Below are 144,179 nucleotides of genomic sequence, written 5' to 3' on the forward strand. Positions count from 1 at the left end.
AAAAGCGGGAGCACACAAGGAAGGGGTGAGGATAGGTAAGACACCTAAAAAACTAGCTAGCATTTGTTGCCCTTAACGCAGAGAAACTAAAGCAGATACCTTAAAAGCAACTGAGGCCAATAGGAAAAGGGGAACAGGTACTAGAGAAAAGGTTAGATCAAAAAGAATTAACCTAGAAGGTAACACCCACGCACAGGAAATCAATGTGAGTCAATGCCCTGTATAGCTATCCTTATCTCAACCAGCAAAAACCCTTGTTCCTTCCTATTATTGCTTATACTCTCTCTACAACAAAATTAGAAATAAGGGCAAAATAGTTTCTGCTGGGTATTGGGGGGTGGGTAGAGGGAGGGGGCGGAGTGGGTGGTAAGGGAGGGGCTGGGGGCAGGGGGGAGAAATGAACCAAGCCTTGTATACACATATGAATAATAAAAGAAAAAGGAAAAAAAATTAAGATGTAAAAAACAAACATAGCCATATACAAACTCATACACAGAACATGTTTGCAATAGTGGAACTACTTTATGGAACTCAGGGATGGAGGAAAAGGAAAAGATGATAGAGCATCAACAATATTGTAAAACATAACACCTGTGAAGGTATTGGATATAATGATATGTATTGAAAGCTGTTGAAAAATGGGGGTGGGAGGTAAAGGAGTAAGGGAGAGTAATGAAACAGATTGAACGGACCAAAGTAAAGTATAGTCAGAGTGGGGATACATTGAGAAACTCCTTTGAAGATCGACTTAGCTATTTTAATGAAAGATAGAACTGCAAATAGGTACAGTGAGGGTTGGGAGAGGGGAAGGTGAATGAAGGAGTTAAGGTGAGGGAATATGGCTGATAGACTTCATATAGTTATACAAAATAGAACAAAGAAACCTATTGCAATAGTTTTAAGTGGGGCAGCGAGGGTGTCAAGGGGGAGAGATAGTGGGGTGATCTAACCAATGTACAATATTAGTCTATTTGTAATTGTCACAATGAATCCCCCCTATTCAATGAATATATCCTAATAAAAAAATAATGGTAAAAAACTAAGATGTAATTGGTGCATATCTAAATAGAGGCATAGGAATGTGATAAAATAAGCACAGTAAAATGTTAATTATAGAATCAAATCTAATTTGGGTGTTCACAGTAAAATCATTTCAAGTTTACAGTTATATTTGAAAACTTTCATAATAAAATATTGGGGAGAAAAATGAATTCCTTGAGTCTAAGAAGATATGAAGTCTAAATGAAACAAAAGTAAACCAGTATAAATAGTTCTCATCTAAAACAAACCAAAAACCAGAATGATGGTAATAAGCAAGGTCAGAATTTTGGCTCATTTCATTTCCCCTATCTCTGACTCTCCTAGCACCATACAGTTGGTTATAATGATTCTTCAGGAGGTAGAGGTGTGGACCAAGTAGAAGAGTGCCTATCAATCAAGCATAAAGCCCGGAGTTCAAACCCCAATACCACCAAAACAAAGAGTAATAATGATTCTTTCTCCTAGAATTCAATCTGTCCCTGGTATTCCAGCCAGTCTGTAGGTTAGGCAGTCAGTAAGTAAGTAGATACTATGTAACCACAATGAATTCATATGCATCACCCTTCAAACAAACAGCTTAGAAGCAGACACTTGCCTATATTTTTTGACTCATCATTGGCTTTCATGTTACTGCCTGAGTCTCTTCTGCCTGTAGCCAGGCTTGGGATTCAGTGCCCCAGTGAGAACCAATGGTATTCTAAGAGTATCCTGCTCCTTTCATTTCTAACCTTGGGGAACTCTAGTTGTAAGGGTGGTGTTTCTGTTTTGGTTCCTGTTATCTCATCAAGTTCCTGCAGTCACTCTCCCACTTTGGTGCCTGAGGCCTAACCTATTACATAAATAGATGATGACTGTTATACCAGCATGACCCTTATGATAGGCAGCTAAAGAAGAGGGCTAAAAAGATCTTTGACTTGGAAGTCCTGAGACTCAAAAAAAGGATTATGAGAATTGAGGCTACTTCTAAAAAGTCTGAACTCAAGCCACATAGCTATTCAACAATATATTTAAATCTCTACAATGTACTACGTACTATGCCAGGAACTGAGTAATTTGGTGGTGAAAAAAACAGATATAGTCTCTGACCTCACAGAAATAACTATGCCTGGAGAGGTAGTAAATAAACGATAAAAAATTATATATACAGGGACTGCAGGTGTGGCTCAGTGGTAAAGCACCTGCCTTGCAAACTCAAAGCCCTAAGTTCAAACCTCAGTACTGCCAAAAAAAAAAAAAAAAAACCCAAATATATATGAATACATGTATAATAATTTATTATTATAAGTACTATGGAAAAAACAGGGCCCTTTAAAAGAGTATTAAGAAAACTCATGTTAGATGGGCTGGGTAGGGGGTTCTTTCTGAAGAAGTGCCATTTAATCTGTGGCCACGTGAAGCTCAGGGGAGCAAGGGAAAAAGATTCGAAAGATCTCAGACAGAGTAATGTTACAGGAAAGGAAAGAGTGCCAGTGTGACTAGTATAAGCCTTCGTAAACCCAGGACTGTAAATTCTTGGATAAGGCTTTGGATAAGTATGCATAAGCCAGATCTTATCATGCAGGCTTGATAAGTGTGTTATGGCCTTCAGGTTTTATTTAAATACAGTGGGAAACCATTGAAGGGTTTCAGGCAGAGGAATGAAGTATTTCTGAGTTCTACCTGGCCCAGAATTTGTTACACTTCTGGGTATCACACCTTTTGGAACAATACAAGAATATTATTATTATTGCATACAATAATATTAACACTAAGAGTTTAGGGATTTTTATGTATTTTGCGCATTATTCTATCCTCCATGTTAGCAGGAACTCTATAAATATTTGTTGAATAAGCAGTACGCCCCTAAGAACAACAGGTCTTCTTCATGATTATGGGTTTACATAATACTCAAAAGTTTTACAGCCATTCTTTCTTTTAAGTATCTAACTATGGAATCAATAACATAGGGCACTTCTTATTGATTCACAGCAAAGAAAAGCTCAACTCTCCCATACATAGGTCAAGAGCAAAAAGGTTCTTAAAATAGAAATCTGTTTCTTTGGTGTTTTGATCACAAAAGTCTTGAGAAGGGAGGCAGAATAATAATTTCATATTGTCTATATAGAAACTATTCAGAAGCCTACAGCTGCAAGTGGAAAAAAAAAAAGCAAATGTGAAAGGGTGCTGGAAGTGTTGGTAGAGCAGCTGGAAATTAATGGTTCAAATAAATAAGAACATAGGGATGGATCTCCTAGCACAATTGGACCCAGATACTCAGGCTTTGTCAATTAGGAGTCTGTCTCTCTCCATCCATGTTCTAATTCCCTTACAGGATTTGTTCTCAAGCAAGGTCTTCCAAAATGGCACACATATTATTAGATCCAGGCACACAGACTACTAGTCTAATAATTCTAGCCGAAAGAAAACGTCTCTTTACCATAGGTCTAGCCAAAGTCTATTTGCTCTAATAGGCTTGGCTTGGTTTCCATACTCACCCCTGAATCAAAAACCTAATGGATGGCACAAAAGGGATGTACTACTCTCTTTGACCACTCTTACAAGATAATCCTACTACTGCAGTGGGGAACAGTTAACCTCTCCTGAAACACAAGAATTTATTGAAGGAAAACCAAAATGTTAATGCCAAAAGAAAAGTCAGCTACAGAGTGTTAAGCATAATTTTTATGTGCAAACAGTATGATAAGCAAGAAATGACAATTATTTTTCAAAGGATATACATGTTGAATCCAAACCCTGAAATAGCGGACTCTATGTAAATATACTTTCTGCTATATTTCCCCAGGGTTTGGCTAGTTAAAAATTCAGGTAAGCATTCCAATCAATGAATGCACGGGAATCCAGTGACCAAGAGAAAACTATACATTTTAATTTATAAATTTGCTGGGCTGGGGGAGTGGCTCAAGTGGTAGAGAATCTGCTTAGCAAGCACAAGGCCCTGAGTTCAAATCCAGTACTGTCAAAAAAGATAAATATTTATGTTTATGTATGGCAGAAAACAATAACCATTTGTAAGAATTTTATGTGTTTAGAGAAAGGACTAAATTAATATTTTTAAATTAGGCTAAAAATATTATTACACTATATAATGCTAAATATGGTACTTATTTCATACTTTTATACAGTGTTCTGCATAGTTTTAAAAATTGTGTTGCAGACTAATTTACTTAATCAAAAATGTATTCAGTTTTCAGCATTTTTATACCTAATCAAGTTTAAAATTCTTTTTTTTGAAAAGCTGTACAAATATTTTTATTCATATGTGCATAAAATGTTTGAATCATTTCTCCTCCCTTCCCCCACAAACTTCCTTACTCTCCTCCCCCCCACCCACTCTCTCTCCCCCCACACCCTCGCTACCCAGCAGAAACTATTTTGCCCTTATCTCTAACTTTGTTGAAGAGAGAGTATAAGCAATAATAGGAAGGAACAAGGGTTTTTGCTAGTTGAGATAAGGATAGCTATACAGGGAGTTGACTCACATTGCTTTCCTGTGCATGTGTGTTACCTTCTAGGTTAATTCTTCTTGATCTAACCTTTTCTCTAGCTCCTGGTCCCCTTCTCCTATTGGCCTCAGTTGCTTTAAAGTATCTGCTTTAGTTTCTCTGTATTGAGGGCAACAAATGCTAGCTAGTTTTTTAGGTGTCTTACCTATCCTCATACCTCTCTGGTGTGCTCTCACTTTTATCATATGATCAAAGTCCAATTCCCCTGTTGTGTTTGCCTTTGATCTAATGTCCGCATATGAGGGAGAACATATGATTTTTGCTCTTTTGGGCCAGGCTAACCTCACTCAGAATGATGTTCTCCAATTCCATCCATTTACCAGCAAATGATAACATTTCGTTCTTCTTCATGGCTGCATAAAATTCCATTGTGTATAAATACCACATTTTCTCAATCCATTCATCAGTAGTGGGGCATCTTGGCTGTTTCCATAACTTAGCTATTGTGAATAGTGCTGCAATAAACATGGGTGTGCAGGTGCCTCTGGAGTAACCTGTGTGACAGACTTTTGGGCATATCCCCAAGAGTGGTATTGCTGGATCATATGCTAGATCAATGTCTAGCTTTTTAAGTAGCCTCCAAATTTTTTTTCCAGAGTGGTTGTGCTAGTTTACATTTCCACCAGCAGTGTAAAAGGGTTCCTTTTTCCTCGCATCCTCGCCAACACCTTTGTTAGTGGTGTTGCTAATGATGGCTTTTCTAACAGGGGTGAGGTGGAATCTTAGTGTGGTTTTGATTTGCATTTCCTTTATTACTAGAGATGGTAAGCATTTTTTCATGTGTTTTTTGGCCATATGAATTTCTTCTTTTGAGAAAGTTCTGTTTAGTAAACTTGACCATTTCTTTATTGGTTCATTAGTTTTGGGAGAATTTAGTTTTTTAAGTTCCCTATATATTCTATTATCAGTCCTTTGCCTGATGTGTAGCTGGCAAATATTTTCTCCCATTCTGTGGGTGTTCTCTTCAGTTTAGAGACCATGTCTTTTGTTGAGCAGAAGCTTTTTAGTTTTATGAAGTCCCATTTATCTATGCTATCTCTTAGTTGCTGTGCTGCTCAGGTTCCATTGAGAAAGTTCTTACCTATACCTATTAATTCCAGAGTATTTCCTACTCTTTCCTGTACCAACGTTAGAGTTTGGGGTCTGATATTGAGCTCCTTGATCCATTTTAAGTTAATCTTGGTATAGAGTGATATACATGGATCTAGTCTCAGATTTTTGCAGACTGCTAACCAGTTTTCCCAGCAGTTTTTGTTGAAGAGGCTGTCTTTTCCCATCGTATATTTTTAGCACCTTTGTCAAAGACAAGTTGGTTATAGTTGTGTGGCTTCATATCTGGGTCCTCTATTCTGTTCCACTGGTCTTCATGTCTGTTTTTGTGCCAGTACCATGCTGTGTTTATTGTTATTCTTTGTAATATAGTTTGAAGTCGGGTATCGTGATACCTCCTGCATTGTTCTTTTGACTGAGTATTGCCTTGACTATTCGTGGCCTCTTGTGTTTCCATATAAATTTAACAGTAGATTTTTCAATCTCTTTAATGAATGTCACTGGGATTTTGATGGGAATTGCATTAAACATGTAGATTACTTTTGGGAGTATTGACATTTTTACTATGTTGATTCTACCAATCCATGAGCATGGGAGGTCTCTCCACTTTCTATGGTCTTCCTCAATCTCTTTCTTCAGAAGTGTATAGTTTTCCTTGTAGAGGTCATTCACATCCTTTGTTAGGTTTACACCTAGGTATTTGAATTTTTTTGAGGCTATTGTAAATGGAATTGTTTTCATATATTGTTTCTCAGTTTGTTCATTGTTAGTGTATAGAAATGCTAATGATTTTTCTGTGTTGATTTTATATCCTGCTATCTTGCTATAGCTATTGATGGTGTCTAGGAGCTTTTGAGTAGAGTTTTTTGGGTCTTTAAGGTATAGGATCATATCATCTGCAAATAGGGATATTTTGACAGTTTCTTTACCTATTTGTATCCCTTTTATTCCTTCTTCTTGCCTAATTGCTCTGGCTAGGAATTCCAGTACTATGTTGAGTAGGAGTGGAGATAGTGGGCATCCTTGTCTAGTTCCTGGTTTTAGAGGGAATGGTTTCAGTTTTTCTCCATTAAGTATAATGCTGGCTGTAGGTTTGTCATATATAGTTTTTATAATGTTGAGGTACTTTCCTTCTATTCCTAGTTTTCTTAGAGCTTTTATCATGAAATGGTGTTGGATCTTATCAAAGGCTTTTTCTGCATCTATTGAGATGATCAAGTGGTTTTTGTCTTTGCTTCTGTTAATGTGGTTTAATACGTTTATTGATTTTCGTATGTTGAACCACCCCTGCATTCCTGGGATGAAGCCTACTTGGTCATGGTGAATGATCTTTTTGATGTGTTGTTGAATTCAGTTTGCCATTATTTTATTGAGGATTTTGCATCAATGTTCATTAAGGAGATTGGCCTATAGGTCTCCTTTTTGGAGATGACTTTGCCTGGTTTTGGGATAAGTGTAATACTGGCTTCATAAAATGTGTTAGGCAGTTTTCCTTCCCTTTCTATTTTGTGGAACAGTTTAAGGGTTGGTATCAGTTCTTCTTTAAAGGTCTGACAGAATTCAGCAGAGAATCCATCAGGTCCTGGACTTTTCTTTTTGGGGAGACTTGATTGCTACTTCAATTTCATTTTTGTTATGGATCTATTCAGGTGGTAATATCCTCTTGGTTCAGTTTTGGATGATCATATATATCTAGAAATCTGTCCATTTCTTTAAGATTTTCAAATTTATTTGAATATAGGTTCTCCAAGTAGCCTCTGATGATTTCCTGGACTTCCATGGTGTTTGTTGTTATCTCCCCTTTTACACTCCTGATTCTACTACTTTGAGTTTTTTCTCACCTCATTTTAGTCAGGTTTGCCACTGGTTTGTTGATCTCGTTTATTTTTTCAAAGAACCAACTTTTTGTTTCATTAATTCTTTCTATGGTTTTTTTGGTTTCTATTTCATTGATTTCAGCTCTTATTATTATTTCTCTCCTTCTATTTGGTTTGGGATTTGCTTGTTCTTATTTTTCTAGGAGTTTGAGATGTATCATTAGGTCATTGATTTGGGATCTTTCAGTCTTTTTAATATATGCACTCATGGCTATAAACTTTCCTCTCAGAACTGCCTTTGCTGTGTCCCAAGGGTTCCGGTAGGTTGTGTTTTCATTTTCATTGACTTCCAGGAACTTTTTAATTTCCTCTTTTATTTCATCTATGACCCATTGTTCATTAAGCAATGAGTTATTAATTTCCGGCTGTTTGAATGTTTTTTGTGTTTACTTTTGTTATTGAGTTCTAGTTATTGCATTGTGATCAGATAGAATGCATGGTATAATTTCTATTTTCTTCTATATGCTGAGGCTTGCTTTGTGCCCTAGGATATGATCTATTTTGGTGAAGGTTCCATGCGCTGCTGAGAAGAATGTATATTGTGTAGAAGTTAGTTGAAATGTTCTGTAGACATTGATCTATTGTATATTTTAGATCTATGATTTCTTTATTGATTTTTTGTTTGGTGACCTACCTATTGATGATAATGGGGTGTTAAAGTCTCCCACAACCACTGTGTTGGCATTAATATATGCTTTTAGGTCCTTCTGGGTATGTTTGATGAAATTGGGTGCGCTGACATTGGGTGCATATAGGTTGATAATTGTTATTTCCTTTTGGTCTATTTCCCCTTTTATTAGTATGGACTGTCCTTCTTTATCTCATTTGATCAATGTAGGTTTGAAGTCTACTTTGTCAGAGATAAGTATTGCTACTCCTGCCTGTTTTCGGGGGTCATTGTCTTGGTAAATCTTCTCCCAGCCTTTCATCCTAAGCCTATGCTTATTTCTGTCAGTGAGATGAGTCTCCTGTAAGCAACAAATTGTTGGATCTTCCTTTTTAATCCATTTCATCACATGGTGCATTTTGATGGGTGAATTAAGTCCATTAACATTAAGTGTTAGTACTGATAGGTATGTGGTGATTCCTATCATTTAGTTATCTTAGTTGTTTGAAGGTTTAATTGTGTGTACTTAAGTTGAGGTTACTCTCTACTTTCTTGCTTTTTCTCTTCCTGTAGTTTGGTGCTGCCTGCCCTTTCATGGTTATGTTGGGTTTCACCTTCTGTGTGCAGAATCCCTTGAAGAATCTTTTGTAGTGGTGGCTTTGTGGTCACATATTGTTTTAGTTTCTGCTTATTATGGAAGACTTTTATTGCTCCATCTCTTTCAAATGATAGTTTTGCTGGTTAGAGTATCCTGGGGTTGAAGTTATTTTCATTCAGTGCCCAGATCTCACCCCAAGCTCTTCTTGCTTTTAATGTTTCTGTTGAGAAGTCTGCTGTAATTTTGATGGGTTCACCTTTATATGTTATTTGGTTTTTTTCTCCTACAACCTTCAGTATTCTTTCTCAGGTCTCTGTATTTGTTGTTTTAATGATATTATGCTGTGGGGTAGATTTGTTTTGGTCTGGTCTGTTTGGTATTCTGGAGGCCTCTTGTATCTGTATGGGAATATCTTTCTCTAGATTTGGGAAATTTTCTGTTATTATTTTGTTGAATATATTACACATTCCCTTTGCTTGCACCTCTTCTCTTTCTTCAATGCCCATGATTCTCAGGTTTTGTCTTTTGATGGAGTCAGTGAGTTCTTGCATTTTCTCTTCACAGGTCTTGAGTTGTTTAACTAATAGTTCTTTGGTTTTTCTTTTAATTACCATTTCATCTTCGAGTTCTGAGATTTTTGTCTTCTGTTTGTTCTATTCTGCTGGATTGGCCTTCCATTTTGTTTTGCATTTCTGTTTTGTTCTTCTTTCTGAGGTTTTCCATATCCTGAGTCGTTTCCTCTTTAACATTGTCTACTTTTGTCCTGAGTTCATTTATCTCTTTATTAATCGTGTTCTTTGTTACACTTTGGTGTTTTTACAGTGCTTCAATGGTTTCTTTTATTTCTTCTTCTGCTTTTTCAAATTCTCTATTTTTGTTGTCTTGAAATTTCTTGAGTGTCTCCTGTACATTTTGGTTGACCCTATCCAGTATCATCTCTATAAAATTTTCATTGATATCCCGTAGTATTTCTTCTTTTAGATTATTCTTGTGGGCTTCATTGGGTTCTTTGGCATAGTTATCTTCATTTTGTTGGAGTCTGGATCTGAGTATCTGTTTTCTTCATTTCCCTCTGGTTCCTGTACTAATTTTTTGCTGTGGGGAAACTGGTTTCCCCGTTTTTTCTGTCTTCCTGTCATTGCCCTTGGTGTTGTTATTGTTCCTGTACTGTGTGCAATTAAGTATTTTCTAGCTTATAATAATTACACTGGTGATATTTAGAATGGAAGGGTGAAAGGAGATGGAAAGCAAAGAAATTAAGGAAAAAGGGAAAAACAAATAAACAAATGAGTAGAAAAACACAAAACACACAAACAAAAAAGTTTCAAAGATATAAACAGGGAGAGATAGTGTACTAATCAACAGTAAGCTGAACAGGCATTAGAGAGACAGAGACAGAATTGAAAAAAATAAAAAATAAAAAAAATGAATAAAAAAATAATTAAAAAACAAAAAGAAAAAGCTCTAAGTTCAAATGCAATAAACTTTCAGTCTTAATAATTTTGGTGTTAGTCCCTCAGCCTCCAATTCTGGAGATGGTGTCTCAGAAGTAGTTCTATCATTGTCTCATCAAAGGTGAAAAAAAACAAACCAAACAAAACAAAAAAAGCAACACAAAGCAAAAAAAAAAAAAACACCACCAAGTGTCCTAAGTTCAAATGCAATACAGTTTCAGTAAGTTTCTCAGCATGCAGGTGTAGTTCAGTTGTTGTCTCATCAAAAGAAGGGAGAGAAAAAAAAAAAGAATCTGGAGACAGTTCTGTGAATGGCTATCTGAGGCTGTGGCTCACCTGCCTGCTGCTGTCAGCCTGCTGTTGCTGGAGGCTTTATTTATGCAGATCTCAGGAGTGAGCTTAACACTCACCTAGACCCTCAGGCTTTGTTTACTCAGAGTTCTCCTGTGTGGGACAGCCACTGCTACAAGCTTTCCCCTTTCCAAGCACACTGGGGGAGGTGACACTGCACCAGCTTTCTCAGGCCTGCATGTTTATTTACAGTTCACATGGGAAGTGGGTCTTCCCCCCTATCCTGTGGAGTTTTCCTCCCACTGCCACTTTTACAAGCTTTCCTGCTCCTGATTGCTGGGTGTGTGCTGCCGCTCCTGCCTTCTCCAGCCAGCTTGTGAGGGTTTTCCCCTCCCCTGCTCTTCAGCACTCGGGGCGCCCTGCCCTCTTTGCTACGTGTCTTTTTTTGTTGTTATTGCTTATTATTCAGGGTTTTTTTCTCTTTTTTACCCTGGGTGGGGGTCAGTCTGTCCAGATGCTGATCTGGCCCTGGACTGTCTATGGGAGTACTGCACACTGCTTAGCTCACCTTGTGGTCCATGTCTTCCCAAGCCATCTGGGCACTGGCGTCTGGAGGCAGCACAGGAGCCCTCCTGGTTTCTCCATTTAACATGAAGTGGACATGCTCTGTGCAGGCCGGGGGTGTGGAGGAGTCAAAGTTTTGCCTCTTCTCGGTGGTTTTTCCTGTACAGTCTATCTCCAGCATCTCTCTAAGATTTTACTTTAGGAGGCACGCTTTCTGCTTCCTCCCTCTAGCCATCATCTCAAAAGTTTAAAGTTCTTAAGTGCAAATATAACTGAACCAAATATGAAAGCTTTCAGAAATGCTGATGTTGATGAGACATTAGCAGAGTAATAAAACAACTTCAAGTAAATAAAATTGACAATAGTCAAAAGTCATTCTTAAAAGAATGACTAAAGATGAAGACCAAAAATTTTAAAAATAGCTAGATAAGTCAATATAACATACATACAAAATAAGTGAGATACAATCAGTATAGAGGAGCATAACAGAGAAAAAGTATTACTACTCTGAGTCTTGCAATACAAGTATTAGGGAAAAGAATTAAATACAATGAGTGAAACCAATAGCCTCTTACTATCAACTAGTGAGATTTGCAAAAACAACATTTATTGTGCTGGCAGAGTGGCTCATGTGGTAAGAGTGCCTGCCTAGCAAGCATGAAGCCCTGAGATCAAACTCCAGTGCTGCTTAAAAAACATCATGTAAATATAGCTGGAAACAACAAAATAAGCTCAAGTTAGAACTAGCATGGAGGCAGAAAGTTAAGACAGCAATCACTAGTCTTACTTGCTGCTGTATCTCTAAAGATTACTGTAGTATCTGACACATAGTAGATGTTCAATGAAGTTTTATTACATCAAACATAGTCACTCTATCCAGTTATTTCCTTTTAAATAGATTCTCACTATGTAACCCAGACTGGCCTAGAACTTGCTATGCAGTCCTGGTTGGCCTTGAACTCATGATCTTCCTGCCTCAGCCTCCCAAGTGCTGAAATTACAGGTATGTACCACCACGTCCAGCTATTTCCATTATTTAGAGCTAACAATTTGGTAGGTCATTCAGTAATCTCAAAGTGATGTGAATCTTGTTGATCTCGATTTACATATACATATTTATATGACTGCAACTTGCAACTAAATATACTCAGTAAGATTCTACCATGCAGTAAGATATACAAACTTTTAGGCCTGAAAAATAAACAGAAATCCAACCCACTGTCTATATTTGGTAGAACTGAACTGATAAAATCTAGATTCTGCCTGGATCATTTGGATAATTTAAAGGTTTTGGTTGGGTTTCTCCTAGAAGCAAACCCTAAGACAGGGATTGAATACACATTTAGAACAGTGACCCTTACACAGAAATGGGAAGGTGATGCAGAAAAGGAAAGGCATCCAATACAGTGTGGCTTATTAAGCCAACTACTCCACCAGACACCATGAGGAAGCTGTAAATTATCCCAGAAAAGGGGATAAAGAGCCTGGGTATTTATAACTCTATACCACAGGTTACTGGGTTAAGGTCCATCACATGAAGAATACCAATTTCCATGCACTTCACCCTATCCATGTATGTGGACAAAGTGAGTTTTGGTAACCCAAAGATAGTGCTCCATCAAAGACATAGTTGCTGGCCATGGGAAGTCAAGCTGACATGTACAGAAATAGTAAGAGTCTGAGGAGATATGGGTGGGGTACTCAGAATGTCTGCTATACAGAACAAGTAATGTCAATTGTTACATGAGATAGATAACACAGAGTAAAAAGAGAGGATGTGAAAATATAATATAACTGTAACCTCTTTTAAAATACAGGCTAAACATCCTGTATAGTGGCTACTACTATATACTTAGTAAATCACTTTTTCTTGATGGAGGAGTATATGAATTACTTAGGATTGAGCTGTCTAAAGACAGGTGCACCAGAACAACAGCCGTAACAGCTTACATGCTCTGAGCTCTGAATAATGATTTATTTCTTAAAGTTCACTTTTCACAAGCTAGCTAAGGAGAGATAGCTTTGATGCAGCACTTTTTCCTCTATAAGAAATAGTCATAAGCTCCATTTTTAGCCATAAAGAACCAAGAATAAAAATAATAGATAAAACTGATAATTTTCCTTAATATACATATAATTATGAATTAAAATTTAAAATACAAAAGCCTCTTGAAAAATTAAGAAGCACAGGTATTTGTCTTACTTCTTGTTCTCTACACATACTAAATCGCTCATTCTTTCTCAAGATTCAATGGCATCTCTCCACTAAATTTTAATATGGATTTCATATCTTATTATACTCTGCCAGCTAAATTTGGTTGTTTTCAGAAATTGTTTTTATGCCAGTTCAATGTGTTTCAACTGGAGGTGAATTATCAATTCTGATAATATCTACTTCTTTATAAGTTAAGCTGGAGACCTAGGATGTAATGTATTCTTTGTTTTCCAAAGAGGATCAATCCCAGGCTTATTACAGTTGATAATGAGTCCTTTAGAAAAAGGTAGAAATCAATTCTAGGCAGCAGAGGTAAAGTAATATCATATGAAATTAAGACCAAAGACAAGTCCATTTTTGTTAGTTTAATAAAGATGATATATCAATGAAAATATGCTATTGTTTTTCTTTTAATGAAGACGGCTTATATTGATAAATAAACTTGTGGATTATCTGAATTCATGAGGCAGTGCAGAACTTACTCTCCTTTAGATTAATCAAGAATTGCTTAATTTTATCTGAGAATGAAATTGCCCTTTAGGCTGTGAATTTCATCCAGTGCTGATCAAGATAATGATATACTAACCTTAAGCAATGTCATTTATCAAGGAAACCAAAAGTATTTATTAAAGACGTTCAAGAGATTTAAAGCCCTAACATAAGCTGAATGATAATATTTGCTATTTTTCACCCTCCCCAAATTGCCTATTTCTACTTAGTATCATGCAGTATAACAGCATTACACTTAATGCACTCATTACAATATGGACCACTTTCCTAAACATCCTTGATGATTCATTACTGGGGATTAATTAACCTTGTACTCTTTTAAATGTTGTTTTGCTTAAATATCAACTTTAATTTCTTCTTCCTAAAACTAAAGTCTCACTCTACTCTATTCCCCAAGTTTTAACTGTAGTTGGCCTTAAATCAGTAGTAAATGATTAGATAAGAAAAAAAAAAAAAAAAGGGGAATACTACTAGGAAAATCACAGTATTGCAGTCCCAAAGTGTAATTATTTCCTCAAACAAGTGAATAGAAAGGTATCTTTTTTTTTTTTTTTTTGCTGTACTGGGGTTTGAACTTTAACTCAGGGCCTGCACCTTGAGTCACTCCACCAGCCCTTTTTTGTGATGGGTTTTTTCAAGATAGCGTCTTGCAAACTTTTTGCCAAGGCTGGCTTTGAACCATGATCCTCCTGGTCTCTGCCTCCTGAGTAGCTAGGATTACAGGCACCTGGCAAGGTCTCATAATTTTTCCAGGGAAGATCCACATTCAAAAAACATTCTACAAACAAACAAGGTCACAATTAACCATTTGTCTTAAGAGACTCCAATATGTCCAAAAGCAACATAATTACCTGGTAACTCAGCAGAAGCCTAGAACTCGAAACCTAGCTCTGAGCTTTCAGGCAAGTAGACAGTGGTGACTTTAAGAGAATCCTGCAGAAATCATTAAAATGAAATATCTTCCTATGGATATAAAGCTAAAAACTTGATACAACAATTTCATTGGACGCTAGTGAATTATCTTTATATATGCCAGTTCTTTCAAGCTTCCTTTAATTCATCTTCCCTATTATTGTTCCCAGTTTCCTCCAGCCTCTCAGGATTAGTAAATGTATTGGTCTTGGCAAGCAGAAATCAATAGTCTAACCATTCTTTCAATTAACCAATAAAATGGAGTTACTAAATTTACAAAATCAAACATAGCCAACATCAAGGGGTCCTCACCAAGGTCCCAGGGACCCAGCTGGAAATAGTCTTCAATTTTAGTCAACAAATCATACTAAAAATCCAAACAGAATTACTAATGACAACTTTCTTTTAAAAAAGAGGAATATAGGTCCATGATTGAAATGTAAGGAATAACTTTAGTTCTTCAAAATGAATAATTCAAATTATTTATTATAATAAATGCTGCTGCTGATACGTGACCTCAAGTGTTCTTAACTCTGACTGAACTGTAAAATATAATCTAATGGTGCCCCAACCCATCAGAGACTTACAGATCAGAAACTGTAAGAATAATACTGACTGAATGACGTACACATTATGCTAACTTTTTCTGTTAAATCATATCATTTTTTGTTTCTCTATATGGTACTTCATTCAAATTAATACTTTTAGTGTCACATACTATTTAGTGACATATTTTCCAGTCACTACAGTACATAATTTCATAGACTATTTTTTATATGTTAAATGATTTAGAGATACACTGACATTTTAATATTTAGCAAAATTAATACGATTCAAATTACTAACAACTCAAACAAAATATTTTAATACTATTAGAAATTTAGCATAGCTCATTTAGCTCAATACTAATGGTTAGTCAGGTTTCAAATATTATGGTTATCAAATTATTTCTTCATTTAACAGTTCAAGCTAAAGCTATCACCATGGGTTTAATAATATTAGCCCATGCTGAGATTGTCTTGTGCCCTTTAGGTAGGCAATTCCACAAGGAATACTTGTCATAATTTCACTTCCTGAATGTCTTCCACTACTTCTAGTATTTCTTCAAATGTCTGAGCACTAAATATTGATTTCCTAAACTTATCAAGTGTGTGCGAACAACTAAAACACTGTTTAAGGATGATTTTCTCATTAGACTTTTCCCTTAACTTTTTGAAAGCCTCTAGGCATAATTAAAAGACCCTGTTACTTTTCCTGTACTGTGTGTTAAAGTTTAAGTGTGTTACTAAACTGAATTGATTAACAATTTTTAGAAGATTAATTAGCATCCCAACAGAAATTTAACAGAACTTTTCATTAATACCTTAATCTTGAGAGTTCTAATTTCCCTCTCAGAACATTTTGAATTCCCAGAGATGACTTCTAAATAGGGAACTTCTATATACTTAATGGAGCTTCTCACCACTGAGAATAGCTCTGTGGGGTGCTGGGGACCTCAGAGGAAGACGTGAAATGGGCTGCTTAAGAACAAGAATGCAAAGCAGGCTCTCTCAGCCTTGCAGGTTGCAAGTACTACAATATCCCTTACCCTGATTGTGACTTCAGTAGAATGGAGTGTTTTGTTTGTTGAAATAATGAATAGTAGATGGCATCCATTTTAGTGAAAAATTCTAATTTGTGATTCCCTAAGGCTGTCTGAAATGAAACACCCTTATTTATTCTTGAAAATGAAGCCAAATTACTTCTAGAATTTATTCTGAGAAAGATCATCTAAAAACACCAATTTGACAGATTAGTCTGTGAAATAAAACATTTAATGAATGCACTTTTGCAGGGAAGAACACTATTTCAATGAAGATTATTTTTGTTTCCAAAGCTTGTTTTTATCTGATTAGGTTTCTGCTTTTAAAAATTGATGTTGAGGTACATCGTGATGTGTAGGCTTATGTTGGAAGCTCTGAAAATAAATGTCTATTCTATCTAACTCTACATATTTTTAGTTAAAATATCAGGTTTTTTGAAAGTGATCACTAACGTCACAGTGACATCTTATTATTAAATTTCAACAAGCAAACTATTAAATGAGTTAATAATGGTAGATATTTGGAAATAACTAAAATCTACCCTTGGAAAATCTAGGAAGAGAAAGTATCCTTTAAAAAAAAAAGAGTTATATTAAGGGCTTTGCATGGTAGTGTGTGCCTATACATCCAGCTACTCAGGAGGCAAGGGTATGAGGATGGTGGACTGAGCTTTACCCAGGAAAATGCACGAGACCCTACCTGAAAAACAAGCTAAAGCAAAAAGGGCTGAGTTGTGGCTCAAGTAGTAGAGCTCTTGCCTAGCAATCCCAAGGCCCTGCATTCCAACACCTAGTACTGCAAAAGAAAGCTATTTTAAGATTACAGAGATGTTCAATGGATGATGAGAACAAAGCATTTAAAAAACCCTCAAACACTTTTGAAACCTCCGTTACAAATAATTGATATGCTAACTGTATATCAGTTTAGCTATTCATTAAATCTTCCCCAATGATATTATAGAAAGTATTTGCTTAGCCCAATCCTTATACCTGAAATAAACCAAACAGCATTTACTTAGAACTGTACTCATTTACTTCCCAAAAGTTAGTGTCTACTACATTTCAGAAGTTTTTCCTGCCCCAATGGAGCTTACGTCCAATTAGCAGGGTTGGGGAGGAAGTGGGAGGACAAAAAATAAACATAGGACAAGATAATTAAATAGGATTACATCAGATAGCTAAAATAGAGAAATAAAATAAAATGGAATAATAGAAAGTGAAAGGGTAGGGAGCTGAGAAAGCATAATGTCACTATCTGTGAAGATTAAGCTGAGATCTAAGTGATAAAATAGAGACATCTATGGAAAATTTAGGAAACAGCAAACCCAAGTTGGGAATACCTTTCCTGCAAACCACATGCACACAAAAACAAAAGCAGATCTCCTAACATTTGTGGGGCCCAGGAAGAATACAAATGGAGGCCCACATACTAAGTATATAAATATTTGTAAGTTCCAAATAAAGATAACAAACTGGCTAGGAAAATATATTCCATTGTCCCACTTTAACAATATTTATTCCCTGCACCAGAATGTGGTGGTGTGAGAACAGCTAACCTCTAATTCCTGATTGATGCCCCTGTCCTCCCACTCTGAGCTCAATCTACACTGCAAGGGGTCTTCTACACTCACATATTAGCATCCCAAACTTACCCATCCAAAATAGAACAGAGAGGAGGGAAAGAAAGAGATGCGGGGAGGAGAAAAAGATTCAGGGGAGGGAGAAAGAGAGAGACAGAGACAAGGAGAGAGATCCCTTAGTTAGCCTTCCAAAAACAGACCCAGAGAAGAAATGTGAACATAAAGCTTTGCATACTTCAGTAGCATATTATAGAAGAACCAGAGAAAGACACTTTTAAGTGTGAAGCTGAGAACACTGACCCCTCTTGCCAAAATTAGTAGGCTGTAGCATACATGAAAAAATCATTAGCATGCTTCTTCACCTTCATGAATCAACCTAAATTAGCCTCCCTTTTTTTCCCAAGTTTGTGACAGTCAGCGACTAAGCTATTCTGGTACAACAGAGTCTCCTAAATGTCTGTGATAAACCTGTTTTCCCAATTATCATCCCCTTAACAAGGGAAAAAAACAAAACTAACAATTATTTCACGTTTAGTTAATTTGCATCAAAACATGTGATGTAGGTATGAGGTAAATAAAGTTCAAGGTTTAAGTAATTTATTCAAGATAAGTGGAAAAACTAGAATAAGAGATCTATTATTAGAACTCAAAAACCTGTGCTTTTGAAGTTAAAGCACAGAAATTCTAACTGCAGTTAGTTCACTACATCTCTTCAAAGCCTAGGCAACTACAAACATTTTAAAGAAAGCAAAATAAGATAACCACAGAAACAGACTAGCTTTTGCATGAAGATATTAGATTTAAATATAAGGATGTTCATGTTAGTAATATTAATAGTCATAGGAAAAAGTTAGAAACAATCTCAATATCCAGCAGCAGGCAATTAGATGAAAAAACCCATCAATGACTTATTGGTTCTCATGTCTTCAGCTCCAAAGTACTATCTCTCCTTTTCTCCCAATCATACAAACCAGATCTTGCCTTCACCTGAAACTGTATCACCTCTGAAATAACAAATCCGAACATCTCACTCTCGAATCACAACCAAAGATCTACCCAGTTTGCTCAAAAAATTTTGTTCACACCTATTCTTCAATCACATGACAAACCTCCATCCCACTGCTGACCCTTCTACCTTCTCCCAGTCCATCACACTCTCCCGTTAACTTTTTATCCTCTCTTCAGGTTAGCTTCCATGACCCATCATTTTAACTATATTCATGCCAAAGCCTTAAATTCCCTTGCTCAATTATAGGTTTAATTCACACTGTTCTGTATCTTGCCTCTGCTTAATAATAAAATTTCTCAAAAAAGTTGCTGTCCTTATTCCCCTCATCTTTCATTCATTTCTGAATCCAATGCATCTGATTTCTGTCTCCATAAGAAAAATCCCCTAGTCAACATATTTAATTACCTGAGTCCCTAAATCTGATAGTTTAGTTTTTCTCACATTTAACTTCTTACAGTTACAGTACTCAACATTGAACCATCCTTTTCATGTTGGCCTTTGCAAAGCATTAAGTTTTGGTTTTCCACATATTTCTCTGGCAGTTCCTATACCTTCACCCACCCTAACCATTTTATTCCTTAAGGCTCTGTCTTAAGTCTTATTCTTCCCCACTACACATTTTCCTTCAGTGATCTCATTCATCTCTATGGCTTTATTATTAGTACATCAGCACCTGCTTTTCTAGTTCTATCTTAGCCCTAAAATCAACTGCCTAATAATAGTATTTTGGGTGAGAGGTATAGCTCAATGGTAGAGCACTTGCCTAGCATGCTCAAGGCCATGGGTTCATCTCCAGCACCACAAATAACATTTACAAGCTTCTCAGTTACTCCAGCTCAACATGTCTAAACCTGATTTCTTCATTCTCTTCTCTCCCAACCTGGTTTCAGTCTTCCCTCCTTCTGTAAAAGGCACCCTTCCTATCCTGAGTTGCACAAATAAGAAATCTAAGAATCATCCTATACATTGCCCTTTCCTTTGCCTCTTTTACCACACTCAGTGAGGTCTAGCTTCCATCCTTAATTTGTCAAAGTTAAAGAAACTTAAGCAGGTGCAATGTCAAAAGTAAGATGAACCAAGATGAATTCAGCTCCTATCATTTCTCTGGATTCAAGAATTTTTTTGGCTGCAAATGACAAAAATACAACTTGGATCAGCCTAAATGAAAAATTGGAATTTACTAATTCACACAACCAAATCATACAATGGAAGAATACACTGCACCTTTGGGATGACTGGAAACAGAGACATGAACACTGCTGGGACTTTTCATCTACTATGAACTGATTGAAAATAAATGTCTGAAAGTTGGACCTAATTTCAGACTACTATCAAAACCAGAAGTTCAAATCAATGGATAAAATGCAGAAGCTGTTTTTGGATAGATAATGTTCAAAATCAAATAAGCTTTGAAACACATTGAACAAAAAATAGATGGATGTAAGTATGGATAGATGAATAGATGAACAGAGAGTAAAATGTTAAAGGTACAATTTTTGTGGATATACTGGTGTTTACTATAAAATTCTTTCAACTTTTCTGTATATTTCACACTTTTAGTAACAAAATGTTGGGAGAAAAAGTTAAACAGACAACCACATCATTGCCCTTTTGTCAGGATTCTAGGCTCAGACAAAGGTATGGGAAACATCTTACATTCCAGGAAAAGGGAGGACTGACAGAAGTTATTCATTTGTCCAGAATACTTAACAAATTATTTCTTGAGTTTCCATTTAACAGCATCCACTATATTAAGAACAAGGTGTTGCAGGTTACTCCAGAGGCACCTGCACATCCATGTTTATTGTGGCACTATTCACAATAGCCAAGTTATGGAAACAGCCAAGATGCCCCACCACTGACGAATGGATTAAGAAAATGTGGTATCTATACACAATGGAATTCTATGCAGCCATGAAGAAGAAAGAAATGTTATCATTCGCTGGTAAATGGATGGAATTGGAGAACATCATTCTGAGTGAGGTTAGCCTGGCCCAAAAGACCAAAAATTGCATGTTCTCCCTCATATGTGGACATTAGATCAAGGGCAAACACAACAAGGGGATTGGACTATGAGCACATGATAAAAGTGAGAGCACACAAGTAAGGGGTGAGGATAGGTAAGACACCTAAAAAACTAGCTAGCATTTGTTGCCCTTAACGCAGAGAAACTAAAGCAGATACCTTAAAGCAACTGAGGCCAATAGGAAAAGGGGAACAGGTACTAGAGAAAAGGTTAGATCAAAAAGAATTAACCTAGAAGGTAACACTCACGCACAGGAAATCAATGTGAGTCAATGCCCTGTATAGCTATCCTTATCTCAACCAGCAAAAACCCTTGTTCCTTCCTATTATTGCTTATACTCTCTCTACAACAAAATTAGAAATAAGGGCAAAATAGTTTCTGCTGGGTATTGAGGGGGTGGCGGGGAGAGGGAGGGGGCGGAGTGGGTGGTAAGGGAGGGGGTGGGGGCAGGGGGGAGAAATGAACCAAGCCTTGTATGCACATATGAATAATAAAAGAAAAATGAAAAAAAAAAAAAAAGAACAAGGTGTTGAAGAGAAATCAGATGTGGACATGCAGTGATAGCCTAAGAGGTGGCTATCATAGTTTGGAAATGCAAAAGGATCTCCAAACATAACTGATTAAATCTTAATTGATTTAATCTGATTATCAGTACACTGCACATCAATTCACATGTCCTGATTTCTCACTTTGACCACTGAAATGACAGGATCCTTTAGTAAGACAGGTAATGCAGAGGAACATGTTTATGGTTGGTGTCAACATTTGAATTTATTTTTAGCACCTTCAAGTTTAGACGTTTATGCTACATCTAAATACAGATTCCAACAGGTCCAGAATTCAGGAAAAATCTGAGTATTAAGAAGAGATTGGGAGTCATATAAAAAATGTATGGAAAGTCAAAACTCTGGGAAAGATCATGCAGGGAGTGTGTACAGTGAGAAGAAACTATTCCTTCTTTCATTCTTTTATTCATTTGTCAAACTGTTACTAAATGTTACAAGGCCTTTTAAGAGTTCCTAATAACTTCTTGATTGTCAAATATAGTGACCAATTTGCAATAGCAAGTATGTTTAACTTGTAGGTACAAATAAATGAATAGCATTTACTTGGTTGACCACTCCTTCATTGGAAACCTCTCCTCTAGTGACATTTGGATCACTATTCCCTTCACTTCCCACCTTTCTGACTGCTCCTTTTCAGTCTCTTATTGAGACTCAAAATTTGTCATTCACAGGACTCCATCCTTGGTACTTAAATCCTTATTTCTAACTCCAATTTTCTCACTTAACACCTAGCTTAAGACAAAACAAAAATTATTTTTGCCAGTACAACATGAGCAATACTAACCACCCTGCAGACATACTTATCAAACTTTGTGATGATCAGATTGTTTAAATCTAATTTCTCATGTCCAAAAAACGACAACCAGAATATCTGATTTTCAAAGCTATTAATTTACAAATGTACAGACTAATATGGTGCTACACAGTCGTAGTTCTTAACTTGAGACGAATACGACAAAGTATGCTAACTTGTAAATACCTTATTCACATGATCTGCCTAAAATTTGTACCACCAAGATAGTAACTTTTATTTGTGCGCACTCGATTCCATCGAGTAACTCAGGCTGCACGCGCTAACTTGCTTTTACAATCTGTCAGAATCAGGGACTAGATAGATCAAAGTAAGAAACGCAACAGCTTCCTTTGGCGTATTACACTGAAGAAACATTTCGCAAAGCTTCTTAAAGAAACCTGGCTTACTACTGAAACTGAAAAATAAGCCTCGCCACAAAAACGCAACCCAACACTACCCTGCCGGTCTGCAGACCTCTCAGAATAAAGTGCAGGCATGACTTAGTTCATGGAAAAAAGAACGAACTCGCAGCTTTTATCTTTCCCGCTGGTTCTTAAAGGACCAACCGCACGAATTCTCCATCGTGCTCCGCTCCAGTTCCGTTCGCGCACTTTAATTACGTCATGGCATCAGATCTCGCGATATCATCCGGTTACTGAGGCTCTTTAACAGAGGTCTCGCGTAATTCGTTCTACAGATCCAAAATCTAACCTCTCACCCACCTCCGCTCCACCCCCAACCTGTCCTTTTCTCTTTCCAAGTCACAAAATTCTCCCCTCCCCTTCCTCAAGCCCACAGCCCTCATCTTGTTTCCGATTTGGGACCGGAACCGGAAGTATAGTGGGCGGGGCCCAGCAGCGGAAAACGCTTCCGAGCCGAAGCCTGAGCGGGGACACGGCTGTGGCCGCTGTCCCGTCCACCGCCACGGATCACCCGGTGGCAGGGCTGCACGGCTCCAGGCTGAAGGTCAGTTCGGAGGCGGGTGGGCTCGGGTCTCACCCGGATTGTCCGGGCGGCACGGTCCCCGGGCCCCCCGGGTGCTGCGAGGGATCATGTCTACAGCCTCCGCAGCTTCCTCCTCCTCCTCGTCTTCTGCCAGTGAGATGATCGAAGCCCCTTCCCAGGTCCTTAACTTCGAAGAGATCGACTACAAGGAGATCGAAGTAGAAGAGGTAAGCCGGGCCCGACCCTCCCTAGCCTCTGCCTGGTCCCAGCTCTGAGGCCGTCTCGGCCTGTCTAAGTCCAGGGGTTCACTCAAGAGTCCCTGCGGCCCCTCAGAGAGGTGGGAGAGGGGTCTCTCTGGGCTCAGCTGGTCCGGGGGTTTTCTGAGTTTGAATTTGATACTCTGGTGCCAGCATCTGGTTCACCTCAAGTGAAGGAGTGGGTGGTGAGACAGTGTGGTCCAGCAGTTCTTTATCTGGAAGTATATCTTTATTAGCGAAGATGGTGGCGGGTTTGGAGGCTGAGTTCGCTTGACGTGGTGTTCTTAACAGCCGAAAACCGTGCTATGTTTGACTTCTAGCTCAGCGTCTGGTATGTAGGGATGCTCGATACATGCTTGTATCAAGTCTAAAAGTGTTTCCTCCAGGAACAAATGGTTCTCAGTTTCTAAAGTACTGGTGCTGTTGTGTCCCAAATACGCTAACATATTAACTTCACCATTAGCAACATAGATAGGTGAATGATGAAAAGGTATTTCAAGTAGCGTATTATGAAGCGATAACTAATGATTACAGTGACAACCAGAATGTAACATCAGACCAGAAAATCACTGTTAGAAAACCCAAATCCATTCTTTATTCTGCAGTAATTTACTTTAGAGCAAGGTGTTTTGGTATGCTTTTATACATTGTTTCTTTTCTGATCCACAGTGGGATAACTTGGTTCTAGGGATCACAAAACTTAGAAAACTAAAAACTGTATATGTGTACACTTTAGCACTTGTTAAAACTTGTTCGGAAATAGTATCTTCATACAGTTTAATATATCATTTTTTAAATTAAGCATTTTGCATTACCTATACCCTGTGGGTCCTAATGAAATATTACAGACTCTGAGTTATCTTTACTTTAAAAATCTAAAAGTACTTTCAGTAGCAGCAAGTTAAGAGTAATAAGCTAATTAACATGCAGTTAATACATTTTTCCTGTGCATGTTTGGAAGAATAATGGATTACTGAATCATATATTTTTATCACATAAAGTAACATTTGACACCATCCTCTTTTTAGGAGGTAGTGTGATGAGAAGAGCAGAGTTTGATTCATTAGAGGAAGGTTCTGTCATTTATTAGCTGTATGATTTGAGAGCAAATTTCCTGAAGTGTTTTTTTGAGCTTTAGTTCCCTTAACTATAGTTAGTTTCCTTAATTATAAAATAGGGGTGATAATTACTATTTTATCTGTATAATAGATGCAATTAATATATACAAAACAACCCAATCTGATACCTGACACATATTATCAAGAAACAGTTCCTGAGAAGAACAATGACCTACCTTAAGGCCACATAGCTAAAAGACCTGTATTTTGATCTTTTTTTTTTTTTCTATTGAGACTATGATAAATTCCTTTTTCAGAAGTGGTCCAGCTTCTGATTCCAGTAGTTGATCCAGCTTTCATGGCTAACATTCTTTTTTAAGACTAAAAATTCAGTGAGTCAGTATACAAGAATTGCAGTTTTTAAATAAGCATTTACGTCTACTGTGGTGAACTGCTATGTTGTTGACTACAGAGTGTTATATAATAATAACTTGTACTTCATGATCTAAATGCTTTCATAAGCCACATTTGATTCTTGTAACCTTAGTTTTTACATAGTACTTTATAAAGTTTTTTATATTCTTGATTCACGGAAGAATACAAGTTAATTTGATGTTCTTCCCCCAAAGCCATTTCAATTCTTGTTAGGATTTTATGTTTCCAAGACCTTTCTTTTGTTATTTTTCACCCCTTTCCCTTCTTGATGTATTTAAGACATTCCTGGAAAGTAGGTTTTTGTTTTAGATGAAGATTTCTATTACTAGGCAGTCATTTAGAATTTGGGGATTATTTCATGTTTCCACAGTTTAGTGTCTATTTTCACATTAAAGATTCAATTCAGGCCTTTCTGATATTAAAACCATTATGTAGCTACTATCATAATCTTCATTTGCACACATTAAAATTTATAATTGTTGTGCACCAAGAGCACTAGATAACTATTTTTCAACTTACTTTTCATGTCGAGGCTAAATCACTAAAATAGAGAAAAATGACCAAAACCAACTTTTTACATTGCTTTCAGTATTTCATACAGACAAGTATGTTGCCTTTTAAATTAAGAAAATCATGGACTAGAGATGGACTAGAGATGAATAGTTCATTGTTAAAGCATTTACCTTGCATGCCTGAGGCCCAAGGTTTAATGTCTAGCATTGTAAAAAAAAAAAAATTACTAATAAATTAAGAAAACTTTATTTTGTATTTCTCAAGTAAGTATAACTAAATCAATATTATATCAATATAATTAGAAACTATATAAAAACTTCCAACCACAGGCCAGATAAGCCATCACTTGGTATTGCATATTTCTAAGATATCAGTTTCTTTTAATCATTGCATTCTTAATATGTTTATAATATATCAATATGTACAGTAATGTGTTTGGCACTTTTGAAATTCAATTTTGCTATCAAATTATGCAAGTTTTCAGCCTCAGAAGTCTACCTAGGTACTACTTTTTTTTTTGGTAATTCAGTTTTTCTCTTCCTGGATTTGAGTTTAGATGATATTAAGATAAATTGTGAACATATGCCCTGAGGATGATGTTGCAAAAAGTAGCTAAAAGAAAAAAAGCAGCATGGTGTAGTAAAAAGTGTACTGGGCTAAGTATTTAGGACATTTAGATTCTTGTACTGATTTTGCCATAATACATTTCTATAACTTTGAACAAGTCAGCCTGTGATTCCTCTTGTAAAATGAGGGATTGAACAAGATCACTTGAGGTCTCTTCCAGTTCTACAATGAAAACACATTAATTTTTACCAATATTTATGCCCTATTTCCACAGTAGTAAGCTTACAAGTTCTTTAAAGACGGTGATCATGATCTCCCATGGAATTCAGTTAGTCTCCAGCTGATTTTGGGTAGACAGGGCAAGTGATATCCCCATTGTATAGCTATTAAGTGGTCATAGAGTTTGACTTGCTGGAATCTACATGTCTAAGTAAATAATAGAGCTGGGGATTTGAGATTTCTTGCTCATGAGTCATTTGCTCTTTTCACTGGATTTACAGTGGCACTTTAGTACTCAATAATGAAACCGTATTTTGGGCTGTGGATACAGAATACTGATATCCTTTATAGTTTTGGTCCTGAACATTTAACAAAGATTCTCCTCTGTACTGCCAGGGTTCTGTGAAAGATGAATAAAAGAACCCCAGAAGTCTCTCCCTAAAAGTATCTGACTTACAAGACTTGAATAACCAAATCAGCACATTATGTTTTCAGATCTTAAAATCACTTATGATTTTAAAATGATTATACTGTAAAATGAGCACATAAGCCATCATTTGAAAGTTAATCACAAAGGCTCCATTGAGTGGGGACAAGTTTTAAACTGTTTTAAATGAAGTAATTTGTCATGGGCTAAGATGAATTGTGTTTGCATTTGCTCCTGTGCCTAGAGTGCTCTTCCCCCCAAACTTCATGACTAACTCACCTACTGGTAAAGAAAGTAGTAAAGTCCCACCTCAGATGTCCCTGCCCTCGAGAGACTTCCCCCATCCAACCTATGTCTTTGGCGTTTCTGTTATCCTTTATGGCACTTACTAGAAACTGAGATTGAATATTCTCCTCAGCAAAATGTGAGATGTCTTATTCACATTTGTAACCCCAATATCTAGCACCTAGAAAGTTCTTGATAAGTGTTTGTTAAATGAGTAAATGAAATTGTCACAATATAATTATGAGAATGAAATGCCTGTCTGCTTCTCTTTTATTGCATTTGATAAATCAAGGGTTAAAATTAATATACACTTAAAAAATGAGGGACAAGAAGATAAAACAGGTCCTGTCTGGGTGTCAGTGGGAGGGAAGAGAGTAAATGAGAGGGTGAAGGAAGATGTGAATATAGTCATTGTATTTTGTTTACTTGTGTGAAAACAGAACAGTGAAACCTGTTGAAATTGTTTTAAGAAGGGGAGAGGAAGGATGAGGGAAAATGATGTAGGGGATAAATCTAATCAAGGTACATTGTAAGCACATATGTAAATGTCACAGTGAAACCACCTCTCCCGTGTAACTAATATATGCTAATAAAAATTTTTTTTAAATAATAAAATACAACCAAGATGAAAATAAGCAAGGTTAAGATATATTATATGATTTGGATAGGGCAACATTTACATTAGAAATGAGATCTGGATCTTAATCCAATGTTGGTTCCATTACACTCCATTGTACCTAGCAAATATTTTTGTATAGCAGAAGTAAAAAGTGATGCAAAGAGCCAGGTGCTGTGAGTAAGCCAAGTATTGGTGGACATTTATTGAAGTAGAATTCTGTTTACAGTAGTTGCTCTGTAAAAGAGAAACCCAGAATGTCCACCATAGCTATAGCATATGAGTAAGAATATTGGATACAAATAATAAGTGAAACACTAAGCTTTGTGAAAGAGACAAAGATTTTGTTTTAAAAGCTAAACTAAACTAGGAACGGGAAATGTAAGAAGAACTTTAGTAGTGATGCTTATTTTGTAAGGTTATAAATATATGGTGATATTACAGAAAACTTAAAGTTATAGTGGTCTGAATAAATGGAGTCTATAGATCTCTTAGTCACTAATTAGTTATGGATATCCAAAATAATCAAGCTCTTCCATACAAAACTTAGTGATCACTGGCATCAGTAGAAATCTGCATGGTTATTGTAATAAAACGGTAGCTACAGAGATCATTTTTGTATTGTGCATGTATAGCTTAACAAATTACCTCAGCATATTATTTGAAGGAAAGGCTTAAAATGGGCCAGATATTATGGCAGGGTTTAAAAGACTACAGAAGAAAGAATAATCAAGGCTTTACTTTAATGTTACCAAGTTGGTCTTGTCAGCAGATAGCAGTTCCTCTCTGCCACAGTTTATTAATAGATATTGAAGCTCTGAAATAGTTGGAGGCCCCAACTCCTAATAAATGTAGTACCTATGCTTGTCCTGTCATGTTCCAGATTTCTAGCCAGAGCCATGCAGCATACCCAGAGGACCATTCACATAGTCCATAGAACAGAGCCAAACCAAACTGACAGCCATAGTCACTGAACTAAAAATAATATGAATTGAAGACAATTGAGATGAATTCTTTCAAAGTCAATTACGACCACACAGGCATACATCCTTTTCCATTTAGTTTAGGTGTTTGGTTGTTAGTTTTTTAGCCTTACTCACTTAAAGGAATTAGCTCTTAAAGGAATTGCTTTCTTTAGCAAAACACAAAACACAATCTCATTTTGGTTAATTTTTTTTGTGTGCCTTTCAATAATAATTGCATGATGACATTCTACACACCGTCGCTCATATCTGTTTTTATTAAGAAATTAAATTTAGGTCTACTTTATGAGACTAAAGTTGGAGACCCAAAACCAAGAGAACTAAACCTTAGGGAAAAAAATGTGTATCATAGGAGAATTTATCCAACACATTTTAATTTACAAAAGAATAAATTTTGAAAGAAAATTTCTAAATTGACTTCTTTTAATACCAAAGTCGTCTTTGCATTCCTCTGTTCTTATTTTTCAGGTAAGGAATTATGAAGACTATCTGAAATATTTATTTATAGATTAACCATTTTGAATCAGTGTGTATGGTCATGGAGATACTTGTAATTTTAATATATTCTCTTTTTTAAACTCTTTAAAAATTTGATCTTAGGGGAAAATAGTCATTCAAAATAATTGCTAATTGTAATATATCATAGGAACTATGTTATAATATTCAAATAAATACAGTTACAAAAAAACATGTTTGATTTGTGAGTTTAAATTAGCAATTCGGTAGCAAATAAAATGTCTTTTTAACAAAGTATTTTGTAATTTGAATATTAGGTTTTTCATTATCTACTTAAGTTACCAAGATGTCTCAAGAGTGACTATCCTTGCCGCTCTTTTCTTCTAATCAACTATATGTCAAGAAAAACATTGGGTTGCTGTCTGTAGTTTGTAATATTGACTGATTCCTTCCCTAACAATGGACATAATTGCCTTGTATTAGTCTTGTGTTAGTCTACTTTTTTTTTTTTTCATTACCAGAGTTTGAACTCAAGACCTCCCATTTGCTAGGCAGGGTCTATAACATTTGAGCCACTCTGCCAGCCCTTTTGTGTTGGGTATTTTTGAGATAGGGTCTTGCAAGCTATTTGCCTGGGCTGGCTTCAAACTGCAGTCCTACTGATCTCTGCCTCCTGAGTAGCTAGGATTACAGACATAAGCCACTGGTACCTGGGCATATTTTTTTTTTATTATTATTATTTCCAGGTACTAGAGCAAAACACTTTTTGTTTTATATACTCAGTTTTGGATATGTGTGTGTATATATATATATATAAATGTATACATTATAAAACATGCAAAAATAGACAATAAGAGATACAATAATAATTAGCCAAACTGAGGTTACAGTTCCATAATATCGTCTGATTATGACTCAAGTCACAATAAATATTTTCTGAATAAAACCATTCCAGAATGTAAAGATTGACATAATTAAAATGAGGTAATTGCTTAATAAAGTGAACTTTGATATACTGACAGTAAGGGACAGATAATGGCGATAATGGAATATCTAACAGGTTTGGACTTGAGGTACCTATAGAACCTCCAGATTCCAAAGGTAACTTAGAATATATATTGTGCTTTGGCAAAATACTTGGATGAGAAGATTTGGGAGTATAAAGCCATGAGATTAGAGAGCAAATTGAGGGGGGAAAAAAGGCCAAAGATGGAACCCTAGAAAGTATGAAGGTCTAAGATTAGGAAAAAGAGTTAGTGAAGGAGATTAAAATGGAACTGTTTTTTCTTAATTGGTCTTCTGTTAATTAACACTGGTTGTTTCTAGTTTTTGTTACTAACATGCACATTTTTTTCCTATCTATCTGGTTATTAGAATTCATTGGAGAAGTAGAATTGCTGGATCACCATGAGCAGGCATGTTCAAGTGTATGTTGATACATACTACTGTCTTCTGGGGACTCATCTGGGCTAGAGTATCCAAGATGGCTCTGTCATGTCTGCCAAAGTGGAAGTGATGTCTGCTAGGGCCTCACTTGGGCTCTAAACCAAAACCTCAGTTGTCCTATATGTGACCTTTCCATATTAACTGGGCTTTTTAGAGCATGGTGGCTGGGTTTCAAAAATAAGGAAATGGAAGCTGATAGGCCTGTTTGTTGAGTCCTAAATTCCCAATACACTGCTGATTAATACAATCTTTGGACAGACTTGATTCAATGGCATAAGATACAAATTTCTCTTCTCAATTCAGGGGAGTGACAAGGACAGAGAAAAGAGATGATGGCATCCATCTTAGGAGAATATCTACCATAAGCCCTTTATATACAAGCGTCTGCTAAGCCCAGATCACTCTTACTTCCTAAAGGAGATTGGGCCTTTTAAAAACTCCTTTTGAAACAGTTAAAAATCTGTTTTGAAGGGCTGGAGGTGTGACTCAACGTAGGCCTGGAATTCAAATCCCAGTATAACCAAAAAGGAAAAAAAAATCTGTTTTGAATATGACCTTTTGAAAAGTTGGTTGCTGCTAGTTGTAGCATACTTTCTACTTCTAAATAACTTCTTCTGATGCTTCCTGTGTATGGGACACAGGACCAAAGTGCTATATTTATCAGTAGGGGACATATCTGAAACCTGACTGATTTACTGGATATATCAAGTAGATAAATAATTTCAGTTCTTACAGCCTTGGTTCTCTCCTCTCTACCATGGAAGTAAAAATAATAATGATAATATATTGGCACGGTTTTTTGTTTTTTAATTTTGTGGTATTGGGAGTTGATCTCAGGGCCTCACACTTGCTAGGCAGGAGCTCTACTGCTTGAGCCATACCTCCTTGACAGGATTATGATGATACTTGAAATTTTAAGTAAGTGCTTTATAAATGGCAATATAACCATCTTTATCTATGAGGGATCGGTTCCAGGACTTCTGGCAGCTACCAAAATCCCATATATAAAATGGTGTAACATTTGCATTATAACATACACATTCTCCTGTATACTTTAAATCACCACTACATTTTTGTAAGACTTACTTCAATGGAAATGCCATATAAGTACTTGTTACACTATATTGTTAGGGAATAGTAACAAGAAAATACCTGTATGTGTTCAGTACAGATAAATTTTTTCAAATTATTTTCAATCCACAGTTGCTTAACTCTGTGGATGGAGAACTCTAGGATACAGAGGTTGTTGAATATTATTAGAATAACAAACTGCACTTCATTAAAATGTTATTTCTTGAAGAAGGGGTGAAGAGTATACTGACATGCCCAGGAAAAATTTTTGTTGTTCTGTACAGTACCTTCTGCCACCTCTAATTTCTAACCATATTTGCTCCCTTAGAGAGCTATCAGCATGGGATAAGAGAAGACAGCATGAAACAACTTCCCCTTTGTATATCACCTAATTATTCTACCTCATCCATTAGTGACTGTGTGCTTACAACTTTTTTTAAATCATGTAACTCCCTGTCTGTATTTCCTGTTTGTTTTTCAAGGTTGTTCAGAAAAGTAACAACTTTTTGTAACTGATTGCAATTTACTTGTAAGTCCTCCCTCTTCAATTCAGTAGAGAAAAGCATTTACTCTTACTACATCAAGGATAACTTGGTGAATATAAGATTTATCACAGGTAATTTTTTATTCAGGAAAATTCAAAATTTATTCAGTTATTTCAAAGTTCTGTTTTCCTTCATCAAGATTTTTCTTTTCCTTTTCTCCTGACTGACATGATGCCTAGGTGCTCTGGAAAACTTCTGTAAATAATATCAACAGCAAGGGGAGGGTAGATTCTCTGGGCTGTGTGGTGACTTCCACTGAGGTATTTTATGTCTTTAGCGTTGTGGCCTAATGCAGTGGTGTCAGACATCAGAGTCATCTGGAGAAACTTGATAAAACACAGATTCCTGGACCCTACCTTAAAACTTAGTAATTCTTGGTTGGAGTCTGAGAATTCACATATTTTACAAATTCCAGGTGATACTGATGCTTCTGAATCAGAGACCACACTTTGAGAGCCACTGGGTTAATGCTTTCACTGTTCTTATATCTGTTTTCTTCATGAAACATTTTTTTTTCTTTTGCCTTTATAACACTCTTCTGCTTTGCCTGCTCCCTTATGCACTGTTTCTTCTTAGTATTTGCTGGTCCTTTCTTCTCTGTTTTGTTTTAAAAGTTGAAATGTTAATGAAATGTTTAAATGTTGAAATCTCCAAATGTTGAAATTCTCCAAAATGTTTAAATTCTCCACTATCTAAGTATTATTTTCTGCTGACTTCATCCAATCAGTTAACTAGAAATAACATCCATATGCTGTTGACTCCCACATTTCTATCTTTCCCTCTGACTTCTCCATGGATCCCCTGACGCATGTTTCTACCTTCATATAGCTATCTGATAGGCATCTTAAACTTTATATGACTGATACTAAACTCTTGAGTTATTTTTTAAATTCTCCATGTTTCATTGTTAACATCCAGGAAGTGGAGAAAGTGTATTCCATGTGCATCAAAATCATTGTATTGTTTACTTCGTTATTTCTCATGTACTGTACAGTAGCTGGATGTAGAAGACTACTATTGGTTTAAGGAGTGAAGAAATGAAATTCATTCTCTTAGTATAAAGCTTCACCCCTTGAAGATAGGAACTCTTATCCATTTCTCCCTGCTTGCTGACTAGGCCTTCTTCCCCTTGACTTTCATTGATCCCTAGAAATTCAGCTGTGCTCTGCAATAAGGCCTCTACATTTGAACATCATATTGCAGCCTCTGATATAGGTCCCAATACTCTGCCCTACAATGGCCTCTTTCATTTACCTTGCTTTTCTCTTGGCAATAGATTTTTCTGTATCACTTTCATGTTTTGCTGTGGCAAAGGGAGCCTGGGGTAGATCCTCCCTCTGGTATAGCGCATCCTTCGGTTGATCTGCCTTGCCTACACCACTCTTCCTCTTCTGTATCTTCTCACGTTTACAAAGCACATTCAGCTAGGCTTCCTGCTGCTGGTGATCTGAGGATGGGATGGTGGTATTAAGTCCTTCCTGACAGTGAATCTCTAAACCAATCTGGAAGAGGGAGAGTGGTGAGGTTTTTAGCTTCCATCATGCATTGCTATCTTTGGCATTATTCAGCTGTCAGGTGTTTGGTTTTTTTCTTTTTTCTAAATAATTACTACTATTGCTTAGTTTTGAATGAATTCTGTACTTTGCTTTCATCCCACTAAGGTAAAGGTCAATTTTATATATATTCATTTTACCCTTATTAATTACTCAGTATTAATGCCATTTGAAAAAAATGAGGTCATATTGATATGCCAAAATTTAATTTCTTAAGCATTGGCTCCATGCTTAAAGAATATATTTTGTATATTTCAGTTCATATGTACAGCTTTAAACATCTTGCCTTCATTATCATTTTAGATTTCACTGTATGTAAAGTATCTTATGGCTCTAATGAGAATAGAAGCTTCTTGAACTCAGGGGCTTTCTTCTCACAAATATACCTATTTTTATTTAAGAGTGCTCTGGAAAATTGCTTTCTCAAAGCAAAAGGGAAATTTTTATCATGTCCTCATTTGCCCACATTTTGTTCCCGTAGTTTTAAGTTGAAAGCTTGGAGTCAGTCATCATCTCATCACTAGGTGGCACTTGTGGATCACAAATAGTCACATGTACCCACCACAATTTTTGTGACAAGTACATGATCCACAAAATATAGATAGTGTTTAGAATTCCTGTGTGGATATTCTTCAGAACAAAAATGTAACAAGGAGAATCCTAAGTATCAGTTGCTCTGATGTATTTGTAGATACATGGTTGAAGAATATATTAAATTACCTCATAATCATTAGTCATAGTTAAATAGTGATATCAACAGGTAAGCTGGTCTCTATGCATATCTCCTTAGCCTAAAGTTTAGGACCTGTTTTTTACAAATTTACTATGAGACAGATGAGTACTACAACTCCTTATTCCTATTCACATTCAGTTCTGAGCACTTACTGTTCTTTTGTAGTATGTACAGAAATGCCTGGTTTTAACTTAAGAATCTTGTGAATGTTCACTGAGGAAAATGCTCCTGTTTTACTGGTAAGAAAACAGAAGCTCCAAGACATTGGATCTAATGATCTAATGAGGAGTTGGAGGAGGCTCAAGTGGTAGAGTGCCTGCCTAGCAAGTGCAAAGGCCTGAGTTCAAACCCCAGTCCTGCCCAAAAAAAGTGATCAAGAAAGCTAATAAGTAGACAGAAGACATTCATATGCAAGTCTGTTGAGTTCCAGAACCAGTGTGTGGTTTTTCTGTTATTCTAATGGTGATAGGTTAGCAATTACCTACTCACATTAAAGTAACTGAATGGCAAGTGCAAGTGACTGACATTGGTTCCTTGCTTTTTTCTTGTTGTTTTTTTATTCAGTATTGCGATTAAACTTAAGGCCTCATGCTTGCTAGGCAAGTACTCTACCACTTGAACCATGCCCCAAGTCCTGTTTTGCTTTTAGTTTCTTTTTCAGATAGGGTCCCTTGATAACTTTGCCCAGGGTAGCCTCCTACTTCTAACTCCAGACCATGCTCAGATTCCTTTTAAGATAGGGTCTTCTCTGCCTCCTGGGGAGTTGAAATCACAAAAAATTACCCCTGTGCTCTGCAGGTTCCTTGATCAGAGATGTAGAGAACAAGAGCCTAAACAGGAGGACCCTGAGTGCCCAGGAATAGGAAGCATAAAATAGAAGTTACCACAAGACCAGAGATCCTGATACCATGGTGGGGAGGGAAGAGGTTCCTGAGCACCTCTGTGTTGTTTGTGTCCCAGGTTCTTGGCAAATTGAACAAGGATTTGGACAAAACACATAGAACTAGCAAGCAAACTGTAGATTTATTGAAAATGGAATACACGACAGATAGGAGTGAGCCCAAGCAAAGAAGCTAAAGACCCAGATTCTCTGTCAGAGTTATAATTTAAAACTGGGGCTGAGGGGTAGACTAAAGGGGCATTCCTCTTAAGATTGACAGCTTTGATTGACAGGAGAGTATTATAACTTATTTTTAACTGTGCATGACCCTACCCATAATGCATTCTTTTATAACTACATGCATGAGATGCAGTTCATATGTATGAAGCTTTAAGTACTGGAGTGAGGGTCACAAAAGCTTATCTGAGACCAGGTTCCCCAGTCCTCAGTACATGTACTAGCTTCAGGAATTTTCCTTTTGTGCAAACATCCTCTTTTATTATGAGGTAATGGTTATTGAGTTAACCACAAAAGGGGATTCCAAGGATGTTCCCAACCAGATATCCCCAGAATCCTAGGGACTTGGAATCCATGTCCTAGGCAGGACTTTTATGACATTTGATCTGGTCAGTCTTCATTCTCTTTTTTTGGTGGGATTGCGATTTGAACTCAGGCCCTCATGCTTTCTCTACCACTTGAGCCACGCCACCAGCACTTCTTTGCATTGGATATTTTCCATATAGGGTCTTGCAAACTGTTTGCTCAGGCCACCTTTGAACTGCGATCCTCCTGCTTACTGACTCTGGAGTAGCTAGGATTACAGGTGTGAGCCACTGGCATCCATCTCTTAACCCCCTCTTTTTTTTTTAATTGTTCTGTTATTCATATGTGCATACAAAGCTTGGGTCATTTCTCCCACCTGCCCCCACCCCTTCCCTTACTGCCGACTCCACCCCCTTCCTCTCACCCCCACACCCTCAATACCCACCAGAAACTGTTTTGCCCTCATCTCTAATTTTGTTGAAGAGAGAGTATAAGCAATAATAGGAAGAAACAAGGGTTTTGGCTAGTTGAGATAAGGATAGCTATACAGGGAGTTGACTCACATTAATTTCCTGTGCATGTGTGTTACCTTCTAGGTTAATTCTTTTTGATCTAAGCTTTTCTCTAGTTCCTGGTCCCCTTTTCCTATTGCCCTCAGTTGCCTTTAAGATATCTGGTTTAGTTTCTCTGCATTGAGGGCAACAAATGCTGTCTAGTTTTTTAGGTGTCGTACCTATCCTCACCCCTCCCTTGTGTGCTCTCGCTTTTATCATGTGCTCAAAGTCCAATCCCATTGTTGTGTTTGCCCTTGATCTAATGTCTGCATATGAGAGAGAACATACGATTTTTGGTCTTTTGGGCCAGGCTAACCTCGCTCAAAATGATGTTCTCCAATTCCATCCATTTGCCAGCAAATGATAACATTTCGTTCTTCTTCATGGCTGCATAAAATTCCATTGTGTATAGATACCACATTTTCTTGATCCATTTGTCAGTGCTGGGGCATCTTGGCTGTTTCCATAACTTGGCTATTGTGAATAGTGCTGCAATAAACATGGGTGTGCAGGTGCCTCTGGAGTAACCTGTGTCACAATCTTTTGGGTATATCCCCAAGAGTGGTATTGCTGGATCAAATGGTAGATCAATGTTTAGCTTTTTAAGTAGCCTCCAAATTTTTTTCCAGAGTGGTTATACTAGTTTACATTCCCACCAACAGTGTAAGAGGGTTCCTTTTTCCCCCGCATCCTCACCAACACCTGTTGTTGGTGGTGTTGCTAATCATGGCTATTCTAACAGGGGTGAGGTGGAATCTTAGTGTGGTTTTAATTTGCATTTCCTTTATTGCTAGAGATGGTGAGCATTTTTTCATGTGTTTTTTGGCCATTTCAGTTTCTTCTTTTGAGAAAGTTCTGTTTAGTTCACTTGTCCATTTCTTTATTGGTTCATTAGTTTTGGGAGAATTTAGTTTTTTAAGTTCCCTATGTATTCTGGTTATCAGTCCTTTGATGTATAGTTGGCAAATATTTTCTCCCACTCTGTGGGTGTTCTCTTCAGTTTGGAGACCATTTCTTTTGATGAACAGAAGCTTTTTTGTTTTATGAGGTCCCATTTATCTATGCTATCTCTTAGTTGCTGTGCTGCTGGAGTTTCGTTGAGAAAGTTCTTACCTATACCTACTAACTCCAGAGTATTTCCTACTCTTTCCTGTATCAACATTAGAGTTTGTGGTCTGATATTAAGATCCTTGATCCATTTTGAGTTAATCTTGGTATAGGGTGATATACATGGATCTAGTTTCAGTTTTTTGCAGACTGCTAACCAGTTTTCCCAGCAGCTTTTGTTGAAGAGGCTGCTATTTCTCCAACATATATTTTTAGCTCCTTTGTCAAAAACAAGTTGGTTTTACTTGTGTGGCTTCATATCTGGGTCCTCTATTCTGTTCCACTGATCTTCATGTCTGTTTTTGTGCCAGTACCATGCTATTTTTATTGTTATTGCTTTGTAATATAGTTTGAAGTCAGGTATCATGATACCTCCAGCTTTGTTCTTTTGACTGAGTATTGCCTTGGCTATTCCTGGCCTCTTATGTTTCCATATAAATTTCACGGTAGATTTTTCAATCTCTTTAATGAATGTCACTGGGATTTTGATGGGAATTGCATTAAACATGTAGATTACTTTTGCGAGTCTAACCATTTTCACTATGTTGATTCTACCAATCCATGAGCATGGGAGATCTCTCCACTTTCTATAGTCTTCCTCAGTCTCTTCCTTCAGAAGTTTATAGTTTTCCGTGTAGAGGTCATTCACATCTTTTGTTAGGTTTACACCTAGGTATTTGACTTTTTTTGAGGCTATTGTAAATGGAATTGTTTTCATACATTCTTTTTCAGTTTGCTCATTGTTAGTGTATAGAAATGCTAATGATTTTTCTATGTTAATTTTATATCCTGCTACCTTGCTATAGCTATTGATGGTGTCTAGGAGCTTCTGAGTAGAGTTTTTTGGGTCTTTAAGGTATAGGATCATATCATCTGGAAATAAGGATGTTTTGACAGTTTCTTTACCTATATGTATTCCTTTTATTCCTTCTTCTTGCCTAATTGCTCTGGCTAAGAATTCCAGTACTATGCTGAATAGGAGTAGGGATAGTGGGCATCCTTGTCTGGTTCCTGATTTTAGAGGGAATGGTTTCAGTTTTTCTCCATTAAGTATAATGCTGGCTGTAGGTTTGTCATATATAGCTTTTATATTGTTGAGGTACTTTCCTTCTATTCCTAGTTTTCTTAGAGCTTTTATCATGAAATGGTGTTGGATCTTATCAAAGGCTTTTTCTGTGTCTATTGAGATGATCAAGTGGTTTTTGTCTTTGCTTCTGTTAATGTGGTTTATTACGTTTATTGATTTTCATATGTTGAACCACCCCTGCATTCCTGGGATGAAGCACACTTGGTCGTGGTGAATAATCTTTTTGATGTGTTGTTGAATTCGGTTTGCCATTATTTTGTTGAGGATTTTTGTGTCAATGTTCATTAAGGAGATTGGCCTCTAGTTCTCCTTTTTGGAGGTGTCTTTGCCTGGTTTTGGGATAAGTGTAATACTGGCTTCATAAAATGTGTTAGACAGTTTTCCTGCCCTTTCTATTTTGTGGAACAGTTTAAGGAGGGTTGGTATCAGTTCTTTAAAGATCTGATAGAATTCAGCAGAGAATCCATCAGGTCCTGGACTTTTCTTTTTGGGGAGACTCTTGATTGCTGCTTCAATTTCATTTTGTGTTATAGATCTATTCAGGTGATTAATACCCTCTTGGTTCAGTTTTGGATGATCATATGTATCTAGAAATCTGTCCATTTCTTTAAAATTTTCAAATTTATTTGAATATAGGTTCTCAAAGTAGTCTCTGATGATTTCCTGGACTTCCATGGTGTTTGTTGTTATCTCCCCTTTTGCATTCCTGATTCTACTAATTTCTTTTTTTTTTCTCCTCATTTTAGTCAGGTTTGCCAGGGGTCTATCGATCTTGTTTATTTTTTCAAAGAACCAACTTTTTGTTTCATTAATTCTTTCTATGGTTTTTTCGGTTTCTATTTCATTGATTTCAGCTCTTATTTTTATTATTTCTCTCCTATTTGTTTTTGGATTTGCTTGTTCTTGTTTTTCTAGGAGTTTGAGATGTATCATTAGGTCATTGATTTGGGATCTTTCAGTCTTTTTAATATATGCACTTACGGCTATAAACTTTCCTTTCAGGACTGCCTTTGCTGTGTCCCATGGTTCTGATAGGTTGTGTTTTCATTTTCATTGACATCCAGGAACTTTTTAATTTCCTCTTTTATTTCATCGATGATCCATTCTTCATTAAGTAATGAGTTATTTAGTTTCCAGCTGCTTGCATGTTTTTTGTCTTTACTTTTGTTGTTGAGTTCTACTTTTACTGCATTGTGGTCAGATAGTATGCACAGTATAATTTCTATTTCTTATATTTGCGCAGGCTTGCTTTGTGCCCTAGGATATGATCTATTTTGGAGAAGGTTCCATGGGCTGCTGAGAAGAATGTATATTGTGTAGAAGTTGGGTGAAATGTTCTGTAGACATCAACTAGGTCCATTTGCTCTATTGTATATTTTAGATCTTAGATTTCTTTATTGATTTTTTGTTTGGATGCATATCTATTGATGACAATGGGGTGTTAAAGTCTCCCACAACCACTGTGTTGGCGTTAATATATGCTTTTAGGTCTTTCAGGGTATGTTTGATGAAATTGGGTGCGTTGACATTGGGTGCATACAGGTTGATGATTATTATTTCCTTTTGGTCTATTTCCCCTTTTATTAGTATGGAATGTCCTTCTTTATCTCGTTTGATCAATGTAGGCTTGAAGTCTACTTTGTCAGGGATAAGTATTACTACTCCTGTCTGTGTTCAGGGCCATTGGCTTGATAAATCTTCTTCCAGCCTTTCATCCTAAGCCTGTGCTTATTTCTGTCGGTAGATGGGTCTCCTGTAAGCAACAAGTTGTTGGATCTTCCTTTTTAATCCATTTTGTCAAATGGTGCTTTTTGATGGGTGAATTAAGTCCATTAACATTAAGTGTTAGTACTGATAGGTATGTGGTGAATCCTGTCATTTAGTTGTCTTAGTTGTTTGAAGGTTTGATTGTGTGTACCTAAGTTGAGGTTACTCTCTATTTTCTTGCTTTTTCTTTTATTGTAGTTTCGTGCTGCCTGTCCTTTCATGGTTAAGTTGGGTTTCACTTTCTGTGTGCAGAATCCCTTGAAGAATCTTTTGTAGTGGTCGCTTTGTGGTCACATATTGTTTTAGTTTCTGCTTATCATGGAAGACTTTTATTGTTCCATCTCTTTTGAATGATAGTTTTGCTGGGTAGAGTATCCTGGGGTTGAAGTTATTTTCATTCAGTGCCCGGAAGATCTCACCCCATGCTTTTCTTGCTTTTACTGTTTCTGTTGAGAAGTCTGCTGTGATTTTGATGGGTTTACCTTTGTATGTTATTTGTTTTTCCTCTCTTACAGCCTTCAATATTCTTTCCCTCGTTTCTGACCTTGTTGTTTTAATGATGCTCTGTTGTTGGGTAGTTCTATTTTGATCTGGTCTGCTTGGTGTCCTGGAGGCCTCTTGCATCTGTATGGGAATGGCTTTCTCTAGATTTGGGAAATTTTCTGTTATTATTTTGTTGACTATATTACGCATTCCCTTTGCTTGTACCTCTTCTCCTTCTTCGATGCCCATGATTCTCAAGTTTGGTCTTTTGATGGAGTCAGTGAGTTCTTGCATTTTCTTTTCACAGGTCTTGAGTTGTTTAATTAATAGCTCTTCAGTTTTTCCTTTAATTACCATTTCATCTTCGAGTTCTGAGATTCTGTCTTCTGTTTGTTCTATTCTGCTTGATTGGCCTTCCATTTTGTTTTGCAGTTCTGTTTCATTCTTTTTTCTGAGGTTTTCCATATCCTGGGTTGTTTCCTCTTTAATGTTGTCTATTTTTGTCCTGAGTTCATTTATCTGTTTATTAGTCATGTTCTCTGTTTTACTTTTGTGTTTATACAGTGCTTCTATAGTTTCCTTTATTTCTTCTTTTGCTTTTTCAAATTCTCTATTTTCGTTGTGTTGGAATTTCTTGAGCGTCTCCTGTACATTTTGGTTGACCAGATCCAGTATCATCTCTATAAAATTCTCATTGAGTACCTGTAGTATGTCTTCTTTTAAATTATTCTTGTGGGCTTCATTGGGTTCTTTGGCCTAGTTTATCTTCATTTTGTTGGAATCTGGATCTGAATATCTGTTTTCTTCATTTCCCTCTGGTTCCTGTACTAATTTTTTGCTGTGGGGAAACTGGTTTCCCTGTTTTTTCTGTCTTCCTGTCATTGCCCTTGGTGTTGTTATTGTCCCTGTACTGTGTGCAATTAGGTATTTTCTAGCTTGTAATAATAGCACTAGTGATATTTAGAATGGAAGGGTGAGAGGGGATGGAAAGCAAAGAAGTTAAAGGAAAAGGGAAAAACAAATAATCAAGTAGAAAAAAACAAAACAAACAAAAAAATTTGCAGAGATATAAACAGGGAGAGACAGTGTACTGATCAACCTTAAGCTGAAAAGGCATTAGAGAGACAGAGAGAGGATTGAAAAGAAAAAAGAAAAAGAATAAAATTAAGAATAAAAATAAAAAATAAGTAAATGAAAGAAAAAATATATATTAAAAAAATAAAATAAAATAAAACAAAATTTTAAAAAACCTCCAAGTTCAAATGCAATGAAGTTTCAGTCTTAATAATTTTGGTGTTCGTCCCTCAGCCTCCAATCCTGGAGATGGTGCCCCAGATGTTGTTCTGTAGTTGTCTCATCAAAGGGGAAGCATAAAGAAGATCAAAACTGCACAAAAAAAAAAAAAGAAAAAAAAACCCACAAAGTGTTCCAAGTTCAAATGTAATACAGTTTCAGTAAGTTTTTCAGCATGCAGGTGTAGTTCGGTTGTTTTCTCATCAAAGGTAGGGAGAGAGAAAAAAAGGTCTGGAGACATGTCTGTGAATGGCCATCTGTGGCTGTAGCTTGTCTGCCCACTGCTGTCAGCCTGCAGTTTCTGATGGCGTTATTTGTGCAGATCTCTGGGGTGAACTTAGCACTCACCTGGCCCCCACAGGCTTTGTTTACTCAGAGTTCTCCTGTGCGTGAGCCGCTTGGACAAGCTTTCCCCTTTCCAAGCACACTGGGGGAGGTGACACTGCACCTGCTTTCTCAGGTTTCTCAGGCCTGCGTGTTTATTTACAGTTCACTTGGGAAGTGGGTCTTCCCCCCTCTCCTGTGGAATTTTCCTCCCACCACCACTTTTACAAACTTTCCTGGTCCTGATTGCTGGGTGTGTGCTGCTGCTCCTGCATGCTGGCATGTTTGTTTACAGCTCACGTGGGAGGTGGGTCTTTCCCCCTTTCCTGTGGAGTTTTTCTCCCTCTGCCACTCTCACAAGCTTTCCCATTCCTGGTTGCTGGGCACTGGCCCGCTCCCACCAGAGCCTCTCGCCCGCCCAGCTTGTTTATTTACTTTTCCAGGAGGCATTCCCGTCCTCTCCTCTTGGGTGCTCAGGGTGCCCCACCCTCTTTGCTACTTGTGTTTATTGTTCTTACTGCTTATTACTTAGTTTCTCTTTTTTCCCCGGGTGGGGGTTGGTCTGTCCAGGGGTCTAGGCTGATCTGGCCCAGGGTTGTTTGTGGGAGTACCACATGCCGCTTAGCTCACCTTGTCCGTGTCTTCCCAAGCCGTCTGGGCGCAGGCGACTGGCGCCGCGGGGGCCCTCCTGGTTTCTCTGTTTAACGTGGAGATTCTCTGCTCAGGCTGGAGGTGTGGAGGAGTCAAAAGTTTTGCCTCTTCTCGGTGGCCTTGCCTGCAAGGTGTGTCTCCAGCATCTCTCCAAGATTTTACTTTAGGAGACACGCTTTCTGCTTCCTCCCTCTTGCCACCATCTTGGAATCCCTCCTCCCTTAGAATTTTGATGAGTTATTTTATAACTTTGGACTTTTCCCAGTTTATTGATCCAAAAGCAAGAGTCTTCACCAAACATAGCACAAGTTCCCCTTAGATAGCAGTGATCATCTAGAACCACTGCTGCCAGAGAGTCAATTTGATTTTGGAAAAATATGACTTAGCTGGAGGATCCTGGGGTGTGAGTAAGAATCTGCATTGGTGTATGAAAGGACAAGAGATTGTCATTAAAAGTGCCATTTTTTTAGTGGAGTTTGAGAGATGAGATTGAGGAATGCATAGAAATAGCCAGATGATCCACATCAGGAATCCCCCCTAGGATGTTCTCCTGATACTGGGAACCCATTTGTGTTGAGGCAGTAAGGTAAAGGGTGTTTCCCAAGGTGTAGGCATGTGGTTTAGAAAACAGGAAGGGATCTCTAGGTGGAGGAAGAGATTTCATACTAGGAAAGGCAGAGAAGTCACCCTGTAAGAAAAGATCTAAAATAAAGTAATGAATTTGAGTCTTGAAGAAATCATCTCAAATAATGAATTTGAGACTTGAAGAAATCATCAGAGGGACAGTGACTAAGTTGGAGAATAATGGAATAGATGAGATGTGAGACAGGGCCCATAGAAGGTTATGGAGCAGGATGAGTATCATCCAAAGTGTATCAAGACAACAGATGGGGATCTCCTACAGGCTTTAGTTCCTCTTTTTGCTTTTTTTTTTCCTGAAGATTGGAGATATCAGGCAGCATGTAATTGCATCATAGAATTAGTTTAAATAGCCAAAAAAGCAGAAGTGCACTGAAGATGAAGAATAAAAGAAAGATGACTCCCAGACCCTCTGCTGACAAAGCAAGTCCTTGTTTTTTGAAAAGAAATTTTAAGTCCTTCACTGGTTTATAGGAGTAGTTGATCTCAGACAGAGGCTGTCCATTTTACGTGAACGTGAACTGCTCTTGGGACTCATTGGCTAAAGGGATACGAAAGAAAACATTAGCAAGATCCAAAACAGCATATTAAGATCACATTTAACATAACATTGGCAGTGACTTTCCTGCTGGGTTCTTTGACTTTTAGCCATAGGTTTCTATCCTAGCTTACAGCACCAAACATGAGTTCTCTCCCAAGGACCAGGCCTATGATCCAAATGGAATGTGGTTGGTTGCACCCATACTAGTTATGCCACTATTGTACTAATGGGCACATCCTGTAGGGCATGTTGACAGGATGACACACGGGGGATATAGCCAAGTAGGTCATGTAAGCCTGTATAGATAGCACTCTCCATTACTACGAATGCTAGCCAGTAGAGAGGAAGCTTTCAGTTTTATTCCAGATTGATTTTTCTGTGCCCTGTAAGCAGAGTATGTGGTGTCTTTTGCAATAGGGACTTACTGTCCAGTTCTGGAGTGCAATCAACTGCAGTGGCAATAGCCTGCATGATGTGGAGAGCCTGAGGGGCTCACAAGGATGTAGCCTATCCTCACCACTAGAGTCCTTATTTAACAGTTGTAGGGTTTTTGGCAACAGTTTATATCCACATAAAGTGTCTTTATTTAACTATAGCTGTTGCTTTAAGTAGTGTTTTAGGTGAGATACAGAAGAAATTTAAGTAAAGACAAACTAGCCAGTTCCTTCAGGAATTGACAGGGAACAACAGAACATACCCCTAAAGGAGCAGTAGGTGTTTCAGATAGCCTAGGGAGTTTTAGCCAATTGATAGCAGTAGACAAATGGAAGACGTGTGAACTGTCTGGAAGGTAATGAACAGCACATGATGTATCTGGGGAGAGCAACAAAACAATACTGGGCAAAGGCTTTTCTTCGGGCCAGAGGACAGAATGGCAAAAGTCCATCGAGGAGATTAGAACAATACAGCAGTGGGACAAGGATTTGTTTTGATTCTATAAGATGACATAGGAAACAAGCCAGAGATACAATTTTGCTCCCAGTGGGAAAAAGGAAAATATGACATTTAGTTCTGTAGTATGTACAGCAAAGATAGCAGTATTGAGAAATAGAGTTGCATGTGTAGGTTACACATGAGAAAGAACAAGGGCCCTGGGAGTCACATAGAGCAGATTTAGGTGACATTGTCTTCACCAAGATAGAGAAAGGTAGGCTGGAGGTTGATACATTTATCTTGATCCTTGTGTCTAGCAAAGCAAGATGCAAAATGTAGTGAAAGTAGCAACAAAATTGATTAAGAGAAGTAAGGATTTTTAATTTTACTGGTGCTTAAGGCAAAGTTTTTAGAGGTCCTTTTATGAGTTTATGAAGACAACATTGAGTTTTTGTCAGTTATATTGTATCACAAACTCTACAGCAAACTCTTTTTTAATTTTTTTTTTATTATTCATATGTGCATACAATGCTTGGGTAATTTCTCCCCCCTGCCCCCACCCCTTCCCTTGCCACCCACCCCGCCCCCTTCCCTCTCCCTCCAACCCCTCGATAACCCGGCAAAAACTATTTTGCCCTTATCTCTGATTTTGTTGAAGAGAGAGTACAAGCAATAATAGGAAGGAACAAGGGTTTTTGCTAGTTGAGATAAGGATAGCTATACAGGGAGTTGACTCACATTAATTTCCTGTGCATGTGTGTTACCTTCTAGGTTAATTCTTCATGATCTAACCTTTCCTCTAGTTCCTGGTCCCCTTCTCCTATTGGCCTCTGTTGCTTTTATGTGTGTTACCTTCTAGGTTAATTCTTCTTGATCTAACCTTTTCTCTAGTTCCTGGTCCCCTTCTCCTATTGGCCTCTGTTGCTTTTAAGGTATCTGCTTTAGTTTCTCTGCATTAAGGGCAACAAATGCTAGCTAATTTTTTAGGTGTCTTACCTATCCTCACCCCTCCCTTGTGTGCTCTCACTTTTATCATGTGCTCATAGTCCAATCCCATTGTTGTGTTTGCCCTTGATCTAATGTCCACATATGAGGGAGAACATACGATTTTTGGTCTTCTGGGCCAGGCTAACCTCGCTCAGAATGATGTTCTCCAATTCCATCCATTTACCAGCAAATGATAACATTTCGTTCTTCATGGCTGCATAAAATTCCATTGTGTATAGATACCACGTTTTCTTAATCCATTCGTCAGTGGTGGGGCATCTTGGCTGTTTCCATAACTTGGCTATTGTGAATAGTGCTGCAATAAACATGGGTGTGCAGGTGCCTCTGGTGTAACCTGTGTCACAGTCTTTTGGGTATATCCCCAAGAGTGATATTGCTGGATCAAATGGTAGATCAATGTTTAGCTTTTTAAGTAGCCTCCAAATATTTTTCCAGAGTGGTTATACTAGTTTACATTCCCACCAACAGTATAAGAGGGTTCCTTTTTCCCCTACAGCAAACCTTTTATAACTTGCTTTTACTCTCTTGGTTTGTCCCTGTCTAGTTTCCCTTTGGAACAATCCTTTAAGACAAAACTTTATTTTACCATGTAAAAACCTTTTTATACGTAGACTGTCCTCTTCTAACTTTCTTACACCTCCTCATGCCCTACCATATTCCATCATTGTATCTAGCATTAACTCCAATACATTCCTTCTGCATTGTGCCTTCTGGGTTTGTCCTTACCTGCCTGTAACAATCCTATGCTTTAAGAACAAAATCTTATTTACATCCAAAGTCCATTCATATCCAAAAATGCTCTTTTTCTTTATTACTTCTTTGTATCTTCTTGTCTCTTCCTTACTGGTTCCTTTTTTACCTTATCTTTTTAACCCAAACTATATTTATGGCAAAAAGGAAACATAAACATAACCTGTCCACACATGGCTTCAGATATTATGTAGACTTAGTTACTGCCTGGGTTTTTAAAAGGGTCCCTTTACACATATTCCACCCTTTTGTCTTACATGATTTTACAGAATATTACATTCCACTAAGATAACAAAACTTCCAAATGACCTTGAACACTAAAACTATCAGAACAAGCAAGAAGGCAGAAAGCAGGGGGGAAAAAAAAAAGACAGCCCCAAAATTCATGTGAATCCTGTAGTTGCAGTTTAGGATGTAAAAGGCAAATTAATGGGTATGTATTTGGTCTTTTTAGGCACAGGAAAGAAAAGGAAGAAGAACTAGGGGGAAACATAAGACACTGGGGTGGAACAGAAGATGCTCCTGCCACCTCCCTCAAGGGTAAGAGTCTTTGCAGAGCATCTGAATAGGAGGTCACACTGTAGGTGTGAAGTGAGCTCAAGAGGCTCTGATTGATTCAGGGTTCATAGGGGAATTTTGATAGGTGATGTTCCTCCTTAGAGACAGGAGGCAGTCCCTCAAGGGTAGGATAGTATTATAGGATAAGTTTCCTTTTTTTGGCTACTGTTCTTGTTTTAATTTATGTTGGGGCCAGGCAACATTACAGAAAAAGATCAGGCTTTGTTTTTCTTTAAGGTCGCAGGTCAAAGTCCTTCTACTGGTTGAGAATGCACCCAGGTGGAGGGTCTGCTGGAGGTAGAGGGGATTCCTCCCATTGTGATCTGTAGGGGAAAGGAGATTTCCATAGCAGCTAGAATGATCCGCTAGCTACCTTCAGGAGTATCTGCCTGGGAAGTCAGGGTTCTGGATCTGGGCATGCCCCTATGATCCTCATCCTTAGGTAGCCAGGCATCCCTGGCCTTTAGTGGTAGTCACTGGTGCCACTGAGCTGAGATTTCTATAGCTGAAATGGCCTCCACAGGCAATGTCTCCCTCTAATCTTAAATTCCCCAGGTAAAGGGCTCAACTTTTGGTATCTGCCCAATTATATTTTTTCTTTGGCTAGTAAACTTGAGCAAACAAAAATCTAATCATTCCCAACAAAAGTACAATGGCATCTCCCAAATCTTCCACCCTGAACAGTGTTCCCCTGACAAGGCCTGCATTAGGTTAAAAAAAGAAAACTGTTTCAATGAGACTTTCCCAAGCCTGGAGTAAATCCTCCCTCTGTTGTATGAGCCTTAAAATGGGGGTTGTTCAGAGGCACAGGCAAAGCAAATTTCTGTTCCCTGCTCTCCCAAGTGAAGAGGGAGGGAGAGCTTTCATATGTGGGCCTCAGAGCAGCCTTCCTTTCTCCAAGGGAAGACCTAACTGCTTTCTTATATATGAAGGGTATTATAAATGTTACAGATTAGGATTACTAACATTCTGGTATCAGACTACCTGGCATTAAGCGTCACTCTGTCACTTGCTAGCTAAGTACCCCTTGAGAAAATTAATTTACTTCTTTAAAGCTAGTCGCTTTATCTATAAATTGACGATAGCATTAGTACCTGCCCCCTAAAGCTGTGTAAATGAGGCAGTGGTAAAGCACTTAGCTCAGCGCCTGCTACTTAGAAAATACATACTAATATAATATGGGGAGATACATTTTTCACTTAAGGAAAAGACCTTGATACAGTGCTTAGGTAAACTGAAAGTTGAGAGACAAGAAAAGATGGCACTTAATAAAGGTACTTTACAATGATAAAACCTAATGATTTTGTTTCAACAGGTATCAAGCTATAATTTTTTTGTTCTGTTGCTATTTTTATAGTATGGAAAATTCCAAACATTCTAAAAATATAAGAGCTTGATAGAGCAGTGAACCAATGTGTGATGCCTGTTAGATTCAAAAATAATATGATATATGGCTGGTCTTTATTTTTATAACTTCTTAAAAATCATGAGATATTTCACATATAAAATTCGCCCATTTGGATATACCCAAAAGACTGTGACACAGGTTACACCAGAGGCACCTGCACCCCCATGTTTATTGCGGCACTATTCACAATAGCCAAGTTATGGAAACAGCCAAGATGCCCCACCACTGACGAATGGATTAAGAAAATGTGGTATCTGTACACAGTGGAATTTTTATGCAGCCATGAAGAAGAATGAAATGTTATCATTCGCTGGTAAATGGATGGAATTGGAGAACATCATTCTGAGCGAGGTTAGCCTGGCCCAAAAGACCAAAAATCGTATGTTCTCCCTCATATGTGGACATTAGATCAAGGGCAAACACAACAAGGGGATTGGACTATGAGCACATGATAAAAGCGAGAGCACACAAGGGAGGGGTGAGGATAGGTAAGACACCTAAAAACTAGCTAGCATTTGTTGCCCTTAACGCAGAGAAACTAAAGCAGATACCTTAAAGCAACTGAGGCCAATAGGAAAAGGGGACCAGGAACTAGAGAAAAGGTTAGATCAAAAAGAATTAACCTAGAAGGTAACACCCACGCACAGGAAATCAATGTGAGTCAATGCCCTGTATAGCTATACTTATCTCAACCAGCAAAAACCCTTGTTCCTTCCTATTATTGCTTATACTCTCTCTACAACAAAATTAGAAATAAGGGCAAAATAGTTTCTGCTGGGTATTGGGGGGGAGAGGGAGGGGGTGGGGGCAGGGGGGTGAAATGACCCAAGCCTTGTATGCACATATGAATAATAAAAGAAAAAAAAAGAAACAGTGTGAATAAAGGCACTGTTATTTAAATAAATAAATAAATAAATTTCTAATGAAAATCTAAAAAAAAATAAAATAAAATTCGCCCATTTGAAGTATACAATCTGATAACTTTTGCAATGTACCTAGTTGTCAACCATGGAGATAAACTGGTTTTCAGACATTTTATCACCTTGGAAGATCTGCTATCCATTTACATTGATTCCAGTTTTCACCCTCAGCACTAGGCAACCACTGATCTATGGTCTATCTCAATAGATCATCTTTCCTGGACATTTTATGTAAATGAATCATGCAATATATGGTCTTTAGTTTCTGGCTTCTTTCATTTGGCATAATATTTTTAAGGTTCATCTTGTTTTACATGTATTGGTAGTTTTTCTTTTTTTGGTGTTTTCTTGTAGTACTGGGAATTAAACCCAGGGCTTTTCAAATGCTAGGCAAGTGCTCTACCACAGAGCAACATCCTCAGCCCCGTAGTTTTTCTTGCTGAATAATATTACATTGTATAGATGATAACACATTTTGTCTATTCATCATCGCACTCTTTCATCATCTGTATTTTTATTCCTTCTCTGTTCCGTAGCCCTACGGAGTTACTCAAAAATTATTTTTAATTTCTTAAATATGATAGTTTAAAAGATTTATTACATTTATCATATGTTCCTGCTTTTTATTTTTCTGAATCATCTTCTCTACTCATTCGTATCTTTCCTGTTTTCATTTTTTTCTGTGGTTAAAAGGTTGCTTTGTAGTAAGCTTACCTTATTCATGGGTTTATTACATGGAGTTTTGGGTAATACTGGGTGTTGAACTCAGAGCTTTGCACTGAGTGTCAGAAGACACTATCTCTTGAGCCATACCTCTAGCCCTACATGGAGTTTTGACCAAGTGTGGTCAAAAAATTTTTTCTGTGTGCACATTACTCAGTTCAGTTGGTGCAGAGAAGCTCTCAGTCAGTCTCAAGTTATCATCAGTTGTGTCTCCTGAGAACTGTATACCCATGGATACTAAGGGTCTACTGTACTTTGTTTATGCCTCCATGTATCTTTTCTGTTTGTTATTATGGGTTTTAATTAAGAAAGCTTATTCCATGTACTTAAAATTGAAACATTGCATTTCATTGTCTCCTCAGTTTAACGACAATTATCTCAGTGGCAAATCCAGTCGTTGATGATTTCTAAAATTTTCTTTAGTTGCAATTAAAGATTGGCTTTATATTTCACGTTGGACTGGGTCTGTTTGTTTCTGATTCTTGTGGGTTTTTCTTTTAACTCAGGTTGTAGGAAGAGGAGCCTTTGGAGTAGTTTGCAAAGCTAAATGGAGAGCAAAAGATGTTGCTATTAAACAAATAGAAAGTGAATCCGAGAGGAAAGCTTTTATTGTAGAGGTAAGTGGAGAGGTCATTTCTGTTGGGTAATTCTTTATCTGAAATACTCTAAACTTAATATTGTGAAAGACATTGCTTCTCAATGTCCTCTCGCTATATGCATGAACATCAATTTAGTTGAGCCCAAGATAGTGCCCTAGAAACATTTTTTCATTCACACTTTTAATTCATGTTAAAAATTATAGGTAAAGAGAATTACTATTTAAATGGATTTATCCCAGAATTAAAATTCATACTCATCCAAGGAATTAAAAACTTTCAAGGCATGGCACTCTAATTTTGAAATAGAAGAGAGATGATTTTCTCTCTTATTATCTAAAACTAAGAATGGAAATTTTATGAATTTTTAGCCGAATTTTTTAGAAATTCAGATGGGATTATTTTAAGGAAAAAATAGTTGCAACTTTGGTTTTCCCTCATTTAGCATGAAAATTTACTTTTTTAAGATTTTTTTTTTTTTTCAATACTGGTGTTTGAACTCAGGGCTTTGCACTTGCCTGGCAGTTGTTCTACCACTTTGAACCATGCCTCCAGTCCAAAGTTTCCCTTCCTTCACAAATGAAATGATGGAGGAAAGCTTAGTAATCATGAGATTATCATATTAGCAGGTTTATTTATTTTTTATTGACTTTATTATTTCAGTAAATCAATGTTTTTATTACTTTTAATCTCATTGGCCAATGGATAAGTGACCTCTGCCTTATAAACCTTTTGAATTTATTTCTCTGTTTTCGTCTAATCAGGATTTCAAAATATACTTCATGAAATTTTTAAATATATAGTATAGAGAATTGAGAACTTAATTCTGAAATGATGATGTGGTTTAGAAATGGCTGAATCTGTTAAGAAATGCAGATGAATGTTTTAATGCCGTCGTAAAGGAAGATGATATTTAATAATATGCCTAGAAGTCTGAATCCTTAGTTAGGATTTTTGTTTGTAGTTAAGATAAGGTCATTGATGATATATTCTCCTACTGGCAGTTTCACAGACCTGGGTGAAATAGCATGTGTTACATGCTAGAAATAGGGAATGATAAATGATAATAGCATGGAACAAAAGTTTAATCAAGACTATACATGCATGTAGTTTGAAGAGTCAAATGGGATATGGAGATGTAGCTCATGGTAGAGCACTTACCAAGCATGTTTAAAAAAAATTAAAAAGTCAGACACTTCTGCAAAGCTTCTTAGTAAAGAAACTTCAACCCATTGTACTTCCTCCCATCTAATTTTCTGTTTCCCAAAGACAACTATTCTGAGCTTATTCCTTCATTAATGTTTGGTATCCTCCAATCTAGATGCTGATTGCTGTATCTCCTTTAAAGAGTTAACCTCTAGTTCTCTGCTAGAATAGAGTGAGATAGTCACTAGGTTGTTGAAATCAAGGAAAGCATCTTTGGGTTTAACTTTCAACTGCTTTCCCTCCACCCCCCTTTATTAGCTCCTTCCTCTCATCTCTTGGAGATTTTGTGAAATAAATCTGGTTGCATCTTAGTTTTCTCATTGCTAGCTCATGAAACAGCCATTAGATCTGCTGTATCAGTTCCTATTGCTCATTAGCTTTCTAACTTCCAAAAATGTGTGCTATTGTCTCATTTCACTCCTTTGAGTCAAGGCTTAAAAAATAAAAAGCCTTCATCATCTTAGTGAGTTTTAAAGAGGGAGTAGAAATAATTGCTTAAATAATCTTCTATCTGAAGTGCAATGCTGAATCTTACCAAGTTGAAACATAGTAAATATATATTACATATAATAAATAGAGTAAATAGTTTTATTAACTTTTCTATTAGGACCAAAAATCCACAGATGTTGGCTGTAGAAAAAGAAAGCTTTATAGTAGCATGTAGTAGAAAAGTTTAGAGACCTTAATGGACTTAATGAGTCGGCAGCTTAATGTAGGTAATAGGGAAGAAGGAAAAGGAAGAGGAGAAGAAAAAAAGATATAGAGAAGAAAGAGAGCAAGGAACAGTTTTATGAGGGGGGGGCTACATTAATAGAATTTTGAGATGTAAAACAAGGGAAATGAGTACAGCAAGACTCCTTACTAACTCTGTTAATTACTGGATTAGAGAAGATTCAGACTGGAAGTAAGGAGGCCACCTAGAAGAAGGCTACAGAAATTACAGCAGCATTTCAGGTTGACATTTCTAAGTCAATGAGAATAGAGAGGAGGGAATTACTTCAAGAGATAGAAGTGGAATTGTAGACAACTATGCACAAAGAGTACACATTTTAAGACAAATAAACCAGAGTTCAAGTCCTGGCTGTAGGATTTTCAGCATCTCATGTATTTCTTTCTAGGCCTTACCTTTAAGGTCTCATCTTTAAGATAGAATGGTAATACACCTGTATGCAGGTGTGTGGTTTATTGCAGAGTTGGAATAATTGTACATACCTATGAAGTAAAATGTAAAGTAGGTAGACTATTCAGCCCTAGCTATGAAGATGATGATAACAAAAGTAACAGTGGTTTCTAGTTCAGATAACTCAGCTCAACACTGTCTCTGGGATAATGCTCTAACAGTTTTTGGCAGAGTAGTTTCTTCATGTATTCATCATGCTTTGCTCATAACTCCTATCAATGCACTTTGTACATGCTTTAGTTACTAATTTGCCTGCCTGTTAGTTCCCATTGGAGGGCAGTGATTCTGTACCGTTCCGGACACTTGGTGTTTCCAGTGCCTGTGACCATAGTGCTTACTACATGGTAACTAGTGATCCCTTAATGATTTAAACAAATGTTTTGTATGACAATTATCACTTTTAATAGAAGGCTTAATTTCTTACAGCTTCGGCAGTTGTCCCGTGTGAACCATCCTAATATTGTAAAATTGTATGGCGCCTGCTTGAATCCAGTAAGTTCATCACTTTTTCATTGTCATCTTGTCTATGAGAAATGACATGGCAGATGTATGCAGGTGTGTGGTTTATGAAGCTATTTTGATCTGCTATCTTAGCTGTATTTCTGAAAATGCTGTTGTACTTAATGCATTTATTTCTAGCCTTTTTAGCAAAACAGTATACTATAGGAGTTGTTTTAGTTAGTCTTATCCTATTAGTTCATCTTCTTATAAGACTTTTAGTATCTCATGACAGCATCTACTTCTTAGTCCTGGAGAAAGTTCCAAGAGCTACAATTATGTTGATATGAATGTACATCACCACTTGACCTAAGTCCTTGTCTTAGGTCAAGGTCTTAAAAATCATTTCTTTCTCTCATGTCATTCACATAGTAGAGAACAAAAGAATAATTTTTAATGCATCTATAAAGTCAAGGGATTGAATTCAGTTGTCTCTGCAGAGCCCTGAGACACTGTAGTTCTGGTTAATGCTGACATATGTTTCCTTTAGGTGTGTCTTGTGATGGAATATGCTGAAGGGGGCTCTTTATATAATGGTGAGTGTCATTAAACCTGTGTTTATCTAGTAGAGTCAAATAATTTGAAAGCTTTTAATATAAACTGTGCATTATTTAATGTTCTTCACAATTTACCATCAGAGTTTCAAAAGAAAGTAATTCTTTTAAAAATTGTTGGAGATTAAAAATGAAAACAAGAAAAATGCTACAATTTCACATTAGTATGTGAAATTTGGAAGTCTATCACATTTTTCAATTGATGGTACTTTTATTATGCTAAAAGCATTTAATTAATATAAAATTTGCTTTTTAAATAGATTTTAAAATATCTTAAATTTTTTTCTTTTTATTCTCTTTTACCTTTGAGCTTCCTAATTTTAGAACTCTTTAACCATACTTCCATTTCACTCTGCTTTATTTTGCTTTCTTTTCAAAAACACTATTGGGGCCAGGTATTGAAGACATGGTGGTTCAAGCCTGTAATCTTAGCTACTTGGTTGGAGAGCTCAGAAAGATTGTGGTTTGAGGCCAGCCTGAGCAAAAGTTCATAAGAGCCTATCTCAGCCAATGGCTGGGCACTATAGTATATGTCTGTCATCCCAGCTACATGGGGAAGCACAAATAGGATTGCAGTTCTGGCTGGCCTGAGCATAAAGCAAGACCCTATTTCAAAAATAACCAATCAAAACAGGCTGGTGGAGTGGCCCACGTGGTAGAGTGCCTGCCTAGCAAGTTCAAGGCCCTCAGTTCAATCTCCAGTTCCACAAAATCAAAAACCAAAAAAACCTAAAGTTGTGAAAACTCGCTTCCTGGAACATTTGCACTGTAACAATGAAAGCAAGCTTTGTGTGCCTTTTATTACTTTTATAGAGCAAAGCTTTTTCACCCTAAAAATACCAACCTTGTATATAAATGTATTGTCTCTTATAGCACCAATTATATAAAATAAATTATTGCATTTACTTTTAAATTAACTTTTAAAACATTTAGTCATATTTGCTGCTAATGTGTTCCCCATTGTTAATGTGTGTCTAGTACTTCATTGTTTTGTATGGTTGAACATAAGAGTTTTTAGCTATTACAGACAGTTCAGTTGTAAACATCTTGGTATACCCATCTGTTTATATACTGTTTCTCTCCTATCATGGTATGAATAAGACTGCTTGTAATTTATGTTAATGTTTGAAAGACCTTATCTATTTGAAAAAGTATAACAATGTGTATTAATTTTACTTGAATGGCAGTTTACTTATATGTCAGTTATCCACTCACCAATGATTGTTAAATATTTCTATCTCTTTTATTTAGAGATAAAAATAAAATAAAAGAGTTAAAAGCAGGACTAGTCAGAACATGTATAAAAAATAACCAGTCTTATGTTCTGACAGTGCTTGCATTCACATTATATCTTTGGTTATATGCAATAAAGTTCTTTTTAGTTTGTGCCTTTCTTTTGCAGTGCTGCATGGTGCTGAACCATTGCCATATTACACTGCTGCCCATGCAATGAGTTGGTGTTTACAGTGTTCCCAAGGAGTGGCTTATCTACACAGCATGCAGCCCAAAGCTCTAATTCATAGGGATCTGAAACCACCAAAGTAAGTCCAATAATGTGACACCCCCACCTCCCTCCCTCCTCTTGCCATCTTCCAACTACTCCCTGATTCAAGGTAATTGTTGTATATGACGTTCTCTTTTCCCTTTTGGCCTATTTAAGAGTGTTTATTTTGACTTATTTTCATCACTTATTTATGTTTATATTTTAGAATGTTATCTTTAGAGGGGTTATTTTTAATAACTCTTGCCTTAGATTGTCATAATTCCAGAATCTCTTAGACTATAAATCTCATTTTGTGCCTGTAGTATATGATATTGCTCCTAGATAGTTTTCTTTCATTGTTGTTGTTGTTTAATACAAGGTCTTACTGTGTAGCCCAGGCTGGCCTCAAACTCATGTTCCTTCTGCCTCAGCCTCCAGAGTACTAGGATTACAAATGCTTGCTACCACAATTGGCTCCTAGACAGTTTTCTGAGAACAAAGACAATCTGACTTATTATCCCTAACAACTAGCACAATGTCTACACACCCTAGACATTCTTCAAAAAATTTAACTGAATGTTGTACTTGTTCTTTCAAAAGAAAGCAAAGAGCATTTCTGACATCTAGGTATAAAGTGAAAAGATTATAGATTTCTCTATATTGAAAATCCTGGGACTTTAAAATTCCTTCAATAAGTGCCTTAAAAGGTAAAACTTTTAGATTTTTTTTTTATTTGTATAGGTATGCAACTAAAAAAATACATGTGAAATATATCATCCTCTTTTCTACAATTTTTTTCTCTTTTGCATATCTGCAAAAGAGTAAAAAATTCCCTCCATGTCTTCTTCCCTCCACTACTGTATCAGTCTTCAGATAAGAGCTTTTGCCTAGGAAATCAGTCACAAAAGTAACAATATAGTCTTGAATTATTCAGTTCCCTTGATACTGACTTAAAGCATTAAAGCATCCCTTCTGTATTTAACTCACTGCTCTCATGTCTCTCTAAACTCTAAATAGGTTCCAAATCCTGGAATCGTTGGTGCCACTGTACCTTGTTTCTACTCCCAGGCTTAAAATGATTTCTGTTTCCTCAGGTCCCTTGTAAAATAATGTTTAAGCTTTGTATTTAGAACATTTTCTTTTTTTTCTTTTTTTCACGTGACTCCCTTGTCTTTAACTACCTGCCTTGACTAGTAAAGAAGATATTACTTAGCCCTTTTTTCCTATATTCAATCCTCTTTCCTCTTGCATTAAAATAGGGTTGAATTCTTAAAGTAGACTCATAAAAATCATAGTTCTTAACCAGATTAATCGTTGGCCATTGACTAATGATTCAAAGGATATGGGCGAGCTTCAGGCACAAAGCAGTCTCTTCCTAGAGGAGCCTGAAACCATCAGATGCAACCCCTCAACAATAACCGTTTTTATCTACATTAGGATTAGTTTTAGATAAGTGATTAGTTATAGAACAGTGCAGAGAAATATAAAAGGAAGAGACTCCCATTTCCTAACATCTTTTCTGTTGTATTAATTAAACAGCTTAGATAATTGTCGCCCATCTCCATTCAACCATATTCTATAAGTTTTAGTTTTATTTAGGCAATTCAGTTAGACAAACCAGATATAGCCATCTAAAATCTAAATGATTTCCTTTTTTCTAGTAAGTGCTACAAGTATATTCCAAGAGGTCTGGTGTGGATTATACATTCCTCTCTAGCATCTCTGTGATTGAACTCATCCAGGAGTATTGCAAATTGTTTTGGGGACACAGTATATCAGTTAGACTTTGGAATTATAATTGATTTCCCAAAAGGTACTGTAGAATAGAAAAGTTTTTGAAATGGCTATGCTTTGTATGCAATTGAGTATGCACACACATGCTGTATCTTATTGTCAGTGGAAAACCTACAGATTCTGTGATCAGGTAGTTTCCAAAATAGCATATAAAGAAGGTACCTGATGATTTGGTGAGGTATTTTACTATATATAGTATCAAGTGTCTATGTATCTTTTTCATGTTCATTCACAAGTATGTCAAAAACCAAAAATATGTTTTTACTCTCAACTTTGTGAAAGTAAGCCTACAAATATAATTTAAGTTCCGATTTTAATAAACCTTGAACTCATGTTCAGAACTGTGAACTGTTGAAGTCAATAAGTAAAGGAGCACTAATCAAAAAGTCACTTCCAACAAATTATTATGATATATTAAATGTGCAAGGATAAAACAAGGAAACTAGTTACAGAGTAATTATAATTGCCTTGGGTAAAGAATAGCAAGAGTTTGAACAAGAACAATGAGACAGGAAAAGTTTTTTGTTAAATTACATATAAATTACACTAAGCATTTTCCCACTTGAATTATCACAGAGGTATTGGCAGTATGGAGTATGAAATAGTAGTTTAGATGGCTTTATCTGAGTCACATTGAGCTAAAAGTTAATTTCTAAATCTCTCCAGTTAGGTTTTTTTTCTTTTTTTTTTTTTTGATGGTATTGGAGGTTGAACTTAGGTCCTGATGCTCTTGAGCCACTCCATCAGCCTTTTTTGCATCAGTTTTTTTGGAGATTAGGGTCTCACTTTATGCACAGGCCTGCATGGACCATGATTCTGCTTTTTGTGCTTCCCCATGGTAGCTGTGATGATAGACATGTGCCACTGCACCCAGCCATTGGTTGATATAGGATCTTTCTAACTTTTTGCCCAGGCCAGCCTTAAACAAGAATCCTCCTGATCTCTACCTCCCGTGTAGCTAGTATTGCAGGCTTGAGCCACCATGCTGAGCCTTCAGTTAGAATTTAAGTACAGGATTATATACAAAAAGTTAATAAAATTCATAATTAAAAATGAGTCCCCAAGTACTGCTATTCGCTATAGTACGGTTATGTCAATTTTATTATCCATCTCTTTCTGTTTGTTATCAAAAACAAAATCTTCTAAGTAAAAATGTGTTACTTTGGTAACTGTGATTGGGTAGTAATACCATCTAGAGAATCTTGAGTTGAAAAAAATTTTTGGAAATCTTTCATTAGGTTATTTTAACCAGGGTAGATTTGTACTCTTCCCACACAGACATATTCTGAACACAAAAATGATTTTGGGAATGAACTTTTATAGAAGTACCTTCAAAATAAAGACATTTAAAATAAGGACCATTGCATTGGGAATGTAGCTCAGTAGTAGAGCGTTTGCCTAGCATGCACAGGCTCCTTGGTTCAGCCCCCACACCACAAAATAAAGACCATTGTTCTCCTTCTGTATTAGTTTGTTTTACTGTATTATCTTCAATTAAATTGTAGAGTAATTATTTTTAAAGTTATACATGTTTATGATTAATTCCTACTTTAGAACACCATAATAGCAACCTACAGGAAGTTCTTAAAACCCCATGTTTATTTTGGCAGAGACAAATATGGTCAGGAAAGATTATGGAGGTAGAGATGGAGACATCAAAATGTGAGTCCACTAGTCTTTCCAGGAGAGCTTTCTAAGTTACAGTCAATTAATTTTTGCTGATTTTTCTCTGAACTATGACCAAGTAATATTTTATAGAAGTTTAATAATAGCATTCATTTTGTTTAACTCTTTCCTTCTCCACAAATGTCTCTTTTGTTATAGAATCAAAAACTGACTTTGCAACTTTTGATGATTATTATTATTTTTTCATTTGTTTGTTTGTTTTTACAGCTTGCTGCTGGTTGCAGGTGGGACAGTTCTAAAAATCTGTGATTTTGGTACAGCCTGTGACATTCAGACACACATGACCAATAACAAAGGGAGTGCTGCCTGGATGGCACCTGAAGTTTTTGAAGGTATAAAAGCAGGAAATAATTGACAATCTATCTCACTCCATATGAATCCAATATGTTTATGGATTTTTCCCCATTTCTATGGTTTTATTTTTATATAGTACATAATTACAAGATTTATAATGAAGTTTTAGAAGAGTTTAAATAGATGTAGCCTAAGATCCCAAATTTTAATGACAAAATTTAAATTTTATGACATCTTCTGTTGCAGATTCAAACATATGTATAGTTATTCCTCATTAGTCACAAATTCCATATTGCCAAATTACCAGTTTGCTAAACTTTATTTGTAACCCTCAAATTGATACCTACAATTCTTTCATAAGTATTTGCAGACAATGAGCATGCACATAGCATTGCACATTTTGAGTGATCTAACACACTTCTAGTTTGAGGTCCAACAAGGCTAAGCTCCACCTTCTTTTCACTAATACTGTAAATGAGTAGCCTTTTTACAACCTATTCAGGTGCATTTTTTTCCCCCGTTTTTGTGGGGTTTGTTGGTGATTTTGCTGTTTAAAATGCAGTGCTGTCGCGGTGTGACTCAAGCGGTAGAGCACCTGCCTAAAATGCCGTGCTGTCTACGCACAGGAAGACTATGAATGTGTAAGATAGCACATGAAAATGCTTGTTCACACATGATTTACAGTGCCGTGACACCAACATTAATGAATCAGTGAAATATGTTAGATACGGTGCTTTTAAACCAAAACACACATCAAATAAAGTTATGTATTGATTAGATCACAAAAATATTTTGTGACTGGAGGCACAGAGGAACCTAGTCCTATGTTTCCCCTAGGAGCAGATTCAGTGTTCACTAAGTCACTGTTCACAGGACTTAATAGAACACAAGGGCCAGGGATAATAAGAATCATCTGTGCTTTTGTGTTGGTTTTTCTAGCATTAAAATTAACAGTCCCAAAGTTTAAATGAGATGTCTTAAAAACCATGTAAGTAATTCCTCACAAATGTCATAATGAGAGCTACAAATAAAGAGTGAGCTTATTTTTTTTTTCATACCTCCATATGTCCTTCAGGTTCTAAAATAGTTCATAAATTATACACTAAGTTTCCCTGTAAAAGCATCAAATTATCTTTCAAATGAGAGAAGTTGAACTTAAAGTGTGTGATTTATATATTAGGAAGCATGAATACCCATAAAATTCAGATACATTCAGTAATCAGACTCTGGTTATGTTTTCTTTTGTATTTTGTTTTTAGCCATCTCAGAGAAAGAGAAAATACTATGAAGCTAGTCACTTGAATAGTGCTGTTTTACCCTAAAATTCAATTAAAAAGTGAGTGAACAAGCACATGTTAAGTTATATAAAATTAAATAATGCCTTCTGTTTCATATACAGAATATATATCAGCATATATTTGGCATTTTAAAAGAATTTTATTTAGTTAGTTAATGTACTTTTCTGTGAGTTATAATGGCACAGTGTTATTGTAGTTAAGGAGAACAAAAAGATTTGTTTATACAGAAGAGTAATAGTTGCTCTTAATTGTTTGACAAATCCCAGACATTTAGGCTATATAAATTTCTGCTTTTCTGAAAGATATCATCAGGCAACACCTGTAGCCCAAATGAGACTGTTACAGTACTAATTCCTTTGTGCTACTTAGCATGTAAAGCTATTGCTACATAATTGCTCACTCTTACAATAAGTTAGTTTTGGAGAGTGTTTTGTTGGTTTAGGGATTTTTTTGGCTGTCTGCTGTGCTGGTTTTCCCACCAACTTAGTAGTTTCATGAATTTTTCTGTGTTATTTGTTTACTGTAAATTTGTTATATAATTTTCATTAATTATATGTTATTTTGAACTTTTCAAATTAAGAATTTTATCTTTATGTATCAAGGAAAAAGTCACAAAATTAGAACTATCTTTAATAGCAAAATAATGTTGTCCATCATAGAATGGGGAAATAATTTAAAATTCGTAAGTTCAGAGCCTGGGAAACATAGTTCAGTGGCATAACACATTTGAATGTGCAGGGCCCTGGGTTTGATCACCAACACCAAAAAAAAAAGAGAGAGAAAATACAGAAACAAATATACAAATGTTTCATACTCTGCCCCAGAGAAAGTAAGAGTTTTCTCATATAAAAAAAGAAAAGGAATGTGCCTCTTGATGAAAAGATAGAAAGTAACTGACTTTTCGAAGTTGATTTTTAGCATGTTGATAATTCATTTAAAAAATATGTTTGTTGAAAAGATTTAAAGTACTTCAGAAAGAACTCTACATATGGTAATCTCTTATTTTTGTTCAAGATACCAATTCTTAAAAATTTATGGAAGCAGATTTTTTTGTAAGTCATGTGGGAAAAAAGTCAAGATTAAACTACCGGTTTTTTTTCTAGGTAGCAATTACAGTGAAAAATGTGATGTCTTCAGCTGGGGTATTATCCTTTGGGAAGTGATAACACGTCGGAAACCCTTTGATGAGATTGGTGGCCCAGCTTTCCGAATCATGTGGGCTGTTCATAATGGTTTGTAAAAACACATTTCGCTTTAATATGCTCTTTTGAGTAGTACCTATTTGGAAGATTATTCCTGTCTTCTTCCCCAAAGAAGACCATTTATCCCTTACATTAAAATGTGTAATTTTTGCTGGATGTGATGGCACACTTTGTAATCTACATGGGAGGCATAAGAAGGAGGATCATGGTCCCAGGCCAGCCCAGGCAAAAAGTGGACCCATCTGAAAAATAACCCAAAGCACAAAAGGACTGGAGGACCTTGCTCAACTGGTAAAATACCTTCCTGGCAAGCACAAAGCCTTGAGTTCAGATCTCAGCATCATAAATAAATTTTAAAAACCCAGTACCACCAAATAAAAAACATAAAATACCTTGTATTTTAATCTGTAGTTTTGTTTTTTTTCCTCCTGGGAAGCAAGGAACTAACCAAGGAGAGAAGTCAAAAACTTCTGATAAGAGTTGTTACTTAAATTCAAAAAACAAAGCACAGAGTGCTTCACATACCCTTTCTTTTTGTATTCCTACCTGTACTTACTAGGTAAATACTATTGCCTAATTTTTCAGATTAGGAAACAGACCTAGGGAGTTTCATTACCTAACTTGCCCAATATCAGAAGACAAGTAATTAGAGGTAGGATTCAAATATAGATCTTTCTGACTCAAATGCTCATACTTTATATCATGTTGACTTAATGGACTCTGTTCTTACATCCCTCTGATCCTTTTTATACCTCTGATAATGATTCTAATCACATGTGATGGTAAAATGTATCTTCTTGATTGATAAAATTATTACATACTGGCTTTGGAAAAGTAAGGTGTTTGTGAAGGAAAATTACTTCACCTTCCTAACTTCATAATCACTCTTACTATTTCATTTCTGTCACTTGACTATACTCAAATTTTGTGTAATTGTTTGCATCATTTATAACCTGGCAAAACAGTGTCATCATTGGAGTACTCTGAGCCATTTTGCCAGTTTCATGTACTACCTTTAATGTTACTATCATTAGAGAATGAATAGTAAAGCCTTGACAAAGACAGTTTGCTTTCTTGTCTCTCCATCAATTGTCAATAAATAACTGAATGTCAATAAAGTGGTGGTGGGGGGAGCTGACTTGTTAATTGATTATATTGCAAAAATCCCACTATATTTGAGGCCTTCTTTAAGTGGGGACCTTACTAATAATGTTACAGGCTTCATAATTATAAAAAGTTGGCAGTTCTCTGCTTATGAAATGGTTGATTCACAGCAGTAAAAGGTCTGCCTCCCACTAATGGCTCATTTGGAAGTCAGTGAGCATATACCCAAGTTAACTACTTTTTGCATATGCAAGGATATAAATTTTTTTGCAGTGAATCTGAAAATTCAGGTAAGGTTTCTTCAAGGCACCATTTTTCTTATTACAACAAACACTAAGCCTTTGTTATTTATTGAAAGAATGTTTATAGCAATCAAGTGTTATTAATCCTCAGTCTGGAGTCAGATGCGCTACCAATGTGCCATGAGGTCCTAAATACTGTGTTATAAAATGTAGTATAAAAATTTAACTCTTTTAAAGATGTAGTTTCAGGCTGGGTGCAGTGACTCACATCTGTAATCCCAGATACTTGGAAGGAAGAGATAGAAGGATCATGATTTGACACTAGCTGTTACCCCAGCTATGCAGGAGACATAGGAAGAAGGATCTCATTCTAAGACTGGGCCTGGCAAAAGTACAAGATCCAGTCTGAGCTGAAAGCAAAAAGGTCTAGGAATATGGTTCAAGTGATAAAGCATCTCTTAACAAGCTCGAAACCCTGAGTACAAGCCCCATCACACCCACCCAAAAGATGTAGTTTTCCCTTTATGAAAATATGCATAGATAAAGAACAAAAAAAAAGTACTTTCATAGTCCAAAATACAGGTCTCAGATATAAGACCTATGGAGTAAGTACCGCTTTGAAAATACCTATGAAAGTTTGCACCATTGTTTGAGTAAATTTCCCTCTTGTAATTTTCAATCATAGGTACTCGACCACCTCTGATCAAGAATTTACCCAAGCCCATTGAGAGCCTGATGACACGGTGTTGGTCTAAAGACCCTTCTCAGCGTCCTTCAATGGAGGAAATTGTGAAAATAATGACTCACTTGATGCAGGTATAATCCTTCTTTTGAGGGGCTTTGCATTTAAGGGAGTTTAATATATACTGAGTTTTGATGAGCTTTTAAAATAAAAGGGGATATTACTGCTATTTTCTGCCTTAGGTGCTTTTTTTGTATTTTCTAAGAGATAGGCATTTATGGCTCATATAATCAGAAGAAACACTATTTTAGAGAAAAACATCTAGCCCTTTGTAATGGAAAGATGTCTAGACTGGGTTTCCGGACTTCTTATTCATACTACTTACATTAGGAGACAGATGTGCTTATTTCAGGGCCTGTTGCTTGTCTGTATTATGAGAGAAGCTGAATTAAATGACATATAAAGCCTTCACAATACTTAGGTATATTGTGACTATTAACATGCTAAACCAAACTTTAAATTTTATGATTCAGATTTTCATCAAAATTCAGTCACTTAGGTAGGGACAATAGAGAGGTTGCATTTTCATGTGCATTTATTTGAGAGCTCTTTGCTATTTGGTTTTTGTTGCTTATTTTCAAGTTTGTATATGCTTATAGAATATTTTAATTTAGAGAGAACCCTTCTTAAATGATCGTCAAATTTTCCTGCTCTACACATCAAATCCTTTAGGTTTATTTGAAATATTTTAGGGTTTTAGTTTTTGGATCACTAACAAAAACTATCAAGTGGTAATTTTGGCTCAAGTAAGTGCATGTAGTTAGGAAAGTATGTGAATTTCAAAACAACTTGCTCAGCAGAAGAATCTTGAGATCTTCTGAAATACAGACTCAAGTAATTTCCTAAATGGTCAAAGATTTAGTTTCTTTCTATTTAAAATAACTGAGACAAAGCAACTTGAACTAACTGGTTTAAGTTTACCATCATATTTAGACACCCACTATAGATAGACTCCTAGGCCCTAACTAAAGGTGCACGCATAAGCAACCAATTTAGTCTCTGTAATCAAATGATTTAAAACTTTGGGCTATATAGATTGTTCTAGTTATAATTGTGCCTACATGTGCTTTGTCCAATTTGAGAATAATAATTCTCTTTCCCTAAATTTTAACTTTTTTTGTCCAGGAAATAATTTAAATATTGTGCCTCCAATTCATAAAGGACATCCAATCTTATCATTTTCATATTTAAACTATTAGTTTTAACAATTATTCTGTGTTATACCACTTTCGGTTGTCAGACTAACAATTTGGAAGTTTATGTCACTGTTTTGAGAACATAAATGTGTTTCATATAATTATGAGGAATGAAACTATTCTGTTCCATATGTTCCTCTAAAGAAATATTTACTGTTTTCTTCAAGACTATCTAGATTCCATGTAAGCTAGATCCTTAGTTAGGTACATGCCATTGTCCACTGGTGACATTCAAAAGGGAGCATAATATTATATCTTTATAAAATCAAAAACTTAGAACTCTACAAATTCAGTATGTGCCTTAGGGAAAATAAAGCAGCATTGTTGCCATAGCCAAATGTCACAAGGAAATAATTCATACACACTTTTTAAGTTTAATACGATTTAACCTGTCTTAAAGAAAATTTAAATTATTATTTGCTTTTTTATATATATAGTACTTTCCAGGAGCAGATGAGCCATTACAGTATCCTTGTCAGTATTCTGATGAAGGTCAGAGTAACTCAGCCACCAGTACAGGTAAATGGATGGAATGGAAGAGTGATATCCTAGTATTTTTAAATCAATTCCTGTGAAATTATAATCAAGAAAGCAGTGAGTGATGTCCTATTTGCATTTTAATTCCTTCATTTTATATGATTGACTGCAATTTGAGTTTCCAGGTGCATCATTCTTCACGAAGCTACCTAGATTAAAGAGTTGTTTAAGATCTCTTTCCAACTCTGGAATTCTTGTATGGTTGTCTAGAAAGATTGGATAATGTATTGCTGTGAATATCGTTCTTAATTTAAAAATAATTTTTTGCAGACACTAGCAGATCAAATAGTATTTGGAATTATTGTAAATGTAGCATTTCTTGATCATGAATATCCACTTTCTGGTGTTCTTTTAAGAGATTCGTTTAAACTGTGCTTTAGTTAAAAGTTCCTCCATTTTCTCAAATATTAAGTAGTATGTGGTCAGCATAAAATAGTAGAAATAGTAATCTACCATAGAAAAATTGTATTTTCAAAATATATGCCATTTTTATTTAATTATATCTAAAGATATGTATGTACATGTATACATAAGTTTGCACTGTACTTAAATTTTTTTTACTAATATTTTTACTAGTTTATTTTCCCCCATGCTAGTTATTCTCAACTCCATTTTTACTGAAAACCCTTGAGTTGCTCTGAATTCTAAAGTGAACATCTCTAGAATTCTATCATTTACTTATTCTCTTACCTTCAGACCCTCTCCTGTTCCCATATTGTGACCTTCAGCCCTTTGATCCTTTCAGCTTTTCACTGACCCTCAGTCTTTTTAGTCACCTTTTTTTCCTTTATCCCTCCATTTAATGCTGGTCAGCTGTTATAAACCCTTGGAATAATACTCACCTGTCTAGCCCCTTTCTCAGACTTCCTTGACTATACCAGTGCAGCTGAATGTGACTTTTCTCCTTTGATTTTATCATTTTACATTTACTTACATGTGCATACATTGTTTGTGCTACCACTTCCCTCCCCCGCCTTGACTGTCCTTGAATGTATGTTTAGTGCTGCTTGATAATTGTGTTATATTTTAGTACAATTAATCTCTCTTAGATTACTTTAATCTTATACTTTAGTCTCTTTCCTCAAACTTGAAGCACCTCTCTATGCCTCTCTCTCAGCTGACCTTGTTTGCCGTTTCCTTTTTGGAAATAGAGTAAGCAGAAGACAATATCCACAAGTTCCCCCACTATTCTACCTACCTGCCTCTATCTATGCTCATCTGCTCTGTTTTTCCCACTATTATAGCTTAACTACCCATGCTTCTAGCCATAAGCCTTTCTACTTGTACATTATACCCCATCTGCCCTTCCCAGTAATTTTCTGTCTCCTACATCACCAATTTTAGCCTGTCTTCTAAGATCGTTCCCAGAGCAATATGGTCTATATTTGCATTTGTTTCTCTCCCCATTCTCTCTTGCACCAACTCCACTCAGACTCTCTCTCCGTCCTTCCATCCCTCCCTCTCTCCCTCTCAGTGCTAGAAATCAAACACAGGGCTTTGCACATGCTAGGCAAGCACTCTACCACTGAGCCACACCCATAGCTTGTTCTCACTTTTCCTTACTGATTATTCCTCATGTCCTCAACCTAAAAACATTAGAGTGCCAAGGGCTTAGACATTTGGGTTCTTCACATATTCATCTATGTCCATTTCTTGGTAACTACTTCCAGTATTAGACTTCATATCATCAATTTGCTGATTTTTTTTTTTCTTCATCCTGTACCTGAACTCTATACTCATATATCCAGAAACTTGCTTGATATCCATTAGGAGTTCAAACTCAACATTTTCAAACTGAGTTCCTGGTACTTCCTTCAAACTCATTAATTCTCTAGTCTTTCCCATTTCAACTAGTAGCCCTCAGTTTTTCTAGTAGCTCAGGTTAAAACTGTAAGTTATTCTTGACACTTTAGAAGATTATTTGGTTCCTTTTTTGTACTATCTGTAAGTTTCATTTCAAATGGACTTTTTTGGGTGTCTTCATTAGGGTGAAAACTCTCATTTTATGTCTATTAAGTTACATTTTATTAAATGAGGCATTTGTATTATTCTCAACCTGTATTCATAAATGTTTTGGCTTTCCTAGGCTCATTCATGGACATTGCTTCTACAAATACCAGTAATAAAAGTGACACTAATATGGAGCAAGTTCCTGCTACAAATGACACTATAAAACGCTTAGAATCAAAACTGTTGAAAAATCAGGCAAAGCAACAGGTTTGTGATGTTATTAAAAGTAGGATTGTGTGGTTACCTTACTAGTACCCATAACAGTAAACTTTAGCTGAAAATAATTATTTGCCATCGTCTATTGTATAAATCATGAATCTTCTTCCTAAAGGAGATAAATGAGCTTCAAGGATGGAGACATAAAATAAGATTCTCTTTATAATTTATTACAAAACAAGTTTTTTCTTCTAATGATTGCTGCCTTACCCAATTCTCCTACTCCCTGTTATGATCCCCAACTTTAATGGTTGATGGTTAAAAATGTAAAATGGATATATTTTGACAGCTACTCAGAAGAGTTGTCCTAAATATCACTTAATCCTGTTCAGATTTATTATGTTGTCATTGTTGGTTTAAAAATATTTTAAGGAATGATTCTGTTCATCTTGCTCAAGGCATTTAGATTTAGCTTAACTAATTGGAGCACTTACCTCCCAACTCTAGCGACTACCCTTTCATGAAGTCATAGCTAAGCTTACTCTCCCTTCCCCTTAGCTCCCTCTCCCTGCAAACTTCCCTTTTGCAGAGCAGTACAGGATCCATAAGAATCCCACTTGGCATTTTCCTCCTTCTAGGCTGCCCAGGATTTCTAAGTCTAAAGAACTTCAGTAATTCAGATTGACCTATAATTTTGACAGAGTGAATCTGGACGTTTAAGTTTGGGAGCCTCTCGTGGGAGCAGCGTGGAGAGCTTGCCCCCAACTTCTGAGGGCAAGAGGATGAGTGCTGACATGTCTGAAATAGAAGCTAGGATCGCTGCGACCACAGGTAAAAAGGACCTACAAGTCTGAAAAAGAGTAAAAATGTATATAATTCTTTGGGGCATGGTAGTTGAATTATTTTAAGGGGATGTCAAAGTCTTTTGTATCTTTTTTTTTTTATGTAGGAAGTAAACTTCCAACAATAATTTATGCATTTATCTCAAATTCTAAATAAGGAAAGTATGATGAAAAATTTCTTGGATTCTAAAGTATATATTCCTAATTATAGATTTTTTTAAATCAAATTTTGAAATGTAGTGAAAACCAGAATATTTACAGAGATTTTGAGTGTTTTAGGTTTTTGTGCTGAACTCAAATAATAGCAATAATATATATATATTTTTTAAGTCAGCAGAAAAATATACTCCAGATCCAAATGATTCAGCCTTACTGTCTGCTCCTCCTTCCTTCCAGATAGCTGAGCTGATTGTGGTTAATTCAGTTGTAAAATAAAAAACTAATAATTTTATTGGCTCTTGAAAGTTAGTATTTAAACTCCACTTCATTAGTTCTCAGAATTGCTGATCATGGAAGAACTGGTCAACACAAACACAGTGACATGTTTTTTACCTAAGTCAGCTGACAACCCTTTCTAAACCAGGCTTTATTTGGTTAATACTGGCTTGGTTTGGGTTTTGTTTCTGGTTTTAATTTTTCTGATATTCTGCAGGGTGGAGGGGAGCTAATATTTATAATTACTTTTATAGTTTACTTTTACACAATTTTGTTGTGAAGAATGTGAAAGTGTAAATAAGCCGCCCCCCCCAAAAAAAACCTTACATAACTACCTTACTCTGAGATAAACACTTAACATTTTTGTGTATTTCCCTCGTCTTTTAACTGTTTGTATAAATGTATGTTTCCATGTGTTTTTACTGATATATTTTTAAACTTATCTAACCAGATTTTTTTTCTTTAGGTCTTTTTTTTTTCTAAGTGGAATATTCTCATTGTATGTGGAGTGCTTTTCATAAAGAAGTAGTCCAAGATGGGTGTGGTGGCTCACGCCTTAATCCTGGCTACTTTGGAGATGGAAATCAGGAGGTTTGTAGTTCAAGGCTAATCCAGACAAAAAGTTAGCTTAGTGAGACCCCATCTCAATCAATTAAGCCAGGCATAGTGGACATATCTATGGTCCCAACTATGCAGGAGGATCACAGTCTGAGGCTGCACCCTCTTGAGGCAAACACTCAAGCAAGACCCTACCTGAAAAATAACTAAAGCAAAAAAGGGCTAGGACTGTGGCTCAAGTGGTAGAGGACCTACCTAGCAAGTTCAAGGCCCTGAGTTCAAACTCAGTTCAAAAAAAAAAAAAAATGTGGACCATCATGCTATACTTCAACTTTATTAGCTAACACTAAAATCCATTGACTAGAACAGAATATCCAAAACAATTATAACATGAGCTTTGTTTTTCACACATGAACAAATCTAGAGGTAGGCTCCATCATCAGGCAGCTCGTCTCCTGTGTCTCTCCATGTCACAATCCATATCATGTAGCTTCTATCCTTAAGGTTACCTGTGGCCCAAAATGGCAATTATAGTTCCAGTCATCTCTCCATATTCAAGGAAGGAGGAAATAGGGGAAAAGTGAAAGGGCAGTCAAGCTCTTTGAAGGAGTTTTCCCTAACAACTTCCCCATACAAGTCTTTGGCCAGAGTAATGTGGTCATCTGACTACACAGAGCTCCAAAAGAAGGGCTCTCTTCATTCTCTTATTCATCTGGTACTATTGCTGTTCTAAGTAAAGCAGAGTTCTGTTGCTAAAATGAAGGAAAGAATAGAGATTGACAAGGAACTGCAGTCTCTGCCACAAATGGGTCTGCAGAAGGAATCAAGTTGAGTAGAGGTCACCAGCCGTTCCCAAGCCCTCTCATAGCCATGAGTCACAAGTATTTCTGTGAAGTGAGGTTGGTGAAACCTGCTTACAGAGACATACACCCACACTTTGGAGAACCTTTTTCACTTCAGGGAAGTCATTCAATACTCACTAAATACTGACTCTACCCTAAAATGAAAAGCAGTATTATGATAATAGTTTTATGGTTTTGCTTGTATTATTTTTCCAGTCAAATACACGGTGACTCATACCTGCAATCCTGGCCTTAGCTACCAGGGAGATCAGGAGGATCTTGGTTCAAAGCCAGCCTAAACAAAAAAAGCTCAGGAGACAGAATCTCAACCAATAAAAAGCTGGACATGGTCCTGTGCAACTGTCATCCCAGCTACACGGAAAGTGTAAATAGGAGGATTCAGGTCCTGGCTGGCATAAACATAAGACCCTATTCAAAAAATACCCAAAACAAAAAGGATTTGGGGGGTGACACAGCTCAAGTAGTAGAGCACCTGCCTAACAGTGCAAGGCCCTGAGTTCAAACTGTAGTACCACAAAAATAAATAAATTTATACATAACTGTCTTGTACTTATTCTTTTAAAAATGATACCACACACACAATTACCTTTTCCTCTCTACCTAAATGTAGGATAAATGCTATTGTATGTTCTTGGAATTTATTTGAATTTTTAAATGAGTTGTCTTACTTTGAAAGATTATACTCTAAATTTTTGCAGCCTTTGTGTTTAGCCTTAGTGAACCATAAACTGAAAGCCTTAGTAAATATCCAGTTTATTAGAAATATTATGTATAAGTACTTATACCTAGGAAATCATACGCATTTTGTATTTTGATTCAATAACTTGTTTACTCACTGAATTTTACTTTATAGAACACTCCAAGCAATACCTAACTTTGAAATATATTCCTATGTTTGTGTGAAACAAATATGGCAGCTTATTAACTCCTCTTCCTTCCCCCCTTCCTTCCCCTGCCCTCATCTCATATCATTGGTTTCACTTAGGTAGATTGTTTCTGTGAACACGTTGGAAATTCAGCTTCCTCATTACCCTGCAGCTTCGTCTGTCTTTTTTTTTTTCTGCTAATTAAAGTCGATGTGTAAAACTTCTTGTACTGTTAGTTGTTTGCTGTTTAATCATGCCTTTTCTAAGCATGAATGAAAAGTTAGATAGTTCTGCATGCCCTTCTGCATGAATAGTTATTAACATAACTATTTGAAAACTGTTCTGTTTTTGTAGTTAGTTGTTTTCTGTGTTACTATTTGTGGTTGTTTGCATGTATACTGTATATATGTGTTTTTGCAGCCTATTCCAAGCCTAAACGGGGCCACCGTAAAACCGCTTCATTTGGCAACATTCTGGATGTCCCTGAGATCGTCATATCAGGTATCATAGACCACTTGAGTTGGTCTAATAGCTGGGGAACCGGAATAATGATCCCTGGTACTTTTAAAATGCTTCTTGCTCCAATTTTTATACAACATGAAAATAGATACCTTGCATGCAGTAATTAGGGAGACAGATTGAAAACTGTATACATTTATAATAAAATGGACTTGAAAAGATAACCTCAGATCTCTAGTGGTAAGGATGAAATAGGAAAGTAAACCTTTTTTTTTTTAGTGGCATCAGGGCTTGAACTCAGGGCCTACACCTTGAGCCACTCCGCTGGCCCTTTTTGTGTTAGGTATTTTCAATATAGGGTCTCTCAAATTTATTTGCCGGGGCTGGCTACGAGCCATGATCCTCCTGATCTCTGCCTCCTCAGTATCTAGGATTACAGTCATGAGCCACCAGCAGCCAGCTGAAAGTAAACCTTTTTCACAGAAGGCAGAACACCAACTCAGAATTCTACCAACTTCCTCTAATCTTGGAAGTGGACCCATGAGCCTAAATCCAGACCATTTTTGCACCTAGCAAAAGGAGGAAATTACTATTTGAAATTTTTTGGTTGTCCTAGGCACCTTTCTTTCCTCAGTTATGCTTTAGGGGCTCCCTCTAGGCTCTCTGTCCCATCCTCTTTCTGTTGGTAGCAAGTAAATATGAAAGAAGAGAGTTGCTAAATATCATTTTGTCTTAACCTAGAAAACAGAAAAAAAGTAAAACTAAATGAGACTTGCTGTTTTGCAGGGTATCTTATCAAAAATAAAAATTATGTAAAACAAATGATGAATTCTGGTTCCTCCACATATTATCAGGAAGATCTCACAAATTAGGGTTTTTATACCAAATTCACATAGTACTTCAGTGTCTCAGTTCATAAAACTGCTTTTATTTCTAGTGGTGATCATTTCATAGGAGAATAAAAATCACCATTTTTAGGTGAACTTGAAATGATATATCAAACTTCACTATTGGTCACTGTATGTTAATTTTTATCAAAATTATCATTTATCCCCCTGCTGTAGGTTTTCCTTCTCCCAAAAATTTTGATAAGGAGATAGTATTTTCCACACATTTATATGTATGATTTGGATGAATTCTTAAGCACTCTATTCTTGGCCTGCAGTTGTGCTTCTTTAGCATAGGGTTTACACCATAGTTGAATACCTTATGATTATTTTCTTCCTGTACTAAACTTAAAAGCCATTAGGGTAGAGACTATGTCTTTGCTAATTATGAATGATTATGTCATTAGTAGCTGGCTCATTGCATCATGTATTGACCATAATGTTTAATAAATAGGTGTTTATTAAGTAAATGAGCAAAGCACTATCGAACATCTCCAGTAGCTAGGAACTAGGGTACAAAAATATAAATGATACAATTTTGTAGGCCATTTTATCAATCTAAAACTATTTTGTATGCATTTTTCTCTCCTTTTCAAAGTTGCATCCAATTTTACAACATTGTTACCATTCCTGATCAAAGAATAGCATTAACTCGTTTCTCACTCGCATAGTTATTTTGATTTATTGAGAAAGAGCTGCTTTAGAAATCAATGAAGTATTTGTGATCATTTTACTTCCATACTGATAGGTATGAGTGACTAATACTGTGACTAAGAAGTGGCAACATTTAAACTTATATATTGCTGAGCTGTGATTATTTTAAATGTTTGAGAGAATAAGGAAAATTTAGTACAACTTTAGTGTAGGTGTTATGGGTAAGCAAATACTTAAGGCAATATACCCAATACTGTACTAAATAATGGGGAAAGGACACAAGGGGAAAGGATAATAACATATAGCTGGCAGGAGCTAGTGGAATGTAGTAAGCAAAGAAGAGAGATGCTTACTACAGCGTACCAGGCAAACCCCCACAACAAAGAATTATCTAATCCAAAGGTTAATAGTGCTGAAGCTAAGTCAATGTAGCTAGATGCTCTTTGTGAACTACAAAGTAGTTTAAAGTACATCATGTTAATTGATCTTCATTGCAACTGTAGCTAGGTTATGAGATGAGATTAAAGCCATTTCACAGATGATAAATTTAGATCTGATGATGCTGACTGTTTTTCTCAGAACCACACAGTAGGATTCCAACCTAGATCTTCTGACTCCAAATCACTTCTATTTTCTTTTCTTGTTTAAAGTCACACAGCATAGAGTAATTCAGCCTTGCTTCTCCTTAGCGTTCACGTTAGGGAGAGTTCTTCACTCAGAAACACCTTGACCTTGGGTCCTTATGGAATCAGAAAACCTTAATTCTTCTGTACGTTGCAGGAGCATCAGTACTGTTTGAATAAAAATATTGTTCAGTAATAAATTTTATTAAATATTTTTGTTGGGTTTTCCCCCAGATAGCCATATATTAATCTAATCAGTTTCACTTTCTTTAACAAAAAGTATATAGAAGCTGAGATTAAAACTTAAGGACATAAAAGTCAGACATTAATGTGTCCCTAGGTTGTATTTTAAAATTAAATATAAAAATATAGCCCACCCAATGAGCTATACTTTGAGTTTCCTACATGGCATTTTGATTTCCCAAATTTTAATACTTCTAAAATTTTTTCCCTTTAAGAGGACTTCCCACAGGTTCTATGGTATAGATAATAAATGATACATTTAAACTGTTGTTGATTAGCACTGGCACCCAGTTGTAAGTATTTATTAAATATGGATTATATTAAAATCTATTACAAATCAGTAGGTTTAATAATACTTCCCTTTGGCCAGGTGCATTATACTGAGTCCAATGTACTTGTTGGAATGATTGCCCTCCCTTAATAAGGGCACTCCTGCAAGCATCACAAATAGGTTTTACATATACATTATTATAATGACTAGGCAGGTAAAATGCCGCATACAGATATTGGTAAATAATGTAAAGACTAATCTTCCAATCTTATTTTTACTTGCTCTTCAAAAATATTATATATTAATGCCCTCATTCCAATGAGGGAATTAAAGCAAGTTATGACTACCAGTAATATTCTTCAATAAGATAGTCTCTTAGGTCATGGAGAAATTGACCTTTAATCCTTCAGGCTGTCAGTGGATCAGCCTATACAGTGTTTAAATACTTTTTCTCCATTTCTGGCACTAAAGTACTGACAGATTTTTGTAAGATAACCCTCCTTTCTCTACTTTCCACTGTCTACCTGCCCTTAAAAAGAGAGCTATAGATCAATCTGGGTCCTTATTATCAAGCATCACACAGCACATTACCAATAAAAGTATGTATGACCTTTTGCTAACTCTTTCATTTGTGGAAAAGGTTTTGCCAACTGCTGGCAGTGTGCTACCTAAGCAAAGTCAATGTAAATATAAAAGTTTCTTGTCCGGGATTTAGACTATTTGTACTGTAATTTTCCAATACATTTGTTTATTGAACACTTTAATAAATTGGAATGGGTTCTGAGAGAAGGTAATGGGCCTTCCTAAATGTTTTCCATTAAAACTTGAATTATAACACATAATCCTTTTCAGTCAGTGTCCAGTAAAATTTTAAATTTATGGCTAATTAAATGGGAAATTAACCTTAACAATGAATATTTATAGAATGTCTGCACCATATTGTGAACTATCAAGATCACTATTTGTAATCTAAAAAGCAAACTCTAACCTAATACAGCTGGTTTATGACAAGGTAAACTGATCAGTAAGTAGTCACTGCTTTTCTTTGATAGAATTTTTAAAACCTACCTGGAAGTTTCCCTTTCTAAAAGAAGTGGCAGATTTTGTCAAAATTAGTAAAAGAATATGGAATTGTGGCAGCCTAAATGGAACAAATTTTAAAATTATATCTTCATCATATCATTAAGCAATAATTTGATACTGCAGTCCATAGTGCTGCAAAAAGTTTTAGTTATAGTTTACGCATGGGAACAGTGTCCTTCCTACATTTTTTAATATTCACAACTTACAAATCTTAAATTTTCTAACAGTTTGGATAAGAAAAGTCTCCAGAGAAAAAGAGCGTCTTTAGGAACTTTGAAAATTGAATAGTTAAGGTAAGGAAAGCTGTGAACCATAGGAATGGACTGTCTGGAACTTAAACCAGCATGGATGTACTTTGTGATGACTTTCAAATACTTGCTTAGGAAATCAGTTGTACTTAAAAGAGCAGCTTCTTTGAAAAGGTGGATTCTGTCTTTGTGACATTACCTTAAAAATAAATGAATTGATGTATAAGTTGCTATTCTTATTCCCTTTCTATATTGGGGGATGAAGAAGGTATATAGCATGGACTGGCAATGTGATGTATTCCTTCAGTTGTTCATACTTAGGATTATTCTTTTAAAATGTAATTTTCTTTATTGTAAAGTCATGAAAGTTAGAATTCATTGCAGAATGAAATATTCAGGACATTATTTGCAGGCTTTAGATTCCTTGATCCAGCATCTATTTCTACCATGTTGCCCTCAGTTCTACTTTTCTGTTTATACTATTGTGTGTAATACAGGTATACACATATCAAAGAACCATAAAAATGCAAATTAACAACTCATTTGCAAAAAAATCACAACCCAAATTTTCTGAGAACACACCCAATAATTTTCATTTGCAATAATAGGAGACTGGTTCATTTTACATCCATATTTCTAAATTATGACTTTTAAACTTAATATTGGAGCAACAAGTATTTGTTGATTGCAATCCTCTTTTGCTTTGTCTGAACTATTTGCCAGATGGTTTCTGCCACGGTTATGCTAATCAAAATGCATTGCTTAATATTGCTTGCTTTGACTCATTCTATAGCTTGAAGATTTCTCATTTTATGGCATTTGTTAACTGTCAGCTCTTCTTTACCCTACTTCCTTAAAGGTTTTTACTCCCATTTTCTTCTACCTCCCCCACCCCCCATCTAGACTTGAATTCATTTTTGTTGTTATTGTGATGGTGATGTAATGGCTTACAGACACATGTGCTGGGAGGTTCCTCAGATTCACAAATGTTGCCGATCTGTAAAGAAAATTCCAGACACTTTTGCAAGCCTGTCTCATCTATGCTAATTTTAGAATGAGTGTGTTGAATGAAATGTACTAAAATTGCTTATCAGTCATAGTAAGGGGTATCCTTTTTGTCCTTTGGAAATGGGAATCATTAAAAGTATTCATAAAAATATCTTTGTGTGTCTGATTCAGTAAGGGCAAAGTTTATTGTATTAATTTGTAATGCAATGTTGGAATTTTTTGGAATAAATTGAAATTTGAAGTAAATTTGAATTCAAATGATGCAAAGAAATCTACAACATAGCCTAAAGTGGAAAACAGTGATGATGACTTATAGTTTCAAGAGTAGCTGTGAATTTGAGTTTTTATATTCGCTACATGTATTATTCCAATAAACATTTTTACTCTATTTAAGGTCCATTTAGTTTCTGTGCAAAACAGTAATGAGATCACATGGATTAAGATGCTAAATTATATTGAGTATTTTAAGATAAGATTTTTTTATATCCAGGATCATAAAAATATAAAATTTTTTAAATGAATTATCTGCTCATTGGGCCACAACTATTAGAGTGCATGTTCTGAGTGCTGATCACTAGATGAGAAATTGCATAATCCAGCTTTCAGAGTCAAAAGAATTTTGAGTATTGTGTCAGCTGTCACTTGTAGTATTTTAGTGTTTCCTTTTAAACAGCTGATCTGTCATCTTAGATGATACTGTATAAACAACCCTATTCCAAAATAAAGGTGCTGAGTGAAGTTATTGCTTAATTCATTGTTTTGCTGAAGACTTAAATTTGTAGGACTCTTTTTTATTAAATTAAATTTTAAAATTATGGTTAGCATAGAAGTTCCTAAAACAGGGCATATGTGAGACAGTTTCAGCAAGCTGCATATTTGAGAATGGAATGGAAGTCATTCATCTCCAGAAGGAAAATTAAGTTGTTAGTCACAAATAATGAATTACTGGATTTTGACAAAGACTAGTGAGATTAAATGTGACTCGGTAGAATAAATTTAAACCTAACCATCCTCTTAGATCCCGAAAGGAGGTTCTCCTGCTAGTTAAAGTCAGTTGTCTGACAACCTCCTAGCTGTTTTGCTGAAAAACTGTAACGTAAGGCCCTTGAAATAGATTCCATCATCAGCCCCAGCCCCCAAGCATTCATCTATTTAAACACATGACAGAAGATGGTAGAAGAGAGTTCCGCAGCTATTCATGTGGTAGGAATGTTATTAAATTAGGACATGCTCCATTGTACACCAGCAGCTTTTGAGTTAAAACACTGAAGTATGTTCTCTCTCTCTCTCTCTCTCTCTCTCTCTCTCTCTCTCCCTCCCTCCCTCCCCCACTTCTCTCTCTCTTTCAACTCACCCATTCTTTTTCCCACAAACAAACATTTTCCATAGATCCAAGAAGCAACAAATTGCAACTTCTGTTGTAGCAGTTACACCTTTATTACCTCTTTAAATACATTTCAGTGTTTTACTTTTATTTTCTTAAAGGAAACGGACAGCCAAGACGTAGATCCATACAAGACTTGACTGTTACTGGAACAGAACCTGGTCAGGTAAGACTTAACATTCACATTTTCTGTCTTCAAAGAAAAAAGATAGGCAGAAATCAAGAGCAAACTATAATATATTCTACACAATTAGTTTTATAAGTTGACCTAAAAATATGGTAAAGATCACTGACACTGAACTTAAATATTTAAGGGGAAAAAAAAGCATAGATATTACTATTTAACTTCGGAGGTAATTGATGAAAGTAAGTTTAAACTGCATGGCAAAGTAAATTATTCAGTAGTACTCTATATGTTGTGGTTTTCATATGTGTTTTAATGAAGAACTATTCGATTTTGTAATTGTCATTATCACTGTCCTATAAAGTGCACCATTAGTGTTATCTCCTTTTTACTAACAAGGAGAATAAGTAATTAGATGCCACTCCTCTGGGGGGGGGGGCAGTCACATGAAGCATTGACATACCTAGAGAACTCTTAATTTTTTAATCTTTTAATTTGGCATATCCACTGGATTTTTATTTTTAAAAACATATTTACTAAGCAGGTGGATAAACTCAAAAAAGTGTTCTACATCAGTTGTTAAGGTTTTTATTCCTTACATTTCTGAATGCTCTGCTAAACTCTCACTGTCACTTTGTCATTGCTTCTTTGTAGATAGTCCAGGCAGTGCTGTAACTTAAGCCATTACTGAATCTAGTACAGAGTTCTAACCACCTAATATATAAAAGTAGCTTAGTCATTGTTTTTTCTGTTATTCAAATTAATACACTTGACATATGTAATTTTACCATGTTCTATAAAAGGAGTGAAGGCTGATTATGAGGTGTTATGTTGTTATTTTGTTTTCAATTGTGCTAAAATAAATTTTATAAGTATAGCATGCCCCTGAAATAATATAATTATCACATCATGGTCCATTTTTGCCCCAAATTTTAGCATTATATATAAACAATGTGATTTAATTTGTGTTAGTATTGATAGTATATGTTACTTAGTCTATATCCTATAGAGTTCTTTTATTATTTCATTTTTATAAAATACTTTGTTTTAGAGATTCGTTGTAGTTATAAAAATTTGAAAACTTTTTTTTATTATTTTTATTTTATTCATATGTGCATACAATGTTTGGGTCATTTCTCCCCCCTTACCCCCGCCCCCTCTCTTCCCCTCCTTGAAAACTCTTTACAGCCATCAACTTAACTAACTTAACTAACAAAAGTCACTTAAAAATTTAAGTGATAAGTGTCATTGATTTTCATTTATTATCTGGAAATATTTTGTTACATAACTCATAAAGCCTATGTACATGTGTACACATCTGTTCTTAAAATATAGAGATATAGGCATACATTAATTTATTAGATCTTTCATATTAGTGATTCTAAATCTTTATCTCATTTATTCAGTAGCTTTTTTTTTTCAGTGTATCTGTTTTTGTGAGACCTCAAAACTTTACTGACATTTCCCCTTTTTCTCCCCTACAAGTACTTAAAGGCTTTAGTACATCCATTTATTAACACATAGTTTGACATCTGGTATTTGCTTTGATTCTGTAGAGACATGGAGCTTAGCCTTTTAAGCTCTGTTTACTATTGCCATTGATACTCCAGTTTTGAGAACCTCTAGCCAAGTGTTCTACCTTCGACTAGGAATGAGAACCTTGCTCTTAAGACACATCAGGAATGGCTGCCACTATGAATGGTTTTCTCTGAACTCTAGAACAAAGGTGTTGCTGTAATTCAGGACTGATATCCCTATAGTAATCCTCACTTCTTTCCTCAAAGTCCTGTTTAACTTGGAATTGTGGTTCCTAACTCTTTAATTTATAATACCTTCAGATAGTAAAGCATAGGAACTGAGGCAGACTATGGTTGTAGGACAGTCATTTATATGAATTGTTGTAGACTATTCCAGAAGAGTTGGGATGAGAGAGAGTTTGATGTGATAGTAACACCTGCTTTAAAAAGTTGATATATAACCATTGTACAGCTGGTGTTTAAAATTGATCTAGTCAATTTAAGTATTACCTTAAAGTGCCCAGTGTTCGGTTTAGGATGAAAATAACAAGCAGTGATCTTAATGTACTATGAAAACTATGATAAATGACCATTATATTAAATCTGCTTAATTACTCATGAAGGTAATATGTATCTTTGAAGAGAAAAGTATTCACAACATGAATTCCTAAAAATTCATGTGTAATTCTTTCTGAAATCTGGTGAGGTAGTGATTGGGCAGATGCTCAGAGTTCTCTGCTGCTGTTTTTATTTTTGCTTCTGTTTTTTCTGACTATGGAAATTGATAAAGCCTGAAGAAAAGAATCTATCCCACCAATACAATCATCAGAAGAGAAGAAAAAACTTACTGATAAAGCTTAACATTATCTCTCATAGAGGACTGGGATGAGTGTACTTGCACACTCATAATGTATCTGGCCTCTTACAGGGTTTGAGAAAGAAAAAAAGCAACCCCAGACACCCAGGAGCTGATCTGACACTGAGGCTCCATGTTGTTAAAGCTGGCCTTGCTTGCTAAGCACAGCTACATTATTGTCCTGCATCATGTCCCAGAACACCAGTATCAAATGAGGTTATGCTGAGACCATGGAAAATAGACAAAACGAGTCCACTTTATAACATTGTCAAAACACAGACAAAAGTAAGGTCATTGCCACCACAAAATGAAAAATGTCCCTTCTCCTCCTCAATATGAGTGCCTACTACTTCTTTACCAATTGCCTTCTTTATAGCTTTGTCCTTGCTGTTGACAGCAGCCAATCTAAAGTGAGCCACCCCTACCGGCAGAGTGCTCCCAAGTGGTGGAGCGTCTGCCTAATACCCTTGAAGCCTTGAGTTCAAATCCTAGTACTGCCAAAAAAAAGAAGGGAGCCTCTGCTTCTTTATATCCTCCCAAAAATCACTCAACAATGCCTAATTCTATAATAGTTTATTTCTAAAACCGTCTTACTGAGACACCCTATGGTACCCCATGGAGAGTGTTCTTCACAGCAACAAATATTAAACCCAACCCTTTCCATTACAGATGTGTTCCTGGTGGTCTCTGTCTGGTGATCACTGACAGTCCCCAGTCCCCAGGGAGCTTTTTAGGCAGATCAAACTTAACCTGTTTAGTTCTCTTTATCTCTTAGTGAACTATCATAATAACAGCTGCTGTTTATTATACTGACTTTATTTTTTTCTTTACTCATTTATTCATATGTGCATACATTGTTTGGGCCATTTCTCCCCCTGTCCCCTTACCTCCTTCCTCTTCCCCTCACCCCCCTCACTTCCAGGCAGAACCTGTTCTGCCTTTTCTCCAATTTTGATGAAGAGAAGACATAAGCAATAATAAGAAAGACAAAGCGTTTTTGCTAGTTGAGATAACTATACAGAGAGATTCCTAGCATTGCTTTCATGCACAAGTGACTATACCTGGCAGACCCTTAATATACATCATCTAAATCTTAACCCTATAAAGTGGGTTCTTTTTATTTATTCATTTGCAGGTGGGTAAACTGATGATTAGACAACCTTGACCTAAGTTTCTTATCCTCCCTCAAACTTCCAGTGACTTGTTATAAACCAGTTTTTTTAATCTAAATCTGATTCCACAACACAAAACCTCTATACACACTTTCATTCTGTCTTGCATAGAGAACTAGATATAACATGTGTTAATCCTAGTAAATGTCACATTTTGGTTTGTGATAGTCATGTCATCATTATTTAAATAGTTTTCAATGATAGGTTTTAGCTGTATATATCCTTGAGCAAGGCTAACCCATAATAAATAATGGTATTATAATAAAAGCATGCAGATGACTGTACAAGTTTATTTTTTATACATACAGGTAAGCCTTTCTATGTTTCATTTAAATACATGTTGCCGAGTATGCCTACATATCCCTTTTGGAATTGTGTCCACTATAGATCTGTATTCAAGATTGTTCCTAGATGGACTGCAGTCAGTGAAAATCACAACTCCATGATGATACAATTATGATTATACAAAGCACTAAACACACTGCATTTCTATGTGAACTTTAGAATATACTTTTACTGGTCAAATATTTGACTTTGGGCCAGCACCTTAATTTTCCTGAGCTTCTTTATCTACAGATAGGGACTATGTCACCCAACCGTTGGGTTTCTTACCACAGCAGATGCTGATCCTTATTATTTGCCCACATCCCCCATTGTGCCTCCAAGAACTCCTGGTACTAACTTGCATGTTCTCAACAAAGTGTAGTTACTATCCAGAAGTAAAATGAAAATGGCGCCTGGAAGCAAGTTAAATTCATTGCCATTTTGTTCTTTCTATATCATGAGGACACCTGTGTCGCAGGTGATGAAAAGTGCTTGGTTTGAATGCCTTTTGAGGCATATGAAGAGAAATATTATGCGTTGTAATTATTTACTTAAAGGATATACATTATACTACTTTTGTCCATTTTCAGTCAGTATCCTTCAGTGTAAATAAACTTTCAGTTAAAACTCTAAATCAGAAAATTAATGTAATAGTTTTAAATAATTCTTAGTTCATAATAACGTTTTTACTGGAGAATTTCAAGACCATATAAGAACAATCAAATTCTAAAATTTCCTTGTAAAGAGCTGTAATGGAGTCATAATTAGACTGAGCCTGTACCTTTGGATTAGAGTGTTTTAATAACACTGTAATGAATAGATTTGATTGAGCTACCTGTGACTACTCTGATGGAAAAAGTATCCATGTAAATCCTCATTACCTCTTACATATATCTTTGAAATGTTTATATTACTGAATTCTTACTATAAATCAGCATTTAATCTGTTTTGTGCTTATATGATTTTAGCAACCAAGATTTCTGAGGGTTTTAGATTGCTTTTAAATATCAGTTCTTGAATTAATGAAAATATTTTCCCAGTCTTTCAGGTAAGACATAAGAGGCTAATTTTATTTTCATCTGTAAAATAACTCCTTATTCCTTCTTATAAATTAAATTCTGGTCAAAGGCCAATTCTGGTTCATGTCTGCTAACGGTAATTTGCCCCTGTAGTTTAACTTTGGCTTAGTATTCTTTTGCTATGTTACATTGCTGTGTGGCATTTCTGTATTCCCATTGCCACTTTCATAGCCAATACTTGTGGTAAGTCAAGTTGATTTACCTTTCTTAAACCTTGCAGCTTGTATGGGAATAGAAGAAAGGAATTATAAATTTCTCAAAGATAAGAACAACTTAAATGAATTTTAAAAGTTAGAGAGTTTCAACTGAGGCCAATAGGAAAAGGGGACCAGGAACTAGAGAAAAGGTTAGATTAAAAAGAATCAACCTAGAAGGTAACACCCATGCACAGGAAATCAATGTGAGTCAATGCCCTGTATAGCTATCCTTATCTCAACCAGCAAAACCCCTTGTTCCTTCCTATTATTGCTTATACTCTCTCTACAACAAAATTAGAAATAAGGGCAAAATAGTTTCTGCTGGGTATTGAGGGGGGGAGCGGGAGGGGGTGGAGTGGGTGGTAAGGGAGGGGGTGGGGGCAGGGGGGAGAAATAAACCAAGCCTTGTATGCACATATGAATAATAAAAGAAAAATGAAAAAAAAAAAGTTAGAGAGTTTTTATAGCCGTCAGAATTTTGTCAATAAGTTTTTTAAATAGCTACTATAGAATAAGATGTTTTGCATAATTAATTGCAAGCAGTAACATAAATTTAACCACAAACTAGTTTTTTTAGTTTTTATTCTTTTTTTTTTTCTTTTTTAGCAGTGCTGGAGTTTGAACTAAGAGCTTTGTGTTTACAAAACTACTACTTGAGCCATGTCCTCGGCCCTTTTTGCTCTGGCTGTTTTTGAGATAGCGTATTGTTCTATGCCCAGAAGAGCCTGAACTGTGATCCTCCTATGCTTCCCCGTGTAGCTGGGATGCCAGGCCTGTACCAGTGTGCCCAGCTTTTATTAGTGCTTAGATGGGGTCTTGTAAACTTTTTGACTGGTCTGGCCTCCAACTGTGATCCTCCTACTCTAATCTTGTGTTTTCTGCCAGTTTATTATCTACCATGCAGTGCACATTGTTATTCTGTCAGAACACTTAGTGCACATTATTTCATTTCATTTTTGCATCCTGGTGATGGAAGTACATAACTTACCTAAAGTTGCACGACTTACAAATGGCAGAGCAGAAACTCAGACTGGGTTGTCTTATCTCTAAGGCCCAACTTATTACTTATTACTGTTTCTCATCCATACTTTATAAATAAAGGAGCCCAAGGCTCATAATGAGTTAATTTTGTAAGTTCACACAGCTATAAATTTAGCAAAGATTTAAACCCAGGTGGAATCCCAAGTATTAAACTGAACTGTATGGATTACTGATAAAGCAGTCAGCTGACTGCTTTTGACCTACAAAATGGAAATTTTACATGGATTCATACATGAGTTGGGCACTACACATTATCCTTGAATGAATTTGGAGTCATGATTAAAAGCTGAGAGGGAAACAATGGCATAAGGCATTGTACAAAAAGAGAGAATCTGGATGGATAATTTTACCTACTGGTAGAGAGTTGTGAATTCATGAGTGAGAATTTCAGAATTGAGCAGTAACAACCAGTAGGTGAACATTTTGTGTTCAGTGAGAAGTTAGGCACTTTGCCCTCAAACACAGGGTCTGACTGTGCACAAAGAATAAAAGCAGAAGCAAGAATGTGTACATATGTTGAAGAGAATCTGAGTTGGGCCTTCCAGGGTTGGAAGGAGAGAAGAGCAGAATGATGACCGTGGTACACAGGGTGCCTGTGTAAGACTGATGTGAAGGAAACTGAGGTTTTGGAAAATTCAGTCTTAATACATTTAAATTTGCTTCTGGTATTGAAAGCCTTTTTGGAGTTTCTGGAACAACAGGTACCCAAGGTGAAAGTAGTAATTCTTCAGTTTTTCTTCAAAATTATTTTTATGATTTGTATCTGTTATAAAAGTCCGTTTCAACTGTTCAGTACCTTAATCCACTATGGATTTGCTCCCCTGTTCAATGGAATTTAAGTTTGTAATGGGCGCTAAATTTCATCAAATGCTCCTTGAGCATCTATTAAGATTTTCTTTAACTTTTAATCTGTTAATGTGATGAAGTGCATGCATTAGAATTCCTAGTGTCGAGTAATTTACCTTTGTATTTGATAAATAAGCTCAATTTTTAAATGAGTTTTTACTGCTTTTATACTGCCAAATTCCATTTGCTAAAACAACTTTTAGGATTCTTGACTTTTTAGGGACTTTCTGTTTTCATAAGTGAGGTTTACGAGCAATTTTTCTTTCTTATATTATCCTTATTTATTGATTATGCTTTACTGCCTCCCAGGATGAATCAGGAAATATTTTGTCTTTTTCTCTTGTTTAGAATAATTTCCTTATGGCTGGGAAAGTCTTTTTCTTGAGTGTTTGCTAGAAATCATAGGAAGTACCAAGCCCAGATAGTTGGTATTTCCTATAATGTTTAGAAATTTTGGTAATTTATTTATTTGGGGAATTTGTCCATTTTACTTTAATTTTTTATAATTTACTAAGCACAAAATTTTATTCACTCAGTTTTTAATTATTATTTTTTGCTAGCTTTCTTTTGAACAGATTTATAGCTTGGTTCTTAGTCTTAACTATTTATGGTAGAACTCTATCTTGTAAATTGTCAGTGCTTCTGACAATTTTCCATGTAAGTGTTTAGAATTAAATATTTCACTCCATGTTCTTTAGTTGCATCTCATGAGTTTTAGCATGATACCTGTTAAATTTCAGTTTGAATATTTTCTGACTTTCATCTTGTTTTATTTCACCTGTGAGATAATTAGAAATATTTTTAAATATGCAACCATAAGATTTTGAAAGTTAACTTTGAAATCAGTACAAATAACTACATTATGTTCTTTATTACGCGTATTTTTTTGAGATTTGCTTTGTAGCTTAATTCATGATCATTTTCATAAATGTCCCATAGATATTGAAAAGTATGCTTGTTCTTCATTTACTTGGCATCTAATTGAGTATGTTTAGATCAGATTTGTTTTTATGGCATTCAGGTCTTGCTGAGGATGCATTTTATTTTTTGGTCTGCTTTTATATCATTGACAAATATTAACTCACTGCAATGGCAGATGTGTCCCTTTCTCCTTGCAGTTTGTTTTGACTTGGTTTTTTTTGTTTTATCTATTTGAAATATAGCATATAAATTGTGAGTTGTTATGTTCTGAATTGAACCACTTATTATTTTATCTTTCTCCAATAATTTTTGGACCTAAAACATATTAATATGTGGTATTAATACAGGTACTTAACTTTATTGTGGGTACTTTTACCTAACTTTTTTTATCCTTTAATTTTTCCAGTTTTTTTTCTATCTCTGTGAATTAGATATATCTTTTATAAGTACCATTTAATTCAGTCTAACAACCTGATTTGGAGATTTGTTACGGTTTTTAATACCTTAACTGTAGAGTTTAACCTTACATTTACATGTTATTTTTACTAGTAAGTTTGCTCCCTCTTATTTTATGACTTCCTTTATCTCCTCCCTGCCCTCTTTCTTGAATTCTTTTAAGTTGAATAAATAGAACTAAGACACAGGCCCTACACTCAGTCCCCAGTACTACCAAAAAAATACTCCAAAATTGAATGAATATATTCCTCATCTTGTTTTTATTTCTGGTTCGAGAGTTTTATTTTACTATTTTTAGTAAACACCTTTGAAATGTTAATATTAATGCCCAACCTAATTAATAACCTTTACTCTCCTGAACAATACAGAGATTTTTTAAATTGGTGTTCTTATTGTTCATGCTTTTGTTATTTATATCTTGTTTATTTTTTTGGTAATTGTATAACTTAGTCACTGTTTCTGGCACTTAATATCTTTAAGTGTGTACACTTCTGCTCTTGCTTGTCAGTATTCCTATTGCATCTTATTTTTCATACACACCTTGTACACTGAGCCTGAAGGTGACTTTATATAATGTGTTAGTATATTTGGGTTTTGATTAGAAGATGTCACATGAAGTCAGAGGTGGTGTTTTCTACTTATGGCATGTCAGCAGTCAAAGTTTCTGGTTTCAGAGCTGTTCTGATTTCAGGGCTTTGGACTACGGATTCTCACCTTGTATTCTATCTTTTCTGCTGTTTCTATCTTCTATTTGTCTTTTAGAATTTGACTCTTTATCACTCATGTTGAACTCAGGATGTAGGTTTTCTCTTATTTTTTATGCTTGTGTGTGTGTGTGGTGCTGATTTGTTGCATCTTCCATTGATTCTGGAAATATTTTAAAGATGCACAATAGATACATTTTCTCCCCTCCATCTAGAGCCACTACAAAAACAGATTTACTTGCTATCTGCCTTTTTTTTTTTCTCTCTCTCCTAAAAATGGGGACTTACTATATAACCAAGGCTGGCCTCAAACTCAAGATCCTTCTGCACCCACCTTCCAAATGCTGGGATGTGCCGCCAAACCTGGCTTGATGTCTGATTTTGTTGGTAGTTTTTTTCTTTTCCTAGTTTATTCTTTCCCTGAAAATGGACCGTGCCCTGAGTTTTAGCTTTATGCAGGGATCTTAGTTCCATCCTAAAAAGGCCCCATGACCCTATTATCTGTTGTTAATATTACCAGGCCATCAAAACAAAAGTTCTAGGCCATTGGTGTTCAGTTGAAATGCCCAGGCTAGAAGCTTAAGCCCTTCCTGGTCTCCTAATCTTGCTTTGTTTCTGCTCTCAAGAGTATTTCTCTTACTTTCTTCCAACTTCATCAGTTTTAAAGAGGTATTTTACTTATTTATAGGTAGTATTCTTAGAGACTTTATTTTTTCAAGAGTGTTTCAGGACCTCTACTAATAGATAGAGAAGCCTGTCTTTTGCCTTTTAATGTGAATATTCTCTTGTCATGCTTTAATCAAGTCATGTTTTGTTCCTCCTGTGACTTCTTACAGGTGAGCAGTAGGTCATCCAGTCCTAGTGTCAGAATGATCACTACCTCAGGACCAACGTCAGAAAAGCCAACTCGAAGTCATCCATGGACTCCTGATGATTCCACAGGTGACTAGTCTACCTCCTCATTGCATCATGAAATTCATTCATCATGTTATGTCCACTTAGTACTGCCATTAATCTTTGTAATTATATAGTAGTTTAGCTTTTCATATCAATAAAACTACCTATTTAGGAATAAATTTTAAAAGGTCTTTTTGAGTATTATGACAGAGACTGCCTTGACCTCTGTTTTTCCCTACCAGGTATTAAACATGTATTTTGAAAACAGATTGGGTGCTTTCTAGTTAAGAAGCATATTGTGTTCTCTTTTTTTGTTGTTGTTTTTAAACGTTGTAGTCTTAATACTTTAGTCTGTGGTTTTCCTGTTATGACCCATCCTTCTGGGAGATAGTAGTAAAGTCATTATCTTTCAAATAACTAAAATCAGAATGCTAAAAAATAACTGTCATCCTCCTCATCTTGGTCTTTTATTTGAAGGACACAAGATATTTTCTGCCTTTAGTGAGAAAAAATTTCTGATTGTTGACCTTTTGAATTATTTTTAGCTGCTAGGAACCTTTGAAAGCCTGTTAGAGTCATAAACCTCCCCATCGTAAATAACTTGTCACAGTATTAGTAATAATATGTACCTCTCTGAAGATAGAGATGGAATAGTTTCATTGTGGTCAAACAGGAAATGATACGCTCTAGAGCTATGAGCTTTTTCCTAACATACCTTAATAAATACCCAGCAATAAAAAAATTAAATGAAAATTTTTATTTATATTTTATTAGGTCAGCGAGGGAAAGATAACCCTTTTATACCCTGAAAAATTAAACCATTTGAGATTTTGCATAAGATGAGCTATGTTATTAATAGTTGCAATTAAATTGAAATTTTAAAGTCAGCTTTCTGTATTCAGAAACTAAAATATGATTCAGATATTTATAAGTACTTGGCATGGTTTAGTAAAGTTTATAATTTAATTTAAAAAATTAAGTGGGTGGCTTTTCTCCATGTCATATACGAGAGAACCATGTTTAGCTAGGGGTGTACTCTCTAGTTTTAGTAAGTTTAAATTTAGTGGTGGCAAAAACTCCTAAGTTTCATCCCCAGCACAGCTCACCACTACTCAGCACATGTGTACAGTTCATCATAGACTTTTCCCAGATGGAGGAGAGGGAAATGCTCTCGCCAGATTTTGTCATTAGTGTTCAGGTGACACCAGGTAATGCTAATGTCATTACTCCCTGATACTGTAGCATTTGCTGAGGTCCACTATTCAGATTAGTGGAGCTTCCTAACTTGAGCCCAGACTAACCTAGACATGTGAATTAGCAGTGTGACACATCATCAATTTATAGGAATAAAATCAAAGTTCTTTAACTGTTTCCTGTACTGCTGTGTTTCCACTTCACCTATACTCCTATCCTTCCAAACCCTGTCTCATTTTTTTCCTTTTCCAGTATCTAAAAATACCACAACATACCAATAGCTAAAAATATTACTTGGATCCAGGTTGCAATGCCAACTAAATTTTGTTCAGTTCAGATATATCCATACATAGAATAATTTGTTCCAATAGAATAAGTTATAGGGGGAAGTTAGGTAAAATCTTTTTCTTTAAAAGCCCATTGACTCAGGAAAAAATAGTATAAAATAAGTTAAAATAACCTAGCTAATAAGATTTTTTAATTAAAAAGAGAAGTTTCTGTGTAAGTTGAAAGAAAACTAAAGAGCATTAACAATCTGATAATCACAGCAGATAATGAATGCTCTTGAGTTTTTATTTACACTGTAATGGGTATGAAGAAAGACATAAATAACCAGAGGAGCAAGTAAGAGAAATGCCTGCACTCGTAGAACGAGCCACAGACTCACTAAAGAGGGGGCCTCTTCTGTGCTTCGTACTTTGTAAACATAGACATAGGAGACATTGGCCTGTCCGTATAACCATGAGGAGTCATGGTGCTCATTAACAGTGCACTCCTCTGCAGTATAGTAGACTACTAAGTTTACAGTACAAGCTTGAGAACTTTAGCAGTGGAGAGAAAATAGGTAAATGAGACCTGGCATGGCCATAACTTATTTGTGCACTTTTCTCCTACATTAGAAGAGAGAAGGCAGTGTTCCACATGAAGGGAATTCACCCTTAAAGAACAGGAGATGGAAACAAATGTCATCTTTGGGAGAACAGGAAAGAAACTTTGCCTAATGTAACCATACCAGTGTGAGTCCTAAAGTTCAGGAGAAAAGAACATTCTTATTTGGAATTGTAACATTAACAAAATAAGTTCCCCTGGAGTAACCTTGCTATCTTGTGACCAGTTATTGCTACTAGAAACTGGAAGCTCAGTGTTGGTTTAGATACAAGTGAGAAGGTGAAATATGTTTCTTGGTTTTAGAAAAAAAATGAAATTCAGTAAAGGACTTTAAATACTCCGGTAGAAGAGCATCAGTGATTTGAATTAACACAGTGCTTGGGCTTTTTTCCACCCCCAGTGTACTGTAAAACATTGATACTTAATTCTAAAATATATATATCAGATACAGGTGCTGACATAATGAAATGTATGTCAAATTAAGGTACTAGTGATTTAAGAAAGAACCTCAGAGTAGAAATGTAAAATGGAGAAAACCTTTCCAAGATACTTAATTTTTTCCTATTTAGTCAGGGGATGTCATTTTTGGTCAATGTTACTTTTGTGGAAAGTAGTGATTGCATGGGATCGTAGCGTAAAATGCTGCGATTGGGCTTGGGGACAAGGTTGGTCAGAGAACTAGCAAATCGAGCACTTCAGAAAGCATTTATATTATTAGTGTATGATTTTAGACTGAATACCATAAGGTTGTGCAAACAACCTCTACTCTTTTTCTTTCCCTGTGGCACTGGTATTTAAGGAACAATACTTTTTCCCACTCGGGAGATTGAGGCAGGAGGATTGGGTTCGAAGCCAGCCTGGGCTACATCATGAGTTCCAGGCAAGCATGAGCTACATAGTGAGTCTGCCTCTAAATGGATTAGGACAGGGGTGGTAGCTCATGCCTATAATACCAGGACTGCAGTCCAGGCCACCCTGGGCAAAAGGTGCAAGACCTAATCTGAAAAATAACTAACACAAAAAGAGCTCAAGGCATGGTTCAAGTAGTAGAGAATCTGCCTAGCAAGCATGAGGCCCTGAGTTCAAACTCAGTACCATCAAATAAATCAATAAATAATATTTTCCTTTTGAAATATAATTACCTATTTAAAGTTGTCTTTTCTTTCTTGCTTTACCTCATTTAGTCTTTACCTCATCTTGTCTAATTCAGTTTACTGATTTTAGTAGTTACTAATTCCTTGCATGCACATTCTCAGTGGCTTTGTTTTGCTGGGGTTTTTTTAGACAGGGTCTTACTATGTAACTCAAGCTGGCCTTCAACCTGTGATCTTCCTGCTTCTGCCTTCTGAGTGCCAGAATTACAGGAATGCTCTACCATGCCCAGGTCAATGGCTTTTTTGAATAAAGAACCTATGGTGCTGGAGTGCAGCTCAGTGGGAAGCACTGCGTTCAATCCCCAGCACTGCAGAATTTTAAAACAGAAACTCAGGATTATCAGTCATCAGTAAATTGGGAGGTTACTGAGCCACTCCATGTCCTTAGTTTTTCACTGAATTGAGTGCAGTGCCTCCACTGTTATCCTGCCCTTGCCTTTATCCATACCATTCTTTCAAGTGCTATGGCAGTTTTACTTGTTTTGAAACATAAACAAAAGCTATACATTCGAACTGTTCCATAAGATTGGCTGATTGTTTGAATTAATCAATGCAACTATTCGAGGCATGAGATTGAGCTACAGTTCCTTCTAAACCTCGGTTTTGTTCCATATGGTTCCTATGTGTAATATACTGTCATCAGTAACAGCTCTCATTTTCTTCAGTGATTCCAACTAGGGGCAGGATGAGGCTTTCTCATTAGGATCTGTATAAATTGGAAACAGTGCACTGGAAGAGAATGCTTGCTTTTTCTCTTTCCCTGTGTATACTCAATAACAGAGTTGATCTGGCCTAATGGTAAACTGAGCATGAGAAAAAGAGGGTCAGTTAGACCTGAATTTGAAATATAAAGCTCACATATTAATTAACAAAGCCTTATAAGCTTTAACAGACTGTGTTCGTATTTAGTTTGTTCTATTCAGTTTGCAGCCAAATTAAATTGTAGAATATTACTGTATTTTAATTACCTATACTTTTTACCTTTAGAATTCATCACCAGTAGCAGTAACTTTTTTTGGATAGCTTATTTACTTTCGGGGAGAAAATTATGTCTCATGTATGCTTTCTTGCTTGTTGTTTATAACTAATTGTGCCAAATGATAACATGCTTGAATTAGTAAATAAAATGCTTGAATTCCAGATACCAATGGGTCAGATAACTCCATCCCAATGGCTTACCTTACACTGGATCACCAACTGCAGGTAAGAATAATGTTTACAGTGGAAGTTTTACTTCTTCTTCTTAAAGAGTTCTATCTAGGAGGCTACTTTGTGTTCCTGTCATTTGTTGGTGCTTGCAGTTGCTTTTCTTGAACTTAAAAATCAAGTGAAAAGATTTTCAGTTAAGTTAATGAGTTTAGGATTGGCAGAGTCATGTGTTTTTATTCTAACAGTCATCTTAAAATACTTGCATATCTTTGTTCAAGACTGCCAAGCATAGCATTTTCACTCTGAATTTTAGTACAGTAAAATAGACGTTCATTCCTATTTAATACAGTTTGTTATGTGTTCTTATGTTCATAGTGACTGAAAAATGTAAGTAATTCACTTTAGTGCTTCATTCTGAGTATGAGAGCTGTACACATCTCTTGGGAGTCAGACATGGTAGGATACACCTACATTCCCAGCTATTTAGGAGGCAAGAGAATTGATTACAAGTTCAAGGCCAGCCTATGGAACACAGCTCTGTCTCAAAAAGAAAGAGAAAAAGAAACAAGATGAAGAGCATCTCAGTATTATACAGTTTGGGAAACTGAAATGTCATACCAGAGGCTTCAAGTACTCTGGTCATAGTTCTCTGGGACTAGCAAGTGCCAATTTAAGTTCTGAGTTAACTCTGACTAAAGAACATGAGATTTCCTAGGACATGGTTTAATACTTTTTTTTAAAAGATTATGCTTTTAGTGCTTTAAAACATCTCTGTCTTAATTCTCAGATACTGAGGTTTTTTTTATTATGTTTTAACATTCTTGGTTTATTTTCAGCCTCTTGCACCGTGCCCTAACTCCAAAGAATCCATGGCAGTGTTTGAACAGCATTGTAAAATGGCACAAGAATATATGAAAGTTCAAACAGAAATTGCATTGTTGTTACAGAGAAAGTAAGTCTTTTATGAGTAAAAATAAAAACGCACCATTATTTTCAATTTGAAATATACTGAGGGTACAGCATTGACATGACATGACATGACAACTTTGATTTATGTTAAGTTTTAAGCATCTTTTTACTATTTTTTGTGTAAAACTCGGCCCTTTTGTATCACATTATGTGATTACTAAGAAACAAACTGGTGCTATATACTCAAGCGTTTTATGTTAAAAGATAATTTGGATTTATTGTTTCCTGGACCATAGGTAAAATAATGTGTTTTTCTAATATTCAGTTGTGCTTTATGTTAGAGACTCGTAGATAACATTCTTTCCAAGCGTATGTCTAGGAGCGTAGCATTACTTGTTACAAGGCTATATTTCATATATGCGTATCTATTTTGGGGGGGAATATTACACATGTTTTTCTGAGAGTTACAGAAACTGCTTTCCTCCCATTTTTAAGAAACTCAGTCCAGGTATGGTCATGCACAGCTGTAATCCCAACTTTTAGGAAGCTGAGCTAAGGGGTTCACAAATTCAAGACCAGCTTGTCTCAAAAAGAAAGAAACAGAGAGAAAGTGGAAGAGAGAGAGAAAAGAAAAGAGAAGAGAAAGGAAGAAATCTAGTCCAATTTCCATACTAACATGTACACAGTTTAAAAAAACAAAAAAAGGGCCTTCAGTTTTCCTAAGCATGATTCTCATGGAATTTTATACTTATGAAGCTGATCGATGGGTGGCTAACTAAAATCAAATGTTGTAGGAAAAAAATCTTATTTGTATATTGTGATAGATTAAAATTAATCTAAATAAATGAAAATTCTTGCTTTCCAAAGTAATTTGTGAAAAATTTTCTCATTGTGCTTCAAAAAAAAGGAAAATAGTTTTATCACAGTTGATTTTTATTTTATTACTGTGTTAATATTTAAATGAAATCAACTTGGTGTCTCAAAGATAAGCCTAAGTAGGAAACACCACAATCCCAAAATTATAGAAGTAATTGTGGAACTTCTGGCAGTTTGTGTTGGGGAAAACCCTACATTTCTTATTTCACATATTCATCCTGAAAAAACAAATGGGCGATGTGTGAAAACCATGACAGTTTTAATTAATTTTAAGTACTTTAAATGAGAAATACTAGGAAGTTATTTTGCTTGAGGGCTTTTTATTACTCATTTATATCTTGTAAGCTCACTTTAGGACGTAATAGTTAATATTTCCAAAATAAAAGAGACTTAAAGAAGTTTATTAGATTATAAAAGACTAAGGGTCTTTCTTGAAAATGTTTACAAACATAAGTGGTTTAAATGTGGCACTTTGTATTCTTCATACTGGGTTTAAAATAGGAAAGGCCTTTGAGTGGGATAGCATCTCTTTTAATTAGCTTGCTAAAGTTCTGTTAGCTACCACTTAGTGCTGTAGCTAAATAGGATTGTGACTTCAGGATATGAATATGAGTACAGGAGTGTAAAGTAAAATGTGAATTATAAAAACTTCAAGTGTTAAAACCAGATAGAACCTTTGTTTTCTTCCTTCCTACCCAAAATGAGAATATCAAATGAAATTTTCTGAAACTTGTTTTACCATTTTATCTGCTTCACTAATTGTCTAACTGCAGGTACTTCTTGAAAGGATTATGGAATTAGTATGGTGGTACCAGAGGAGTGGGTGATAGTTTCCATTCTAACCATAATCTTATTTGAGTAGTGTACTCAAGATGCAGAATGATAGAGTAGGAATAAAAGTCTCATTAATTGAGCTTCCATCATCAGCTAAAGGTATGAATTTTTCTATCATGTATAATATTTACTGTGTGGTATTTGTTTTTAGGCAAGAACTCGTTGCAGAATTGGACCAGGATGAAAAGGACCAGCAAAATACATCTCGTCTGGTACAGGAACATAAAAAGCTTTTAGATGAAAACAAAAGCCTTTCTACTTACTACCAGCAATGCAAAAAACAACTAGAGGTCATCAGAAGTCAACAGCAAAAACGACAAGGCACTTCATGATTCTCTTGGACCATTAAATTTTAAAATATGCAAAGAAAGATTTTTTTTAAAAAAGAAAAGCCCTTAAGACAATTCAGGAGTGTTAGCTTTTTGGCGTGTTCTGAATGTCAGCTGCCTACGTTTGCTGCACTTGTTACACCGTACATTTCCTTCTCGTGGTGGATATGCAGTTCCACTACCTCATTGCATAACATGATGGCATCTATGACCTGGATAAGCAGCAGTTCTCAACTCCAAAAACAGATGCAGTGAACTGTGGCTGTATATGCATGCTCATTGTGTGAAAGCTAGCCTAACAGGACGTGGGGTAGCAAACTAGCTGCTATCTGCAAACATCGTGCTTTTCTCCATATTAGAGGTGGAACCTCAAGAATGATTTTGTTCTTCTATCTCATCTCAAAAAACTAATAGTTGTTTTTTCCAAAAAAATGGTATTCACCAAGTCAGACAGGGTATTATAAATCTAGAATAATTGGTGGTCCATTACAGAAATATAGAACTTTAGGGTTAGTTCAAAGTAAGGGCTTTGATGCCAGCACATCCTTGTATCAGTACTGAACTTGTTCCATCTGTAAAATATTTGAAGGTAAGTGGCTGCTGCTGTATTTAACGAAAGCAATTTTGCCAGTTTTCATTAGACTAAACATTGTCTGTGATACATTGAGCAAAATGGGGCTCTTTTTTTAACATGTAAAATTTTTAATTTTGTGTGTGTGTTGAAACTATAAAGTTTTTACAACTCCAGTGTTAATATCTTGAATGAAATTAGAAGACACAAAAACATGATCTCGCTTAAATGACTCTAATGATTACTGGATTGTTTTACAATACATGTAAAAAAACTGAAGAGAAATAACAGAAAACAGAAATAGTTGCTCCAGCTAAAAGGCTTGGATTTAGATTTCTTTTTATGATACCAAATGATGATAAACAAAGCAAATCTGGAGAAGTTAGTAAGGAAGTTTAGAAAAAGTAAAAGTAAATTCATCAAGTATCCTACTATGTACTCTAGATATTAGAGTAATAGATTTTTGTTACTATTGTTGCAAGCCCGTTTTGGAATGCCTGTTGCCTTTCAACACTTTTAAGAGGATTTCAAAACTTATAAAGAGAATATTTATATTGTTAACATTAACTTTGTTACCAACCTTCAAAGTAACTTAAAGGTAATAATAAAATGTCATTAAATGATAAGGTACTGAAGCTCTATTTTTTCAGTTGATGTTAAAATAAGTCATGTTTTGATACCTGTCCAAGGGTGTCTTTTAAATGAGGATGCCATTAGCCTTGTTTTTATAGCACTGGTGTTTTATGAAAAGAAAGAATGAAAGCAGAATTTCTCTGAACACTAGGATTCTATCATCATTGTATTGTCATTTTTGCCATGTTTCAGATGAGCAAGTTGATCTAAGAAGTTATCAGAAACTGTTCTTAAAAATGTTAAAGCGGGTAACTGTTCCTTTCATTATTTTTTTTCCCCTAAGTTTTATAATAAATCCCTCTGTATGCAGGCAATAAAGGCAAAGGGCAGCTTCTCCTAAGCTGTGTCGTTTTTAGCCATTTCAAAACCTATCATTAGAAAGCTTCTGGGAACTAAATGTCTCTAGCACTTAACTTAAATAAAGGAGGATTATTATTCCCAAATACTTTTATTACCTCCATGAAATTAATATTGCCCTCAACATATTACAGTGAAATAAAATATGCATTGAAAATAAGGGAAAGCATTACTTATCCCTAGCATTGCTGCCTGTGTGCACATCTGTCACTCCACCAAAAGGGACCTAGTCACTGTTAGTGGCTTTTCTAATTATCTCAGAGTGTGAGATATCCAAGCGTGAATGCTAAGGCCTGACTTCTCCATTAGTATTTAGCATTAAAAGTTTCAGATTTCATTTCTAGTCATTGATGTATTTTGCTATAGCGTAACAGTTAAATGGGAAATTTATCCTTATCATCATTATTACTATTATGTGTCCCTTCATTAAAAACTATCCAAATAGGTAAAAATGGAAGAAAATAGGTAAATGGAAGAGTTAGCATGGTACCAAATGCAAAAGGCTGTTGAACCGTTGCTTGTTTGTTTACAGTAATAATTCCTTGGACTTGCCAGTACTGTAGTATCCTGGACATTAAGTGCAGTTCAGCCTTACTCTGTTTTTAAGTAGTTGCATTGCCAGTCTCACACTTTCAAGTTCCAGTTATCCTTAAAGATGGGAAAAAGGATGCCGTGCAGAATTAAAATCCATAGCCAGGTTCATCAGTGTTCACTGATCAAACCTTCAGACAGACATGTTTCAAGGAGCCAAACTTTCTCATAATTCTAGTTTTATAGTTCTAATTCTCATTTTTTGGGTGGAAATAGCAAAAAGGCAAACAAGTTACTAAAATGTCATTGTCTAAGAAATACAGAAAAATCCCTGAACAAATACTAATTACATTTTATTCTTGCCTTCAGGGAAAGAAAGCAAAGCTTTTACCTAATCTTGAGGAAAATACTCCTCAGCAGTAAAAACTGCTTTTTTGGGTTGAATAAAAATCAGTTAAGAATACTTACCCTATAGCAGCGTAACATATTGAAGACTTGTATTTACAAATGTTTGACTTTTTTCTGAAGTGTTTTAGAGTATCGAATGTCTTTTTTCTTCAAGTTTCCTGTCATACTCCCAATATCACCTCTTGCCTATAGCCAGAAATCCCAGGTCTTTGCTGTGAGCATTTTGTTTCTTTCTGTAAATGTGTATGGTTTTCAGCACCCAACTCCTCTCTTCCAGTGGTAGTAAGTCCTACTTCTACTTCTGTCATTCAGAACATTTTATGTAAAATGGTGTAATGCAGAAACTCTTGTGCATACTGTGTAATCGAAGGAAGCTTTCTAGACTTATTTTTGTTTTTAATAAAATTCAGATTGTTATTCTAAACTGGTATGTAAAAATGGTGAGTGGCTTCTATCAGCAAATGAACTATGAGGTGTTCTGCTCTAGCATGTTTACCTAACACAGGAACTAACAAAAACTGAAACATCAGTATTCCCACAATATTAACACTGTTGTACCATAATCATGACTTTTGAGAGGCTAGGAAACTAGCCAGTTAACACTTCATTTCCTCCAGTTCAGAATTTTGGGTTAAATGGATGCTCTACACAATTCCATGAACCTTAATTTGTATGAAGCACAGCAAGTGAGTCTTCTCATTAGAAATCTGATTTTCTATGGATTTCTAAATTACATTAAGTATTTCATTTATCAGCTAGCTCCCCCATCATACAGACATGCACACATTTTTATAAGACCTGCCTTTGTGTTTATAAATCTATGCATTCCTTTGCTCGTTTCTTCACTGTTTGTGATCATCCACTATAAGCAGAACTTCTGCTACTAGTGCTGAAATATGTGTCCATTTCAGTTAGTGACAGGTGGATCCCATCTGTAACCCAAGCTACTCAAGAGGCAGAGATCAGGAGGATCGCAGTTCAAGGCCAGCCTGCACAAAAAAGTTAACAAGACCCCCAATCTCAACCAATAAGTAGGCAAGGTCCTATCATCACAGGTCCTTGGGGATTGAAAATAAAAGGATTACAGTCCAGGCCAGTGCAGGCAAAAAACATGAGACCCTATTTGGAAAATATCTAACGCAAAAGGGGTGGGGGTGTGGCTCAAGTGGTAGAGTGCTTGCCTAGCAAATGTGAGGTCCCAGATTCAAAACTAAAAACAAAGTTTTTAGTACCACCAAACTAAAAACAGTGCCACCAAAACTAAAAGTTTAAAGCTTACTAAGTTTTGGCAAACATATACACTTCTGAAACCACCCCAGCAATCAAAGTCCTGAACATGTCCACCACCCCTAAAAGTAAACTTTTACCTAAATGAAATCATACAATATATACTGATTTTTTAGGCCTTTTTTCTCCCACTTGAGTAGGGTTTTTTTTTTTTTTTTTGAATTCCTTTGAGAAAAACAATTAAAAACCATTTCTAGTAATGACTTGAAAATCATTGTAGGTCTTTGAGGGAAATCCTAGCTTTATTTAGAAGGCTTTAGATGTATTCAGTGTGGCCTATTTGTGCAATGTCATCATCTTTGGAAACATTTAAGACCATTTCATGTTTATGCTTTTACAGAATCTCAATACTTTTTTCACAAAATTCCCTTGAATTTGTATGTCAGAGTAAGCATGTTTATATTTGTATTGCTTTAGGTGTTAAAAATGTGAGTGGGCACAGCAAATATCACATTGGTAGGTCCATGTTAAGTTTTAAGCAAATACTGTTGACTGGTTTAATTTTAGAAAATAAAAAGTTTTCTGCTTTTTTTTGTTGTTGGTTTGCAGCTGTTTCCGGCTTCCTCAAAATCTTAGAAAAGAAGGCATTATCACATCGCAGAGCAATATGCAAAACACTTTTCAGTAACAGTGAAAACAGTCTTCTTGAAAATACAGCGTCTGGGACGGTGCTTTCAGTGGGCCTTGCTGGCATAGTGAAACACATAAAAATCAGAGCACTATGGCAGATCTTGTGGTGCTTACACAGGACTGTGCTCCTTTTCCATCATGATAGACTGCTGCTCTGTTTCTCATCCTCTGCCAGGCAGTCTTACCAAAACTGAATCTCTTTTTAAATGGCCTACCCTTTATATCATCAATTCTTTCAGGCAGCCTTGGAAATCAGTGACTTCTGAGTAGGCCTAATGGGTCATCCAAAATATATAGGGTCATTTTTCCGTGACACTTTCTGAGAAATGAGTAGTTACCTGAGTTTCATGGTACTTTTAAGTTTCTAAGTCAGAAAATGCATTCTTTATAATGTAATTTAATAGTCAATCATATCTTAGAGATGCCATATTGCAGCAGGTTCATTGCTTTAAAAGCTCCAGAAATTACTGGATATTTATCTTCTGAGAAGCAAAAGTAATTTTTAAAATGCAGTTACTTTTCAGATATGGTTTGTTTCTATTTGTGGGTACCTTATCTTCAGTTATTACAAGAGTGACTATATCAATCATCATTTCATTCATTAACCAAAAGAAGAAACCTGAAAATTGTGTAAGTTCTTTCATGGTCAGAGAAGTGATGATATTCAGTACCCCTATCACATGCTCTAGAATCCTTTTAGCTTTTAATCAAGTTTCCTACAGAGGTCCCCAACTGAATATCCATCTAAATGTAATAAACATATTACTTGCAAACAAATCTACTGATACTTTTATCATAAAACTGATGTCTGGTTACATAATTCCGTCTTCCTGTTCATGGTTCTAAGTTTTACATGTGGAAAAATTGAAGTGTGATACAAATTTCCTTGATCTAAGCTAAACATTTTTTTTTCATCCACATCAGAAAATGCCTTAATCCCAGTGTTCCAGACCAAGTACACTTCTCCCTGTATTCATTAGGACTTAATTTTGGCTACTGCCCCAAAGAACGTCCTAAACAAGATAACAGTTCTTTATTTCTCCTAGAAACAGTCTAAAGTGCTATGCATCCCAGCCAAAGGGCAGAGAGGAAGAGCAGTGGAGGTACAGATACAGCACTTGCACTCACATCCTTTGACCAAAACTCAGCCACATGGCCAACCCCTAGCTGCAGAGAAGCTGAGAACATCTTTATACTGGGTAGCCCCATGTTGAATTGAGTTTGATGGTTGGTTACAAATGGGGGAGGGAAAGTTCACAAAAGTCTACTGGTCCTTCATGGAAATAAAATAATGCCACTGAATGGAACAGTTGCAACAACTCTGAGAGAAAGATAAGCAGTTGCTGTTTTCAGATGTTGACACTATGTTGCTTTTTCCCTTTTAAAAAAATTTCCCTTTTAAGCTGAGTGGAGTGGTGCACACCTAGAACCCCAGCAGGAGGACTGTAATTTCAAAGCCATCATACTGAGTGGGAGGCTAGCCTAGAATACATGGCAAGACCCTGTCTCAAAATAATAAGCCATTCTTTCCCTTTTCTTTGCACTAAAAACAAATCCAAGAGAGGAGAAAACCTTAGACAACACTGACCGTGTTTCATTGGCAAGGGACATTCACAGATCAGCTAAGCTGGACCATGAATCAGGCCCCTTTGTTATGGCACAACAATTGGGATCTTTGCCTGTATCACACAAGGTGGGAATTCCCTTCCCACTGCTGGCCCCAACCTGGATTCCTCTAGGTAAGGGTGAATTTTCTGGAACAATTCCAAAGTTACTCCCATGGGTCTGGTACAGATGCGTACAGCACAGCCCTAGCAAAGAGGAGTTAGAACTGAAACGGCTTTGAAACGGCTTTGAAACTCTGTGTGTGTGTGTGTGTGTGTGTGTGTGTGTGTTTTGAAACTGTGTGTGTGTGTGTGTGTGTGTGTGTTTTGAAACTGTGTGTGTGTGTGTGTGTGTGTGTTTTGAAACTGTGTGTGTGTGTGTGTGTGTGTGTCCTGCTTCAGAATGAGAGGATAGGACTCAGGCTTGTACTATATTCCAAATCCCCAAGTGATTGTGTTGCACAAGTTTGAGAACTACCTATACTATAGAGCAGCCAAAGAGGTGCTGTGATTGTAAATTTTGTACTCCCAACCCATCAGGTACCATAACAGCTAAGAGGATATCAGATGAGGATGAATTCTGCCATAACCTGAAATTCACCAAAGAAAGGAGCATAGGTGGGCACCAGTGGCTTAGGCCTATAATCCTGGCTACTCACGAGACAGAGATCAGGATCATGGCAAATAGTTCACAAAATCTTGTCTCCAAAAACCCAATGCAAAAAGGGCTGGTGGGGTGGCTCAGGTGGTAGAGCACCAGCCTAACAAGCATGAGGCCCTGAGTTCAAACCCAAGTACAACAAAAAATTAAAAATTAAAAAATTAAAACATGGCTCGAAGGCGAAGACTAGGGAAGGATGCAGAGACAGCCTTCACAAACTATGGAAAGGCAACTCAGAATGTGTTTAAAGAAATGAGTCCTGGTTGGGGAAAGAGAGGAGGCTTTCTTTGTATTAAGAGGGAAATGTAAACATACTAAAATCAGAATTTTCAATATATGAACTTTTGTCTTTTCCACCCCTCCCATCCCTATAGAGGAAATATAAAAGGTGAAATTAGAAATTGTTTTAGACATACAATTGTGTAGAGCACAGCAATGAGTAAAAAACGACCCACAAAGTCATTAATCAGGGTTAAATAAATTATAAGAGAGCTGTACCATATAATAATCTATAGCCATTAGAAGGTATCATAATAGTTCTAAAATTGGTGTGTAAGTCATATCAAATCCTCAAAATAGTGAAAGACTGACATGATAGAAAATAGGGTGTATAACAGGAATGTAATATGTCTTGAAAAAAACTCTGTAATTCACTTTGCAAACAAAGGAGAAAAACTATACAGTGGTTATATCAAAAATGCACAGAGGATATTTTATATTTATAAATAAAATACAAGAATTAAAAGGGAATTTCCCAAACTTGGTAGACCAGTCACCAAAACCAATAGTATATTACATAGTGAAAATTGTTAATGTCATTTTCATTAAATCTGAAGATTGGAAACAAAGATGCACGTTCATCATCCAAGAGTAAAGTTTTAGCTAACTGAAAAATGATCCCCAAAATTAGAATAATAAGGATAAAAGCTGGAAATTAACATTTCCTTTGCAAAATATAAAATTGAACAGAAAGTTCTGTTTAAACATTTTTAGAATTAATGGAAAATTTGATAATGTGTTTCTGATACAGATCAACATCAGTAACTATTCTCTATAATAATAATCAGAAGTAGAAACGATCTTTTTAAAATATTTTTTAGTAGAATTAGGGTTTGAATTCAGAGCTTCCTGCTTGCAAAGCAGGCGTTCTACCTACTTGAACACCAGTCCATTTTGCTTTGGTTATTTGGAGATGGGGAGTCTCTCAAACTATTTGGCCAGGCTGACCTTGAACCATGATCCTCCAGAGCTCAGCCTCCCAAGGAGCTGGGTTTACAGGTGTGAGCCACTGGCACCCAGCGATTTTTTTAAATCTTAACTGACAATAAAATTCTAAAATATTATGAAAAACCTTTAACAGGAAATAGAAATGGATGAAAAAAAGTCATAGTCTTAAGAACAATATAAAACAAAACCTGGATTTAGCACTTTCCTACATGAGAAACATCAAAATTTTTATTTCCATATATGTACATAAAGGCTTTATATTTGTTTAATTTCAGAAATCTAATGAAGTTGGGAGTAAAGTTTGTTTTACATAAAATGATTTTAAAGTTAAGCTATAATTTACATACAAGCTATATGCATTTAAAGCATACAATTTGGTAAGTTTTGGCAAGATATAAATATCTATGAGACAATCAAGATCCTAAAAGTTTCATAGGGCCCATTAGAGATCCATCACACCTCCACACCCATCCTTAAGCAGCCACTGGTCTGTTTTCTATAATTATTTCAAATTTTCTAGAAGTAGTCTTTTTTATTTTTTAGCTGAATTTTTTTTGCTCAGTATAATTTTGATATTCACCCAAGTTTTGCATATTTTAATAGTTTGTTCTTTCTGTTACCATTTTCAGCTTTATATAGAGGTAACAAACTTGTTTTTATCCATTCATTTAGTGGTGGATATTTTGAGTTATTTCTAGTTTGGACTCTTATAAATAAAGATGCTATGAACATCTGTGTGTCTTTGTGTAGATATGTGCTCTCATTTCTTTTGGCTAAATGCTTATAAGTGGAATTGCTGGGGTGGGGATTGCAGGTATGTGTTTAACTTCTTAAGGAACTGCCAAACTTTTCCAAAGTGGCCGTACAATTATATATTCCCACTAGGAGTATACAAGAGTTCCAGAAGCTACATTGCTCTACCAACATATGGTATGGTCAGCCAATTAATTTTAGCAGCCATATGTAAAGTAAGTAGCTTATGGTATCTTATTGTGCTTTTAATTTGCATTTGCCTGATAACTAATCATTTTGAGCATTTTGTCACATGCTTAATGGCCTTTTTCATGTATTTTGTGAAGTGTCTTCAAATCTGCCCACTTTTCCAATTGAGATGTTTCTTAATACTTAGTCGTAAAACATCTATATACTCGTCACAGTTCTTTGATAGTTATGCTGTATTTTCTAACAGTCTCGCTTACCTTCTTGTTTCCTTAATGATATTTTCAAAAAGAAAAAACTTTTAATTTTGATGAAGTTCCATTTATCAGTCTTAAGTTTTACTTTATATTCTATGCCTGCTACGTTCTGTTTAAAAAGATACATTTGCCTTATCCAAAACAACAAAGGTTTTTTTTCCATCTGTTTCTTTAGAAATTACCTAATTTAGCTTTTCACTTTAAGGAATAAGTGTTCACTTCCCCCACAGCTATACCACCATGTTCCAGCAGTATTCCCCATTGAACTGTCTTAGCACTTCGTTGAAATCAGCTGACCTTGCGTGAGTCTACTAGTGCATTCATTGCATCTTCCATTGCGCTATACCAAACCAGCTTATAGCAACTCTGAAACTCAGTAATAAGACACCCAGCGATGCTTTTGTAAAATTGTTTTAGCCATTTCCTTACAAGTTTTAGTATCAACTTGTTAATTTCTACTGGAGAAAAAAAAAAGCTCTGTTGGGATTTTGATTGAAATTGCCTTAAATTTATAGAACAAGTTGAGGGAAATTGACCTCCTAACAATAGCAAATTTTCTAATCCATGAGTTTGAGCATTTTCTACATTTATTTAGGTCATTTTAATTTATCTCAGCAATGTCCTATAGTTTTTAGTGTACAGATTTTTGGATTTTTGTTGTAGTTATATTTATTTCAAAACAATATAACAAGTTTCTATTAAAAGTCCCACTTTGAAGAATATATAGGGTTAAGAGAACCTATATGAAAAAATATAGCTACCAAGAAGTTACTTGTAACATGGCCCCCAAAAATTGTTTAATTAAAAAAACTACCCTAGAATTGTTCTCTTGCTCAAATTTAATCTCCAGTAGCACCAAAGAATAAAACACCTTAAAATACAAAATTGTCTATAAATAGTGAAGAGGTTAAATTAGTTTTAGTAGAAAGAAATGAATTAGCTCTATATATGTTGACCTGGATAAAGATCTATGATTTATTATTACATGGAAATAAATCACTAAGAACAAATATAATGCTGTTTTGGTCAATAATATAAAAACCACAACAAAAAAGCTTGATCTATATAGGAGCACAGAAATTAGTAGGGAGGGATACTCTTAACAGTGATTATCTCAGAAGAGCTGGTGGTAGAAAGATTACACTTTTGCTCTTTCCGCAGTATGGGAATTTGAACTCAGGGCTTTGTCCTGGCTAGGCAGATGTTCTACCATTTGAACCACAGTGCCAGCCCTGTTACTTACATTTCTGAATTGTTGGACATAAAATGCATCTTAAAGGTCTTGGTGTAAGTCTTCTCGAGAATCTTTAGATTTGGGGTTTTTTGACAGTTCTGGGGATTTGGTAGTACTGGCTAGGCAGGTGCTGTACCACTTGACCATACCAACAGCCCTTTTTGCTTTGGTTATTTTTGAGATAGGGTCTCATGTTTGGTTCTGCCAGCTTGGATTTCAATCCTTTATTCTTCCTGCATAGCTGGGGTGACAGGCACCACTCATTGGTTGAGATGGGGGTTTGAGAGCATTTTGCCTGGGGGCCTCAAATCACAATCCTCCCCATATTCGGCTCTTAAGTAGCTAGGTTTACAAATTTGCAAGATTTTTTTTTTTCTGTAATGGGGTTTGAACTCAAGGTCTACACCTTAAGCCACTCTACCAGCCCTTTTTGGAGATGGGCTTTTTTTGAAATAGGGTCTTGAGACCTATTTGCCTGGGGTGGCTTCAAACCATGATCCTCCTGATATCTGCCTCTTAATCCTTTTAGCTAGGATTACAGGTCTGAGCCACTGGTGCCCAGATTTTTGTTTTTGTTTTTGTTTGTTTTAATTTTAATTGACCTCCTCTGACTGCCCCAGTCTGTAAATAGTATGGGAAAGATTTGAAGAGCGCTGTAAAGGAAGGAGAGAAAACAGAAGAACACAGCATAGTGGTCATCTTTAGCCATCTAGAGAGGACAAGTTGTGATCGCAGCTTTTCCAAGGACTCTATAGTAACAGCCAGCCACACATGCATGAGATAAATCTCTCTGTATCCCAATAGGATTGTTTTTCAGTACTTAAGGTCTCACACTTGCTAGGCAGGCACTCTACTACTTGGGCCACACTGCCACCCCTTCTTTGCTCTAGTTATTTTTCAGGTAGGGTCTAGTATTTGTACCCACGGCCAGCCTTGGACAGCAATCCTACTTATCTCTCCTACACACTGGGATTACAGATATGTACCACAACGCCAAACTTATTTATTGAGATGGTGTTTTGTTAGCTCGAGACACTATGTTTATAGAAGTGGGAACAGACTCAACAGAATATACACATGGACAGAAAATTTGTACAGTCATTCCTGTCGGGATGATCAGATTCGAAACTGCAAGTCAGTGCAGTGTCACCTTCACGCTCATATTCCTTTATCGTAGTAAAGTGGCCTTTCACTTGCTTGCTCGTCCATTCAAGTAGGTAAAGTGAACGTCCCACGCCATGCTTCCACTCAGGCCCTGCCAGCAGAGGACTCCTGCCAACGACTTGCCAGAATGAGGAGAGACTGGAAGAACACTGCATAGAGAGACCTTAGTTTAAAGCTAGTGTCACTTGTTCTCACACTTCGGAGGCATCAGCTGAATCTCTACTTTTTCCAGTATTAACCAGGCCAGCTATCAGAACTCTTTGGGAAGGTCTGTAAGTCAAAAAACACAGGAAATACACACTCCTTTTTCTTGCCTCAACAAATTTTGCTGCCTGAAAAAGTTTAAACATCGTACTAGTATTGTTCCTTAGAGCTTCATTTAGGAGGTGAGCAACCTGCCTTTCTCTGTAAGTAACAACCTGTCACCATGAGGAGTATGGAGGTGGTTGTCCTACATGCAAAGTATTGAAGCAGGCTGTGTTTTAGCAGACCAGTTCCAAGGATAAGCCAGAGGCAGGTTTGCTGCCCCCCCGCCCCCGCCAGCTGGAGATATGCTTTGGTTATTTGGGTGAGGGGAAAATGTCTTGTTTTAATACTTTTTTAAAAGCCTAATGGAGCCAGGCACAGTGACTCACACCTGTAATCCTAGCTACTTGGGAGGCTGACATCAGAAGAATCATGTTTCAAGGCCAGCCTGAGCAAATAATTCTTGAGACCCGCCCCCCATCTCCAAAATAACCAGAGCAAAATGGACTGGAAGTGTGGCTCAAGCAGTAGACACCTGCTCTGCAAGTGAAGCCCTGAGTTCAAACCCCAGTCCCACAAAAAAATAAAAGCCCAATGCCCAATGGAACTTAGAAATATTCAATATTTGTTACTTAAAAGATTTCTTTTACTACCTTTGTTCCAGATTCTTTTCTCCTACTGTTAGGAACAGGGCAATTTGCTGTCCATTAAAATGTGACATTTCACCTCTCAAAACTGCCCTTGTCAAGCTAACAATGGATGTTATCCTTATAATTTTTTCTTGGTAAATATCATCATTTATTAGTGATTTGTCAGTGTGTGTATAGAAAGAGGAAGTGAAAATGGAAACAGCCATGGTGATAGAGACAATGTTAGACTATTCACTGACACGGCAATCTTCAATTTTTATTATTTGTAATTCCAAGAAGGGCATGCCAACTAATGAATATGCTTCTGCTTTCTCTTACATCAGCATTCAGAAAATTGCACCAAGATGCAGGGAAGGAGCCACAGTCATCAAATGAGTCTGAAAACAGGAATAGAAGCTGACTTTGTGGAAGAACAAAGACGGGAAGCAGACCAGTCCTGGTCCTAGCTGGTCACCACCTCCCAGTTTGATCTTGTCATAGCCCCAGCCCTTTTTCTTCATCAGTTAATAAACACTGAGGGATGGCTTAGCTCCACTGTAAATGCCTGTAATCTCAGCATTGTTAATGTTACCTTCATTATGCACTAGACTAATCCATTTCCTCTGTCACATGGAAGGCAGGTGTTAGTTCCTCCTTTCAAAAAGGATGCAGCCTCTCATACATCCGATAATGTCTACATAAATTCTTTTAGTGCTTTTGAAAATATTGCCTTGGTACTATTCAGAGGTAATACCTCTGAACAGTGAGAATCAAGCCCCCAGGAGAGGACCTGTAGGACTATGGGGAGAGTCCTTGAGCCACCTCTCTGCGCTGAGTCAGGGATGCCTTTGCAAGGGCAGCAAATGGAAATGCTGAGGGACACAACATAGGGTGCATTCTAGATCTCGCTATATTAAACTTGAGGGAGGCTGAGAGAAACAGCTGCTACCAAACGTAAATTGAAATTGAACTTAATACTCCAATCACCATAAATTATAGTGCTTATTTGTATAAAACCATAAATGTACACTATGACTATATAGATCATTTACAGAATAGCCGATCACCTGGCGTGAATCTTAATCCCTAAAGATGAAATTGAACACTAATCACTTTGCACCAAGACCATTTATAATCCTGAGTTTCATATTTATGTCTGGTAATTTCCCCCATGGTAGCCAAGTAGGGCTGATCATTGCCAGGTAAGCAATAATGCATGGCAAGGCTTGTTGGAACAAGGCATGGGCTTTGCATCTCTTTTCCCCATCCCTCCCACTCCTTCATTCCCAACTCAGGCTTAATTAAAACTCTTCAGAACTTGACTTGGTTTAACAAGAGGGCAAAACAAGCCCTGAAATGCTGACTTGCTCCTCCACTTCTGCCTTCTGGTTCAGATCATTAAGGGTTATGATTTTATAGCACCTCCATGGTGGCCTGACCACCATGGGGACAGCCTTCTAGCCAAGGAGCCTTCTAGCCAAGGCAGCAAATCAATTTCCCTTCTTAAATATTTTGGAGATGAATTCTAATTTTTAAGTTAATCTGAAAGGAAATTGAATTTCCTTTCTATAGATGAGCTGCTTCTGCCTAACCCTGCTCTCGATACGTGGCTTTTCGACCCCATATTTGTAAATGCTATGCTTATCCCGCTGTTGCTTGATTTACCAATTTTGCATACCAAAATTTTGACCATCACAGTAGTGTAGGATTTAGCTAGTTTACACACACTCTCTCACTTCCTGTACCATTTTGTCCTAATATAATTAGATCACAACTTTGGGATAAATCACGATCGGTATTGTGCTATTATAACTATACAGCATTCACTGTAATCCAAATAATGGGTCACTATGGTTGCCATGAACTGAATGTCTGCATCTTCCCAAAGTTCATATATTGAAATCCTAATGTCCAAGGTGATGGTATGAGCAGTTGGGGCTTTTGGGAGGTGATTTAGGTCATGAGAGGGAAGCCCTCATAAGTGGAATTAAGGCTCTTACAATAAGAGAATTTGGAGCTACGTGATGTAGCTCACATCTGTAGTGCTCAGGAGGCAGCGATCAGGAGGACCGCAATTCTAGACCAGCCTGGGGGAAGTTAGCGAGACCTCCCTCTTAACCAATAACTGGCCGTGGTGGCGGGCGCCTGTCATCCCAGCTATGCAGGAGGCACAAATAGGATTATGGTCCAGCCCAGCCCAGGCAAAACCTCAAAACCCTATTTGAAAAATAACTAAAAGCAGAAAGGTGTGGGGGCGTGGCCAAAGTGGTAGAGAACTGCCTCAGACGCATGAAGAGCAGCTGTGAGGTTCGCATGCGAGGACGGAGTGCCTGAGTTCAGGAAACTTGATCGCATACCTAGCCGTGGGATTGCCAGATCATTTGGTAATTCTGTGGTTTTTTTGACAAACCACTCAAAAATTAAAGGAAACTTTTCCACAGTGGCCAAATGTTCTTCTTAAAATCATCCTATGCCTCTCTTGTTTCTCTTTCCAATTTATCTTGTAAGCTTCATGAAGTTTCCGACCATGTTTGATTTATTCTCTACTTGTATCCCCCAAAGCTAAGAAAGCTTTCTAAACCATTCGCTGGCTGAAGGAAGAAAAGAGTGAATGTGACTGGGCTAGTTCATAGTTTAGATAACTGTGGATAGACCAGGTGTGACAGGGACCAGAAGAGGGGGCCCTGACTGGACTCCTAGACCAGGGAGAGACCTGCCTGCAAGTCATCATCTCCCAGAGCACAGCTCTGAGACAGCTTAGCATAATGAGCTGTCTTTTGTTTAATCCCTCCCCAACTAGGCTAAAGTTTTTAGACAGCCACCAAGTCTTCTTCACATTGTCACGAGTAGATTCTCAGCCAATCTTGTTGAATGAGTGAATGAATATGAATGGAGAAACAGAAGCCATAAGCTCTTGGGTAAGATGATCACCCTTTTGAATCTTAGTTTCTTCAGTGGTAAAATGAAGACAGGAATGATCCCTGCCATCTACGACCATGTGAAGGATGAAAGAAATCCAACCAACAGGGCTCGAGACTCAGGAATCCCAGCAGGTACTCCCTAAATGGTTCCAGAACTCTTTATGACTCTGAAGACAGTCATAAAGCCATTCTGAATTAGAATGAATGGGGCTAAACTAAAAGATCAAGGTTTCAGCCTACAAAACAGAACATTGTAATGTAAGTTTTCATGAGATCATCCTTCTCTTTGGTACCTAACATAAGGTCCAAACCGTCTGATGAACGAATGTTTAGCAGTGAGATTGCTTAACAGTGAAATGTGTAGCCTGTGAGGAGAGCAACCGGTAGTAATTCTACAAAACTTGAGTGTCTCTCAGTCAGAGTTGCTGGAGAGAAGTTGGCCCCAGTAGACAAGTTTGCTGCAGGGATTCCCTGTAACTCTAAGATGGTTCATGTTCTTTGATCCTCCTGTGAAATACCAAACTTCTCTAGGACAAGAATTAGGAATACACCAGGTGTGGTGGTGCACACCTGTAATCCCAGCTATGCAGGAGGCATAGGTAAGAGGATCATGGTCTGAGGCCAGTCCTAGGTAAAAGCAAAAGATCATATCTGAAAAATAACAAAAGCAAAAAGGACTGGTAGAGCTCCTGCCTGGCAAGTTTAAGGCTCTGAGTTCAAATCCCAGTACCCCCCCAAAAAAAGAAGAAAAGGAAACAAAAGAATATAAAAATATTGTTAGAAATAAGAGCTAATGAACATAGTACTTTTACTGTCTCTCTTGGAAAAAGAAAAGGTAAGTATTCAAATTGCTTCAAAAATGAAGATGATGAAGGAAATTAAAATTGGAATTTTCTTGGGATTCCAAGTTTAAGGAGAAAGGAAACCTTCATGAACAGCTAAGAGACTAAGATTCCCATGCAATTATAGTATGGCTTAGCATAATTTTCTCTAACAATTGCAAACACTTTCATATTTTCTAATTACAAAATTCTGGATATTATTTTCATTGGAGTAAAATATATATAACATAAAATGGACCAGTTTAATCTTTTTTTTTTCTTTTTTGGCCCTACTGGAGTTTGAACTCAGGGCAGGGCATTGCGCTTGCTTCTGCTTGAGCCATGCCCCCAGCCCCAGTTTAACATTCTAAGTGTAGATTTCAGGAGCAGTATGTACACTCACAGTGTTGCACAAACAGCACTCACCACCATCCAGCTCCAAAACGTTTCATCATCCAACTTAAATATTTTTTTTGTTTATTCATACGTGCATACAATGATTGGGTCATTATTCCATCTTTCCCTCCACTCCCTTCCTCTCCCTGCCAACCCCCTTGCTTCCAAGCAGAAACTGTTTTGCCCTTACCTCTAATTTTCCAACTTAAATATTTTTAAGTGGTAGTGTTTTACCTAGGGACTCTGTTCAAAAGTTGGCAGTAAGTTAATGATCAGTAATTCACTTTTCAAAAGAAAAACCAATAGAAAATTATTTTTTCAATATAATCAGATTAAGTTGCTTTCAAGAGAAACAAAGTCATTTCTTGAGTAGACTAGGTGGTTGTGAGATATTTTCTATTCTTTTAAACTGTGACTTAAACTTATTTGAGCAAATCAAACTACATTAAGATTTCACCTCACTCCTGTTAGAATGGTTACCATCAAGAACACAACAACAAATGTTGGTGAGAATATGAGAAAAAAAAAACTCTTATACTCTGTTGGTGGGAATGTAAATTAGTACATCCACTATGGAAAACAGTATGGAGGCTTCTCAAAAAACTAAAAATAGATCTGCCATATGATCCAGCAATTCCACTCCTAGGGATACACCCAAAGGAATGCAAGTCAGGTTACAACAAAAACACCTGCACACCCGTGTTTATTGCAGCACTATTCACAATAGGTAAGCTATGAAAACAGCCAAGATGCCCCACTACTGATGAATGGATTAAGAACATGTGGTATTTATACACAATGGAATTTTATTCAGCCACAAATAATGGAATTTTGTTATTTGCAGATAAATGACTGGAACTGGAGAACATCACCTTAAGCAAAGTTAGTCAGGTTCAGAAGGCCAAAGGCTGCATGTTCTCTCTCATATATAGACCTAATAAAAATACAACACTACTATGAGAAGCAGGTCATGTGAAGGGGAGGTCACATATGAGAGAGGGAGGGTAAAAGAAGGAAGTTAAAAAAAGGTGAATATGGCTGATGTACTTCCTATACAAGAATGAATATAGAATTTTTAAACCTGTCAAAATCACCATGGGAAGGGTATAAGGTAGAAAGGAGAAAAATAGAGGAGATGAACCAATTCAGGTTTTTACATACATACATGAAAAAGTCATAAGGAAACCAGGGCAGAACAGGCCCTGTCTAAGAGAGGTTGGTACCAGTGGAAGTGGGGAGGATATGAGGAAAGGGGGGTAGGAGGGTGAATATTGTGCAAATACACATACATGTAAATGGAAAAATGAGGTCTATTGAAACTATTTCAGGAATGGGGGCTTAGAGGAGAATGATGGAGGGGTTAATTCAACTACAATATATTGTAAGAACTTTTATAAAGGCCACAATGTACCCCCAGCATGACAATAAAAATAAACATATAAATAAATTGATTTGTTTGAGGATGTGAAAAGATTAAAAATGATAGAAATTTCATATATACCAATCACATTGGTTAACTAAAATCCCCAGAACCTTCTATTCCAGTAGCCAATAAATGCTGCTTTACAAGCATAAATGCTAGTTAAAGAATTAAGATCATGGGCTGCAGGTAATTTGGTTACTTGCTTTATTTCACCTATTTGGATTACAGTTGTTTTCATAGAGGACTATAATCAATTCCACATACCCAAATCAGAGTCTCATAGATAAGATTTGAAACCATTGACAGTGAGAGCTAATTTCTGTGCCTTCAGCTGGCACATGGAGGGTAGAGTTTGTCTCCAAACAGCTGGTTCCATGGGGCCAGGGCAGTGCAGATCCCATGGTCACCCGGCAGCTGCACTAGGATAGCCCCCCTAGAACCAGACGAGTGCACCTGGAGCCCAGTAGAACCAATTTTAATTAACTTTATACTGCATTTTACTTCCTGCCTTGGACAGAAACAGAGTCATCCAATTAAAAAGATTACTAAGCAGCAAAGGTTTAAGAAGCAAACAGCTGATATCAGACAGTATTTCAAAAGCAACTGCCTGGCTAAGCCTTTAATAGAATTTTCTAGTTTACAACTCTGAAATGAAGGCCAGTTACCATGGAAACAAACAGTCTCTTCAAAGAGAATAGGGTCCCTCTCTTAGTCTCAGCTCTTTCCAGAAGGGCGGCAGGGGCGACAGAAAAAAGGCAGACCAAGGATCTGGGACCAGAACAATGAAGAAAAAAATTTTTTTTTCCTTGTTAAAATTTACCAGTGAAATCTGTGTGGAGCCACAGCTCAAAACTGTTGTCACTTTTTGACTGGACTGCTATTTGGGGATACTCAAGCAAAATGACATTTTACTGACAATTTCTTTTTTCAGTACTGGGAATTGAACTCAGGGCCTTACAAAACCATGCCCCAGTCCTTCGCTTTTAGTTTTCTTTTTGAGATATATGTCTCACATTTTGCCCAGGCTAATTCAGACTGAAATCCTCCTATAAACCTACCTCTACGTCCTGGGTAACTGGAATGATAGGGTGTCACCACACTTGACTTAATTGATAATTTCTTTAAAATTCTTTTCTTTATTCAGTAAGTGACCCGTGAGACCCTCCAGTACAATGATGTAAAAAGTAAAGAAAAATCACTTTTCCTGGTCTTCTAGCCCAGCCCAGCACATACCCTCTGAGGTCAAGCCTGTTTTTTCTCTACCTCTTCCCTGTTTATATAGACATTAAAGGAATGTGTACAAACCATAAAACAAACTACCTCACTAAAAAAGCAGGCAAACCTTGGCACAGTGATGTACACATGTAGTACCAGCTATTCAGGAGGCTTAGTCAGGAGGGTCACTTGAGTCCTGGAGTTTGAGACCAACCTGGTAACATAGTGAGTCTCTATCTTAAAAGGAAAAAAAAAAAAAAAAAAAAGGCAGCTTCCTAAAACTTCCTCATAGTGCAGTAGCCACATCAAAGGGGCTTGGGTCCAGACAGAAAAATTGAAAATGGCATTTTTGCAATCTATTGATAAAAGAAAAACCTTAGGCAAAATTAATTTAACAGAGTTTATTTGAGCAAAAAATGCTTAGAAAGCATTGGACAGACTTCTGAACCAGAAAAGATTCAAAGAACTCCATTCAGCATGGGTAGCATGAAGAAAACAGAAACAAGAACCAAAAAGTGAATTGGTTGTTTCAGTGACTTTCTTTGTAAAGGTTAGATCAGAGGAGACTCCTTATCATTCTGAGTCCCCAAACCAGCCTGTTTGGGGACTCTCTCTCTCTCTCTCTCTCTCTTTCTCTCCTCCCCTTTTCTTCCCCCACCCCTCCTGATTTCTCAGAAGATCAGATAAACTTTTTAGATTCTTCTTGGTAGTGTAGAATTTTCACAAGTGACTCCATTTTGGTCTGGTGTGGTGGGGCCAAGTGCAGGAGCTCAGTCCAAATCAAATGCCTCCTATAGGTTTTATTTAACACTAACCTGGGTTGTCAGTTGCTTAAGGCTTGCCCAAGCCAGGTGTAGTGGAACATGCCAGTAATCTCAGCTATTCAGGAGGTAGAGGTAGGATGATCATGGTTCAAGTTCAGCCTGGGCAAAGCTAATGCAAGACTCTATCTCAAAAAAAAAAAAGGCCAAGTGGTACAGTGTTACCCAGCAAGTTCGAGGCCCTGAGCTCAATCTGTGCCCCACCCCCACACCAATGAAAATGAAAGAAGGGAGGGAGGGAGGGAGAGAGGGAAAGGAGGAGGAAGGTTGGGTGAGGAGAGAAGGCTCCAGGGATGGAGCTTATGGAGGGAATATTAGGATCACATAGTAAGAGGAACATGAGGAGGGTAATATTTCTGGAAAACACTGTCTGCCATCACCTGTATCTTAGTTTTCAACTTGTTTTACAATAACTGATTGACATTCCTAAAAGCTAATGAAGGCATAATTCCTCAATTTTCCTCATTTCTTTAAAATACTAAAATTACTTAAAATTCTAAAAGTAATATAAATACACAATAAAACTGGAAAAACAAAAATCCACAATAATTTTTCTTAAATCCAATTCCAGTAATTATCTTATTTCTAATCTTTTCACCCCATAGCTTCCTCATAATATATGTGGTTTTGTATCTGTTTTTATTTCCCCTTAATATGATAAGCCTCCAAATTCACATCTCAGTATAAATTGCCTTTTAATTTATTTTTTCTCCTGTAGATGAGCAAAAATAAAAATAGGGTTTTCCCAGGATAAAATCTTCAACTGAAAACTTTGGCTTCATCTAATCCTACCTACAACTCACCAGGAAAGATCACATAGAGAGTTCCTCAGTGTTCCATTTCTCTCCGATGAACATACAACAGAGCTGTGAGTGTGGATCCTAGAAAAATTATGTCTCAGTGAAGTCTGCTTACTTCCATGACTGTGAAAGGAGCCCACGGTGATGCCTCACCCATAGAATGCCAGGCTTTGGGGGTTTTAACAGAATACACAGATCAAGCATATTTAAGATCCTCAAAGATAGCAGTTCCCCAAGACAACAGACTATTGCGGTTTTCATCAATCTTCAGCAAAATGAGAAAAATAACTACAGCACAGTGAGTTCTTCATAAAGCCTAATGCAAACACTTTTTAAAATTCAAGCTTTATTCTGAGATGATTCCTTAATTTTCTGTGAAATAATTCGGATTATTTCATAATTCTGATCTTTTTTTTAGCATTCTTAATTAGTTAAGATAAAAAGACAACCACCCTGTATGCATCTCTACATTTAGTCTTGAAAATTTTAATGATCTGCAACATCCCAAAATCTATGAAACAGAGATTGGCTCCAAATGGGCTCTGGTTTCTATGTGTGATGTTTGTCAAGAGGAATAAAACTCTAAGGTGGGAACAGACTGTATAGCCTAAAAAGGAAGATCCAAAACTCTGAATTCTGCTTGTGACAGTTGCATTGCATGGAATTGACAGCAAGTTTATCCTCAGGATCTCTTACCCCAGCCAGCAAATCCCATCCATAATGTGTGCTTTCAATCCTGCAGGGCAAAAAGAGGAGAAAGGCTTAATTGTTACAAGAGCCAAGAGCTGCCTAAGTGCTGAGTCTTTATTGTGCAGGTCCTAGGAGCTTTCTTTCACAAAGGCTTCTCAACAGGTCCCCTAATAGCTGGAAGGAAACTGTGAGGAGGGATACTCTAATGTCTCAAGTATTTCCTTGGGAACTCCTCATTTCCATGAGAAGAATATTCTCTAATTAAAATGCTACTACATTTTTTTTAACAAATTGCCATCTAATTTCCCTTTGATCTGTTTTTTCCACTTGAGTTGCAAGGTTTTACAGAAATTTCCCAAATGCTTTAAGTCTGCAGTAATTTCATTTCATTCTAATTAAACTTCAAAGGACAAAATGAAAAGCCATCATAACAAGCTAAGCTTTTTTCCACTTATGTCAGAAGCATTTCAGGGCATCCACAATGTGCCTGACATTGTGCTGTGTGCTGGAGATAAAAATGAATAAATACAACACAGTCTTTTCCCTCACTGGGTTCAGTGTTTCCATGAGGTGAACAAATTGTGCACAAAATATTGTGATGCAACATGACAAAAGAAAGGCTATCACACAGTCATTTTACACAAGGCTGTGAGGAAGCACAATGGAGGCTTCCACTGAGTTGACATTTCTAATGAAGTTTAACAGTTAGCCACAGGCAGCAAGAACAATATCCCAGGCAGAAGAGTTAACATAAGTCTCAGGCCCAGTGGTGGAAAATGGGTGGGATATTGTGTGTGTGTGTGTGTGTGTGTGTGTGTGTGATTGTGTTTCCATAAGAAAGGGTCAAAGTGGGTGTGGTTTGGGGGACAAGCTAACCTGAAGTGAAGAGGCAACACCATGTATTACTTATGAGTCTTGATCAGCAGTTTACTTTAACTATCTTGAAAGAAGAAAATGTTTCCTGCACAACTAAGTTTGACTGTGATATGTGTTTTGAACACATAATCCCCTCTTGGCTGCAGACTTCTGCACTGACTCCAGGAAAGGAGAGCCAGGGTGGTCTGTCTATAGTTCTCCTGGGCAGTGGCTCGGGAACCCCTTGCTTCCTGAGGGTCTGGTCCAGGGCTTCTTAAGTTTCAATATCTGTAGAAATTAATGGTGATCTTGTTAAGGTGCAGACTGATTCTTCATTTCTAACAAGCTCCAAGGTGACCTCAATGCTACTGGTCCATGGACCACACTTTGAGGACTGAGGTCTAATCCACTTGTGCTCCATCTCCCCACCCTCATGCACTTTTGAGTGAGGCCATAAGAGACTCACTGCTTCAATGCAATCAAAACAGTGCGGGGGCCTGAAGACAGTGTCCAGATCCTCCCAGCACCTGAGGTTCTCGGTCAGGAGGAGTCCAGGCCCTCCTGGGCCAGCAGAGAGCTAACTCGTACATGACTGGGTCCACACACCTAGAATTGGAGGCTGAAGTGGAGAGGAAGGAGGTAGAAATTATGGAATGGGGCTGGTGCTCGCTCAGAAAATGGGCTCAGATATCCCAGTGGCAGGAGCTAGGCACAATACCAAGGGACACAAGAAGAAGGACACAGGAGATCAGGCAAGGACCCAACAGAGCCTCTGAGTCATGACACTAAGAACTGACTTCATACCAGGGACCATACTCATGCCTCTCACAGATGCCACATTTCATCTTCACACAGAGTCCTTGCAAACAAACTGTAAATCCTTGCCAACTGATGGGGAACTTGAAGTGGAGAGTGGTTCAGTACATGGTCTAATCTCCCAGCTGGTATATAGTGGAACCATGATTTACACCCAGGTCTGCATGATCCAAAGGCTCAGGTCTTTCAGGTACTCCTCATTATCTGCTGTCCTTTCCAAAAATGGATGAAGTGGCTTCTGCATCTGGGCTAAAATGCCCCAGGTTTGGGTCTGTAAATGTCAGAATCCAGAAACAAGTGATGTTAGCCATGAATGAATGAATGAACGAATGAATGAAGTGCCAGGCTGAGAGAAACTGGCATCTGAAGGAAACCTGGGTATCTGGAATTGGGCTCCCCTTGCACAAATTGGCCTGGTCCTCCTGGACCAGAAGGGCATCTGCCACAATATAGGCCAGCCAGTGGTCCACAGTGCCTGCATGGTTTTGGCACATACAGAGGTAGGCAAACTGGTTGGTGAGCATCTTGAAACCATCTTGGATAGACATTTTGTCACAAATGGATTATTTACCTGAGAAAAAAGAAGAGAACTAAATGGAAAATATTATCACATGATTAAGTGTCTAGAACACAGTAAGCAATCAGTCATTAGTAGCTACTACTTACTCTTGTAGACAGTGATGATGAAGTCCAGACATGCTCCCCAACACATGGCACCCTGGCATTTGAAGCAGGAAGTTCTCTCAGACCTTCTCCCACTGTTCACACCATGAAAGAATTCTCTGGCCTTTAACTAAAGTAGTTCATTAGGCCCTCATTCCAGAAAGATCTTACCCTATGCCCAGGGAAAAGAAGCCGAAGACCCAGAGACAGGGACAAGAAGATAAACAGGCACACCAGGTTCCTTCCCCCCACACACACACCATTACCATTAGACCACATCCCCTTTATCTAATCACACTTCTCCATAACCATCCACGATTCATCAAACCTAAGCATAAAAGTACATGGAATTCCCTGCTTGGAGCTCTTTGTTTTTGAAGACTTCCATGTCATATAAAACTTAAATAAATTTGGATGCATTTTTCTTGTCAATCTGTCTTATAGGAGTCTCAGCCAGAAACTTTGCAAAGAGTAAGGAAAAGATAGGACCTCTCCCCTACAGTGCTGCTGTTGGGTGCTATTCTATGCATTGCTAGAGAACCAATCAACCACATGGTATGAACTCTCATGCATTACTAGCTATGAAACATTCCTAAGAAACCAGTCTCTCTTGGAGATTCCAAGATGACGGCTAGAGGGAGGAAGCAGAAAGCGTGCCTCCTAAAGTAAAATCTTGGAGAGATGCTGGAGATACACCTTACAGGAAAAACCACCGAGAACAGGCAAAACTTTGACTCCTCCCCACCTCCAGCCTGCGCATAGCATCTCCACTCCACGTTAAATGGAGAAACCAGGAGGGCTCCTGAGCCCCTGCCAGACAGCAGCACCCAGATGGCTTGGGAAGATACAGACCACAAGGTGAGCTAAGCGACACTTGGTACTCCCACAGACAACCCTGAGCCAGATCATCATAGCCCCCTGGACAGACCAACCACCCCACCCAGGGAAAAAAGAAAAAAAAAACTGAATAATAAGCCATAACAACAAAAAAGACACGTAGCGAAGAGGGCAGGGCACCCTGAGTGCCAAAGAAGAGGGGAGGGGAAATCCCTCACAACAAGCTGGCTGGAGAAGGCAGGAGTGGTGGCACACGCCCAGCAACCAGGAGTGGGAAAGCTTGTAAAAGTGGCGGTGGGAGGAAAACTCCACCGGAGAGGGGGGAAGGCCCACTTCCCATATGAACTGTAAATAAACATGCCAGCCTGAGACAGCTGGTGTAGTGTCACCTCCCCCAGTGTACTTGGAAAGGGGAAAGCTTGTAGCAGTGGTGGTCCTGCCCAGGAGAACTCTAAGTAAACAAAGCCTGAGGGGCCAGGTGAGTGTTAATCTCACTCCTGAGATCTGCATAAATAAAGCCTCCAGCAGCAGCAGGCTGATAGCAGTGGGCAGGTGAGCCACAGCCTCAGATAGCCATTCACAGAACTGTCTCCAGACTCTTTTTTTTCTCCCTACCTTTGATGAGACAACAACTGAACTACACCTGCATGCTGAAAAACTTACTGAAACTGTATTGCATTTGAACTTGGGACACTTTGTGGGTTTTGTGTGTGTGTGTGTCTGTTGTTTTGTTTTGTTTTAGTTTTTTCCCCCTTTGATGAGACAACAGAACTACTTCTGAGACACCATCTCCAGGATTGGAGGCTGAGTAACTAATACCAAAATTATTAAGACTAAAAGTTTATTGTATTTGAACTTGGAGAATTTTTTTTCATTTATTTATATTTTATTTTTATTTATCTTTTTTTATTTTTTATTTTCAATCCTCTCTCTGTCTCTCTAATGCCTGTTCAGCTTACTGTTGATTGGTACACTATCTCTCCCTGTTTATATCTTTGAAACTTTTTTGTTTGTTTGTTTTGTTTTTTCTACTTGTTTATTTGTTTTTCCCTTTTTCTTTAACTTCTTTGCTTTCCATCTCCTCTCACCCTTACATTCTAAATATCACCACTGTTATTACTACAAACTAGAAAATACTTAGGTGCACACAGTACAGGGACAATAACAACAACAAGGGCAATGACAGGAAGACAGAAAAAACAGGGAAACCACTTTCCCCACAGCAAAAAATTAGTATAGGAACCAGAGGGAAATGAAGAAAACACATACTCAGATCCAGACTCCAAAAAAATGAAGATAAACTATGCCAAAGAACCCATTGAAGCCCACAAGAACAATCTAAAAGAAGAAATACTATGGGTAATCAATGAGAATTTTATAGAGATGATACTGGATATGGTCAACCAAAATGTACAGGAGACACTCAAGAAATTCCAAGACAACAAAAATAGAGAATTTAAAAAAGCACAAGAAGAAATAAGAGAAACCACAGAAGCACTGTATAAACACCAAAGTGAAACAAAGAACACGATTAATAAAAGAGATAAATGATCTCAGGAGAAAAATAGACAACATTAAAGAGGAAGAGATTCAGAATATGAAAAACCTCAGAAAAAAGAAAGAAAGAGAATTGCAAAACAAAATGGAAGGCCAATCCAGCAGAATAGAACAAACAGAAGACAGAATCTCAGAACTCGAAGATGAAATGGTAATTAAAGGAAAAACTGAAGAACTATTAGTTAAACAACTCAAGACCTGTGAAAAAAATGCAAGAACTCACTGACTCCATCAAAAGAAGAAACATGAGAATCATGGGCAGAAGGAGAAGAGGTGCAAGAAAAGGGAATGCGTAATATATACAACAAAATAATAAAAGAAAATTTCCCAAATCTATAGAAATCTATTCCCATACAGATGCAAGAGGCCTCCAGGACACTAAACAGACCAGATCAAAACAGAACTACCCCACGGCATATCATCATTAAAACAACAAGTACAGAAACTAGAGAAAGAATATTGAAGGCTGTAAGAGAGAAAAAACAAATAACATACAAAGGTAAAAACATCAAAATCACAGCAGACTTCTCAACAGAAACATTAAATGCAAGAAGAGCTTGGAGTGAGATCTTCCGGGCACTGAATGAAAATAACTTCAACCCCAAGATACTCTACCCAGCAAAACTATCATTCAAAAGAGATGGAACAATAAAAGTCTTCCATGATAAGCAGAAACTAAAACAATATGTGACCACAAAGCCACCACTACAAAAAATTCTTCAAGGGATTCTGCACACAGAAAGTAAAACCCAACTTAACCATGAAAGGGCAGGCAACACCAAACTACAGGAAAAGAAAAAGCAAGAAAGTAGAGAATAACATTGATTTAGCTACACACAATCAAACCTTCAAACAACTAAGACAACTAAATGACAGGAATCACCACATACCTATCATACTAACAATGTTAATGGACTTAATTCCCCAATCAAAAAGCACCATTTGACAAACTGGATTAAAAAGGAAGATCCAACAATTTGTTGCTTACAGGAGACCCATCTCACCAACAGAAATAAGCATAGGCTTAGGATGAAAGGCTGGAAGAAGATTTATCAAGCCAATGGCCCCCGAAAACAGGCAGGAGTAGCAATACTTATCTCTGACAAAGTAGACTTCAAACCTACATTGATCAAACGAGATAAAAAAGGACATTCCATACTAATAAAAGGGAAATAGACCAAAAGGAAATAACAATTATCAACCTATATGCACCCAATGTCAATGCACCCAATTTCATCAAACATACCTGAAGGACCTAAAAGCATATATTAGCTCCAACACAGTGGTTGTGGGAGACTTTAACACCCCATTATCATCAATAGATAGTTCATCCAAACAAACAATCAATAAAAAAATCCTAGATCTAAAATATACAATAGATCAAATGGACCTAGTAGATGTCTACAGAACATTTCACCCAACTTCTACACAATATACATTCTTCTCAGCAGCCCATGGAACCTTCTCCAAAATAGATCATATCCTAGGGCACAAAGCAAGCCTCAGTAAATAGAAGAAAATAGAAATTATACCATGCATTCTATCTGATCACAATGCAATAAAACTAGAACTCAACAACAAAAGGAAAGACAAAAAACATGCAAACAGCTGGAAACTGAATAACTCATTGCTTAATGAACAATGGGTCATTGATGAAATAAAAGAGGAAATTAAAAAATTCCTGGAAGTCAATGAAAATGAAAACACAACCTACCAGAACCTATGGGACACAGCAAAGGCAGTCCTGAAAGGAAAGTTTATAGCCATAAGTGCATATATTAAAAAGACTGAAAGATCCCAAATCAATGACCTAATGATACATCTCAAACTCCTAGAAAAACAAGAACAAGCAAATCCAAAAACAAATAGAAGGAGAGAAATAATAAAAATAAGAGCTAAAATCAACAAAATAGAAACCAAAAAAACCATGCAAAGAATTAATGAAACAAAAAGTTGTTTCTTCGAAAAAATAAACAAGATCGATAGACCCCTGGCAAACCTGACTAAAATGAGGAGAGAAAAAAACCCAAATTAGTAGAATCAGGAATGCAAAAGGGGAGATAACAACAAACACCATGGAAGCCCAGGAAATCATCAGAGACTACTTTGAGAACCTATATTCAAATAAATTTGAAAATCTTAAAGAAATGGACAGATTTCTAGATACATATGATCATCCAAAACTGAACCAAGAGGATATTAATCACCTGAATAGATCTATAACACAAAATGAAATTGAAACAGCAATCAAGAGTCTCCCCAAAAAGAAAAGTCCAGGACCTGATGGATTCTCTGCTGAATTCTATCAGATCTTTAAAAAAGAACTGATACCAACCCTCCTTAAACTGTTCCACGAAATAGAAAGGGAAGGACTGCCAAACACATTTTATGAAGCCAGTATTACACTTATCCCAAAACCAGGCAAAGACACCTCCAAAAAGGAGAACTATAGGCCAATCTCCTTAATGAACATTGATGCAAAAATCCTCAATAAAATAATGGCAAACTGAATACAACAACACATCAAAAAGATTATTCACCACGACCAAGTAGGCTTCATCCCAGGAATGCAGGGGTGGTTCAACATACGAAAATCAATAAACGTAATAAACCACATTAACAGAAGCAAAGACAAAAACCACTTGATCTCAACAGATGCAGAAAAAGCCTTTGATTAGATCCAACACCATTTCATGATAAAAGCTCTAAGAAAACTAGAAATAGAAGGAAAGTACCTCAACATTATAAAAGCTATGTATGACAAACCAACAGCCAGCATTATACTTAATGGAGAAAAACTTAAACCATTCCCTCTAAAATCAGAACTAGACAAGGATACCCACGTCTCCACTCCTATTCAACATAGTACTGGAATTCCTAGCCAGAGCAATTAGGCAAGAAGAAGGAATAAAAGGAATACAAATAGGTAAAGAAACTGTCAAAATGTCCCTTTTTGCAGATGACATGATCCTATACCTTAAAGACCCAAAAAACTCTACTCAGAAGCTTCTAGACATCATCAATAGCTACAGAAAGGTAGCAGGATATAAAATTAACATAGGAAAATCATTAGCATTTCTATACACTAATAATGAACAAACTGAAAAAGAATATATGAAAACAATTCCATTTACAATAGCCTCAAAAAAAATCAAATACCTAGATGTAAACCTAACAAAAGATGTGAATGACCTCTACAAGGAGAACTATAAACTTCTGAAGAAAGAGATTGAGGAAGGCTATAGAAAGTGGAGAGATCTCCCATGCTCATGGATTGATAGAATCAACATAGTAAAAATGTCTATACTCCCAAAAGTAATCTACATGTTTAATGCAATTCCCATCAAAATTCCAATGACATTCATTAAAAATATTGAAAAATCTACCATTAAATTTATATGGAAACACAAGAGACCAGGAATAGCCAAGAAATACTCAGTCAAAAGAACAATGCTGGAGGTATCACGATATCCAACTTCAAACTATATTACAAAGCAATAACAATAAAAACAGCATGCTACTGGCACAAAAACAGACATGAAGACCAGTGGAACAGAATAGAGTTCCCGGATACGAATCCACACAACTATAACCAACTTATTTTTGACAAAGGCCCCAAAAATATACGATTGAAAAAAGACAGCCTCTTCAACAAATGTTGTTGGGAAAAGTGGTTAGCAGTCTGCAAAAAACTGAAACTAGATCCATGTATATCACCCTATACCAAGATTAACTCAAAATGGATCAAGGATCTTAATATCAGACCCCAAACTCTAAAGTTAGTACAGGAAAGAGTAGGAAATACTCTGGAGTTAGTAGGTATAGGTAAGAACTTTCTCAATGGAACCTGAGCAGCACAGCAATTAAGAGATAGCATAGATAAATGGGACCTCATAAAACAAAAAAACTTCTGCTCACCAGAAGAAATGGTCTCTAAACTGAAGAGACCACACACAGAGTGGGAGAAAATATTTGCCAGCTACACATCAAAGGACTGATAACCAAAATATGTAGGGAACTTAAAAAACGAAATTCTCCCAAAACTAATGAACCAATAAAGAAATGGGCAAGTGAACTAAACAGAAATTTCTCAAAAGAAGAAATGCAAATGGCCAAAAAACACATGAAAAAATGCTCACCATCTCTAGCAATAGAGGAAATGCAAATTAAAACCACACTAAGATTCCACCTTACCCCTGTTAAAAATAGCCACCATTAGGAACACCACTAACAACAGGTGTTGGCGAGGATGCGGGAAAAAGGAACCCTCTTACACTGCTGGTGGGAATGTAAACTAGTACAACTACTCTGGAAAAAAATTTGGAGGCTACTTAAAAAGCTAAACATTGATCTACCATTTGATCCAACAATACCACTCTTGGGGATATACCCAAAAGATTGTGACACAGGTTACTTCAGAGGCACCTGCACACCCATGTTTATTGCAGCACTATTCACAATAGTCAAGTTATGGAAACAGCCAAGATGCTCCACGACTGACGAATGGATCAAGAAAATGTGGTATTTATACACAATGGAATTTTATGCAGCCATGAAGAAAAACAAAATGTTATCATTCGCTGGTAAATGGATGGAATTGGAGAACATCATTCTGAGTGAGGTTAGCCTGGCCCAAAAGACCAAAAATCATATGTTCTCCCTCATATGCAGACATTAGATCAAGGGCAAACACAACAATGGGATTGGACTTTGAGCACATGATAAAGCGAGAGCACACAAGGGAGATATGAGGATAGGTAAGACACCTAAAAAACTAGATAGCATTTGTTGCCCTCAACGCAGAGAAACTAAAGCAGATACCTTAAAGCAACTGAGGCCAATAGGAGTAGGGGACCAGGAACTAGAGAAAAGGTTAGTTCAAGAAGAATTATCTTAGCAGGTAACACACATGCACAGAAAATCAATGTGAGTCAACTCCCTGTATAGCTATCCTTATCTCAACTAGCAAAAACCCTTGGTCCTTCCTATTATTGCTTATATTCTCTCTTCAACAAAATTAGAGATAAGGGCAAAATAGTTTCTGCCGGGTATTGAGGGAGTGGGGGGAAATGGAGGGGGTTGGGAAAGGGCGGAGAAATGACCCAAACATTGTATCGCACATATGAATTAAAAAAAAGAAAAGAAACCAAAGTCTAAGATGAGTTCATCAAGTTGGCCAAATGCACCAGGGTAAGCTTCATATGTAAAGCAGAGGAGTGTTCACCCACAGTATTGCTTACACCCGATTTCAAAGAGCATTGAAGGGTTACATCAACTTAAACACAGCTACAATACTAAGGCAAAACACCCACTGAACAATGAGCAGGCGCCTCAACAATGAAGGACAAAAGTGAAAAACAGGTGAGGCTAAGGGGAGGGCACGAACTGGAGGAGGGAAGGTAAAAGAAGAAACGAAGAAGGTGAATGTGGTTCATGTACTTTCTGTATAAGAAGGAATACAGAATATTTCAACCTGTTGAAATCATAAGAAAGGGACTAAAGTACAAGGGAGAAAAAATGGAGAAATGGAGATGATGAACCAATCTGGGATATAAAATATACATACATATATACATATGGAAATGCCATAATGAACTCCCTGTGTAGCTCTCTTAAACAGAAATGTCTTTTTTCAAAAATGAAGGACAAGAAGGTAAAATGAGTCCTGTCTGAGGGTTGGCACCAGGAGGAGGGGAGAGGATATAAGGAAAGGGTGTAGGAGGGTGAATATGGCAGGAATATTATGTACCCATGTATAAAAACTTGAAACTTGAAACTATTCTAGGAAGTGGGGAGGGTTATAAAGGAGAATGATGGAGGAAGTAAATTTGACTAAGATATACTATAAGCACTTCTGTAAATGTCACAATGCACTCCCAATACTACAATAATATGATAATAAAAATTAAAAAAAAAAAAAGAAAACAAGATGCAGTTCGCACGTGATCATTCTTTATGCCTATCTCCCTCTTTATCAGGCTCCTTTAGAAATTGAATTTCTGGATGTCAGGAGCCTCCCTATAGGATGAACCCCAGACTGAAGTTGAAAGGCCCAGTGCTCCTCAGTGATACTGGCGCAGTCTCCTCATCTGTGAAATGGCACACACAATCAAAACTCTGTAGCTTCCTCAGCACCAATGCTGTGAGAATGGAGCAAGAGGATGTGTGTCAACAAAGGTAAAATCACTTCTGCTAAGGCGACAGAAGCCCTGATGTTACTCTGCAGATGTCTGGCCATTTTATTCTAATTTAGGAACTAAGTTTTTATTAAAATTTTATTATTATACCTTCTGTGCTTCCTCTAAACTACCTCAGATCCTTTGAGGAACCAGCTGGCATTTAGTTACATCCATCCACCCGAAAAACAATATCTATATAGAACCTGAAAGCAAAATTATATGCATACAGGCACACATGCACATACCTGTATAATAAATATACAATTCTTCCTCTGTACTAAACTCAAAGGACTACCTGTTAAAGCAGGTAAGAGAGACGTTTGTACCATCAGTTTAAAAGATTATTTATTTAAAAACAGAAATTGCCTGGAGCAGACGGCTGGAATTCATTCTTCACTGTAACTCACATGAAGGAAGTCGTCTAATTCTTGGAAATTTAGATGCTCTTCTAGTAATTTAGCATCAAAATGGGCCTGGCTCAATCTGCTCTTCACATTTCGGTAATTTAAAAGGACATAACGGAATTTTATTTTAATGGTAATTGCAAACTCATGCAGAAAATGTAAATGCACATTTCATGATTAGCTTGCAGCATAAACTATGGCTTCTATTAATGTATTCCAATTTGTAATTCTTTTCACAGTATGAGATTTGAAAGCTGTGATTAAAATTAATTAGGTTAAGTAAAGTTTATCCCCCCTGAGCACTGCTATTGGGAACAAGCAAGAGGAAAATGCGAACTACATCTGGCACTGCAGGAAGCTATGTCTTCACAAGAAGTCGGCTGACTTCTTTTCTCCCCACAGAGGTGGCATGCTGCTTATTTGGCATATCTCAAGTACCCCGTATCTCCTCAAGGAGCTAATTGAACCATTAAACTATTCTTTGCTGGCTCACAAAACCACACAGGCTGTGACTACATCATTGTCAAACAGGGATATTAGGTGGATCCATCAATTAGTTAAACACAGTAAATCTTGGGGAAGGGGGTGAGGGAACATACACATCTGGTAAACCTCAGGTAATAGTAGCACCCAGCATTCAGCACCATAATTAGGCTGACTTTCATTTCCTTGGAACAAGAGAGTCTCAGCTCTGGTCTAGCACTGATGTGAAACATGAAACACCTCTGAGCTTCCTGACCCCATCATCTGAATCATGACAGACCTTGTCCTGTGCAACTCATCGCTCCTGGCTCGCCACATCACCTGAATTGGCCTTTCCACTGAGGACTACATGGTCCTATCAAATAACATGTGATGAATTCTATACTATCATTGTCATTGAGAAATCTTTGTCTGGGCATTTTAAGTGATACCTCTTCTATTGTAGTGAAGAGTGGAGTAGATTTCATGTATGGAAAGCTGAATTTCATTCATCGATCTGCCATGGATCTGAGTGAAGCAAATAAGTGCTTCCTTGTTTTTAAAATGAGTGTGTTTGTCTGCCAAATATGACGGTTCTCATATCCAGCCACATGGAAGACTCTAGGAGACTAAATTCAAGATAAGTCCTTGCTTTTAAGGTGGACTACAATGTAAAAAGAAACCTTGTCTAATTTCAATGGTAATTGGGTCACAGAAGCCAGTACATGCCATGTACCGCCAATCCCCATTGCTTATTGCTGGTGTGGCAAGGACATCCTCTAAAACACAAAAAGTTGTCAGCAGCTCATCTCCAGAAGCCTTTGCTTGCTGGGACTCCCAGGATATTTGCTCTTTCTTCCCATTGCCTGTCAGTGGAAATTTGGTGCTATACGATAATTTCTGCCAATCTATGAGGTTCAAGCTAAAAGGAAATATGTCCTAGCTCTGCCAGGAACTAACTTTTGATTAAACTGTCCAGAAACGGAGAGACTGAATAAACTTGTGAATTTCTGTCCACCAAAACTCTCTCAATTCACAAACTGGTGCAGCACTGAACCATTGGCTTTAGAGAAGCAATGCATGCATGTGGCCCCGGACCCTCAAGGTAATCTAAGGGATAAAAATGTGCTGCCCTGCATTACAGGTCAGAGGGAAGTTTATAAACAAGCTTAGATTTTTATACTGGTGAATATTTCCCTGTGAGCATATATAGCACCTGCTAAGTTTAAAAATTCACTAAGAGTATATTTGCAGACTCATGATTCTTAGGAAGGATTTTGAACCTATCACTTCAACACAACTTCCATATAGCTCAGGAGCTTGGCCCATTCTGGGGCAGAACTCCAGTTTAATTGTTGACGTTTGAAGACAACCACTCACAAAGAATAGGGTGACAAAATCATTGCTTGATATTCTTAGGGCAGGGGATTCAAGGCAACAAGCCCACATTCTGAAACCAGGGTCTCCAGAGATAAGAGTATTTCCCCAAAATTCAGAAATTAAATGAAGGGCTATTTTTATATGCTCATTAAATTATAAACAAAACAAAAAACCAGCAAGTGCCTAGGAGTTAGAGAACACCTAGGGACCAAGAGACAACGAATGTGAGAAAGGGAAAAAAAGTAGCCTCACATTAGGCCTCAACTAAGTAAGCAGACTCGGGGATTGAACCCAGACGGTGAACATGCTGGGCAAGCCCTCTACCACCGAGCTACACCCCAGCCCTGGGCATTGACTTCCATCTGTTCTAAGATAAAACAGAGGTGTGAGTTAGGGACCCAAAGGACCCTTTAGATTCCCAGGCTGGTGCCTTACCCCGACTCACAAACTTTTCAGTGCTCATGGAGGGATGATGAAATTAAATTAAGAAACTAACATGCAAAGGTTTTAATAAAACTTTTCATGAGATAGATGTTGGTTCTCTATGATAACTGCACAGCACAATCTGACCATTCAGATCATCCTTCCCCGATCGAGCCTTGCCGTTTATAACCACTAGGTGGCAGTACAAGCACAAACTTCCAAGGGCCACTTACCCACAATTGTCTGCAGAAATGGCAAGATTGGCTGACCAGGCCTGGGTTGGTCAATCCACAACTCCAGGGTCATAGTGCCAGTTTCAGTGTGTTTGGCTACCTGGAGTTTTCTCTGTGCTGTTCATCCTCACCAGAGGCTGCCTAGTCTTGCTGGGGAGATACTGGCTATGGAACCTACTGAATTCAGTACAGTGAATGAGGGAAACGCTTAGATGATCTCTTTGCCTTTGGATGCCAAATCGGCTCCATCCCTATGAGTAAGCAAGGCAGCTCCAGTCCAGAAGAAGACAGAACCAAGTCATCAGGCCACAAACAATCCCAGTTCCTTCCTTGATGTGACAAGATACATACTACATGCTGTTAAAAGGAAATCGGAGACTCAGAGGCAAGGATGTACTGGGAGCAAATGTCTGCCAAACAGGATGCACAGCTTTCTCATTCCCAAAGAAGAGGATCTTTTGGGGTGACCCAGCCTGTCTGCCTCTAAGAAGGAGCACCAGGAACCAAAGTTATAGTATTATTATTAGTTGATACATAGTTGACACACAGCAATGATATGTTATACACGTTATGTGGATTACATCATTTAAACTCACAGTAACTGCAAGAGGTAGGTGTTGTGATTCTTCCCAGTTTTCAGATGAGGAGGCAGAGGAATAGGGTGGGGAAGTGACCTTGCGCAAGCCCTAGAATTGGAATTCAGATCTCTCTGGTTGGAAGCTATAATTTGTCTCACAATATTAGTATTTAGAACATTCTTTTACAGTGCATGGTGTCTTGCCTACCCACTTCTGCCACAAAACTGCGTGTGCTGCACATTTAATTCCAGAATTCTTGATGAGGTCTAGCAAAATGCCAAGATGGAGGCCCTACCTGGGAGCTCAGCAATGGTGGGTTTCCATCCTGACCAACAGGAAAAGGTTGCGGTGGTGTACATGAAGAGGAGTTGCTCGGCAACATGACTGACACATATGCAGATGTTCCATTATGTTCCTCCAAGTCTCCTCAGTCAGTTTTACCAAATTCAGGTTTCATCAAATGACGATCCTGTTTCTCCTTGTGCCTCTGGACTGAGCCCTACTTAGATCTTAGAATCACTTTGGAGATAAGATAGCACAAGGTCAAGAATGTTGATTTCGTTCTTGGAAACACACCATGGAATTGCAAATCTTTCTCTAGGTTTGGTTCTCAAAGGTTTGTTTATGATGCTCTTACCCTGCTCTGCATCAAAATGAGAACAGAATGTCAATGTGATATGGTGAGTTCTTCATAAAACTACATTTATAGGATTTCCTTTAAGATTCTGTCTTTCCTATCTCTCTATGATTAAAGTAGTCCTCTTAGGCAGCATTAACCTAATAATGCCATTAATTATATCTTAATGACATTTTCTAGAAAAATAAAGCTTTGTAAGCCTATGGTGACCTTTCACTTTGTTCTTTCTTTTTAAAAAAGTTTTAAATTTTATTTTATAGCTCAAAATCTGTGAACCTTAGCTCTGGGTCGTCCTCCAGCTTCCTTCCTTCACCTGAGTACTTTTGGGTGTGGTTTATGTACAGCTATCTAGTGGTTGTCATAGCTCACACTGACTTTCCTTTGAGAACACAAATGTCTGACATGGTGTGTGTGTGTGTGTGTGTCTGTGTGTGCGTATTCAATTAGATGCTGACAGCAGAGATGTGTTAATATGAAAAGAGGGAGGTTTTGAAAATTGTCTAGAAACATTCAGAGAGAATAAACCTGCTTCAGACTCATATGGACAGAATTAAAAGCAGGTATATGGGATTAGCACTCTGTATTTTTTCCAATTCCGCTACTCAAAGGGCAGAGCACAGAAACATGCATGCTCAGGAGTGTTATCAGTTAACTAAACACAGAAGTTGTAAAGGAAAAGCCTTCAAGACCATACTTAAATCAAATGTTTCACAATTTAACAACAGAACACAAACCTTCAGATTCTGGAAGGAGCCATCAACCTTTCAAATGTGAGTAAGTGTATTTTCTGCAAAAGCCTATTTCCTGGGTGGGGTTGGGGGGAAGACTTGCAAATATAAGACAGACCTTGTCTTTTTTCATGTCCTCCTTGTAGACATGGCCTGTCTGCCAGCAACTAGGACCCACCTCTATTCTGTCCTCTGTGGCTTCTGCAGGCTCTGGAACTCTCTCTTTCAGCCTCCATTGACTTCCTCCTCTCAGCTGACTGGTTATCCACCAGACAGAGTTTTTGTATGCTGTAAGACAGAGAGAGAGAGAGAAGGGAAAGGAGAGAAGAGGAGACATGGAATGGAAGGCCATGTAAGGCAGGAACTTACCATTTGGTATTCTGTTACTCACCTGAGTCATTCTGAATTCAGCCACAGAAATCTAGCTTCTGGACACTTATGCACAGTTGTGTTCTGAAAGGTCAGTATATCATTTCTATTTGAAATGTGAAACACATTTACACACTAAAGTACATTGTTTAGGCTCCCAGGCTAGCTCAGGAAATCCATTTAACCTGTTCTGTAGTTCTGAACTGTAGTTCTGACCTCCTTCAAACCACCTGAGATTTTCCTGAGTTGGGCAGAAGGTGAGAATAAGGAGGTTCTGTAGAAATTTAATTATTGATTCCTTTAATGATTCTCATTAGCAACCCTTAGCACATCAGAAGAGTACCTGGCAGACAAAAAAGTAGAACCAAATCAATCTAAATATTATTAATCACATTTGCCAAGGAAACATGCTCAAAAACTTCTCAGAGAAGGCAGCAGTCAATGGCTAAAAAAAAGTCCAAGGGTGCTAGTGGAATGGCTCTCTGAATACCTGATGCCATTCCATTTTCACCCATGAAATTTGTGGTTCAGGACGGCTCTGCACCTTTGGGTCCAGCTCATAGTAGATGTTTAATAAGCATCTGGTGAACTGAACTCCAAAATCAGGCAACATCTGTTTCTTCCATTCATGCTGTATGTATCAATCACATGCCCACTATGAACTACCTGTGTGCTTAAGTACTGGGGTCAACAGTGAGCCAGGTAGATGGTGTCCAAGCTTTTGTGGCTTGTCATAGGCCCTCCAAAAATGACTGCAACTTAATTCTTGGAACCCATGAATACATCAATGTATGTGGCATAAGGGATTTTGCAAATATGTTTAAGTAAAGGATCTTGAGATGGGAGATTATCCTGGATTATCTGGGTGGACCCTGTGTAATCACAAGGTTCTCATGAAAGGGAGGCAGAAGCACGAGTTAGGGTGATACATGCCAAAAGCCAAGGAATATGGGCGGTCTTTAAATATTCTCCCTTGGAACTTCCAGAAGGAACAGAGCATACCTTGATGTCAGCCAATAAAACTGATCTGGGAATTCTGACATTCACAACTGTGAGATCATGAATTTGTCTTGTGCTTAAAGCCATACTAAATGTATGGTGATTTGTAATATCAGCAATAGAAAATGAATACAAACTGAATGTAGCTGTTGTTTATTAAGCATTTTGCATAATGTTTAACAGACATTTAAAGAGTAATCCCAATGGGATGTAGTAAAAGAGGAAGTAGAGTATGATTAGCTCATTCTCCTTATTATCTCTTTACAGATTGATTTAATAATTCATTCTTTTCTTTGCTAATCACAGTGCCTATGTGTATGAGGCCAAGCATAGTAGGAATCCAATTTGTAGCTTCCAGCACTGGTTTTAGATCCTAAAGAAGGAATTTTAGTCATGAATCCCTCCCCACAATGACAACTTTTTCTTTAATTGGCAATCAAGTTCAACTTGGTTTTGTGGACAAGTCATCCTTTAAAAATAAAAGATCTTATATGTTTCTTCTTTTTCTACTGAAGAAACTGAGGCACAGATCTGATCAAATCTGCTTCACCACCCAGTAAACAAGAACTTGAGTTCAGTTCTTCTGACACCTAGACCAAAGGTGTTCCCTTGGCCTCTGCCTTGTTTCCCAAAGCATGATGGCAGAGAGAGAAAGGGATTAAACACCAGGAGGAGTGAGACTGCCAGGTTGCCAGAGGAAGAGGGAGGAATCTGGAGAAAGACAAACAGTCAAAACCTGTAGAATAACCAAGCCTCCCATTTTTTAAATTAAAGCTTGAGGGAAATTTTGACAATTGGACAAGTTTCGTTTTGAAACTCATTTAACCCTAAAAGTCAAAACGAAACTCCAAGGGTGCAAACCCACAGCAATCAAAATAAAAACAAGCTTTCATAAGCCAGCTGCAGAGCTAAATATAGATGTTCAGATAGACCTACTCACCTCCAAATTCACGACTTTTTAGAAGCATTTCAAATGTTATAAAAAAGAATGTCGAACAAAACCAAAAAATAGTTTTGTGTGGGAGGTGGAATACAGGCTGGGTGTGTGTGTGGGGTTGGACCCCCTCAAACCATCGGGATGTTTTAAAATACCATTGTGGTCACCTACACTGGTAATATTTTCTATTGTGGTCAAAAGTAGCTGACTAAAGTTTCATGTTTGCTCCAGGAGGAAACTCAGCTGTCACATGCTGTATACCTGTGCCTTTTGTCATTATAGTTATGACCTGGTTTGCTGGTACTTTTGTGTGAACCTCTCTGCCTACTACATGATGAAAAGCATCATTAATACTGGAAACCAAAGTCCTGTGACTGTGGCAGGGAACACTATAGCCCTTTCCTTCTTCTACTTATCTCACCACACCTCTGTGCTCAGGAGAAGGAAAGGGAAGTTTCTAGAAGATTCTGTGTCTTGGGGAGTCCTGTTTGGAATATGTATGACATGAAGTTACCCTGAAGGATGGCCTCCCAGGTTCCTCTGTGTATGCAGAGGACATTGAACCAGGTCCTCTGAACTGCTGAGCAATTTGTAATAAGGCATGAACAGTCAGCTGGGGTTTTAGGCTTTTATTTGTGGTGGGCTGTTTTCCTGCCACGGTTGTTGTGGTTTACCGTCTACCTGAGTGTTCAAAACTGCTTTGCAAAATCCAGTGGCTTTGTTTCAAGCCAGGTGCTTCTCCCTTGCCTGCCAGCCTGACCCCAATGACACATCCTCTGCCATACCTCTTCTCCCAAGTCTTGTTGTGCCTCCATCATCAAGTGCCAGCAGGGAAGGATCACAAAGGGAACCAGCACTTCCCTCATCAGACCTTTTGCAGAGCGTGTGTTTCCAGGAATGGCAATTTGGAGAAAACAAACACGAGTCTGGTATTACTCAGCTTTTTGTAACCATAAGGAAATATCTAAGGCAGGCTACCAATGAAGAAAGGAGGTGTGTTTAGCTTACAGTTTTGGAGGCTGAAGCCCAGATAGCACAGTGAAAGCTCTAGTGACCCTCCCTCTCCCCAGCTATGGCAGCAGGGCAGGCAGAAAGAAAAATGTCACATCTCAAACTAGGAAGCCAGAGAGTTGGGTGGGGCTGGGCGTAGGTTTTCATAACAGGCCTCTGAAGAACTACCAAACTGTCACTGGTGAGGTACCTTGATCCCTTCTGAGGGCATGCCCCAGTGCCCTAAGGACCTCCCACTAGGCCTCACCTCTTAAAGGTCCTATCACCACACTGGGAACTGACCTTCTAACACCTGCCAGGCCTTTGCAGGAAGTGGGAGCACACAATATCCAAATCATAACAGGCCTCCATGCCACTACTTGAAAGACAATTTCACAAAATCGGCAACAAAAATCAATCATAAAACCATTCAGCCCAAAAAAGGAATTTGATTTATCAAAAGCCTTAGAATTTTGGAAAGCACTCCTAGAGGTTTATGTAAGGAAATAATCATGAGTCATGTAAAAAAAAATTCAAAAATAGTCGGAGTTTATTAAGAACTTGTCTATAATAACAAAAATAGAAATAAAAGCTCCAAATAGCCAATAAATTATTGGTCAAATAATAATGTTAAACCATTTTATTATGATAATCAATAGTTAGCATTTATCGAATGCTTATTATGTACTAGACATTGTATTAATTGTTTAATATGTATTTTTATCACATTTAATCCTCAAAACACTCTAGATAACTTATACTCAGAGAGAATACAGTACTTAGTAGGGTAAGGATCCTTGTCTGTGAACACTTCATCAGTAGAGTAGGATAAACAGTGACCACCCCTTCCCTGCTCCCAAGATTCATGTCCACCCAGAATCTCAGAATGTAACCTTATTTTGAAACAGTATTTGCAGATATAATTAGTTAAAGATTTTAAGATGAAATCATCTTAGATTTAGAGTGGGCCCTAAATCTGATGACTGCTGTCATATATAACAAAGGAGAGAGTGACATGAGTCACACAGACACAGGTTAGATGTCCATGTGAAGATGTGGGCTGACATTGGAGTCATTCATTTGCAAGCTAAAGAAAGTCAAAGGTGGCCCCCAAAGGCCAGAGATGGGCATGGACACAATTCTCCCTCAGAGCCTCTAGAAGCAAGCAACTCTGCCAACACTTTGATTTCAGATTTCTGGCCTCCTGAATGATGACAGAATCAATTTCTGTTGTTTCAGGCTACCTTGTTTGTGGTAATTAATTATGGCTGCCCCAGGAAAAGGATGCAGCTAGTGAGTACACAGCCAAGATTTGTCCCCACGCTGACTCCAGCCCCTGAACCCCATCATGCTGGGCTGCCTCTAACACAAGACTCAAAACTCTATGAATAGTAGCCCGTTTCTGCGAAAAACTTGAATATATACATAGAAAAGAGCTGGAAGACTAGAAAGGAGAATGTTTATTTCTGGGTGGTGAAATTCCAGCTAGGTTTTGATTACCTTCTTTTTTTTTCCTGCTTTTTCTTTTTTTAGCACAGAAGAGCAATACTTTTCATAACAAGGTGCTCCCTAAAACATGTAGGGGCAAAGGGAGCCATGCTGCAACTTACTCTGAAATAGTTTAGACAAAAAAACAAAACAAACCCCACAAATAAGATGTATGTATACAGAAAATGACAGAACAAATGCGGGGAGATCATAACCATTGGAGGAGCTGGGTAAAGAATATGTAGAAATTCTTTTTATTCTTCTTGCAGCTTTTCAACGATTCTGAAATTATTATAAAATTTAAAAATTTACTAAAAACTCAATAGAAAAATAGTCCTCACATGGAAGATGTCCAAAGTTAAAACAGAAACAACTTTATAAATATAAATGTCAAAAGAACAACCAACAATTGGTAACGCTTATTTGAAGAATAAAAATGAATATTTGTGTTACAACAAAGGTGACTTTTAAGGGAGAAAAATGAAGACAGCAAGAAAAAGATGGTGAAAGAAGTGATAAAAAGGAAGTAATGCCAAAAAGAAGCCCCTGCTGAGAGACAACACAGGGCCAGGATGGGTCATGCAGTCTCACTTGGCTATCCAGTGCCATTTTTTTGGGGGGAGGCATGGACTTGAGACTGAATGCTTCAGGGCAAAGCCTGGACAAAGGGCCGAAAGCTGAGAGTTTGCCTGACCTACAGGGAAGGATGTAAAGCTCAGATCACCTCTCCAGACTTTCCAACTTCTGAAGACCGCATTACTCACTCCCCAGAAGGTGTGGTCAATGAGAATTATACAGATTACATGTTTCAAATAATGGAGAGACAAGCCAGAAAAGGGTTTTGTGGTCCTTTGAAAATGTAAATCTATTAACAGACCACTTGATATTTTTATTTTAGTAGGACAGAGATTCTAATTATGTGCCAATTTTAAAGCTCACTTCCAACCGACATGTCTAGTTTACCATCTGGGCCAACCGAGGGAACAGTATGTCCATAATTTGGACTTATCAGAAGTGGGGGGGGAGACACAAGACTAAATGGTGTTATTGCAGAAGGCTCATTTCTCTATCACTAATTTCTATAAAAATCTGTGGCCATTACAAAGAGTAACTCAATGTTATTGGCATCACTTGACTTGTGAGCTTCCCTTCCAAGGAACTGCCTGTTCCTTTCACTCCAAGGTTAGTGAGGGCCAGGGCTGGTGCTAAGGGGTCTTGCTGAGAACTAACTCCACCCTCATGCTCAAACAGCATAGATAAATATATGGCTTGGTAAAAACCATATTGAATATGTTATGGGCATTTAATTGAGTTAAGGAATAATAGGACCATTTTTATTCCATTCTCAAGTTATTTCACATTCAGCATTCCTTTGTCACAAAGGCTTGCTAATTGTTCCAATTTGCAATATCAAGTCATTTGTGCCTAGTAATTCCATAAATGTTTGCATTTCTGGGTTCCAACAAAGTAGTTCTACTTCACAGTGCCTCAAAGTAGCCATTTGGGAAGCAATTTCCACAAAGAGCAGGGGTAAAGGTCATATCTGGCCTTTCATCATATGTGCGTGTTCTGTATGTCCCCGGAGAGATGGCGAGTAGCACCATGATATATTGGCTGCACAGGAAGCCACCCACAGCCCATTCAAACAGAACTACCAGCCAGAGGGAAGGTGGCTGGGGGGAGGTTTGTTAAGTGTGTATATATTTTTTCCTAGTGTATTTAAAACTCATTCGAAGTACAAATAGGAAGATTCCTTTTTAGCCTGACTTCATGTGGAAAGAAAAGCAGCTTCTTGGTAAGATTCCAGGCTACCTCTCCGCCTCCACTTTAAGTGCTTTTGAGCCCTTTTCTACCAGTTTTATTGACACTTCCTCATGGACTATGTTTCCCTTTAGGCCCTGAATTTTTTCAAAGTGGCATTCTCTGGAGAATGCCAGCCCACAAGGACTGTGTGGCTTGTGTCTGACAAATCACAACTTGCCCATTTCCAGAAGAACTCTAGAGTCAGCAAAATGGCTTTCCCGAAGTTGGTTTTAACACACTGAGTTCATGACTTGTGGGGAAAAGAGTCCCTTACTGGATGACTTGTTTCTTGGGGACCTTGGGTAGTCACTCCTTGACCTGCAGACAATGTAATGGTCACCAGACCAGCAAACGTGACTTCTGGGAGGCTCTCAAACTCCAGTGTACACGAGAATCACCCAGTAAAGTGATTAAAATGTGGGCTCTGGAGCCCCTACCCAGCTGTTGATTCTGCAAGCTAAGAGAGATTTGCATTTTTCGCACATACTCTGGGCCATTCTGATGCAAGCAGACCACAGTGAGAAACAATGTGCTGTACATTCTGATGGAGAACATTTAGACATGTGCTTTTTTTGTTTTTCAGAGTCCCACTAAAATCCTATCATTTCAAATATTTTTTCTGAATTAAAAAAAAAAAACATGTAAGACATAAAAAGATACCCAACAGCATTAGTCATTAGACTATTCAATTTGAGCTTACAATGAGATACTGCTCTTACACCTTGCAAAGACACTCATAGAAAAGACTGAAAATACCAAATATGGAGCATAAGGAGAAACTAGAACTTTCTTCTAACATTGATGAGAATGTAAGATGGCAAAAACAAACAAATAAACAAAAAAAGATTAAACATGTATCTCAGAAATTCTCATCCTAGGAATGTAGCCAAGAAGACTGAAATCTTATGTTTACACAAAGACTTAGACATGAATGTTTATGGGATCGTGTCTCATAGTCATCCTAAACTAGAGCAATCCAAACGTCCATCTCCTGGTGAATGGACAAAGTGTCACATACCTGCACATTGTATTATTGAGTATTAAAAGAATGAACTATGATAAATGGCACAACATAAATGAACCTCAAAAACATGATGGAAAATGAAATAAGCTGGACACAAAAGACTGTAGTCTGCATGGTTCCATTAAGATAAAATTTCTAGAAAATTGAAATCTACAGATCTAAGAAGCAATCAGTAGTTGCCTGAGCTGGGACCAAGGATTAACTGCAAGTGGGCAAAGGGGGACTTTTCACTGAGATAGAAATGTCCTAAAACTGGACTAGAAAAATTGCAGAACTCTATAGTGACCCCCCCAAAAAACCACTAAATTATACAGTTGTAATAAATTAAAGGTATATCAATTGCTCTTCAAAAAAGGTGTTTATGATTGTAAAGGGGGCACTCTTTGGGGAGAGGAACAAGCAGGAAGGGGAGGGAAGAGGAGAAGGTGATGGGGGGTGAGTATGATCAAAGTACATTATATATGTATGAGAGTAGCATAATGAAACCCACTAAAAACTGTTTTAAAAGAGGGGTTAAGAAAGAGAAGTAGAAAGTGTAAATTTAATCAAAGTACATTATATGCATGTAAGGAAATACCACAATGAAAACCCTTCATACAATTAACTTATGCTAATTAAAAAGATGTTTAGAAAAACAACAGGCTCCCCCTAAATGGCATTTGAATGGTATATGAGTGAATGAGTCAATCAATTAAAAAACATTGGGATCTATCAAGGAGATGGTGTTCAAGGAAACATATCTATGGATGATTATGTAACACCTTCTCCATTTTGCCATCCACTAACAGTCTAAGGTCAGCCTCCTTGGTGTCACCCGCTCCTGTAGGTAGCATTTTTCTTTGGATCCTACTCTGAGTCACGGTTTCAGCCTCAGCCTTCATTCACTTAACAATGGCTTTTCAGCTGCTATCAGCTTCTCTCAATTTTAGCTACCACTGGACTCTTCTTTTTTAGGCTAATAGTCTATTTTGACTTTTAACTTTCTTAACATCCAGAAAGGAACATCCACCACTCTCCCAGACTTATCTGCTTTCTTTTCCATGTGGCAGGAAAAGAAAAAAAGAGTTTTCAGTCACATTACATGTCTCTGTGTCAGCAATTCAATTGTTCCCTTAGCAACCATCACTCTAACTGCGGGCTTTCTGAGACACGCTTCCTTCTCAAAGAGCTTAGAGTCACAAAATGGCTTGGTTCATGCCAGAAGCTATTTTCTAAAAAGGCCAGTATCTCTTGAAGAGCAAAGTGTTTTTAAAACAATATTTAAACAGAACCCATCAAAGGTAACTGCTGGGGAGATGATGCCTCTTGGGTCATATGGCTTTCACCCAGATGAGATCCACTGCTCTTCTCCCTACTGGTAGGTCACAAGGGAAATCAGCCATAAGAGGGGGGAGGATATGACACAATGCAGGAGCAAGTGAAGGACTTTTCTGCTGGTGGAGGAATCCAGGCATTATCTCTGCACATGAAGCATAGAGATTCACCATTTTCCCATCCCATTCTCTATGGGAGTATTCTGCTCTTCAATGTGCAGTCATCCCTGGTATTTATAGGAAAGTGGTTCTGAGAACCCCCTTCTCCAGAATACCGATAGCCACTGATTTTCATGCCCCTTACATAGAATAGCATGATATTTGCATATAACCTACGCACGTCCTTCTCTATACTGTGAGTAATCTCTAGATCACTTATAATACCTAGTACAATGTAAATGCTATGTAAATACTTGTCATACTGTATTGGTTAGGGAATAATGACAAGAAAAAATCCTGTTACAAGTTCAGTACATTTGTAGTCTTTATATTTTCCATCTGTGGTTGGTTGAATCTGCAGATGTGGAATCCACAGATATGGAGAATCAACTGTATTTCTACAGCCAGGTGAAAACCAAGACCGAAGGATAGCTTACCAATATGGTTTCCCTTCGTACAATTAATATAACTAATAAAAAAAGAAAACACGTATGATTTCCCTTATTATTCTACCCACTTATTTTTCCAAAGGGTTTGCGATCTTTTTCTTTTAAGAAAAAAAAAGACATGTTTTCTATGTTTATCACTGTTTGAGAAGGCAGGACATCTCAGAGAATGGAAACCATGAGAAAGCTCTCAATAAAAGATTTCCCAAACACCTTGAGAAGGATTTTGAGTTTGTGATAACTCTATTTCACTGGTGCATTTCTAATATTTAAATCTCTTAGTAACAACTTGATAGTTTTTTTTAATTTATAAAGAATAAAGAGGTATTTTTATTACTACTTGATGACACATTGGCTTTTCAGCACTGCAAGAACACTTTCACTTCAAACAATTGATATCAAATATCTTTAATAAATGTCTTCTAAATATCAAATCTTATCCACTGGGATTTGGGGACGTTAATTACAAGATTTTTGACACCTATGTATAAATACATATTTGGGGTTTTGTGTTTTAAACTCCTTTTATCTCAACTTTTCCTAAAGAAAAATTTCTGCCCCTAATCTAGAAAGGTCTTCCTTAGATTGGGCCAAACTAAGGAGATTTTTTCTTGTTAATTATGAAATTATTAACAAACTGTTAGCACAGGAGCTATTGACCTAGTGGGTTTATAAAGAAAAAATTAAAGGAAAACCCCTACTGTATTTTACAAATTGTGAGGAGAGAGACTCCTAGAATGTAGCATGTCCCCAAACCAATCCTTCAGGTATTTTGAGAGTGTACTCAAGGCCAATCCAGTCCCTTAGGCTTTCCTAAAATAATGTAAGTTCCAAGAATAAAAATCTCAAGCTACAAGTTTAGACTCTGATTTCACAGGGAAGATCTGCAGATGATTAATCTCACAGAGCCCAAGTATCAATACCACTCAGCCTTCCCACATATATAGAGGAATAAAGCAGCAGGAGAATCCCAAGTTCAAAGCCAGCGTAGGCTACATAGTAAGCCTGAGCAACTTAGTGAGAACCTGTCTCAAAATAAAATATTAAAAGGGATGGGCTCAGTGGTGGAGCACTTGTTCAGTGCGCACGAGGCTCTAGGTTCAACTCCCAGTACCACTACAAAATAAAATAAAATGAAAAATTAAGAACAATTTGAGTTTGCCTTGGAGGAATCAATAAACTGTCTTTTACTATAACAAAAGAATCCTTCTACTCTTAGTAAGATGTTCACTTGCGGATAAATGCAGGCAAGTGTGCTCAGGTCTAATCATTGGTTGCTGAGCTGCTGAAAAGTGGGATTTTTGTGTGCAGTAGCTGTGGCATGTTTCCTCACCGTTAAGGGGATGAAGTGAATGACCTTCAAGGCCTC

At 37.0% G+C, this 144,179-nt stretch overlaps 1 protein-coding gene across 4 annotated transcripts; it reads left to right on the top strand.

Annotated features, from left to right (window-relative positions):
* The first annotated feature begins 22,881 nt into the window (after positions 1–22,881).
* Positions 22,882–100,382, top strand: Map3k7 (mitogen-activated protein kinase kinase kinase 7). 4 transcript variants are annotated; one of them, XM_074078044.1, is made up of 18 exons: positions 22,882–23,350; positions 47,242–47,327; positions 50,903–51,013; positions 53,805–53,870; positions 54,367–54,412; positions 55,833–55,971; positions 59,601–59,725; positions 62,089–62,217; positions 64,219–64,349; positions 65,909–65,990; positions 68,095–68,225; positions 68,876–69,005; positions 72,159–72,239; positions 78,700–78,764; positions 88,672–88,777; positions 93,110–93,171; positions 93,954–94,069; positions 95,888–100,382. In XM_074078044.1, exons 2-18 carry the CDS (start codon positions 47,304–47,306, stop codon positions 96,066–96,068), a joined length of 1,725 nt encoding a protein of 574 aa, XP_073934145.1. In that variant the 5' UTR covers positions 22,882–23,350; positions 47,242–47,303; the 3' UTR covers positions 96,069–100,382. The 4 variants fall into 4 exon arrangements, with proteins under 4 accessions (XP_073934145.1, XP_073934137.1, XP_020038362.1 ...); XM_074078036.1 differs by lacking the exon at positions 47,242–47,327 and having other exon boundaries at positions 22,882–23,144; positions 23,278–23,350; XM_020182773.2 differs by lacking the exon at positions 47,242–47,327.
* Positions 100,383–144,179: the final 43,797 nt, after the last annotated feature.

Source organism: Castor canadensis, chromosome 1, assembly GCF_047511655.1.
Source record: "Castor canadensis chromosome 1, mCasCan1.hap1v2, whole genome shotgun sequence".
Lineage (NCBI taxonomy): Eukaryota > Metazoa > Chordata > Mammalia > Rodentia > Castoridae > Castor > Castor canadensis.

Coding starts and splice junctions, on each gene's coding strand:
- Map3k7 (XM_020182773.2), top strand. CDS start 23,231: ATGTCTACAGCCTCCGCAGCTTCCTCCTCCTCCTCGTCTTCTGCCAGT. Junction 51,014..53,804: donor GGAAAGCTTTTATTGTAGAG/GTAAGTGGAGAG, acceptor AATTTCTTACAG/CTTCGGCAGTTGTCCCGTGT. Junction 69,006..72,158: donor TAGGATCGCTGCGACCACAG/GTAAAAAGGACC, acceptor GTGTTTTTGCAG/CCTATTCCAAGCCTAAACGG.